The sequence below is a fragment of the Hemicordylus capensis genome, chromosome 14 (assembly GCF_027244095.1).
Source record: "Hemicordylus capensis ecotype Gifberg chromosome 14, rHemCap1.1.pri, whole genome shotgun sequence".
Lineage (NCBI taxonomy): Eukaryota > Metazoa > Chordata > Lepidosauria > Squamata > Cordylidae > Hemicordylus > Hemicordylus capensis.
The window spans coordinates 4,762,583-4,904,157 of NC_069670.1; the positions used below are offsets into that span (position 1 = coordinate 4,762,583).

Consider the following 141,575-nt stretch of genomic DNA (forward strand, 5'->3'; position numbering starts at 1 on the left):
AGGCATTTCTAAACCCACCTCCTTCACCCAAGCTTTTTCCATTCTTCAACATTTTAAGGTTTTAATTGGTAGGTGGTTTTTAAATCGTTATATTGTTTTAAGTGTTTGTATATATTTTAATGTGTTTTATGCTATTGTTAACTGCCCAGAGACAAAGATTTCGGGCAGTGTACAAATTTGATAGATAGATAGATAGATAGATAGATAGATAGATAGATAGAGGTTATCAATTCATACCTGTAAGAGGAGCTGCGGGGCTGGCGGGAGCTGCGGGGATCAGGGGTCATGCGGTCCCCGGAAGTTCCAGCATGCCCCACGCAAGCTGGAGAGACCCCCAAGCCTGGGAGACCTCTTGCTGTCTCCCGGACGGGGGTCTCTTCATGTGTTGCCGTGGTTATCGGAGAACTTGCTCTGCTAACCTGGGCAAAGGGGGGGGGGATAGGGAAGCGGGAGAACCGCTTTGGGGGAAGCGGGGAAGCTCTCTCTCGCCTGCGAGCCCGGTGGTTCCCACGATCCGTGGGGAAAGCTCCCTTAGCCCGCTTTCCACTGATCGTGAGAATCAACCTCCATCACTTCCACCCAGGTTTTCCTCTTACCTTGCTTCCACACAATGAGGCAATTCTCACAATGGCCCAAAAGCGGGCTCGGGGAGCCTAGCCCGCTTTTTGGCCATCGTGCGCGGCAACGGGAGCAACGCGGCTCCCGGCACCGAACCGCCCAAAGGACCACTCCCCTTCACCGAGGTTAACAGCTCCGTTAACCTCGGCGTTTTGATCGTGTATTGCCAGGGGCAGCTCTGCACCACAGCAACACATGAGTGGACCCGGGCTCGGGGGGTTTCTCCAGGATGCCCAATGAGGCGCTTCACACAATTTGTGTGAAGCTCCACTAGGTTTAGTGCAGGGAGAGTGGTCTTAGCCCGTCCTCACCACACACGGGCAGGGAGCTGTCCCTGGGCGGCCAGATCGGCCACCCACAAGATTGCCAGCTCCGTCACGGAGCCGACGGGCAGTGGCGATCGGGGGCCATTTGGCCCCTGGAATTTCCAGGATGCCTCACATGAGCGTGCGGGGCATTCTGGAGAGACCCGTGGGGCCGGGAGGTTTGTTTTAGCCTCTCGGCGGGGGTCTGCAAGGTGCTGAAAGGCATCATCTCCTCCTGTGCTGGAGGAGGCCATGGTCAACCCCTCCTGTCTTCTACCAAAGACAACCACAGGGCTCTGTGGCCGCCCAGAGTTGACACCGACTCGACACCGACTCGACACCGACTCGACGGCACAAATTTATTTAACATGTCTATAGAGCAGCTCCGTGGTGGCTTCAAGGGCATCGAATCAGACAAGGGTCTCCATGCTGCCGGGCTGTTGTGGGGGTCATGTGTTGCCGCGGTACGGAGCCATGGCATGGCAGCACACGATCAACCAGACGGGGTTAGCGGAGCGCTAAGGGGAGGGGTACTTTTGGCGGTTTGTTGCCGAGTTCCACGTGGCTCCCGTGGCAGCAGACGACCAGGAGAAATCGAGTTAGGCTCCCTTAGCCCAATCTCTCCTGGTCATGAGAATAGCTTCAATCACTTCTACCCAGGTTTTCCTCCGACCCTGCTTTGCTCCTACCTTGCTGACCTAGGGAAGGCTTAGCAGCCGAAGGGCAACACACTGGGGGGTCTAGACATACGAACCGGGTCAGACCTTCGGGCCATCTCGCTCAGCATTGACTACCCAGATTGGCAGTGGCTTCTCCAAGGTTGCAGGCAGGAGTCTCTCCCCGCCCTATCTGGAGATGCTGCCAGGGAGGGAGCTTGGACCCGTCTTCATGCAAGGATTCAGATGCTCTTCCCAGAGAGGCCCCATCCCCTAAGGGAAATATCTCACAGTGCTCCAACATGTTGAGGCGATTCACACAAGTGTGCAAAAGCGAGCGGAGAGAGCCCAGCCCGGTTTTGCACGCTTGTGTGAACCGCCAGGATTGGGCCCGATCTTGGCGGCTACACGCGCCAAACCCGCCTAAGTAGCCACCCTCTTAAAGGAGCTTAAAGGAGCAGGCACTCCTTTAACCTCATATTTGCAATCATGTTTCAGCTGTGGCTGTAGGGGGATCCCTACGGTTCACTATCGGATCTCTGGCGGTGGGGGTGATGTGTGGCAGCACGTCCTGGCACTCCGGAAGAGAGCTCAGTTGTCTGAGGGGAGAGTGAGTCGAACCTGCCCTCCCCGCAAACCTCCATGGAGCTCTTCTCACTGATCATGAGAAGAGCTCCGTTGTCTCCCATTCAAATGCAAACCAGGGTGGACTCTGCTTAGCAAAAGGGGAAATGCATGCCTGCTACCGCAAGACCTCTCCTCCCCACATGAAAGGGCAGCCCTGGCTCACAATGGCACTGTTCTAACTGCACAGGCATCCCATAATTATGATCTATGTGAATTCGGACCGAACCACGGATCCCCGAACTAGTTGAACCCACTAGCTGGGCAGATTGGGCCAATGAACTGGCCTGAAGCGGTTCAAAGCAGTTCGCATTTGAACCGCTCGAACCGGCCCGGTTCACAGAGGACCGGTTCACAGTCGGACCGCTCCATGGATACCCCTACTGGGAAGGATCATCCCAGCCATGCGATGCTGCCAGTTCTGCCTTGTTACGAAACTCATGACACCCTGACATGCAGATCCATCCCATAAGAGTCCTAGAACTCACCATGTTAACAGCAGGACAAAACAGCCCGGCAGCATGGAGACCCTTGTCTGATTCGATGCCCTTGAAGCCACCACGGAGCTGCTCTATAGACATGTAAAATAAATTTGTGCCGTCGAGTTGGTGCTGAGTCGGGGTCCACTCCTGGCGCCCACAGAGCCCTGTGGTTGTCTTTGGTAGAAGACAGGAGGGGGTTCCCATTGCCTCCTCCTGCGCAATATGAGATGATGCCTTTCAGCACCTTTCTATATTGCTGCTGCCCGATATAGGTGTTTCCCATAGTCTGGGAAACATACCAGCGGGGATTCGAACCAGCAACCTCTTGCTACTAAGTTACTTCCCCGCTGCGCCATTAGGTGGCTGTCTATAGACATGTAGTAGCTCCCATTTGACATCCCTGAGGACCAGGGAAGGAATTCCAAGAGGTCGTCAACTCTGGGGCAAACGTTTCTGGCAAACCAATCGGTCAATAGAATTTGCAGGAAAAGTGGCCAGAAATGGCGGCCCAAAACTGCTTAGCAGTTGAGAAGTGTGCAGAAGCAGATTGTGGATCGGGCCGGGCCAGGAGGAGGAATTTGAATGATTCTGTGTTCTTGGCTGGGGGCAGGATCACATTTGCCTCGCTCCAGCACGGATCTCTCGTGCCACTAATATGTTCTGATCCAGCCGTCTTTCCCCATGATAGTGGGATCTGGTCTGCAACCTGCGGAAACTCCGGGAAGTGGCCCAGTCGATCTATATGGCCGGTGTGCTGTTTGGAGCCCTGGTTCTTGGAGGGCTGTCTGACAGGTAAGCTCAAGCATCCAACATTTTTGGGTCGGTGGTGGTGGGAAATCTGGAGGAGGGCTGGAGTTAGACTATGGCGGCGATCTTTACTATTTTGCAAGGGTGGGGGGGGGTTCACTTTGACAAAACAAACGTTCAGGCCGAGAGTCATTTCCCACCATGCTGAGTTCTCTAAGGGCTGCACTTTCCCCAGTCCTGGGTTGGGGGAGGAAAGAGAACCAGAGCCCTGTCAAGCCCCAGCATTGGGGACTGCTAGTAGGGGTGTGCAAGAACCGGTTGCAGCAATTCGGTCCGAATTCGGTTCGAATTTGGACCGAACCACGGATCCCTGAACTGGTTGAACCCACTAGCTGGGCAGACTGGGCCAATGGTCTGGCCTGAAGCGGTTCAAAGCAGTTCGCATTCGAACCGCTCGAACCGGCCCGGTTCACAGAGGACCGGTTCACAGTCGGACCGCTCCATGGATACCTCTACTGGGAAGGATCATCCCAGCCCTGCGACGCTGCCAGTTCTGCCTTGTTACGAAACTCATGACACCCTGACACTGCATTGATGAGCTTGCCCAGGGTGGCTTATTAACGTGGCAATGTGAGGTGATGGCCTTGGACAGCGCCTCTGCAATTGGGTGGCAAGTGCAGGCATCCTGCCTTGCCCTCCACTGCCTGGGATATACCAGGAGCATTCCCAGATAGGGCTCTTAGCTTGCATCTCGACCGGAATGGAAGGTGTGCATTCACATATCAGCCAGGTATACCCCAAAGTCCGTGAGACATTTTAGAGGGCATTCTACACATGATTTGAGTTTTCCCCTGTGTATTGGAGCCTAGCCTGATTTGTGTCCTGGGTAAAAAAAATCTACACAATCCTTTTTGTGTTGGAGTATCCTCAGTGTATTGGACACTGCCCTCAGTGTATCGGACACAGTGTATCGGATAGTGTATCAGACACTGCCCTAAGTGTCAGGAGGCATGTCTAGCACATGGGCCTTGCTTTGGGTGGTGCCAATGCTGGATCGCACCTCTGGGCTTTCCTGGAGCATTTCCAGACAGCAGGCTTTACTGTGGGTTTACTGTGAATTCGAATATGCCCCCTCCCCAAATGATGCAAAAAGTCTATTTTTAGCACACTCCACTCCGATACACCATGAAAAACCCGAATTGTGTGTGATGTGATTCCCAATAGCTCACAGGGACTTGAGGGTAAATGTGGCCGATATGTGAACGCACATCCTCCATTCTGGAGGAGAAGTGAGCTAAAAGCCCCATCTGGAAATGCTCCTGGCTTCCTTTGGCTAGTCTGACTCTCTCCTGTGTTGTGCTGGTCTGTGATTGTAATAAAGGAATTGACTTGGATTGAATTGACACCCTCCCCTGTCCCTGCAGGTTTGGTCGCAAAGCTCTCGTCCTTTGGTCTTTCCTGCAAATGTCCGTGACGGGGACCTGTGCAGCCTTTTCCCCCAACTACATCTCCTACTGCGTCTTCCGGTTTCTGAGTGGTATGGCCCTCTCCGGATTCGGCCTCAGCATCGCCTGCCTGAGTAAGAACCTCATTCAGCAGTGCAATGTGGGAATTCAACCCAACGTTGCCATTTAGAATGCAAGCACAACTTCATTTTGAAAATGGCCTTTAATAGTCATGCATTTTTTGGATTTCACACAAGAGCTCTCTTGCACAACTTCATGCTTTTCCAGTAGGCTTATGAGATCACCAAGCATTCTGTGTGTGTGTGTGTCCGCCCATGTGTCCATCCGTGTGTGCGTGGGTCCCCCTTATCAACTTTTCAATGCCTGGACCAATATGAACCAAATCGGGTACAGTTGTAGGGACACCTAGGGAGAGCTCATCAGCACAGTTTGCAATGATGTCATCCACTCCAATTCAAGATGGCAGACATGTAAACATTTGAGGCACAAGTTGGCTAACTTATGGGCAGTCTAACCCATTTGAACCAAATTGGGTGCAGTTGTAGGGACCCATAGGCTCAAGGGCATAGTTTGTAATGATGTCAACCACTCTGATTCAAGATGGCGGACAAGTGAACATCTGAGGTACAAGTGGAAACCAGTTTGGACCAAAGTTGGTACAGTCGTAGGGAAACATAGGGACATCTCAAATTCATAGTTTGTGGGTGAGAGGAGAGCTGGTCTTGCGGTAGCAAGCATGACTTGTCCCCATAGCTAAGCAGGGTCTGCACTGGTTGCATATGAATGGGAGACTTGATGTGTGAGCACTGCAAGATATTCCCCTCAGGGAATGAAGCTGCTCTTGGAAGAGCAGAAGGTTTCAAGTTCCCTCCCTGGCTTCTCCAAGAGAGGGCTGAGAGAGATTCCTGCCTGCAACCTTGGAGAAGCCGCTGCCGGTCTGTGAAGACAATACTGAGCTAGATAGACCAATGGTCTGACTCAGTATATGGCAGTTTCCTATGCTCCTATGATGTCTTCCACCCCAATTCAAGATCGCTGATGCATGAACGTTTGCAGCGCAAATGGGCTAACTTGTGAACTGCCTAACCGATTCAGACCAGTTGTAGAGATAGTGAAAGAAAAGTAGGCAGGTTAGTTCTTACTAGAACAATGTGTGTTGAAATTTGCCTGGAGCATTGCACAGTATGTTTGCCAATAACTATTAAAAAAAGATTTAGATGAATTAATGAGACTATTCTCACGACTACTGGAAAGTGGGCTAAGCTTTCCCCCTGTCGTGAGAATAGCCTCTCAGTCGTGTATCCCCCTTACCGGCCTTCTTTCTAAACGAAAACGGCCCAAATGTTGTAATTTCTCCTTACGGGAGAACCACTCCGGCTTCCTGCTCAGTCCCAGAATCACAGGTTTAAAAGGTCATAAAAGCAGAGCTGGGGACTTCCCACGGCTGAGAAAGTAGAGGATTGTTAGCAGGCAATACCGAGAGAGCTCTGACCCAATATTAGACAATTTAATATGCTCAATAAAGGGGATAACGGAAGACAAACTCTGAGAGGAAGCAGACCCAGCTGAAAGCTCTGCAATGCCAGTGTGACATCTGAAAGGAATTTTCTTTCCCTTGCAGTTGTGGAATGGATTCCCACACGGTACCGCACCATCACGATTGCCATGACGGGCTTTTCGTACACGCTGGGCCAGATTCTCCTGGCTGGTTTGGCCTACAGCATCCGGGACTGGCGTTGGCTGCAGTTGGCGGTATCGGCGCCATTCTTCCTCTTCCTCTTTTACTCCTGGTATGTGCTGCTAGAAGCGGGACCCCTCCAGAGTCCTGCAGCGTCAGATGTGGGGCGGCAGCTGTGTATAGTGGTTAGGGAATGTGCGAATTGACTTGAATTTGAATTGATTTGACTCGAATCCAGCCGATTCGAATACGAATCAAACCACCCTTTAAAAGCGTAATTTGGATTAGAATCAAATTGACCAGATTAGAATTTGAAATCAATTTGAATCAATTTGAGGACTGTTTAGGGACATTTGCGTCCCTTTAAAAAAACTATCCAGGCACTCTGATTGGGCCCAAAAGGTGCCAAAATAGGTCGTCAATTCAAATTTGAATCAAATTGGCCTGTTCCGGGGCAATTTGATTTTAATTCTAATTGAATTGGCCGGTCTTGATTTGAATTTGAATCAAAACTGAAAATTTGATTTGTGCACATCCCTAGCAGTGGTTGGTGGACGGGGAGGAGGAGAAGAGGTGCATAACTGGGACACTCACCGCCCAGGGCATGGTCGGGAGTGGAAGGAGAGCCTGTCTTGCGGTAGCAAGCATGGATTGTCCCTGTTGCTAAGCAGGGTCCACCTTGGTTCGCATTTGGGTGGATGACTACATGCGATACTCCCCTGAGGGGTGGGGTCTTAGCCCAGGGTAGAGCATCTATCTGCTTGCATGCAGAAGGTCTCAGGTTCCTGGAATTTCCACCCAAATTTCCACCCAAAATGAGGTTCCACTTCACTTGGGTGTGCAGGCGATGGGTTGAATTATCGGCTGAAGTGATCCGGCATCTTTTTGCACAGGTGGTTTGCGGAGTCGGCTCGCTGGCTCATCCTGGCCGGAAAGGCCGGGAGGGCCGTCAAGGTCCTCCAGAGGGTTGCACGGGTCAATGGAAAGGAGGAAGCTGGAAGTGGGATCACCACTGAGGTGAGCAAGAGAAGTGGGGTGGGGGGAGAGAGAGAGAGATTGAGAGAGAGAGAGAGAGAGAGAGAGAGGTTTTAGCAGTCCATCTAAATCCGTAGCCTTTGTAGAAGCCGGTGGTTCCTTTTTATTTAGTGATTCCTATGGGCAATGTTGCTGGATAGTCAGTTGACGCACAGCCCATCCCAGCTTCCACCCCACACACCCCGATTAGTCATCCAATCCAACAAGAAAGTTGTACTTTCCCAACACTACTTTAGTACTAAGGTAAATGCACAGGGCAAAATATAGTATTGCGGGGGGGGGGAGCATGTACACAGATTGCATGCAAGCTGCGGAGGTGCGGTTGTTTGTGTGGGTGGTGAGGCAGGGGAGGGTTGGCTCCAAGGTGCCCTGCCCCACACGCCCCCTCACTTCCATCACTGTGCCTACTTCTGCACATGTCTTGCCATGTCCGAACTGATCCAAAGCTATGCACAATGGTAGCCTGCTGCATGGCAACAGGCTGTTTACTCTCTAGGTGCCAGATAAGTCTCACCCTGTGGGATCATTTCTCTGCAGCAGGAAGCATAAAAGCCTTCCTCATGACCCTTGGCTCTTACTTGACCATCCTGACCTCTGGCTGACCCCTGGCTCCCCCCTGTCCCTGGCTCCCCCTTGTTCCTGGCTCCCTCCTGTCCCTGGCTCTCGCCTGTTCCTGGCTGTTTATCATATAGAATATGATAAACATGATAAATAAATATTTCTACACTGTTCTTACACACACACACACACACACACACACACACACACACACACACGATTAAAGGGACAGATTCCATAAGAGAACCCGATTTCAGGAAGTCATTAATTAAGAAGCTCTAACGTTGCTGCTTAACAGCTACAATGAAGTGGGCGTACTTACTCTTTGAGCTCTACTAAGCTCTGCAACTAAATCAATCCCTTGGTTTTTTTGTTTGTTTTTTGTTTTAAATCACCTTCACCCCCTCTCTTTCCTGAGCCAATGATTCGGGGTCCTCAAGGACTCTGGCACAGTAGAAGAACGAATGGAAATACAGGTCGGAATGATCTCACGGGGCAGAGCCACCATTGAGCGACGGGGTTCAAAGAACCTGGGCCGCTAATGAAAAGGACCGCAATATATTTGCTTTTCTGTTTTCTGTTTTTGTGTGTCTGTTCTTTTTTGTGTTTTTGTACTCTGGTCTATGACCGGATTGGATTGGATTGAAAAGGGCCTCCCGAGCTCCATTGGGTGTGATGTCACACACAAAGGGGGTGTGGCCCGATCATCAGAGGTCCCTCCCCATTCCCCCTGGTTGTGCTGGCTGGAAATGAGCTCGGGAGGGCTTACACTGGCTCTATGCTACCCAGGCCATGCCCGTTGTGCATGTGATGTCATGTGCACATGGGCATGGCCAGGAAGTCATGTGCACGGGGTGTCACTGGTGGGGCCACTGGCAGGGCTGGATATGTGCTGCCATTCGGCTGGCTCTGCCACTGAGAGATCAGGAAATTCTGTGTACTGCCCGGAAAAGGTGGGGAATTTAAAGTGGTGGCGGGGGAAATGGGAAAGGGGCGGACCAAAACCCACAGAGCTCCTGTGTGGAAAGAAAACGGCACCAAGAAATAGAGAATGAGTGGACCCCTTGCACTGACTCCCCATAGAATTAACCAAACTCAGGGCTTGCCCCGAAGGGCATTGCTAGAACGGTTTCTCTGTCCCACTCTCCCCTCTGTTCCTTCATTCCCATCTTTTCTTGCAGATCCTGCTTTCCAACATGGAGAATGAGCTGTCCACTATCAAGTCCTCTTACACCATTTCTGACTTAGTTCGCACACCAGCGATCCGCCATATATTCTTTTGCCTCTCCATGGTGTGGTAAGTCAGCCCAGTCTTAGCTGCTCCAGGGAGGAATAGGTTCCAGAGGTTCCTGAAATCCCCAGAGCAGGAAGTTTAGGTACTGAGCCGACCAGTTATCAAATTAGAAAAATGGGCCTTGAGTGACAGGCACAAGGCACAAGGCTCCATCGGCCTAGGACCGTTTCCTAGGAATATTTTGCAGGGCTGTGTGATTGCGCAAATGCAGTTGGGCAGCAAAGGGCCATTTCTCCCAAATGGAAATTTCCAGTTGTGCAATGTATTAGGGATGTGGGAATCAATTTGAATTTGAATCAATTCGACTCAAATCTGGCTGATTCGGACGATTCAAGTTCACATCAAATCACCCCTAAAAAGGGTAATTCGATTTGAATTGGAATAGAATCAGCCAGATTTGAATTCTAATCGATTCAAATCTATTCAAAGATTGTATAGGGACATTGTGGCACCTTTAAAAAAACATTCAGGTGCTCTGATAGATCAAAAAAACACCAAAATAGGTTGAATTGATTCAAATTCAAATTGAATCTATTCAAATTGGCCTGTTTCACGTAACTTGTGAACCATCTAACCGATGTGGACCAAATTTAGTCCCATTGTAGGGAGAGTGAAAGGAAAGTAGGCAGATCAGTTCTCACTAGAACAACTTTTTTCGTTCACGCCTTCACCTTTCTGACAGGTTCTCCGTCAGCTTCTCCTACTATGGGCTGGCTATGGACCTCCAGAACTTTGGGGTCAGCATCTACCTCATCCAGGTGATCTTTGGAGCGGTCGACTTCCCTGCCAAGGTGGTTGTGACCATAACCATGAGCTATATCGGGCGGAGGTTCAGCCTGGCCTCGTTCCTCATTGTCGCCGGCCTTGTCATCATTGCCAACATCTTTGTGCCTACAGGTGAGTGTCTGCTCACTCTTGACATCATTCATGTCTCATCTTCTGTCTATACTGCAGGCTTCCAGTGGAGACATTTCCCACTAAGAGTCTGTCAAACTCTATGCTGCCCTATCAGAAAAGAACACGTGAGCCATCCATATTACTCCTGTGACCCTTTCCTGATGGTTCTGTGATGCAAGTTCTTTTCTTGGAGGTTCTGAGATGTGGTCCGTTCATGCAGGTTCATCTTTCAGACACACTGGCTGACATACAGATCTGATGGTACAGACAGAAAGAGGCCTAAAAGAACTTCCCAACAAACTGCTCTGATGTGGTGGTAGGGAGGAGGCAATATTTTACACCCTCCTCTTCCCCACGAAGCCTCTCAAAAATGTCTCCCTGAGGGCTGTGCAACCCTCGGGGACATATTTGGATTGGGGGAAAGGAGGCCTTCAGAAATTGCACCTTCCCTCCTGTGCTGGTGCTGTTAGTTGAGAAGTTCTGTCCAGTTACCTGGTCTTGTGGTAGCAAGCACGACTTGTCCCCCTTAGCTAAGCAGGCTCCACCCTGGTTGCATATGAAAGGGAGACTAGAAGTGTGAGCACTGGAAGAGATTCCTCTCAGGTGATGGAGCTGCTCTGGGAAGAGCAGAAGGTTCCAGGTTCCCTCCCTGGCAGCATCTCCAAGAAAGGGCTGAGAGAGACTCCTGCCTGCAACCTTGGAGAAGCTGCTGCCAGTCTGTGAAGACAATACTGAGCTAGATGGACCAATGGTCTGACTCAGTATATGGCAGCTTTCTATGTTTCTGTTACTGGTGCGTCTTTGCTCTGAATGTCAGAGAATGACACCCTTCTGTGTTCTTTCCAAATGGAAAAGCATCTCTTCTGGGTGGCTAGGTACGAATACGACAGATATTTATATATCGCTTTTCAACCAAAGTTTCCAGAAATATACTTTATTTATACATAGAAATAAATAAATTAAATGGCTCCCTGTCCCCAAAGGGCTCACCACCTAAAAAAGAAACATAAGATAGATGCCAGCAACAGACACTGGAGGGATGCTGTGCTGGGGATGGATAGGGCCAGTTGCTCCACCCCTTCCTAAAGAGAAGACTGCTTTTTAAAGGTATCTCTTTGCTCAATTAACAGAGATAACAGGTTCATTGTCTCAGAAGGCCCCACAGTCAAAAAAGGAACATAAAAGACACCAGGCAAAAGCCACTGGAGGGATGCTGTGCTGGGGATAGATAGGGCCAGTTGCTCCCCTCCTGCTAAATACAAGAGAATCACCACTTTAAAAAGGTACTTCTTTGCTCAGTTAACTCTTGTCCCATCAAACTTTGGGGCCTCTCTCTTTGTCAATCAGAGTTGCATTTCCTCCTGACCGCCCCTGCTGCCCCCACAATGAACATCATCACATCCCTCCAAATTCTCTAGCAAACATTTGTGTGAATTCGAATCGTTCGAATCGGTCAGATTCAAGTTGAATTATGCCCCAAGCCCCAAGTTTCGTGCTGCCTCACAGGGGCGTAAGAGGGACATCTCAAGCTGGACTTCCTAGGAAATGCTCCCTAAAATAAATATTTTCATATCACGATCATCATCACCTCCCCCCCCCACCAAAAAAAGTAATAACCCAGGGCTTTGTGCAAGTTTTGTGCTGCCTCTGTTATGGATGTGCCACACAGTATTCAAACTGAGGTCATAGTTAACGGCTCCAAAAATCAAGAGGCCTTCCTTCCTGTCCCTTTTAAAAATCATTTCTGATTGTTCATCAGCTGCCTCTGAAGTGGAGCAGACCCTGGGAGGTTTGAGTCGGGCTGTGCTGTGCTGTGCATAGCAATCACAACACCCCACCCCTCCCCACCACCTCCTCTCCCACTGGCTGAGAGGGCAAATTGCCCAGGAAACCGAACCGTTCTTCTGCCAGGAAAGACGAAGTCTGCTGTGCAAAGGGAGAACGTAGGTGAGCGAGAGGAGGAGGAGAGGATCGCTCGTCTGGGGGAAGCAAGCATGAATGGCCCCCTTTGCTAAGCAGGGTCTGCCCTGGTTTGCATTTGAATGGGAGACGATGAGGTCATTCACACAATCAAAGTCTGTGTCCTACCCAGATTTGGGAGCTGTGTGTGCTCCCAGTTTTTGGTTGTGTAGAAGCATGGTAGGAGGGGAACCTGGGCAGAAGTGATTGTGTGGAAGTGAGGTAGGAGCAAAACCTGGGTAACTTTTCCTCCCACCTTGCTTCCACACAATCATTTCTACCCACGTTTTCCTCCCACCTTGCTTCCACACAACTGAAAATGGGGAGCACACACAACTCCCCAACCCAGGTAGAACACAGTCTTTGATTGTGTGAATGACCTCTATGTGTGCGCCCTGGAAGAGATTCCTCTTGGGAGATGGGGCCGCTCTGGGAAGAGCCCCTGCCGGCTTGCATATAGAAGGTTCCCAGTTCCCTCCCTGGCAGCATCTCCAAGATAGGGCCGAGAGAGACTCTTGCCTGCAACCTTGGAGAAGCTGCTGCCAGTCCGTGCAGACAATCCTGAGTTAGATGGACCAAGGGTCTGACTCAGTATGTGGCAGCTTCCTATGAGAAGGCAGCGGTTCCTGCTTCTGCCCACCCACCTTCTCTTTATGGGCAGCACTGGGGCTCTCCAGAGAGAGGGTGCTCCATGAAGGAGCAGGCTTGCTTCCTTTTGCTTGCTCACCCTCCTCCCTGGAGGTTTATCTGGGAAAATTGGGGCCAGTCCCCGTCACTGCCAGCATGGTGTAGTGGTTTGCGTGCTGGACTAGGACCAGGGAGACCCGAGTTCAAATCCCCATTCAGCCATAAAACTAGCTGGGTGACTCTGGGCCAGTCACTTCTCTCTCAGCCTCACCTAGTTCACAGGGTTGTTGTGAAAGAGAAACTCAAGTATGTAGTACACCGCTTTGAGCTCCTTGGAGGTAGAGTGGGAAATAAATGTAATAATAATAAATAATAATAATAATAATAATCTGCGACACCCAGAGAGGCAGAAATGGCTGTTCGTGCGAGCATCGGCTTCCTTCATGCTTTCTCCACTGTTCTCTTCCTCTGGGTGAAAAACCCAGGAAAAACCTATCCCTTTAAAACCATATTATAAAGTACTACTTAAAAGGGACAGGTTTCCAGTCCCTCCTAGCAATTGGTGTAGATGTTGCAATAAACTGCCATCGGACTGGGCTCTACACGTTGCTCATTCAATATTTGTTTGTTATTTCTTTGTGTAATTTCTGATTAAAATGAGCCATTTCTGGAAGGGCGGTATAGAAATCGAATGAATGAATGAATGAATGAATATTGCGTGCTCTAAATTCTTCTCTTACTGCCCCCTATAACCTCATAGCTTGACCCTTAACTAGTTTTATTACTTATGCTTTTATGCCTTTTTTGCCTTTTTATGTCTTCTAGCCTTTTTACATTCCTTTTTAATGCAGCCCATCTTTTTGTGTGCTGCTATGTCTTTTTGTGTTTTTATAGGACATCTGTGTCTTTGTTTCCCCTTCCAAAATGGCGCAGGGTGCTTGGCCCTATATGACGGGCCCAGAGTCACCCAGCGTGTTTCTTGACTGAACGGGGATCGAACTTGGGTCTTCCTGGTCCTAGTCCCCCACACTCTAACCACTATGCTATGCTGGCTCTTTTGTGTCTCCCCTGCTTTCCCCAGAACTGCAGACAGTTCGGACGGCATTGGCTGTTATCGGGAAGGGTTGCCTTTCAGCGGCCTTCAACTGCACCTTTCTCTTCACGACAGAGCTCTACCCAACACCCATCAGGTGAGGAGTCCATTTCAAATGCCTCTTCCTCCTCTGCCTGCTTCTCTGGAAGCAGGGGTATTTTTGCATGTGGGTGTGTAAAAATGGAAGACCAGCCTGCTGGATCAGAACAAAAGGTCCCTTTCCAGATGCCTCTGGGAGACCAAAAGGGAAGCCACAGCTCTTGCTGTCTGTCTCCAGAATCTGGCAGCAGACTGCTTCTGGAATGGAAGTTCCAGATAGCCCATGCAATAAGGATGGGCACGAATTTCAGTTGGATTGATTCGAATTTGAATCCGATTCGAATCGATTTGACTTCAAAACCACTGAGTAGAGTGGAGATGTGCTAGAATCTTTTCAAATTTGCCCAAAGTCTAATTGAGTTTGGTTGAATTTGACTGAATTCAACTCTGGGCAAATTCAAATAGATTCCAGCAGATCTCACTCGATTCGAGGGTTTGGAACTCAATTCAAATTGGATTTGAATTTGCATCGATTCAAGTGAAATTTGTGCACACCTCTATAATGTAACTAATAGCATTTAAGAGGTTTACTTCCCAGCCAGAGTTGCCAGAACCTAAGGGGTATACTCATGGGTCAAATGGGCCGTAAGCCAGAATTTGGCTTTTTAAAAGCCAAATCTGGCCACCTAGCTTCCCACTACAGCAACGTTTACCATTGTAGCAATGGCCTGATGTGACATCAGTCCAAAAAATATTATGGACCCCTTTGGTGCAGTTGCTAGGTAACCGCCAAGTACTCCCTCCCACCAAGAAGCAGTAAAATAGTCACTCCAGTCCATTGGAGAGTGAGGTGGAGTGGGGTGGAAGTCTCTCTCACTCAAACAGGGTTGAATTGATTTGAATTCAATTCAAATTTGATTTAAATTTTTGGACCAGTTTTGAATTTGATTCAAATCTGAAATGGGGTTTTGGAATTTGAATTGAATGAAGAATGAATTAAAAAATTCACTTCATGCACATCTCTAGTCCCCTCCCCTGCAGATTTCAGCGGGCCTCTATCACCTCTGCCCACCTGCTTGTTCATTCACTGTTTGCCAGCTTTCAACTTTCTGAGCTCACAAACATTTCGTCCCATTGACTATCCTGGAAACAGTTTGGTGAGGGGTTTTTTTTGCCCCCTTGGTCCCCCCCTTTAGAGTTTTTGAACACTGCCACTGACCCCAAATCTGTTGGTACCACCCACTTGCCACAGACATTCTGGTTCTCCATCCGTAAGGATCCCACACTGTTGGAAACAGCATATAGAGCAGTGTTTCTCAAACTTTTTGGAGTCAAGGACCGCTAAATTCTTCGTGCAGAGTTTCAAGGACCGCTACATTCTTCATGTGCAGTTTCCCGGACCAGCAGTTAGTAAAGGGGTTTCAAGTCTGTCTATCTATCTATCTATCTATCTATCTATCTATCTATCTATCTATCTATCTATCTACCAGACTTCTATACTGCCCAAAACTTGCATCTCTGGGCAGTTTAGAATGAAAATAATATAAGCATTAAAATAATTAAATTTGGAATCTTTTGCAAACATGGGATATTAGGGGTTCTTAACCTTGGGTCCCTCAGTTAAACTCCCATAACCCCCAACAACAATGGCATTTGGCCATTATGGCTGGGGATTATGGGAGTAGAAGTCCACCAACGTCTGGGTACCCAAGGTTGAGAACCCCTGAATTTAAAAGCCTGGGTGAACAAATTTGTCTCCAGTATGTCTGGAGTGGAGGTGCTTGTGATTACTCAATGGAGAGGGGATGTTGGGCCATTAGAAAAATTCAAAAGCTACATGGGGCCAATGAAAACAACATACAAGCAAGCCCCACTGATGCAAGAGGGAAACAGCATTCCCTATCAAGGCGCCTCGACCATAACAGGCAGCTGGGTTTCAATCAACCAACCTTTGGCTGCAAACAATGAGCATGCAAGAACCAGCAGCCCTTCAAGTGGCGCCCACTGCCATACTTTTTCCTCCATGCCCCCGCACCGCATACAGTTTGAAGCTGTAAAGATAGGGAATAAGATAGCTGTAGGAAGATCTCAGCAGCACATGGAGGCAAGGCACAAGAAGGGTCCCATGCCTCCATGATACTCTTCCTCTTCCGTGCCATGTGCAAAATTGAGGAAGTGAGTGCCTTGATTTCAGTTGGGGGGGGGGGGGGTTGACTCCCAGTCAGGGACCGGCACTCAACCCTTCGGGGACCGGCAGCGGTCCAGGGACCGGTGGTTGAGAAACACTGGTATAGAGGTTAAACTAAAGTAAAGTTGTGCCGTCGAGTCGGTGTCGACTCCTGGTGACCACAGAGCCCTGTGGTGTCTTTGGTAGAATACAGGAGGGGTTGACCATTGCCTCCTCCTGCGCAGTATGAGATGATGCATTTCAGCATCTTCCTAGATTGCTGCTGCCCGATATAGGTGTTTCCCATACCAGCGGAGATTCAAACCAGCAACCTCTTATTTATTTATTTATTTATTTATTTATTTATTTATTTATTTATTTATTTATTTATTTGAAGCATTTAATATACCACCCACTTCAAAGACTCTGGGCAGTGTACAATGTGCCAGTGTAGTTTAGTGGTTAGAGTGCTGGACTAGGACCGGGGAGACCTGAGTTCAAATCCCCATTCAGCCCTGAGACTTGCTGGGTGACTCTGGGCCAGTCACGTATCTCTCAGCCTCACCTACCTCACAGGATTGTGGTGAGGAGAAAGGTAAGGATGTCGTACACCGCTCTGGGCTCCTTGGAGGAAGAGCGGGATAGAAAATGTAAAATAAATAAATAAATAAATAAAATAAGATATTTAAAAATTACAATCAAAAATTCCATTAAAAATTGCAAACTAAAATAGATAATGAAACGGAAATAAAGTAAACTACAGGGCAAATGCCCGGAGGAAAAGAAAGGTCTTCAGTAAGGATTTAAAGACCGGTAAAGAGGGGGCTAGACGGAACTGAAGGGGAAGAGAAGTTACTTCCCCGCTGCGCCATTAGGTGGCTTGATGTGAGGGAGTCCAAAAGGAAAAGGCCACCATCTGATGCTCGGGGGGGCAGGGAAGAGATGCAGTGCCTTGGAGGTTCCTTGACAGTGAAGAACCCAAGGCCCCCCCAGAATTGTCCCAAGCATGCAGCTGTCTTATCGACCCCCTCCTCCTCCCCTCTCCCAGGCAAACCGGGCTCGGCTTTGGCAGCACAATGGCCCGCGTGGGAGGCATCGTCGCCCCTCTGGCCAAGATGCTGGAAGACTACTACAGTGTCTTGCCTCCAGTGGTGTATGGGGTGGTTCCGATCCTTTCGGGCATCACCGCCTGTTTTCTGCCGGAGACTCTGAACGTCGCACTGCCGGATACCATTGAAGAAGTAGAGAGCAGGTGAGCGAGTTTGGAAATGTGTTTGCAACGGGCAGAGGGTTTGGGACATCGCCTGAAGCTACAGAAGCCGGCTGAGTTGGAGTCAGTTACCCGCCAAGGGCTTCCTACCCATGGAACCGGGCAAAATGAGAGAGCCTCCCAGCAGATTCACAGATATTTAATTCAGGGGATTCAATGGACCGTTCACATAGAGTCGGCTCCTCTCCGCAATCCCGGCAGGTCTTTTTCCGGTGTGCTGACTCCGGGTTTTTTCTCCCGCCAATCACGTCCCAGAGGAGGAGACAAGGGACCTTTTTTTGTTTTTGTTAGCTTGGCAGCTAGTTACAGAAGACAAGTTGCCAAGCAGCCGGATCAAACAACCGAACGCTTAACCCAAACCTGCCAAATCTGTCCCAAAATCTTTGATGGTTTTTATAACGAACTTGCCTTTGTGACTGCCTTCATCACCTCATGTTCCCCCCACCCCGCCCCAGACCATTTAAGAGGTCATGGAAGTTTGGTTTGCACTTGAATGGGAGACTACATGTGTGAGCACTGCAAAATATTCCCCTCAGGGCAGGGATAGGGCTGCTCAGGAGGCTTGTTTTAGTCTCCTGGTGGGGGTCTCCTTGTGAGTTGCCATAGCACAGAGCCACACAGTGGTGACTCGTGATCATGAAAATGGGGTTCGCGGAGCGAGCACTCTGCTAACCCCATTTAAGGGGAAGGCTACTTTGGTGGGCTAGCCACCAGAGAACCACCAGGCTCCCACCCCACCATTTTGAGAATCACCTCATTGTGTGGAAGCAAGGTAGGAGGAAAAGCTACCCAGGTTTCCCGCCTACCTTGCTTCCACTCAACCAAAAACCGAGAGCACACACAGCTGCCAAACTTGGGTAGAACACAGTTTTTGATTGTGTGAATGACCTAGTGTTTTGCCTGCGCCGATCCTGACTCATCCAAACTGACGCCAGTTCCTCCCTCAGTAAAGCTGGCCATCTGGGAAACCCACAGCTGAAATTTTTGTACTCTTTCCTTCAAGGTCCAGGAAAAAGAAGGAGGAAGCAACAGCCGCTGCCCATGAAAAGATCCTGCTTCAGAGCCAAGAGATTGAGAAAGCCTTATTCAAAGAGGCCTGTTGAGTGTCACAGTCCTTTCGCCTGGATGCATCCCTGCTAGCTGATTCTGGGAAGGATCCTGACCTTCCAAATACCTCCCTGGTCGCTTGTTTCGTTTCATCCCAGGAAACAAAGGGGAGCGACTGAATTTTCTGGACATGGAAGCAATTTAGTCTCTTTTTTAAAAAGCATCCTTTGGTTTCTTATTTGCTTAGCAGGAAATGTCTGATCGCTCCAGGATCAAGAAGGGAACCAGCAGGGCATCCTTTTTGGAGAAGAGCTGATATGAAAAGAGATACAGAGTGCCATCATGTATTTTCTCACCGCCACGATGGAGAAATGGCCTTCTCCTTCTCAAAAGCAGGCACTGCCAATACTGATTCCATACTCAGAAACACAGCAAGAAGCTGCCAGCAGTTAATCAAAGACTGCCTGCTCTGACCGGCAGCAGCTCAGATGGGGGTCTCTCCCTGTTTCTGATGCCTTTTAAACGAACAGAGATGCTAGAAACCGAACCTGGGACTTTATGCCAGATGCCACGTTTGTTATAGGGGTGCACACATAATAGGCAGATATCTCTATCGATGCTCTGTGGGACAAAAATGTCCGTGGCATCCAAAGTTTGCAACTTCGCAGGGTCAAAGACTATTCTCACAGCAAAGGCCATTCTTGGTTTCTTGTGAAGGGTCTCTCTTATTATTTTGCATTGCCAGCTTCAATCTGTAATAAAGGCTACGCACAGCTCACCATATGCCCAGGGTATTTTTTATTTATTTATTTTTGGTGCTCTGAGATTTTGACGACGGGGCAGGGGACTTTGAGGGGAGAGAAAGTCGTCAGACTAGGAGATCCTTTGCACAGTCAAAAACCTTGTTCTACCTGGGTGTGGGAGATGTGTGTGCTCCCAATTTCTGATTGTGTGGAAGCAAGGTGGGAGGGGAATCTGGGTAGAAGTGGTTGTGTGGAAGCAAGGTAGGAGGGAAAGCTGGTTAGAAGCTGTTGTGTGGAAGCAAGGTAGGAGAGAAACCTGGGTAGAAGTGGTTGTATGGAAGCAAGGTAGGAGGGAAAGCTGGTTAGAAGTTGTTGTGTGGAAGCAAGGTAGGAGGGAAAGCTGGTTAGAAGTTGTTGTGTGGAAGCAAGGTAGGAGAGAAACTACGGTAGAAGTGATTGTGTGGAAACAAGGTAGGAGGGAAAGCTACCCAACTTTTCCTCCTACGTTGCTTCCACACCACCAAAAATTGGCAACACACACAGCTCCCAAACCTGGGTAGAACACAGTTTTTGATTGTGTGAATGACCTCTAGATGTGATGGTAGCAGGCGATTGAGTGACATACTGTGCAACTGTATGTCAATCTAGTAATGTTGTGCTCACCCAATTTGTACAAATTACATTACACAAGAGTAAGCCCATGTTTTCCAAGGGCTTACTCTTGTGTAACCCACTTGGCCCAGATGCAATATTACCAGACTGAGGTACTGTTGTGCAGTAGGTCACCTGGTGTCTTAAAAGCAGGTTTGCTCCAATCACTTATACAGAGACAGGATGGTGAGCCCCAAACCACCAGCACACATACAGACGGAAGAAAACACAGGCCCTGCTGGATATTTCTTTTATTTATTTATTTAATGTATGTTTACATTTGATATCCCGCTCTTCCTCCAAGGAGCCCAGGGCGGTGTACTACATTCTTCAGTTTCTCCTCACAACAACCCTGTGAGGTAGGTTAGGCTGCTATAAGAACATAAGCCCTTCAGGTCCAAGGGCCATCTAGTCCAGCATCCCGCTACACGCAGTGGCCCACCAGATGCCTCTGGGGAGCCCACAGGCAAGAGCACATGCTCTCTCTCCAACAGTCAACAGCTGACTTTCATTGAGTAATAAGATCAGCAGTCTCACATAGAGAAACAGGTGGCCATCTGGGTTGACTCTCCATTTCCTTCAGCAACTGTGTTGGTGATAAACAGCCCAGTTAAGCGGGATAAATATCATGAAAAAAACGCTTCCCAGACAACAGCCGGAATACAAACCAGCCTCTCTGTTATATTATTCAACCCCCTAGCCGCCACCTACCAGAATATTGTAGAGTCATTTACGTAGCCACGTCCTCGACAGGAAATGGGGCCACTCTGGGAAGAGCACCTGCTTGCTTACGTGCAGTATGTTCCAAGTTCCCTCCCTGGTAGCATCTCCAAGATAGGGCTGAGAGAGACTCCTGCCTGCAACCTCGGAGAAGCCGCTGCCAGTCTGTGTAGACCAGGGTTTCTCAACGTGTGGGTCCCCAGATGTTATTGGACTTCAACACCCATAATCCCCAGTCCCAGTGGCCTTTGGTTGGGAATTATGGGAGTTGAAGTCCAATTACATCTGAGGACCCACACATTGAGAATCCTTGGTGTAGACCAGGGATTCTCAACGTTGGGTCCCCAGATGTTATTGGACTTCAACTCCCATAATCCCCAACCAAAGGCCACTGGGGCTGGGGATTATGGGAGATTAAGTCCAAAAACACCTGGAGACCCAATGTTGAGAATCCCTGGTGTAGACGATACTGAGCTAGATGGACCAAGGGTCTGACTCAGTATGTGGCAGCTTCCTATGTTCCTTTGTCACTGATAGTTCTCTCCCTGGTCCTGCCTCCCCCCCCCAACATAATTTATAGCATCTTTTCTGTACGAACAATTCTTTGATGAAGCCAAATGGTGATCCCTCTAGAACCAATTTTCCAATTAATGTGGTCTTCACCTTAATACATTCTTGGTCATACCAAGGCTCAGATTTGAAAGAAGAAATCAGAATGTCTTCCCAGATACTTAAATACTAATGAAGTTCGTAGGGACTAGATCAGTTCCTGGAACAGATCCAAAACTATTTCAGAGGAATCTGCAGGGATCGAAGTGGAATGTTGTCAAATATATTGCTCCAACTGAAGCGGATCCTCTAAAGATTGATCCAGTTTGACAGACCATTTCATGCACAACAATCTTACTCCTACCCTTGAATATGATCGGGTAGATCATCATGAGACCATTATGGCTGATGATCCCCATAAATATTCTGCACATTTAGCTTTAAATACCGAACCAGTGGCAGGCGGTCAATGTCTGTAGGACAGTCAAGCTGAAACTGAGACACAAGATTCAATAAGTTGTACAAAACTGCAACATAATCTACCACATAGTGACCCACCAGATGCCTCTGGGAAGCCCACAGGCAAGAGCTGAGGGCATGTCCTACTGTTTCTCCCCTGCAACTGGTATTAGACGCATCCTGTCTCTGGAGGTGGCCTATAGCCCTCAGACTAGTAGCCACTGATAGACCTGTCTTCCATGAACGTCTCTAAACCCCTCTTAAAGGCATCCAAACTAGTAGCCAGCACCGCATCTTGTGGCAGAGAATTCCACACATTGATTATGCGTTGTATGAAAAAGTGCTTCCTTTTGTCGGTCCTAAATTTCCTGGCAGTCAATTTCATCGGATGACCCCTGGTTCTAGTGTCATGAGAGGCAGAGAAAAACCTCCTGCCTGCCAACCTTTGGCCTTGAGCTGGATCCTAAGCCTCGAACCTGATCCAACGGGGCTCTCATTATGTTCTTATGTTCTTGCTCCAAAATTTGCTTAAAGGTGAATTCTCCGATTGTATCACTTTCTACGACCCCATTAACTGTACAAATACAACGAATATTTACGATGAATATTTACATACCACTTTTCAACAAAGGTCCCCAAAGCAGTTTACACAGCTATAAATAAATAAAATGGCTCCCTGCCCCAAAGGGCTCACAATCTAAAAAAAAAGAAACATAAGGCAGATACCAGCAACAGCCACTGGAGGGATGCTGTGCTGGGGTTGGAGAGGGCCAGTTGCTCTCCCCCTGCTAAATATAAAAGAGAAGCACCATTTTGAAAGAGGCTTCTTTGCTTAGTTAGCAGGGGGTAAATAAATAAATTGAATGAATTGAATTGAATTGAATCCCATTTAACTGAATCCCATTGAAACCCATTTAACTGAATCCCATTGAATCCCATTTTAACTGAATCCCATTTAACTGAATCCCATTATTATTATTATTATTATTATTATTATTATTATTAATAATTTGATTTCTATTGAATCCCATTGAATCCCATTTAACTGAATTGAATCCCATTTTAATTGAATCCTATTTAACAATTGTCTGCCAGCCCGGGTGATCCAGCCGCCCAGCAACAAGAAGAGGATCGTCTGCAGGGGAGGTAAGCTTTCCGAGGTTCCCCTCCCTCACCCCCGTTAGCCCTTCTCACGGATCGGGAGAAAGGGCCTAACATTTCGCTCCTATTCGCCAGAAGGAGAGCCACTTTTGCTGCGGAGTCTTAACCCTGGCGAGGGCAGACGGGGTGCTCAGGACCGCCTGGATCGGCCCCCGAGGAAGTTAATTGCTAACGCTCCTATGTGAATAATACACTTGGCCACATTAATTTGGCACCGGGTGCCACGCCCATCTCTGGCCCCAGCTGCCCTTTGATTAAAAGACATTTCCCTTCGCCCCTTTCCTTCACCCCTTTTGCCAGAATTATTGTAATACTTTAACCAAGAGTTCTGTAAGACTGTAATACTTCACTGCAATACTTTAACATCCCCAGGGTATGTTTCCAGCCAGCCAGTTTTCTAGAGGATGGGTAAAGAGGAAACAGATTGAAAGAAATTCCTCCTTGGCTTGTGCACCTTTAAGCTCTCTCTCTTTTTTTTTTAGCAACTGGTATCCCGAGAAAGCTTTTTCCACTGGAAAACCACCAGTGAATTCTTCCATTATCACCCCACCTGGAAAAGGGAGGAGAGATTTATCCCGTGATCCAAGGAGATAACGGCGACCCAATGCTCCTTCTTTGGAAGTCTCCAGAGATCCTTGCCGCTTACCACTGATAAGGCCAGCTTCTGTGGTCTCCAAGAACCACCTTGGAAGCCCGTTGATAACTTGTCCCATTGCTGTGTTGATCGCTGGGGCTGTGGGTGCGGCAGGCGATCGGTAGATCTTGGCCAGAAGGTGATCCAAGAGCTAAATCCACCCACCCTCTTGTCCTTCCGGAGCTGACCTGAGCGTGAAAACGTGGGCACCATGAGCTTTGCTGAGCTCTTAGAACACGTCGGCAGCATGGGCCGCTTTCAGATCACCTACGTCGTGCTGCTGGCCATGCCTGTGTTCCTGATGGCCTGCCAAATGGTCCTACAGAACTTCACAGCGGCCACCCCTGGCCACCACTGCTTGACCCACTATGACGGCGCTTCTGGCAACCAGAGCCATGGAAGGGAGCATCTCCTCAGGGTCTCCATCCCCATGGATGAGAAGCAGCGGCCAGAGCAATGTCGCCGCTTCGTCAACTTCCAGTGGCGGCTCCTAAACCCCAACACCACTGATGGGAACGGGACCGAGGTGGAAACGGAGCCATGCCACGATGGCTGGGTGTACAACCGGAGTGTCTTCCCCAACACCATTGTCACGGAGGTGAGAGCAAAATTGTGTGGGTCTAGGCTGCTGATGGGGGAGGGGGGCAGATGTGATTCTAGGCACATGAAGGTTAGGGCTGTGTGCTTTCTGCAGTCACACAACACACATGCACAGGCTTGGGGCCTGGCTGCAGCATCCTCAAAATAAGCTGGTTTCCACCCTTTCTTTAAAAAAAGAATGAGTTTCTAATCCTTCTAGGTTACAAGGACAGGGTTGAGACATCTAGCTGGTCTTGTGGTTGCAAGCAGGAATTGTCCTCTTTGCTAAGCAGAGTCCATCCTGGTTTGCATTTGAATGAGAGACTGCGAGGTCATTCACACAATCAAAAACTGTGTTCTACTTCTACCTAGGTTTGGGAGCTGCGTGTGCTACCAATTTTCAGTTGTGTGGAAGCAAGGTAGGATGGGAACCTGGGTAGAAGTGGTTGTGCAGAAGCAAGGTAGGAGGGGAACATGGGTAGAAGTGATTGTGCAGAAGCAAGGTAGGAGGGGAACCTGGGTAGAAGTGATTGTGCGGAAGCAAGGTAGGAGGGGACATTGGTAGAAGTGATTGTGTAGAAGCAAGGTAGGAGGGAAAGCTGGGTAGAAGGGATTGTGCAGAAGCAAGGTAGGAGGGGAACCTGGGAAGAAGTGATTGTGCGGAAGCAAGGTAGGAGGGGGACCTGGGTAGAAGTGATTGAGCCTCTTCTCACATGCAGTGAGAAGGGCTAGAAGGAGGGCTGTGGGGAAGGCTGGTTAAAGGTTGGTAAAGATCTTCCTTGGGCAGGTGGATGGCATGCCCAAATGGGCACCGGGGTGCGTTGCCTCTCATCGTTCTACCCCCCAGAGCTCCAATAATGCACAATGCAAGTGTGTGGTGCATTATGGGGGCCCCCTCCCCTCCCCGAGTCTGTCTGCAAGCAGCCACAACTGACACACAATCACATAAATGGGGTTCACTCCACAAGTGGGTTTTCTGCCATGGTGCCGCCAGAATTGGACCTTATCCTGGCAGTTCACACATGAGTGTAGAACTGGACTGGTTTCACACGTGCATGTGAATCGCCTCATTGTGTGGGAGCAAGATGGGAGGGAAACCTGGGGGGGGGCTTTTCCTCCTACCTTGCTTCCACACCACCGAAAACTGGGAGTGCACAGTTTTTGATTGTGTGAATGACCTCAGTGCCTTCGTTCCACACTAGAGGGAGACGAAGAAGTCAGAGATGTCTACAGATGTCTCTACACATCTAGGAATAGATGTATAGGAATATGTATAGGAATATGCCTATAGGGTTAGGGATATGAAGAACCAATAAACAAATAAAATAAGTAACCTCAAAAGGGAGAGATCATCTCTCTCCTCCCGAAGCAGTTACAATGTGCCTTATTTCATTCATTCATTCATTCATCCAACTTATATACCACCCTAACCTTCGTCTCTGGGAGGTTACCATCAGGCAAGATTCAGTGGAAGAGATGTTTCTAGCCTAATTCAGCTTCATTTTTGGGGCAAGGGGGTAGACCTGGAGGAGACCAGCTCAGCGATTGATTTGGATCAGGGCCAGTGTTCCCTCTAAGGCATGCCTGCGTGTGCACTCACAAATTTTCTGATGTCTGCTCAGTTCATTTTAGATGCCGCTCAGGTGGAATCCAGAAGGCCCCACTCCGAATGGGCGTGCGCACACACACTGCCTTGATCCTGCCACCAGGAACAAAACTCATTCCGCACAGAGATGAAAAAAATTAGAGGGACCACTGCTCAGGGTCACAGAATTATTTAGAGCCTTGTGGTTGGTCTCTCAACATGGGGAGCCTTTCCTGAAGGATTTTGTTTCCTGCTTTCAGTGGGACCTAGTTTGTGACTCCCGGACCTTGAAGCATATGGCCCAGTCCCTCTACATGGCCGGCGTCCTGCTGGGTGGGATTGTATTCGGAGGCCTCTCGGACAGGTGAGAGGATGTGGTCATTGGGTGGACGAACTGTTCTAGGGCTCACCAGCCTGGGCAAACCTGGGTAGAAGTGGTTGTGTGGAAGCTAGGTAGGAGGGGAACCTGGGTAGAAGTGGTTGTGTGGGTAGAAGTGATTGCATTACACCAACATAATCAAGAGGGCAAATTGCCTTTAGATCTTGCATAAACTGTCCTTTAAACTTCTCACCAGGCAGGAGAGCTGGTCTTGTGGTAGCAAGCACAACTTGTCCCCTTTGCTAAGGAGGGTCCACCCTGGTTTGCATTTGAATGGGAGACTTGATGTGTGAGCACTGAAAGATATTCCCCTCCGGGGATGGGTCCGCTCTGGGAAGAGCACCTCCATGTTTGCAGAAGGCTCCAAGTTCCCTCCCTGGCAGCATCTCCAAGATAGGGCTGAGAGAGACTCCTGCTTGCAACCTTGGAGAAGCCGCTGCCAGTCTGGGTAGACAATACTAAGCTAGATAGACCAATGATCTGACTCAGTATATGGCAGCTTCCTATGTTCCTAAGAGTGTTAGTTTAATCTCCCTTCCCCATTACTACGTCTCTAAAGCCTCTTTGGCATTGCTTTGCCTCCTTCCAGGTTTGGTCGCCGGCGGATTCTCATCTGGTGTTACCTGCAGATGGCCGTCACAGGCACCGTCACGGCCTTTTCACCCAGTTTCAGTTTCTACTGCACCCTCCGCTTCCTGACGGGGATGTCTTACTCAGGCATTATTCTCAATTGTGTCTCCATGTGTGAGTGTTGATGAGCGTCTCATCCCAACATAGACTGTGGCAGGGATGTGCATAAAACCGGTTTGCCCAGTTCGGTTCAAATCCGAACCGGTTTCGGACCGGATTGGACATGCTCGGTTTCAGCACCCCTCGAACAGGGCCCAGTTTGGTTCAGATTAGAACCGGTTTGGGCCTGGTTCAAGGGCGAGGTGTGAGTCCAATTTTTAGTTTTTAAAAAATGACTTACCGCCTGGCGAGGCAGGAGTGTATCCGGAGTCTCCCCCTCCGGTCTCCCCCTGGTCCATTGGCCAGGCCAGTCTGTTTGAGGGCCATTTCAGCCCTCTGTGAGCACGTGGCAGCATTGAAAATGGCCACTGTGCACCCTCAGAGGTATAAAACAAGACAAGGGAATCAAAACGAACTCAGCAAGGGAATCAAAATGAACTCAGACAAAGAGCTAGAGCAGGGATTCTCAACGTTGGGTCCCCAGATGTTATTGTACTTCAACTCCCATAATTCCCAACTGAAGGCCACTGGGGCTAGGGATTATGGGAATTGAAGTCCAATAACCTCTGGGGACCCAACTTTGAGAATCCCTAGGCTAGAGTAAGGTTAGTTGGCTGAGGGAAGAAGACCTTCCCGAATGGTTCTTGATGCATCAATCACCAAGCAGGGTCAACTAGTGATGTGCACAATTTGCAAGAATCGATTCACATTTGAATCAAATTCGATTCGATTCGACTGGAACCACTGAATGGAATGGAGATTCATTCAAATCTATTCATATCTGCCCAACCTTGAATTGAATTCAGATGAATATGCCCATATTTGATTTGAGGTTGGGTGAATCCGAATTGATTCGAATGAACCTCCACTCCGTTCCATGGTTCCAAAGCAAATTGACTTGAATTTGATTAGCATGTGAATTTCATGCTCATCCCTAGGGTCAACTCGTACATTTCTGTTTACACAATCAGATCCTCTTGGCTAATGATAGAACACAAAACTAAACAATTCACCCATGGGCTATTTAGACGATCTGCAAACCAGTGCATTAGCAACATGGTTATCTGATCGAAGCACATTCTAAACTTACAGTGCTCTCGGCACAGCATCGCACAAACGATTGCTTACATTCACTCTTCATGGGCTTCCTGGTCAGCTTCGGCTGAAAACAGGATGCTGGACTAAAGGGACTTTACTTCTGTGTTACTTCTGAACTCATCTTTGCTAAAGATCAGACCAATCCAGTGCTTTGTTACTAAAAGTAGCCCTCCAAATTGGTCCCAAGCTCCTGGAATTCAGACATAGACTTTTTAGACCTCTTTAGACCTTTTTGTCTCCTTTAGACAAAAAGGTGCCTCTTTGCTAACTGGGCAAAGAGGCACCTTTTTAACATGGTGATTCTCTCTATAGAGCAGGAGGAGAGCAACTGGCCACGTCCACCCCCAGCACAGCATCCCTCCAGTGGCTGTTGCTGGTGTCTTCTCTTATGTTTATTTTTTTATTGTGAACCCTTTGGGGACAGAGATCCATCTTATTTGCTTATTTATTTTTTCTCTCTGTAAGCCACTTTGGAAATGTTTGTTGAAAAGCGGTATATAAATATCCTTGTTGTTGCAGTTTTCATTGTAACAGGACTTTTCGCCGGATGTCCAACCACTTTAGAGGAACATCAAAGCAAATCCCAACAACTTCCCTGCCTCTAGCTACATACGCAAATCCCTTTACTGTACCTGTGTAGCCCGTTAAAGCCTCAGAAAGTGAGGCGCTTCACACGATTGGTGTGAATCACCGGAGCGCTAACCTCGCGCTCCGTTAACCTTATTTTTTTTGCTCATGTGTTGCCGCAGCACGTGGCGACACACGAGTAGACCCCCGATTGGGGGTCTCTCCAGGATGCCCCATGCCCACATGACTGCCGGCTCCATCATGGAGCCGGCGGGGGCTGTGGGGATTGGGGCCCACGCAGCCCCTGGAAGTTCCATGATGCCCTGCATGAGCACATGGGGCATCCTGGAGAGACCCCCGATCGGGGGTCTACTCGTGTGTCGCCATGTGCTGCGGCAACACATGAGCAAAAAATGAGGTTAACGGAGCGCGAGGTTAGCTCCGTTAACATCATCTAAGGGGAGGGGTAATTAGGCGGGCTAGCCGCCTTGGAAGCACCAGGCTTGCTTGTGAGCTGGGAGGTTCCCACGATCCCAGGAAAGTCGTCTAAACTCCCTTAGCCCACTTTCAAGGGATCGTGAGAATAGCTTCAGTAGCTTCCCATTAGAAAAGATCAATGGGGCGATTCACACAATTGCCCCGGGCAGGTGGGGATGGCGGGGTGGGTGGGGGTGGGAGCCTGTTTTCACCTTGCATTCCCCCCAGATGACCAAGCAATTCCTCTTTGGCGCGCCGTCTGCATGCCCACATGGGCAGCCCTACCCTGTGCAGCTCTGTGAAGCACGGATCAGGTAGGAGAGATTCGGGGCCAGAACTTGTGGTTCTGGCTTCCGGGCATCCCTCAATGCTATGCGCAGCACCCCCTAAGAGATATGCTCTACGCGCCCGTCTCTGTGACTCTTCACACGCTACCCGGTAGCCGGGTCAAGGGTGTGAGAGTACCCCTGACCTTGGCTAAAAGCCGGGTTCGTTAAGGGGGTTCTATTATTTCCCTCTGTGTCCCCACTGTCCATGATGTATCATTCCACCCCACCATAAATATACATGCGTTTCTGCTCCCCCTTCCCCAACAGCTGTGGAATGGACGCCCACTAGGACACGAGCAATGTTGGGGACCTTGAATGGCCTTTCGTACACCACTGGACAGATCATCCTGGCCGGTGTGGCCTACCTGGTCCCAGATTGGCGCTGGCTACAGCTCACCGTGTCTCTGCCTTATTTCCTCTTCTTCTTCTACTCCTGGTAAAGTATAGCAATTGCACCGTTTTTAGCCCACTTTCCAGTAGGCTTATGGGATCGCCCAGCATTCCTTGAGTGTGTGTCTCTGTGTATTTGTGTGTGCATCCCTATCAACTTCACAATGCCTGGACCAATATGAACCAAATGGGGTACAGTTGTAAGGACACATAGGGACACCTCAACACTGTAGTTTGTGAAGATGTCATCCACCCTAATTCAAGATGGCGGACGTGCAAACCTGGGGACCAACTGATTTGAACCAAATTTGCTACAGCTGTAGGGACACATAGGGATACCTCAATGGGGTCGTTTGTGATGATGTCATCCCCCGATTCAAGATGGCAGACACGTGAACGTTTTGAGGTGCATGTGAAGACCGATTTGGACCAATTTGGTACAGTTGTAGGGACACATAGGGACACCTCAAATGCACAGTTTGTGATGATGTCATCCACCTTAATTCAAGATGGCAGTCACATGAAGATCTGAGGCGCAAGTGGGCTAACTTGTGAACCGCCTAACCAATTTGGACCAAATTCAGTCCAAATTCAGTGTAGGGCTAGTGAAAGGAAAGTAGGCAGATTAGTTCTTACTTGTTAGTTTCTCTTTGCCCGTCTTCTCCACCCTCCTTGCATCAATCCCTAAATGAACATCATGCCAGTCCCCAGTTTATTTAGGAATCATGGTTTTGCTTGACTTTGTGGTGGGAAGGGCTAAGATTGCCTTTTAACCTGACTTTACACAGGGCTGTAAATTTCATGGCAGCACAGAAAAAAGCTGCAGAATGCTCAGCTAATGGTTAAATAATAATAATAATAATAATAATAATAATAATATAGCAACAACAACACATTACCACGGGTAACGGAACTATGGATGATGAGGCATTGAGTCTGTGTAGTAGCAATAAGTTGATTGTTGTAACCACTGATTGTAACACAACTATGAGGTCACGGGGGTCAGGTCCTCGGACTCACCCCACAAAGCACCCCCCAAAACATGAGAACAGGCCAAATAAAGTGCCCGACTGTGCTCCAGGGGGCTTCGGGACTCCAATGATGCCCCCCAAGTCCGAGGAATTCCATGAAAAATCTTGGGGGGGTGTTGATTTACAAATGAGCCATAGAGGCATTTCACACAATTAGTGTGAAGCACTGGGAGGGTTAGTGAGGGAGTGCGGGCTTAGCACACAAGCAGAGCACTCACTCTGGGCGGCCGAATCGGCCACCCACACGACTACCGGCTCCGTCATGGAGCGGCTATGGGTGGTGGGGATCGGGGGCCGCCCTGCTCCTGGAACTCCCAGCATGCCCTGTGCGAGTGTGTGGGGCATGCTGGGGAGACTCCGACGGCCGGGAGGCTTGATGGAGCCTCCTGGTTGGGGGTCTCCATGCAAGTCGCCACACCGCAGCTTCTCACGACCCGAAAACCCGGATTAGTGGGACACTCGTTCCACTAACCTAGGTAAAGGGGAGGGGATTTTAGGTGGGCAAGCTACAGGAGAACCACCGGGCTCACCCACGAGCCTGGTGGGTCTCACTACCATCTGAAAGCGGGCTGGGCTGCATTTGCCCGCTTTCCTACGGTCGTGTGAAAAGCATCATAAAATGGCTCACTTCTGGGGTCATATCGGTTGGAAAGTTAATGGACTTTGCGCTGTCTCTTGCCTCAGACAGTGGAGGACAGACTAGTAAGTCAGAGGGCTAGAGGGTCAAGACATTTGTCATCCCTTCTCCACTGCTCTGATGCTATCCCTTTGAAATGTAGATTGCTAATCTTAGGGGATTCAACTTCCTTTCTCCTTCTCTCTCTTCCTATCTGCCCGCCTACCTTGCAACATGGCAAGTTTCTCTCCCTGCACCATATGTGCAGAGAGGATGCAGAATCCATCTGCATCCAGCTAGATAGATAGATTAGAGATCCTAACTCCTCACTTTCCTATCTAGAATGGAGTTCCTTAATAAATGCCTTTTATATTGACTTGAAACTATGAATTGGCTCCAAGTGACTTTACTCTCAGCACACACGCATGCTAAACTACTGCTGTGTTGTGCCTCTGTGCACTCTGCTATAATGAGAAAAGGATTCTCTCACCACAGAGAATTTCCAACAATATCTAGCCATCCATGGCTCATGGATATGCAGAATTAACCGCTTTTCTGCCACCCTCCGGCATACGCTGAGGTTGGGTATTAATTAGCCAACCGCAGATGCTGGAACCGCCACGTATAGCGAGGTCCACCTGTACGTCCACCCTGAGTGAATGGGGGTCATTCCTCCCTTTCGTTACTGAACGAGGACGGTCCTTGCTTTTTGTCACTGAAGGGGACAGGGCCATCAAGCTCTAGTCTTCAACCCTTCCCTGCCGGTGCGGGGAAAATCCACTTGTGCAGTGCATTATGGGATGTGCATGGTGCATGATGGGTGTTCCGAGGGCCTCCCAGCCCCCCCCCAACCTCCCTGTTGCTAGCAGCAGTGGAGGGTCATCTGGGTGCACGATCCACACACCCAGCAAAGAGGATCGGATCATCTGCGGGGCGGGGAGAAGCTATGAAAGGCCTTCTCCCCTTGTCCCCTCGAGCCCTTTCTCATGCTCATGAGAAAGGGCTCCTGGAACTCTTGTGATTTGTGACTTGTGAACCCCGGAGTGCACGCCCTTCACGGGGTTGGGCTTTCCATCCCGCAGGTGGTTTGCCGAATCGGCCCGCTGGCTGGTGATGGCTGGGAAACCAGAGCAGGCTGTGAAGGAGCTGAAGAGAGCGGCCAGGCTCAACGGAAAGGCCGAAGCTGCCCACAAGATCAACACTGAGGTGAAGTCTAGAAGAGGGGAGGAGCCTGAGCGTCTGCTGAAAGAGCCTTCCAGGTTCCAGGGCCAACAAGCCCCCCTCCAGCCCCTGCCCCTGAATTAGTCTCCTCCCCAGTCGTAAGCCAACAATGACACAGCTTGCTGTCCCTGGAACATAGGCAGCTGCCACATCCTGAGTCAGACCTTGGTCCATCTAGCTCAGGATTGTCTACCCAGACTGGCAGCGGCTTCTGCCTTCCCCAGAATCTGACAAGGAACACAGATTCTATAGCAGATACATGAAGCAAGGATGCACCAGCACAGTGAGAGGTTCCAACCCTCGGGGACATATTTTTGAGTGGCACAGAGGGCTTCCAGGAGAAGGGGCGTGTCTGGAAATGTGTTGTCATATGACCAGCCAGTAGGTGGCGCTTCCTTCTTCCTGCCTGTACGTCTTGTTGAACTTTTCTCTTCTTGTTACACAGTCAAGTAACCTATACTGGCCACCTTAGCCTATAATAAACTTTATAATGACTGCTTTAGCCTATAACAAACTTAGCCTATAATGGCAGCCTTCCTCTGAGCTCTCATGACAAGGCGGGTGTAAAAAATTGCCGCTTCCCTGCTGTACCGGGGCGGTTTGTTGCTTGCTCCGTATATCAGCCCCCGCAACCTATATTTTTAATTCTAGTGAAAAAGATGGAACTCAAGGCCCTTGCGATTCATTTTTGTTTTCCTATCCTCTGCTTCTAAGCCTTCCATGTTTGGAACGTCACCCCCCCCCCAAAAAACCCACTCCCCTCCGCTCCAAAATGTCTCCTGCTTCTGCTCACTAGCCACAACATTCATTCTCCTCCCCCAGTTCTTGAGGTCCACCATGAAGGAAGAGATGGAAGAAATGAAACCTAGCTATTCCGTGGCGGACTTGGTGAGGACACCCACAATGCGCCGAATCTCCTGTTGCCTGTGCTTCGTGTGGTGAGTCACAGCTGCCAGGTCCAGGGATGTGGATTAATTCTACTTAATTGTTCCAGCGATCAATTTCCTGCTTTTTGTTCTCCCCATTCAACTGGGGCATGAGCTGAGTTGGGCTGAGGTGAGATGCTTGCCTCAAGAGGCCGATTAATGGGGGCTCTGGAGTCAGGGCGATGAGGTTCCCTCTGCTGCTGCCATCAGAGCAGGACTGAGCTGAACCTTATGGACTTTGCCAGGTAAGCCTCTCCATATTGCTAGAAGCAGACAGAGAACATGGGAGTCTACCTTCCTACCTACCTACCTACCTACCTTCAGCAGCTTCACCACTCAAAACCTTCTGTTTTGAAAGCGGGGTTGCCTGTGCTTTGTGGTGCTGTGCCCAGAGCTGTGGGGAGGGATGTACAAAGTGGTTCAACCTCAAGACGGTTTGACATCGAATCAGTACGGCTTGAAGTCGAGCCGAATCCCCCGGGCCAGCTTTAGGCCGATTCAGGGATTCTACAGGTTTTGTTTTGTTTTTTAAAGTTTAATGTACTGCTGGGTTCAGCAGCCTTGGAAGGTGTTGCTGCGGCTGCAGGGGGAGTCTCCGGAAGTTTCCCCTCCCCCACTGGCCTCCACCTGGTCTTCTAAAGGTTGTTTCAGCCCCCTTTCAGGCCATTTGGCCCTTTCTGTGGTGGAGGTGGCCATTTTGGAGGCCGACGCTCATGCGGTCTGGCTATTTGCATGGCCAGGTTATGACTCGGCCATGCAAATGGCCCTCCAAAATGGCCGCCACAAGCCCAGAGAGGGCCTGAACTCTCCAAAAATGGGCCAAGACAGCCCAGGGGAGGCTGGCGGGGGGAGTGTGAACTGCTGCAGACTTCCCCCCATGGCTTCCGTAGCCGAGGTGTCAGAGGTGGTAAGTCTGCCATTTTGGTGAGGGAATGTCTCTGGCACCCCCTAACTGGGCCCGAACTGGCTCGAATTCGAGCTGAACCATGCCTCTCATTCAGGGTATCAAGACCGAACATTCCTGGTTTGGTCTGAGCCCAGTTCAGACTTGAACCGAACCAGGAACCCTGAGAACCCAGTTTGAAACCCACTTTGGGGACGTTTGTTTTAAAAGCGGTATATAAATATCTGTTGCGTTTGTGTTGCAGTTCCTGGGGTGATGCCCCATGGCACCATTTGGGGCCTCACCTCAAGCACTTCAATACAAATACGACAGATATTTACATATAGCACTTTTCAACGGAAGTCCCCAAAGTGGGTTCCATAGAGGGTTCTCAGGTTTCCGTAGGGACAGGCAGCTAGCCAAGGAACCCGTTTACAGCGGCTGTAGAAATGTGCCTTATGATGTCAATGCTGAACCAATATCAAAGCCAAGGCCTGCCTGTGATTCCATTCCGAGGTTCTCCACCAGCTTTGCTTATTATGGGCTGGTCATGGATCTGCAGAACTTTGGGGTCAACATCTACGTGATCCAGCTGGTTTTCGGAGCGGTCGATTTCCCCGCCAAGTTCATTTCGCTGCTCACCATCAGCTTCGTCGGGCGCCGGTTCACGCAAGCTGCCTCGCTCATTCTCGCCGGGTTGACCATTCTGGCCAACATCTTGATTCCTCAAGGTGAGGCAATCATTTTGTTCGGGCCAGAGGCCGGGATGGTCAGGGATTCTGTGATGCGGTTGAGTTGAGAGATGTTGGGCAAAAGGGTGTAGGGAAAGGGGAAATGTGTGATATTTACTACTACTACAACCACGACAATGGCGGCGGCGGGGGATATTTATATACTGCTGTTCAACCAAAGTGCTCAAAGTGGTTTACATAGAAAAATAAATAATACACAAATGAGATGGTTCCCTGTCGCCAAAGGGCTCACAGTCTAAAAAGAAACATAAGGCATGTACCAGCAACAGCCTCTGGAGGGATACTGTGCTGGGGTTGGATAGGGCCGGTTGCTCTCTCCCTGCTAAATATAAGAGAATCACGACTTTAAAAGGTGCCTCTTTGCTCAGTCAGCAGGGCTCTCAATCAGGGGCCAGCATTTAAGGTCATCATCTAGAACAGGGATTCTCAACATTAGGTCCCCAGATGTTATTGGACTTCAGCTCCCATAACCCTGAGCCCTAGTGGCCTTTGGTTGGGGATTATGGGAGTCCGATAACATCTGGGGACCCAATGTTGAAAATCACTGATCTAGATGATGTTCTAGATGAATGTTGAATGAGTGTTGAGTGATGAATATGTTGAATGTTCTAGATGAGTGTTGGTCTGTACTCTCTAACCCTCAACTTTGGCCCTATTGCAGATGTTGGCCTACAGCTCCCATAATCCCTGACTATTGGCCACTGTGGCTGGGGATTATGGGAGTTGTAGTTCAAAAACAGCTGGGGAGCCAAAGTTGTAGAGTAGCTCTGGTCTCTAACTCCATTTCAGATTCCCTCTAAAGAACCCACGGCTTCTCCCTGACCCACGGGTTTAGGACTTGCTTTCCTTCCAGATCAGGGGCTCTATTACCTGTAGGGGTAATAACCTCCTCATTTCCCAGCATGCTTCTGCCTATCACAGAGAGGAAGATTACATTGATGTCTGACAAATGGGACAACTGTCCCCTCATGATGCTGCGGAACCTTCCTTGGGGTGGGGAGGGAGGGCGGAGGATGTGGGCGCCCCTCATGTGCGTACCTTTTCTTCCTCCAGATATGCAAACCATACGCACTGTCTTTGCTGTCTTTGGGAAAGGCTGTCTGGCTGCCTCTTTCAATTGTGTCTATTTATTCACGGGAGAACTCTATCCAACCGTGCTCAGGTAAGGGTGTGATGGATCTGTGAGGTACAGGTTGGGAAGAAACGAGACGGGCCAGGGCCGAGAAGGTGGAGCCTGTATGAAAGAGGCCCTCACCTTGGCCTCATCTCCCATCCACTTGGACCAATCATTCTTCCTTTCCTTTCCTCCTCCCAGCCCTTGTGGCTGAGGACAATGGTTGTTGTTGTCTTATGGTAGTTAGAAACATAGGAACACAAGAAGCTGCAATATACTGAATCAGACCTTTGGTCCATCTAGTTCAGTATTGAAGCTATTCTCACGATCCCTGGAAAGTGGGCTAAGGGAGCTTAGCCACTTTCCAGGGATTGTGGAAACCACCCAGCTCGCAGGTGAGCCCTGTGCTCCCACGGCGGCTGGCCCGCCTAATTCCCTTTCCCCGTAGACAAGGTTAACAGAGCGAGCACTCCGTTAACCTCATCGTTTTGCTCATGTGTTGCTGCGGCACACAGCTACACTCAAGTAGACCCCCGACTGCGCTCACACGGGGCATCCTGGAACTTCCAGAGGCCATGCGGCCCCTGATCCCCGCAGCCCCCACCGGCTCCACGGCTACTGCCTGCTCTCCCCGCAGAACCCCCTCCAGTGCTTCACGCAGATCGTGTGAAGCGCCTCATTGTCTACCCAGACTGGCAGCGGCTTCTCCAAGGTTGCAGGCAGAGATCTCTCTCAGCCCCATCTTGGAGATGCCAGGTAAGGAACTTGGAACAGCTCCCTCCCTTAAGGGGAAGATCTTACAGTGCTCATGCAGGTCGTCTCCCATTCATATGCAACCAGGGCAGACCCTGCTTAGCTAAGGGGACAAGTCATGCGTGCGACCCCAAGGCCAGCTCTTCTCTCCTTGTGATGATGGGAGGAGAGCAGTTCTTGTGGTAGGAAGCATGAATTGTCCCCTTTGCTAAGCAGGGTCCACCCTCGTTTGCATTTGAATGGGAGACTATGAGCCCTTTCTCACAACCACTGAGACTCCAAGCTACTTAGGTGGGTCCTCTGCCATGGTGCCACTGGGATCACCACATTGGAATAAACCACCATCTGGATTGACCCCCCTGGTTTATGGCAGTGCACTGGATTAGGCCCCAGCCTCGGCACCAGAGTTTCCTAGTTCAAACCCCAGATCCTGGGAAATGGATTTTCCGTTTTGGCCCCTCTCTCTTCTAGGCTGCTATTTTCTCCCGGGGGGGATCTGAAATGGTGTGACGATGTTAATATGTAAAGGACTTGCTACACATCTTGCAGGATGAGCCTCTTCTAGATCTTACACTCTGTCCGAACAGGAGGAGTTTTCCCCCAATTGTGGTCCCCTCAGGAACCCTCCTCAAGTCCTCGCAGTTCAGATGATCTTTTTGTTTGGCCTGCAGGCAAACGGGCATGGGCCTGAGCAATACTATGTCCCGCCTGGGAGGTATGGTTGCCCCGTTGGTGAAGATGGCTGGTGAGTACATCCCCTTCTTGCCCCATGTGATCTACGGCACCGCCCCTATTGTGTCCGGGATCGCTGCGGCCTTCCTTCCGGAAACCCTCAACGTTCCACTTCCAGAAACAATCGAACAAGTGGAGAGCAAGTGAGTATAAAGACACATGGTTTTCACCATGCATCCAGGTGGGTGAAGGGCCTCTTTGTCTTGGCACTCCAGTGGGGATGTGCAAACAAATTCTGAACCGAACCTGTCCGACATCAGTTCGGTTCAATAGCTCGATATTGGACAAAACCCCACCCCCCACCCCGGTTCGGTCCGATATTGAACGGAACGCCCCTGCCTGTTTGGGGGTTTCTAAGTTGGCAGATGATCAGGAAGGAGAGCGTTCGCTCTCCTAACCCTGTTTAAGAGGCTGGCTCCGGAGGCTGGTTTGCTGCCAAGGTGCCACTGGGATCGGTACACACGCACAGGCAAAACCAGGCGGGGCTTCTTTTGGATGGTTTTTAACTGGGTTTGCAGAGCAGAGAGCACAGCAAACCTGGTTTTGGCTAACGTGAGAAACCACGGCACGGCTCCACACCAGGGTTCCTCATGAGGAGACCCCCGGAGGGGAGTCGAAAAGCCATCTCCCGGCTCGGGGGTCTCTTCCAGCATGCCCTGTGCACTCGCACAGGGTATGCTGGAGCTTCCGGGGGCTGCATGGCCCCCGATCCTCCCAGCCCCCGCCGGCTCCGTAATGGAGCTGGCAGTCATGTGGGTGGCCACTTCGGCCACCCAGAGCAGACTGCCTGCTCGTGTGCGGGGAAAGCGGGCTAAGCCCGCTCTCCCTGCTAACCATCCCTAGGCGGCTCCCACTGAACTGCCTCTTAGTTTCCTCAGGCCTGGGAGCAGGTGTACCCCTTTCCCCTCCCTGCGCCGACTTCCTTTGTAGGTTGGGATGTGCCAAGATTGTCTGCAACGTTCAAACCCGACATGCTTTTTGCCTGGTTGACCACTTTGAGACTTGTTGTTGTTGTTGAAAAACAATGAGTCACTCCGCGCGACACGTGTGAAGTGCCTGATGGGGTTCTGTGAGAGCCCGCTCTCCCTGCAGATGTGCAGCCGCTCATAGCTGTATGGCCGGATCGGCCCCCCACACAGCCGCTGGCTCCGTCATGGAGCCGGCAGGGGCTGCAGCGATTGGGGGCCGCATGACCCCCAGAAATTCAAGGATGTCCTGTGCAAGAGAGCGGGGCATCCTGGAGAGATCCCTGCTTGCAGCCGCCCGGCTGGGGGGGTCTCCCTGTGTGTTGCCGCGCACTGTGGTGACACAGGAGCACAAAAATGATCTCTCTGTTAACCTTATTTAATAGGAGGGGCAGGGGCGTATCTAGTGTAGGGCAGGCAGGGCATATGCCCCGGGCGCCACTTGAAGGGGGGCGCCATTTTTTAAAATGAAATAAATAATAAATAATGGCCACCAAAAACAAAATGGCCACCATGCATGCTCAAATGGCCTCTGTGAGGTCCTAGACCATTCCAGGCCTCGCAGAAGCCAATTGAGCATGAGTGGTCTATCAGCAACTATTGAAATATAATGCTGTGAGCCACAATACTAGAGATAATATTAAAGGAAATCAAACTATTAATGCTGAGTTTGTCTTTGAATCAGTGTGAAATCCTTAATATTAAGGCCCACTGGGAGTTTCTTGCTCTCTTTCTCTCATTTTAACTGTCTTTCTGAAATACTAGCATATATTCCAAGCACAGTTTGGCACAGTTTACTGACACAGTTTACTCTGCATATCCTTTAATTATTTTCAGAATATCTGGGAAAAGTCAAATTCTCCATTTATTTTTAAAACTTATGTAATAGTGATGCTACAATGCATAGTAGAGAATTAGACAGGCACTTCTGTTTTGTTTTCCAAGTACACCTCCACATAGTATTTGGGTATTTCATGAGCCCCAGCATGCTGAAATTTGTAGTTTTCCAGCATTTTTTGGTCTGGCTATGTCCACTGCTAAATAGTTTTCAAAATATTAAAAGATTAATGGGCTTGACTTGTATTTTTCAGCTGATATTGTAGTAAAGTAATGTGAAAGATGGGTGTCAGATGTTTGGACAGGGGGCGCATTTTCAGTACTTGCCCTAGGCGCTATTTTCCCTAGATTTTCCCTCTGGGGAGGGGGATTTATGGTGGCTAGCTGCTGGGAGCCACATGGTCCCCATTGCAGCACACGATCACCCCAAAGCGGGCTGGGCTCCCTTAACCCGCTTTGGGGTGATCGTGGGAATAGCATCAATATATGCATATTTTTAAATAACAAGATTGCATGGATGTGCTTCCTTAAGGTCACGGTGCCGGCAGAACGGGAAGCCGCAACAGATGCAGGCCCTTCTCAGCAACCCCGGAGTTGAAGCCAAAAACATTTAAGCAGAGAAAAGCTCTCAGTGGACAGACTTTTTTGGAGCAATTTTTATGCTGCGGGGAACTTATACCTGATTTTACATCACATCTGCCATCATGCAACATTTGAGACAGATGGACTGAATGGCAAATAATGACTCCCTAACTGCATTAAGAATCGGTGGGTCACCTCAATTTTAGCTCCGGCAAGCTATCCTTCTAATCTGACATGTCCAACCCATCGGAGAGTTATAATGTTTCCCCATCAGCTTCGTTGGAGGGGAGATTTTTAAAGATACCCTATCACCTGGGGAAGTGTTCTTGTGGATCAGACGAAGATGATAGTTTGGCTCATATTTTACTTCATTGTAAATCATGGCACAGCCAGGTTGCCAGTTCAAATCCCCGCTGGTATGATTCCCAGACTGGGGGACACCTATAGTGGGTAGCAGTGATATAGGAAGATGCTGAAAGGCATCATGGGACATGATGGCAATAGAAAACCCCTCCTGTATTCTACCAAAGACAACCACAGGACTCTGTGGTCACCAGGAGTTGACACCAACTCAATGGCACACATAGAGGCAGTTCTTGGGGAGCGAGGGCTTAGCAGCAACATCCCAGAGCTGGTCTTGTGGTAGCAAGCACAACTTGTCCCCTTAGCTAAGCAGGGTCCACCCTGGTTGCATATGCATGGGAGACTAGAAGTGTGAGCTCTGTGAGATATTCCCCCCTTAGGGGATGGAGCCGCTCTGGGAAGAGCATCTGAAATTCCAAGTCCCCTCCCTGGCAGCATCTCCAAGATAGGACTGAGAGAGACTCCTGCCTGCAACCTTGGAGAAGCCGCTGCCAGTCTGTGTAGACCAGAGCTGCTCAACTTCAGGCAACCTCCTCCAGATGTTGGCCTACAACTCCCATAATCCCTGGCTATTGGTCACTGTGGCTGGGGATTATGGGAGTTGTAATTCACAAACAGCTATGTTGAGCAGGCCTGGTGTAGACAATACTGAGTGAGAAAGGCCAAGGGTCTGACTCAGTATATGGCAGCTTCCTATGTCCCTATATTCCTCCTGCCTCTGGATCCACACACGGTGCTTCCAGAGAGAGTGAGAAAAGGTGGAGGGGGCCAAGGGGGGGGGGGCAGGGGGAAGGTACTGCTGTGAGAGAGAAAGGAAATTTAAGAATGGAATTGGTGGTGGGGTTATTCCAAGCCAGAAAGTAAAGAGCTAATCTCTCACTTCTAGAGCAGATGTTCCCAGACAGGGATTCCCAGATGTTGCTGACCACAACTCCCATAACCCCCAAGCCAAAACCATTGTATCTGGGGATTCTGGGAGTTGTAGTCAACACCATCTGGGAATCCCTGTTAGAGGGAACAATGTTCTAGAGGTGAAGGAATGGTGAGGGGGAGGGGTTTCATATGTAAATGCCAACGTGGTGTAGTGGTTAGAGTGCTGGACTAGGACTGGGGAGACCTGAGTTCAAATCTCCATTCAGCCATGAGACTTGCTGGGTGACTCTGGGCCAGTCACTTCTCTCTCAGCCTAGCCTACTTCACAGGGTTGTTGTGAAAGAGAAACTTAAGTATGTAGTACAGCACTCTGGGCTCCTTGGAGGAAGAGCAGGATATAAATGTAATGAGAAGAAGAAGAAGAAGGAGGAGGAGGAGGAGGAGGAGGAGGAGGAGGAGGTCCTTGGGAAGGACTTGATGTCTGGATTGACAAACCAGTCAATAACACCTGTCTGACTGTGTAAACAAGAAATAATAATAAAATAAATGGATTCTCTGCATACCTGCTTTTGTGTCAGGCAGGCACAGAGGCAAACTGTTCTCAGACCTCAAAAAACCAACTAATTTTTAATGATTTTCATACAACGTGGTAAGCCTGTAAGGTCAAGATCCGATCTGATGCTGTGCGGACAGCACCTTATGGAAAACGGTGTCCAAACCCTGATCATAGGAATGCACACAAAGCCTATACGTTGTGAAGCAATTTTAAGAAGCCATCTGGAAACCACCCAGGAGAAATAATTGTGCTCTCCAACACAGGCCAGATCTCTGTACTTTCCCTGAAACAGCTTCTTCTTCGCCTTATGGTTGGGTTGCCTCTAACATCGATCAGCACCGGCTTCCCGATCACTGCTGTTTCAATCCCGTCTCGTCCCAAGCTCCAGATTCGTTTCATAACTTCTCAAGCCCCACTAGCCCCCCCACCTAGATCTGAGAAAGACCCCCCCAAGGCGCACAGAAAAACACCTATTGATTGTCCCCATTGGAATCCTGTATTGAATCCTTTTGTGCACTCAAGGCTGGTATTCTTGGCAGGAGATTTGGAGACTGCAGAGAAAGAATGCAATGAAAGCAAAAACGTCCAAATGTTTTCCATCTCCAAATACTTCATGCAGATATCAACATCCTTCCCGGACACCCACTTGTTTTCTTGTACTGCAACAGCAGGCTACGTTGAAGAGCCCCAAACCTTCAACAGTGAGCTGGTTGCTTACCCAGCAACTTTTGGAAATCCCAAAGTGCGAGACGGAGGAATCGCTCCTTACTTTGACACTCCAACCCCACCCCCAAAACACAATGAAAGAAAACCAAAGAGGCCCCGGAAGATCTGCAGAATGCACATTTTCAAAATGTGCATTCAATCTGGCGACGTTCTGACAATTAAAAAATGTCATATTGCTTCAAGACTGGATAATGGATTTGTTTTGTTTTGTTGTTTTTTTAAATCCTACTCATAGGTTTGAGTTAATATAACATTTTCTAGTTGTATTAAAAGTCAGATTAAAGTAAAGTAAAGTGTGCTGTCGGGTCGGTGTCGGCTCCTGGCGCACACAGAGCCCTGTGGTTGTCTTTGGTAGAATACATAAGAGGGGTTGACCATTGCCGTCTCCCACGCAGTATGAGATGATGCCTTTCAGCACCTTCCTATATTGCTGCTGTCCGATAGAGTAGCAGCAGGGATTCGAACCGGCAACCTCTGGCTTGCTAGTCAAGTCATTTCCCCGCTGCACCATTAGGTGGCAAAAGTCAGATTAGATCAACGCAATCTAACAGCACAGGCATTGGAAAACTGGTAACTTTACCCCTGCTAACTGGGCAAAGAGGCATCTCTTAATATGATGATTCTCTTTATTGAGCAGGGGGAGAGTAACTGGCCCTCTCCACCCCCAGCACAATAACTCCAGTGACTGTTGCTGGTGTCTATCTTATGTTTCTTTTTAGATTGTGAGCCCTTTGGGGACAGGGATCCTTCTTATTTATTTGTTATTTCTCTGTGTAAACCGACCTGAGCCATTTTTGGAAGGGCGGTATAGAAATTGAATGAATGAATGAATGAACTTAACAGGAGTTGCAGAGAAGAGACCTGCAGGGGGGTAGTGACAACTGAGCAAGGGGGACAATTGTCCTCCGGCCCCAAGGCTCCCCCTCACCCAGGGTGCCCTTTTGCTACATCCAGCTGGCAAGCAAAACGTTCGCCGTCTGGGAGCGCAGGGCATGCCCTCTCCTCTCCAGCCAGCATTTCTTTGAACCTGGTCGCCCAATGGTAGCTACCCCCCTGTCATTGCTGCAGAAGACCCCAGAACGTAGTTCCATGCAACGTTATAGTTCTTGTAAAGTTGCATGTGGAAACGCAAGAGGCTACATTCGGCAGCAACCAGTAACTGCAAGGTTTGTAAAGCAAAACAGTACAAATCAGATCTGGAAAGTAATCGGTATACAATGTTGTTGTAAGCAAAGGTTAGCAGGGGTCAGCATGACACTGACACACGATCACTGAGCCTGGTTTCTGGGCACCCTCATATCTGAAACCTGGGCTAAATGGCAGCCTCTTGAAGTAGGATTGCCTCTGCACTGCGGCCAGGAGCCACACGGCTCCTGGAGGTTCACACGAGCTGGCAAAACCGAGCTGGGCTTCCTTAGCCCGGTTTTTCCTGCCCGTGTGAAAAGCCCCATTATCTACACCAGGGATTCTCAACGTTGGGTCCCCAGATGGTTTTGGACTTCGACTCCCATAATCCCCAACCAAAGGCCACTTGGACTGGGGATTATGAGAGCTGAAGTCCAAAAACATCTGGGGACCCAACGTTGAGAATCCCTGGTCTACACAGAGGTAAGTGCAGACAGCTTTTCCAGTGCTGTTGCTGCTGGCTGTTTGTTAGCTCCATCTCCACTGGAATAACAGTGGAATAAAAGACTGGAATAAAAGTAAACCTCCCAGAGACATAAGTCTGGGGTGGTATGTCGAATGAATGAATGAATGAATGAATGAAGTCCCATTCAAAAGCTAGCCTTTTTGTCCCCCTCCCCACTTAAAGAGTCCAAGTTCTTATCTATCTATATATTTAATTCTTTAAGGCACACCCGTGGCTAATCCCATGTGTGGCAGCTCTCGTGAGGGTTCGGAGAGCTGCTGGATAGCCACGGGTATGGGAGGGAGGGAAGAAAATGGTGTCCACGGTAGCAGGCAGCAAAAAAACCTGGCAGCCGGCCAGCCAGAAAGCAGCGGGGGGGGGGGGAGAAGCAACAGGCCAGCCAGCTGGAAAGGGGGGGGGCGGTTGGGCGGGGTGTGTGAAGAAGAAATGGGATGGCTGACCAGCCTAAAAGTGGTTGGGGGAGTTGGAGAAGTGGGTGGTGGGGAGAAAAAGTGGGCCTGCCGGCCTGCCAGCCAAAAAGCAGTGGGGCGGGGGGGCGGGGTGGGGTGGAGAAGTGGGTGGGGGAGAAGTGGGCGGGGGGGAGAAGAAGCAGGCCGGCCAGCCAAAAAGCAGCAGGGGCAGGTGGGGGGAGGAAGAAAAAGGTGGTGGTGGGTGAGTGGGCCACCAGAGGCGCAGATGTTGTCCATCCGGTCTAGCCAGTTTTCATTAATTATACAATAGTCCCCACTTCCTTTCCAGGGACAAACTCCTTGGCTAGGGTTTAGACTGGAACATCACCCCAGAATCCCATCTTCAGTATCGGGCTTCAGCCCTGGAATGTGAACTCGTATGCATGTGAGCAGAATCCGCCTCTGAAAAGGGGCAAGTCATGTGAGACCCAAGCAGCGTCCGTCCCAGGACCTCTTGCCGAAACGAAGCATGGCCGTTCATATCCCCCTCCTCCCCACCCCAGTCCATGGTGGACTTCAACACTCTACTCAGATTTGGATGGAAAAAATGGCTGATTCCTGATTTTCCACTCCATGTCCTAAGCACTGGTCCATAAGAACATAATTCCAGCTCGTTGCACATGACTGAGTCACACAGAGTCACTGGTTACATATAAAAAGGCGGCTTCTTGGCCCTCTGTCATACATTCCTGTTCACATTCCTTTCCGACTGGCAGTTTCAAAGGTCACCATCTTATCCAAGTCTGTGATTGGGCAACCGGACTTTGCCCATCCCCAGGAGGGAAATACGCCACGGACTTCAATTTGGATGTTGCCAGAATTTGTCACTGCTTTGCTTAGGGGCTGGCCAGCCAGATTATTATTTATTATTAGAGCCAGCATGGTGTAGTGGTTAGAGTGTTAGACTAGGACCGGGGAGACCCGAGTTCAAATCCCCATTCAGCCCTGATACTTGCTGGGTGACTCTGGGCCAGTCACTTCTCTCTCAGCCTAACCTACTTCACAAGGTTGTTGTGAGGAGAAACTTAAGTATGTAGTACACCGCTCTGGGCTCCTTGGAGGAAGAGCAGGATATAAATGTAATAATAATAATAATAATAATAATAATAATATAATATAAAATAATTAATATTTATTTTATTTCTATACCACCCTTCCAAATACGGCTCAGGGCAGTTTACACAGATAAATAATACATAAATAAGATGGATGGTTTTAATTGGTTTTTATTCTGTTGTAAACCACCCTGAGCCGTTTTGGAAGGGTGGTATATAAATCAAATAAATAAATAAATAAATAAATAAATAAATAAATAAATAAAATAAAGGCCCTGCCACTGAAAAAGATCCGGTTGGCGGGGGCTAGAGACGGCCTTTTTGGTTATGGCCCCGCAGCTCTGGAATGCCCTCCCTGTAGAGCTTCGCCATGCTCCCTTCCTCAGTGTTTAAAAAAACAAAAACTAAAAACTAAAAACAAGTCTTTTTAAGAAGCTTTTAAATGTTTCATCTGTTGCTTATATCTGGTGGGTTCTTTAGTTTTTACAATTCTTAGTTGTTAGGGTTTTTTTAAAAAAAATAACTTTTAATTTGACATTTTAGAATTCTGTAATTCTGATTGTGGTTTTAGTTTGAATTTTTAACTTGTTTAGCTTAATTTGGTTAATTGTATGAGTCTGATTTCACATTGTAACAATGTTATTAATGTCGTGAGCCACTCCCAGCAGTGTACTGGAGGGGCAGCATATACGTATTTTAAATAAATAAATAAATAAATAAATAAATAAATAAATAAATAAATAAATAAATAAATGTGCAGTAGCGAAATTGTTGGCTTTATAATGTAATTTCTTCTGCCAGGAGCTAGTATAGGTATCTGTCAGAATCAATGCTAAATAATTGGACATACGTGTAAACGATCCAAAAATTCAGGGCATATATCTAAGCCAAGGTATCAATTGCAGGATGCCAAACTTCTAATCTTATTGCAGCATTCTTGTTAACACATCTAGGTAAACTCAAAATACTTCTCAAGAACTTTTACTGACTTCTTTCCATCTCACGATTAATCCCCATGAACCAAGAGTTGGACGCCATATAGTAATTTTGTTGTTTTGGTGTTGTACACTGACAGAGCTGTGGGGATGTTTTTTCGGGTGAAAGGACTGAACCACAGCTGCTGATAAAATGGCTGCTCCTTGTATTGACCAATTGCTATGTCTTACCCACTTAAAGGATGGTTGGAAAGTAATTCCTAAATTACTAGAATCATTGACTTGTTCTATGGAACAGGAACATAGGATCGTCTATGTTCCACTTGTATCTCGTGGTTCCCCCAGAGAATATTAAGTCCTTAATCCTTATTGTAATTTATTTTCAGAGCCTCACACACGCAGTACTTTGAAAATGGCACTATCAACTAGGGATGTGCACAAATTGATTTTTGCAATTTGATTCCCATTTGAATTGAGTCAGCCTGATTTGATTCAAGCTCGAATCTGCTGCTTTTCAATCTAGGTTGATTTGATTCGAATTTGATTTGATTCGAATTTGAATTTGATTCAGCCATTTGTTTAAGGGCTAGGGGCACCAAAGTGGGTCCAGTGGCAGGGCCCCATGGGTGCCAACTGCCACCCAATCCCCCAAAGAATTGGGCAAAGGGGTGATTTTTTTTAAAAAAAATGAATTTTATATGTTGTGGATTCTCGGTTGTGAAATGACTTCTTCATAGAAAATCCCTATTTATTTATTATTATTTATTTTTTACATTTATATCCCGCTCTTTCTCCTAGGAGGTCAGAGTGGTGTACATGCTTATTTTTATCCTCACAACAACCCTGTGCGGTAGATTAGGCTGAGAGAGACATGACTGACCCAGAGTCACCTAGTGAGTTTCATGGTTGAATGGGGATTCAAACTCGGGTTTTCCTGGTCCTAGTCCAACACTCTAACCACAATGCTATGCTGGATTCTCAGTTGTGAAATAACGTCTTCATGGGGATCCCCTATGAAGAAGTCATTTCACAACCGAGAATCTGCACATAAAAATACCTAAAAATGCAGGAGTCTAGATGGACCAAATCTGCACATAAAAATTCCTAAAAATTCAGCCCTGACAGTGATGGCAGAAGCTTGAGGGGACAAAATGGAGATCTCTCGGGACAAAATGGAGGCTTGAATTGCCAAACTGATTTGAGCTTGAATTGAGGGTGATTCAATTCTACCTCGAATCTGGTAAGCATCCTCAAGGGTGTTTCAGTTTGATGTCAAATCACTCAAATCGTCCAGATTCGAGTTGAATTGATTCCGCCACAAATCAATTCGCACATCCCTACTATCAATTTGCATAACTCAGTTTTGGATTGTGACAGCAATACTGCGTCATCAGCATACAATAATACTGGGTTTTCCTCTCAATCCAGTTTTGGAAGGTGGGTATTTGGGGAATAAAGATTAGAGGCCAAATCATTTCCAGTATATACATGTTAAACCAAAAGGATGCTAACACATATCCCTACCATACCCCTCTTGTCATTGGGACTGCATTGGTTAGATCCCTTTTTGGGCAACAACACATTTGCACAGAGTTGACAATGAGTCTGCAATGTTACACAAGGAAGCAAAATAGTTTTCCAGCTCATTAACTTGACCAGAGAGAGCCTCCGGATCATTCTGTGAGGAAGCAATTGAGATATTAAATTCTAAATCTCTGTCACTTTTAGCAACAGGTGCCTTCTTATCTGCACAAGACAGAGGAATTTGCAGTTGACGGTTGTTCAGGACAATAGGCCTCGGTGGAAAGAGTTTTTTAGAAGACTCACTTAAGGGCCTCGAGCGCTGAGACAATGCTGTTTTAGGCTGAAGAGATAACAAAAGTTGAATACATTTTGAAACATCTCACATATGAAGCAAAGTTGCAGGAATCAAAGGCTGTGGAGAGGAGAGCAAAAGCCTCATCTCACAATGTTTACTTGGCACTTTGTCAAAATGAGCAGTTCTGAAATGTAAAAGCTGATTCAAGGGGAGGGGGGACCAATACTACATCTGCTATTCTGACGACCAGAGGGCATACAGTTCAACCAGGGGCGTAACTAGCAGAGGAGGCCCATGTTTACCCCTCTCCCCGGTGGCCCCTCAGAGTGAGGGAGATAATGAAGAAAATAGGGAGCTACACTATAAGGCTCTCCACATGAGCAGTGTGGAGAACCTAAAAGGGTTATGCGGGGAGAGCGGGCTTGACCTCTTGCTTCCACACAACCACTTCTACCCAGGGTTCCCTCCTACCTTGCTTCCACACAACCAGAAATTGGGTGCACACACTGCTCCCGAGCTCAGTTAGAACACACTTTGTGATTGTGTGAATGACTGCCTTGTCTTTGCTCAAATAGACTCACAGGTCAGTTTGGCAAGTTCCTTGTGCAAGGAGGGCAGGTGATTTGATTTTTTTTAAAGCATGGGACACACACACACACACACACACACACACACACACACACACACACACACTTTAGCATTATTCCAAGACAAAAATGGGAGCACACTTTTACATCTCTCCTGATATTCCACTTGCTCTGTGTAACTTAATATACACAAGGTTCATCGTTCCGGTTCACTTGTCCTCTCCTAATATCCCAACCATCTTTCTATTTCACTTAATTTCATCACCACTTCACCCAGGAAATGGCTTCTAGGTAAAAATTTAACTAGCATAAAGTTTTATATAAAGTACTGGGCCAACTAGCTACCGTTCAAATCCTGTAGCTGGACAAAGATCGGCCTTTGCTCCAAGAGCATCCTCCCATCTGCTTGGGACCGAAGGAGTCTGAAGGTCTTCTTGTCAACTCTTGAGAACGGTGATACCACAAGGGCAAGGAATCCACCAGCTTTCAACGGATGGAATTCAGGATACTAGGCTTCTGCCTTCCAAAATACTGAGCAGCCATTGATGGCTGTTCCTGCAACAGATGTGCAGAGATCCAGACTGAGTTGAGATCTCCTCGGAGCCTCCCACTTCCATTGATACCTCTGCTTGGTTTACAAACACCATGAGTTTTGCCGATATTTTGGACGGCTTAGGGGGCATGGGACACTTTCAGAAACTCTCTGTCGCTTTCTTGGGCATTCCCCTGATGATGCTGGCTAGTCACAACCTTTTGCAGAATTTCACAGCTGGGGACTCCAGACATCACTGCCAGATCCACATAACGGCCAACGATACCCATCATGCCAATATCACCAGACAGCTGGGAGCTGACGAGCACTTCCTTCGGATCTTCATCCCCATGGGTGGGAATAAACAGGCCGAAAAGTGTCGCCGGTTCGTCACTGCCCAGTGGCAGTTCCTCGACCCAAATGCCACCATTGGCAATGACACCATCGTGGAAACGGAACCATGTGCTGATGGATGGATCTACGACAGGACTGTGTTCACCAGCACCATCGTCAGTGAGGTGAGCCAGGGCAACCTTTTCTGTGGAACATCCTGGGCTGGGGGGCAGCTGGATCGAACCTGCACCCAACCAGATGAGCCATAGTTAGGAACATAGGGACTTAGGAAACTGCCTTCCACTGAGTCAGACCACTGGTCCATCTATCTCAGGATTGCCTGCACAAACTGGCAGCGGCTTCTCCAAGAATCTCATCAGAGACTCTTATTTTTAGCAGGTTTCAATTTTTTTTAGTATTAATATATGTAATTTTTATCTGTTTTAGCTTGACTCCTTTAAATTGCAATTAATTTCAATTTCAGCTGATTCATGATATTTTGTATTGTACTTGCAATCACCTTAACATGTAACTTATAATGTGTACCTTTTATTAGCCCCCTTAGTATCACTTTCTTTTAACTTGTAATTTTATGCCAGTCTACAACCGTAATAAAGGTGGACTGATTGACTCCTGCCTGTAACCTTGGAGAAGCCACTGCCAATCTGTGTAGACAATATTGAGCTAGATGGACCCAGGGTCTGACTCAGTATATGGAAGCTTCCTGTGTTCCTGTGTTCACACATTCAGCTGTGTGTCACTATGCATTAAGCAATTCACTGATGACAAACTGGTGTGCATGCATGCACCCATGAAGGAAGATTACCTTTACTCCCTATATAAAGATTTTTGGCAGCTTCCTGTGTTCCCATGAAAAAGGAGTTTAAAGATTAATGCCTCCCAACAGAACAAAAAAAAAAAAAAAAGTGGGGGGAGTATTTTAGGAACGTAGGAAGATGCCCACTGGTCCATCTAGCTCAGTATTGTCCACATTGCCTGGCTGTGCTGGCCCAAAGTTTCAGGTGAGCCATGAAAAACCCTGGAGATGCTTCCAGGGCTTGAACCATGAGATCTTTTGCATGCAAGCATGAAGATGCTCTTCCAAAGAGCTATACCTCCATCCCCTAAGGAAGGGCAACTCAACTTTGGCTCCCTGCAGATGTTGGCCAACGACTCCCATAATCCCTGGCTATTGGGCACTGTGGCTGGGGATTATGGGAGTTGTAGTCCGAAAACAGCTGGGGAGGGTAGAGTTGAGCAGGCCTGCCCTAAAGGGATCTCATATGTAGGTAGCGAGGTGCTTCCCATGAGCACTGCGAAGCACCGAAAAGAAGTCTGTGGGGAGAGTGGGTTTGCCCGACCCTGCGGGTTTGCCACAGACAATTGCTAACCTTTCCCTGGGCGGGCAGATTGCCCACCCAGATGAGCAGCGGTTCTCCTGCAGTCTGCCCGCGGCTTGCCTGGCAGCTCCAGGGATCGGGTGCAGGGAAGCGCCATTGCACAGCACTCCCCACCCGAGCCCCAACAATGCACCGCGTGAGTGCATGGTGCATTACTGCCCCCCCCAATGTGCCTGCTGCAGACACATGTTTGGCGGAAAATGAGGGTAACTTCAGTTTAGCTGGAGGCTACATAGGCGAGTTTGCCGCTGTGTCACCACGCGGACCAGACGTGACCCGGGTGGTTCACAAGAGTGGGCAAAATCAGATTGGGCTCCCTTAGCCCCGTTTTGCTTGCTCATGGGAATAGCATCAGTACCTATCCAAATGCAAACCAAGGGGTACTCTGCTTAGAAAAGAGGGCAACTCATGCTTGCTACCACAAAACCAGGTATCTTCCCCTTTACGTACATTTTTTTTTGCAACTCCACTCTCATCTTTGTTTGTACTTCACATTAGTGAGCAAAAGACTCTCCTCCTCCTCCTCCACCTCCTCCTCCCTCTCATATCCTCCTTCTCCTCCTCCCTCTCCCTCTCCCTCTCCCTCTCCCTATCCCTATCCTTATCCTTATCCTTCTCCTTCTCCTTCTCCTTCTCCTTCTCCTTCTCCTTTTCCTCCTCCTCCTTCCTCTTCTTATCCTTATCCTTATCCTTATCCTTATCCTTATCCTTATCCTTATCCTTATCCTCCCTCTCCGCCTCCTTCTCCTTTCCCTTCTCCTCCTCCTCCCTCTTCTTATCCTTATCCTCCTCCTCCCTATCCTTATCCTTATCCTCCCCCTCCTTCTCCTCCCCCTCCTCCTCCTCCTCCTCCTTATCCTTATCCTTATCCTCCTTCCTCTCCTTCTCCTTCTCCTTCTCCTTCTCCTTCTCCTTCTCCTTCTCCTTCTCCTTCTCCTTCTCCTCCTCCTTCTCCTTTCCCTCCTCCTCCTTCCTCTTCTTATCCTTATCCTCCTCCTCCCTATCCGTATCCTTATCCTTATCCTTATCCTTATCCTTATCCTTATCCTCCTTCCCCTTATCCTTATCCTTATCCTTATCCTTATCCTTATCCTTATCCTTATCCTTATCCTCCCTCTCCGCCTCCTTCTCCTTTCCCTTCTCCTCCTCCTCCCTCTTCTTATCCTTATCCTCCTCCTCCCTATCCTTATCCTTATCCTCCCCCTCCTTCTCCTCCCCCTCCTCCTCCTCCTTATCCTTATCCTTATCCTTATCCTTATCCTCCTTCCTCTCCTTCTCCTTCTCCTTCTCCTTATCCTTCTCCTTCTCCTTATCCTTATCCTTATCCTTAACCTTATCCTCCCTCTCCTCCTCCTTCTCCTTTCCCCCCCTCCCCCCTCTTCTTATCCTTATCCTTATCCTTATCCTTATCCTTATCCTTATCCTTATCCTCCCCCTCCTTCTCCTTCCCCTCCTCCTCCTCCCTCTTCTTATCCTTAACTTCCTCCTCCCTCTCCTCCTCCTCCTCCTCCTCCTCCTCCTCCTCCTCATCCTCATCCTTATCCTTATCCTCCCTCTCCTCCTCCTCTTCCTTCCCCTCCTCCTCCTCCTCTTTTGCTACGGGAACTTTGAAAACAGGAATATTGGAGAATTGGTTTCTGGGTTTTATGCCCTGGTTTCGGGTCCACATATAGAGGCTGTTCTCATGCGCAGGCAAAACTGGGGTAAGGAAGCCAAGCCTGGTCTTGCCTGCATGTAAGAATTGCTGGGAAAGTGCCCGATACCGATGGTGCCTCAGCGGCAAACCCGTCTAGGCAGCCACCCTCTTAAACGAGGTTCAAGGAGCGAGCGTTCCCTTCGCCCTGGATTTTAAAATTGCCACCCGTGTTAGTGGTGTATACGGTTAGCTGGGGGGATCCCCGAATGCACCAGGCTCTTGCTCAGTGCATTCTGGGAGTTCCAGGAGGCCAAGGCAAGGATTTTCTGCAGGGAGGTACGCTTTGCAAGCCTTCCTGCCCGTGGGCCCTCAAGCCCTTCCTCAGTGATTGTGAGGAAGGGCTCATGGTCTCATATCTCTTCTCCTTCCACAGTGGGATTTGGTGTGCGAGGCCCGGGCCCTGAAGCAGATGGCTCAGTCGATTTACATGGCCGGGGTGCTGATCGGATCCGTGTTGTTTGGGGGCCTTTCGGACAGGTGAGCTTTGAAAGCCTGGAAGGGGCAGGGCCAGCTGTCATGGTTCCATTAATGGTTGGGTTTCCTCCTGCCCCGTTCAGTCTGTTGCATTGGCTTGGAAAGAAATGAACTACTAAAACTGAACGTGGACAGGGCCAGAGGGGTAGCAGGACCTAGAACAGAGGTCCTAGAATTTTGGCCTACAAACAGAGCTGCACCTAGGTAATTTTGGAGCCTGGACCAAAAGGGTTTTTGGGCACCCCTCCATCAGCTGCAACTTAAGCATCACCCCCCATAAAAACACACGGTGAACACGCAGGGTTCTTGTTTAACACGTGTGAACAATGAGGCTCTACACACAATCAACGGGTGGAGCTGAGGAGGATTCGGTGGGGAGAGAGAGAGAGAGAGAGAGTGTGTGTGTGTGTGTGTGTGTGTCCGAAATGGTTTTCATGTGCCTCGGGGAAGAGGGGTGTTCTGTGGGTCTTGAGGAAGTCCAAGGACCAGGTGCAGAGAACAACCTCAGGTTTTCCTGGCCACTGCTCTGAAAGCAAAAACTTCAGGCATTCCAGCTGTCTGAGCAGCTGGGTAATCTAGGGAGGGAGCTTTTCTATGTTGCATGTATGTGTTGCTCACTTGTGGTCCGGCTTACCCAGATAGATCTAAGTCAGCCAGATCTTCAAACTGCTGAATTAGAGCACTGCAGACCCCAAACCCATTGGTCTGGTTGATACTTAGATGGAAGCCCATCTAAGCTCCTGGGCCTTTCTCAGACAGCAGGATCGAAGAGGGGTGAAATGCTGCGAGTTTCAGAAATTTTGAATTTGCCCCCCCAAATCGACAAAAAGGTGGGGGGTTATTTATTTATTTTTACATTTTACATCCCGCTCTTCCTCCAAGCAGCCCAGAGCGGTGCACTCCATACTTCAGTTTCTCCTCACAACAACCCTGTGAAGTCGGTGAGGCTGAGCGAGAAGTGATTGGCCCAGAGTCACCCAGCAAGTCTCATGGCCGGATGGGGATTGGAACTCGGGTCTCCCCGGGCCTAGTCCAGCACTCTTAACCACGACACCACGCTGGCTCTTTTACCTTGGACATAAATCGGGCTGAGCTCTAATGTGCAAAGAAAAACCCGAATCGTGTATGGAGTTCTCCCTGATAGTTCGCAGGGACTTCGATGTAAATCTGGACGATATGTAAGTTAAGTAAGTTAAGTAAAACCGCCATCTGGGAACAGCCCTAGAAGCCCTCAGAGGCCCCTCAAGCTCTACAGGTGACAGGTGTGCATTCACGTATCGTCCAGATTTATGTCGAAGTTCCTGCGAGCTATCGGGGAGAACTCCATACACGATTCGAGTTTTTCATAAATGCTAAAAATGCCTTGGCATCTGCAAAGGCGTTCCGTCCCTCTGCACTTTGAATAAAACTGCAGTGGAATCGTAAGTCAGTGGGAGCTGTTTGAACCAAGTGGATTACATAGTGAGCCTGAAAATCACGGCTCACGTTGAGATGTGCATATTTATTTCCTCGAGGTTCGGCCGGAAGGCCCTCATTGTCTGGTGCTACCTGCAGATGGCGGTCGCAGGGGCCTGCACAGCTTTTGTGCCAAATTTCACTGGATACTGTGTCCTTCGCTTTCTGTGTGGAATGGCCATGTCGGGGATTTCTATCAACTCCGTCTCGCTGTGTGAGTAACTTGATCTTTCACTAATGTTCTTCCTTTCATCCCATTCCCTAAAGAGTGGGAAATGTTATGATCTGGTCCGGATCACCAGTCGGGAGCATCTCTGGGCAAGAGGGAGGATCTGGCAGATTTAGGGTAATCCACACATATCAAATCAAATCTTTATTTCAGTCGACGACCAGCACAAAGTTAAAACAAACATAAAAGAGAAACTAGTCAAGCTTCCAATAAAAACCAAATAAACTAAGAAAATCCTTCTAAATATAGATCAACTAAAAAATCCACAAATAGGTCACCTTAAGTGGTGCAGAGGGGAAATGCTTGACTATGAAGCAGAAGGTTTGCCAGTTCGAATCCCCACTGGTACTATATCGGGCAGCAGTGATATAGGAAGATGCTGAAAGGCATCATCTTAGACTGAGCGGGAGGAGGCAATGGTCAACCCGTCCTGTATTCTACCAAAGACAACCACAGGGCTCTGTGGGCACCGGGAGTTGACACCGACTCGATGGCACCCTTTACCTTACAAATGTGTTGGTTTGTAACGCCAAGGGCTTTGTGTCCATCTAAGGGACTAAAGCCACTTTTAAAAAGCAAGATATCAAAAAAGAAACCAAGTAGTAGTAGTACTAGTATTTTAGTATCATGGTAATCAAACTGAATGGTTAGAAATTATCCAGTCTAGCTTGTATACTCTGAGGTCATTCACACAATCAAAAACTGTGTTCTACCCGGGTTTGGGAGCTGTGTGTGCTCCCAGTTTTCGGTTGTGTGAAAGCAAGGTAGGAGGGAAACCCGGGTAGCTTTTCCTCCTACCTTTTTCAGGTTTATAATCATTCATATATATATATATATATATATATATATATATATATATATATATATATACATACATACAGATCGAAACACATATCATTATTAAATATGATACAGATCGAAACACATGTCATTATTAAATATGAAGACTCAGGGCATTTCCATATTATATTGAGTGTGTTAGCTAGAACATAAGACCCTAAGAACAGGTGGATCAGGCCCAAGAAGGCCCATCTAGTCCAGCATCCTGTTTTGCACAGTGGCCCACCAGATGCCTCTTGGAAGCCTACAGGCAGGAGTTGAGGGCATGCCCTCTCTCCTGCTGTTACGCCCCTGCAACTATTCATCATGTCTAGGCACTAACACTTAACTTTTATTGCAAACTATTATAACTAGAGTGGATTCTTTAATATGTTATAATGGATGGTTTAATATGTAAGCTATTATAACTGGAGTGGGTTCTTGGATATGTTGTGGGCTAATGGATTCTATAATATGTATGTGATTGGCTAGGTAATTAATAACTAAGCCGTGGAGTGGTGTGTGGAGTGAGGTTGTCCTCTGTAGAGTCTTCCGAACTGCTCAAGGCTTTCCTCCCCAGAATGTCTCTGAATGGTTATACCTGAATGTCGAAAAAGGAAGTTAAGTGTTGCTTCCCATGTTAATGGGTGCTCTTTCCAATAGGAAGGGATCTATCAAAACAGACTTCCAATAGGGAGGCAATGGTGGTGCTTAAGGGAATGAAAAGCATACTCAAGAATGCTATGGGAACCCTACAGGAGATGAGGATTCATAGAAAAACCATGACACTGCTGTAGAGAATTCCCCAGGGCTTGGGGACACCTTTGGGTTTCACATGAATCCAAGAGGAACTAAGCCATTATGTACCAACGTGCAGGAATTTATAGGATGCGGAGACCATGATCTGAATAAACTAGGCGGTGGAAATTTGTCAGATCAATTTGAATTCAAGTCAAATCAAATTTGAATCAAACTGACCCTAGATTCAAGGCAGCAGATTCGAGCTTGAATTGTATCAGGCTGATTCAATTTGAACTCAAATCAAATTGCAAATATCCATTTGTGCACATCCCTAGAACATATGTAGTGAATAAAATGAGATAGTGAATGGACAACTAAATTGAATCCATTCTTTGCATACCCCATATCTACTAATCTGATTGTTTCTTGCCCAGGGACCATGTGTAAAAGTAATGTTATAGGCAGCTACCAAGCAAGAATCAGAGCTTGGAGGTCAAGCCAGAAATTGTTATAAAAATAATAATATCATTTAAATTTTTGATAATCTTTTCAATTGGCAGGGTGGGGGAGCTCTCAGAGCAAAAAGAATAAGAAAATGCTTCTTTGGAGATAAGCTAGAGATAAATCATGGTTTGCCCAGCATATAATTTTACCCATCGTGCACCTGCTGTGTCAGTTGCCAATCTGAAAAAAAATGAATGTTTTCTCTGTATTTTTGTTTTTCTTTCTTTCTTTTTTCTTGCCTAGGCATGGAATGGATTCCGACCAAATTCCGGGCCATTGTCGGCACTTTCAATGGGTATTGCTATACCAGTGGGCAGTTCATCCTGGCTGGAGTAGCTTATGCCATCCCCGACTGGAGGTGGCTGCAGCTCACGGTGTCACTCCCTTTCTTTGTGTTCTTTCTCTACTCCTGGTACGTCAGCGAGAGGTCTGTGGATCATCCCCTGTGTGTGTGTGCAGTGGTGCACCTAGGCATTTTGGTAGCTCGGATTTACAGGGCAATGGAGGAGCCCCCTCAGTAAGCCCCACCACCACTGACCAGCACTCCACGGCGGCTGCTAAACCACTAGTCCCAGGTTGGGCCTGGCTGAGCCTGCTGAACCGCTCGTGTCACTTGTGACATCATCTGCTTGCTACACTCGTGCCTGCCCAGTATGACCCACACGCATCGCAAATGTGCGATGTCATGTATCGGCGACGATACATGAGATTGGCTGGCAGGCACAGTGGGCAGGCTGCACATGATATGGAGCCCCCCCGAGAGCCATTTGGAGGCCTCCTCTCACTGCTCTGAGGACTGGACATCGACTGTCCCGGAAGACAGGTCCAAAGAACGCCCATGTGTTCCTTGCCTATTGCTTCCTTCCCTGGGTGCTTTCCAGCTTAGCTGCTCAACAACTTCCGTTCAGGCAAATCTCATTCAAAACGTAAATAGCAAAGCGCCCAGCAGGGGGAGCAATCTCGCGAGAACTAACAATAATAAAAACCCAGCAACATTTTCACGCCGGATATTCAACGTTATAGCACTATATCGCAGTGATTAAATTCGGAACAAGGCATTGGAAATATGAACTTCACTCTGCTGTCCGCGTAGGGACTGTGGTGTCACAGCTTAGGAAGTGTGGAAGCACACGTCAGAGATACATCGTGACCCCGTTCCAGGGTCTAATCTGGAAGGTGCCCAGGTCTTATTGGATGGAACAGCCTGCTAATCAAGCTGCTCTAACCAGTGTGATCCCTAGGGGGCACCAGCCTGGCATCGACCAAGAACTAAAAAAAATGGGTAGAAAATGCACTTCTTGGTGGCTTCAGGGGCCATATTTTCTACCGATATTTTAATTCCTGGAGTGGAATTCACACAGAATTCATGTTTTGCATTGCCTATTAGAGCCTAGTCCGATTTATGTCTGATTTTTTTTTTTTTTTAAAAACCACTTTCTGCATCAGTTTTTTGGGGTAAATCCGAACTCGGAGTATAGCCTGCTGAGCATTTCCAGACAGCCGACTTTGCCATGGGTTTACTGCGAGGCTTTACTGCGAGTTTGAATTTACCCCAAAAAACCGAAACAAAAAGTGGATTTTTATACCCCGGACATAAATCAGGCTAGGCTCTAACACACAATGAAAAACCCGAATCATGTCTAGCTTGCAGGGACTTTGGGGTAAATCTGGCCAATAGATGAACACATACCCTCCATTCTGGAGGAGGAACGAGCTTAAAACCCTGTGTGAAAATGCACCTGGGTGCTTTCCAGATTAGACCCTGCAACGGGGTCAAGTCATATCTTGGAAGTGTGCTTCCACACTTCCTGCATGGTGATGCCGCAGTCCCTATGCAGACAGCAGGGTGCCATCCACATTTCCAATGCCTTGTTTCAAATTTAATCGCTGCGATGCAGAGCTAACATGTCGTATCTCTGGGGTAAGAAAGTTGCTGGTTTTTCGGGTTGTTAGTTTCCGCGAGATTGCTCCCCCTGCTGCTTACGCTTCGGATGCAACTTGCCTGAATGGAGGCATTTCGCTGCTATTGAGCAGCTAGTCTGGAAAGCGCCCTGGAGGGCCAGATTTGTGCATCCCACCTCTTAAGAGTTTTGTTTAATTTGTTTAGTTCGTTGCGTGTGTAGTCCAGCACCAAAGCAAAACACAGGACAACCCAGCTGATAGTCAGGAACCTATTGAAATTATTTCCTTTCTGCAGGCTGTTGGTTGAGTCAGCCCGCTGGCTGGCCATATCCGGGAAGCCGGAGCAGGCTGTGAAAGGTCTGAAGAAAGCTGCTCGCATAAATGGAAGAAAGAAGGAAGGCGATAAGCTCAGTTTGGAGGTAAGCGTGCTGTGGGAGCGGGGGAGGGGAGAGATTGCAATGCTTCCTTATTCGCGTACTCGTGTGGTGCATTATTGAAGATCCGGGGATGAGGCAACACACGGCAAAGTATCCTGACACCCTGACCCCTAGAGCTGCTGGGAAAACTGTCGGTCATCTGGGCGGGCAGTCCACCTGCCCAGGGAAGGCATGGAAATCGTCTGCAGGGAAGATAAGCCAAACCCACCTTCCCTAGTCCAGCACTCTAACCCAGGGATTCTCAACGTTGGGTCCCCAAATGTTATTGGATTTCAACTCCTATAACCCCCAACCAAAGGCCACTGGGGCTGAGGATTATGGGAGTTGAAGTCCAATAACATCTGGGGACCCAACGTTGAGAATACCTGCTCTAACCACTACACCACCCCTTTTGCTCCCTTCCCTCTCAGGTTTTGAAATCCAGCATGCAAAAGGAGCTCTCCACCACCAAATCCAGTCACAGCATGGTCGACCTCGTGCGGACACCTGCTGTCCGCAAAATCTCCTGCGGGGTTTCCTTCGTCTGGCAAGTGATCTTTTGTTCTCTGTTTTGGGGAGGGTTTGTACATGTATTTCAGCAATATAGAGCTCAAATGAATGTCGGTTGAAGGGGAAAATACATGTCCGGGTATTGATTTCACATTCCAGGGCTGAGGCCAGGTTCACGTTAAATCCTGGTTGCCCTGCAATGAATTTCTAATTCTGCTTTTGCTTGCAAGCAGATTGCTGTGATTGTATTCAAATCCAGCGCCTTCAGTGAACTATCGAAGATAACTAGTGGGTGGGGGCAAGCAAAGGTTGTCATTAGGGGAGCGAGGATTTTGCTACACAATGAATACTTGCAGAAGGAAGGTAAATAATGAGATCATTCACACAATCAAAAACGGCGTTCTACCAGGGTTTGGGAGCTGTGTGCGTTCCCAATTTTTGATTGTGTAGAAGCAAGGTAGGAGGAGAGGCTGGGTAGAAGTGATTGTGTGGAAGCAAGGTGGGAGGAAAACCTGGGTCGCTTTTCCTCCCTCCTTGCTTCCACACAATCACTTCTACCCAGGTTCTCCTCCTACCATGCTTCCACACAATCACTTCTACCCAGGTTCTCCTCCTACCTTGCTTCCACACAATCACTTCTACCCAGGTTCTCCTCCTACCTTGCTTCCACACAATCACTTCTACCCAGGTTCTCCTCCTACCTTGCTTCCACACAATGAGGCTGTTCTCCCGACCTCCAGAAACTGGGCTACGGGAGCCCATCCTAGTTTTCAGAGGTCGTGTGCAGGACCGTGAGCCACGCAGGTCCTGGCTGCTAGCCCTCTAAATTGCCCCCCCCCTTAAACGAGGTTAGAAGAGAGATCACGCCGCTAACCTCGTTTGCTTGATCGTGAGTCGCCACAGTGTGCCTCCGCGCCACGGCAACTCACGAGGAGACCCCCGACTGGGAGGCTACAACAAGCCTCATGGACTCGGGGGTCCCTCCAGCACACCTCGTGCACTTATTATTTATTTGTTTGTTTGTTTATTATTTATTTATTCGATGTCTATACGGCCCTTCCAAAAATGGCTCAGGGCAGTTTACACAGAGAAATAATACACAAACAAGATGGATCCCTGTCCCCAAAGGGCTCACAATCTAAAGATGGATCCCTGTCCCCAAAGGGCTTCACAATCCACTTGCGTGGGGTATCCTGGGACATGCGGGGGCCACGTGGCCCCCCGATCCCCGCCGCCCCTACCGGCTCTGTGACAGAGCCAGTAATTATGTGGGTGGCCGATCCAGCCACCCAGGGCTTGCTGAATGATCCTTTTTGGGGAGAGTGGGTCAACAACAACAATAACAACAACAAAAATATTTATATACCACTTTTTGAACAAGTTTCCAAAGTGGTTTTGATAGAGGAATAATAAATAAATATGAGGGATCCCTGTCGCCAAAGGGCTCGAAAGCGAAAAAGAAACATAAGACAGACACCAGCAACAGTCACTGGAGGTAATGTGCTGGGGACGGATAGGGTCAGTTGCTCTCCACCTGCTAAAGACAGAGAATCACCACGTTAAAGGAGGTGTCGCTTTGCCCAGTGAGCAGGGGCGTCGCACAAGTACGCATTGCATTACTGGGACCCCCCATCTCCCCACCCACCCCCAAGTGTGCCCTGTCACTTCTCCAGATTGCTTAGCCCAGATTTGGGGTGTGCTCATGCCCCAAACTTGGGTTAAGTGGTGGGGCTACTTAAGAGATTTTGCTGCTGCGGCAGCCTGGTTTCCACTGTGCTTGAGAATAGCTTCCATTTTTGATCCTGTGGATGACCTCAATGTTTGTGTATTTACCCCATTCGTTATGAATAAACTGGCGTCTCCGAGGTCACGGAACGGCTTGGGAAAAGCTGTGACCAGAGAAAGCTGGACGCGTCTCAAGGAGAAAGAGAGACTGGAGAAGAACCTCACTCTTTCCAACAGCACTGAGGCTCTCGTGTATCCTTCCCCAGTCTTTCTTTCACCCCGGTCTCTGCTTCTCATTCCACTCCCTTTCTTCAGCCTTTGCGCCCTCGCAGATGCCGGTGGCAAGTGGACCGAGGAGCAGAGAAAACGAGCCATTGCTGATCGTGAAAGTAGGGCTTGGGCCCGGGACTGCAAATTAGGCCAGGGAGCATTCGTGACTAACATAAGAACGTAAGAACGGCCCTGCTGGATCAGGCCCAAGGAGGCCCAATCTAGTCCAACATCCTGTTTCACACAGTGGCCCACCAGATGCCTCCGAGAAGCCCAATGGCAAGAGCTGAGGGCAGGCCCTCTTTCCTGCTGTTACGGTTGCTTTGTACCAGTGGAAAGCGTTGACGTCTGGAGCCCGCTGGCTAGCCTAACTAATTGCAGTTAATTGGCGAAACTCTCGGTTCCTGGCCTCTGAAAGATGCACAGACAGAAAGAAATCCCGGCTTCTCTTCCCCTCCAGGTTTGCCACCAGCTTTGCCTATTACGGGCTCGCGATGGATCTGCAAAATTTTGGCTTCAACATCTACCTGACTCAACTGGTCTTTGGGGCTGTGGACATCCCCGCCAAGTTCATCTCGGTGATGACCATCACCTTTGTAGGACGGCGCTTCTCCCAGGCTGCGTCCCTCATCCTGGCCGGATTGTGCATCCTGGCCAATATTTTTGTGCCTCAAGGTGAGCGTCCCATGGTGGGAGGGAGGCCAACGTATTTGCCCATCTACTCAAGGCAAGGCCCTATTAGAACCACCATTTATCTATAGATTTGAAAACACACACACAAAATGTTTGCGCTGCATTATAAGGCAAAGGGTTTGGGCGTTAGCTCGTCAGCCGACGCAGCACATAGAACAGAGCTGGTCTTGTGGTTGTAAGCATGAATTGTCCCCTTTGCTAAGCAGGGTCCACCCTGGTTTGCATTTGAATGGGAGACAGCATGTGAGCGCTGGTAAACTATTCCCAGTAGAGGCTGGGGCCACTCTGGGGAGAGCACCCGCCTGCTTGCATGCAGAAGATACCATTGTCTCTGGAGAAGCTGTTCCCCTTGAGAGGCTGCCCTTTCATGAGGCCAGGTGAGGCAGACGCCTCAGGCGGCAGATCATTGGGGCTCCAACAGGGTGGCAAAATGTCTTCGCTGTCAACGCCGCTCTTTGGAATGGATTGGAGCTGCTCAAGGATGGATTGTCCCCTTTGCTAAGCAGGGTCCACCTTGGTTTGCGTTTGAATGGGAGACCACGAGCCTCTTCTCACGATCCATGAGAAGGGGTGGAGCTGAGGGGCCCATAGGAGCTGGGAGCCCCCGACTTCTTTGAACCCATCTGCTCAATTATAGCAACAACCTTGCACATGAGCAACAAAAATGAGGTTTAGGGAGTGCTCGTTCCCTTAACTTCATTTCAAAGTCTGGCTAAATAGGTGAGTTTGCCGCCACGTAGCTGCCAGGATCGGCCTGATCCCAGCGGTTCATATGTGTGTGCAAAACCCGGCTGAGCTCCCTTTGCCCAATTTTGCACACGCATGTGAATAGCCTGCACATGTGAGCACTGGAAGGAATTCTCCTTAGGGGATGGGGCCACTTCCCAGGGGTGGAACCACCATTGGGCGACTGGGTTCAAGGAACCCGGGCCACCATCAGTCAGGGGCTGCGCCTCGCATCTGACATCAAACTGGGGGGGGCGTTATTTCTCTCCCAAACAGGGCCACGTGACCCCATTTGGGAGGGAGATCGGAGGGAGATCGGGAGGGAGAGTCGCTTTAAAGGCAGGGAGAGTCGCTTTGGCCCACACTCCGCTATGCAGCATGGGCCATTCTGCCTTCCAAATGGGACTGCATGGCCCCATTTGGGATGGACACCATGCCCCTGCGTCTGACATCAGACATAGGGGCGTGGCTAGTTGGGCACATCTGAAGTCAGATGCGGGAGTGGGGCCAGGGGCCGCGGCTGAACACGTGCCGCTGCCAGCCTCGCTCCGTGGCTGGCCACTCCAGGAAGAGCACCCACCTGCTTGCATGCAGAAGGTTACGAGTTCCCTCCCTGGCATCTCCAGGTATGCCTAAGAGAAACTCCTGCCTGTAATCTTGGAGAGAAGCTGCTGCCAGTCAGTGTAGACAGTACGGAGCTAGTTGGACCAATGGTCAGACTCGGTATATGGTAGCTGCCTACGGCGTAGCAGGGAAATGCTTGACTAACAAGCAGAAGGTTGCCGGTTTGAATCCCCACTGGTATGTTTCTCAGACTATGCAAAACTCCTATATCGGGCAGCAGCAATCTAGGAAGATGCTGAAAGCCATCATCTCATTCTGTGTGGGAGGAGGGAATATACCCCTCCTGTATTCTACCAAAGGAAGAAAACCACTGGACTCCGTGGTCGCCAGGAGTCGAAATCAACTTGACGGCACACTTTCCCTTTATGTTCCTAAATGAGAAAGGGCCACAAGTCATATTGTTAAAGAGGTGTTTACTCAGAAGACATATCAGAATAAGCCTTTTTTCTTCCCAAGGGACACTTACATTAGAACAAATATTTATACTGTCTCTCCAACATACGGAGGTTGTTACAACATTCAGTGGCATCACCGAAAGAAGGGTGGCTAGTGTATCCCTCCCGCTAGTGGCCCCACGTGTGACGTCCATGTGCATGGTGTCATGCACAAAGGAGGCATGGCCTGGGTCCCTGCAATCTCTCGCGAGCTCTCCAGAGCTCATTTCCAGCCAGCAAGGGAGAGAAAGGGGAAGAAATGCATCCAGCCAGAAAATGCTGGTTGGAAATGTAATGGGGAGAACTGGGAGAGCCAAGCCCCCTTTGTATGTAACACCACACACAAGGCGGCCCTTTTCATTGGTGGGCCGGGTTCTTTGAACCCTACCACACGATGGTGGCTCTGCCCCTGCACCTGTTTTATGCATTCTGTCCGAAAGCCCCACAATAAGGGGTACCCCTTTCCTCTGCTCCACTGATCCCCAGCCGGAAATATTTCTTCTCCTGTCGTCTCTTTTCCTCCATAGATCTGAGTAACCTGCGACTGCTTTTTGCTGTTGTCGGCAAGGGTTCGCTAGCAGCTTCGTTCAACTGTGCCTACATCTTTTCCGGAGAGCTTTTCCCAACCGTGATCAGGTGGGTCGAAAGAAAGTGAATTCACTTCCGCTGGATTCCAGCAACAACACAACAACAGCAGCAACTATTTATCTACTGCTTTTCAACAAACGTTTCCAAAGTGGTTTACATAGAGAAATAATAAATAAATAGCATGGATCTCTTTCCCCAAAGGGCTCACAATCTAAAAAGAAACATAAGACAGACACCAGCAACGGTCGCTGAAAGTACTGTGCTGGGGGTGGAGAGGGCAAGAGAGACAACATCTGCTCCTAGGTAGACTCCAGGGTGAGAGACTGAGGTGTGACATTATTAAATCTATAATAGAGGAGAGCTGGTCTGGTGGTAGCAAGCATGACTTGTCCCCATAGCTAAGCAGGGTCTGCCCTGGTTGCATATGAATGGGAGACTAGAAGTGTGAGCACTGTAAGATCTTCCCCTTAGGGGATGGAGCCACTCTGGGAAGAGCAGAAAGTTTCAAGTTCCCTCCTGGCTTCTCCAAGATAGGGCTGAGAGAGATTCCTGCCTGTAACCTTGGAGAAGCTGCTGCCAGTCTGTGAAGACAATACTGAGCTAGATAGACCAATGGTCTGACTCAGTATATGGCAGTTTCCTATGTTCCTATCACCGCCTATGAGGAGGTGGGCTGCTGTATTCTGGACTAGTTGAAGCTTCTGAATCGTTTTCAAAGGCAACTCTAGGTAGAGCGCATTACAGTGATCCAAACGGGAGGTAACAAAGGCGTGAGCTACTACCCTTGCTTTCAGAAAACCGAGCTCACGAGATGAAAATCGGGTCTGTGCCAAGGGTAAGAAGCGGTGAGGCACCATCCGAACTGGAAACCCCTGAGAAGTCACAAGACTTCTGGACACCGTTTTCTTTCCCCCACTGCAGGCAGTCAGGAATGGGTCTTGGAGGCACCATGGCCCGGGTTGGAAGCATGATAGCTCCTCTGGTGAAGATGACTGGGGAAGTTTTCCCACCCTTACCGCTGATAATCTATGGAGTGGCACCTATCATCTCTGGCCTGGCAGCCTGTTTCCTCCCCGAGACACGGAACATCCCCCTACCGGAGACCATCGAGCAAGTAGAAAGACAGTGAGTGTGAAATTCAGAGGGTTGTCTGCAATTAAATTGGCCTTGCAAAAAAAAAAGAGAGAGAGAAGAAACCAGGGGCTTTCCCAGACAGTAAGCTTTATTACGGGTTTACTGCGAGGCTTTACTGCGAGTTCGAAGTTGCCCCCAAAAACCGACGCAAAAAGTCGATTTTTTTTTTACCCCAGATATAAATCGGGCTACACTCTAACATGGGATGAAAAACTCAGATTGTGTGTGAAGGACATGGGGGTGAATGTGGCCGATATGTGAACGCACACCCTCCATTCCGGAGGAGATGTGAGCTAAAAAGCCATGTTTTGGAAAGAGGGGGCCATGTGGGGCCAGAATGTGGAGAACTGTCGAAAGACGTGGGGAGAGATGCAGACAAAGGGAAAGCCAGAGGAGGACCTGCGGGGGGGGGGGGCATGAGTTTTTCAACGTTTGGTGGAAGGGGTTAAAATATACTTTGCGGGGAAGGTGAGATAAAGCTTTGGTGGGTGGGAAAATACTTTGGGGGTTCTCAGGTTTGGCATGGGGGTTCAGTCGAATGAGAGTCACGACTTAAACGCAGACCTGCATCCCTAGAACAAGGGAAAAATTAGAATTAACTAAAGGCTGTTCCTTTGATGAAGTTAAAGGAGGGTAGAAGTTTAGACTTGCCGTTAATTTAGATTAAGTCTAAACTAAATAGCACAGCAGGGAAATGATTGACCAGAGAGCCAGAGGTTGCTGGTTCAAATCTCTGCTGGTCTGTTTCTCAGATGATGGGCAACACCTATATTGGGCAGCAGTGAACTAGGAAGATGCTGAAAGGCATCATCTCATACTGTGTGGGAGGAGGCAATGGTCAACCCCTCCTGTATTCTACCAAAGACAACCACAGGGCTCTGTGGTCGCCCCGAGTCGACACCGATTCGACGGCACAACTTTACCTAAACGAAGTGTAAAATTAATTCTTGTTTTTACAAAGGCTTTCTCATTCCTGAATGGCTGAGAAGCCCACTTACCCCCAACTTGTGAGGCACTTTTGTGAAGGGGGCGCCATGCCTGTTCTGTGTGATAGCGTCACCGCACGTGTTAAGTCAGCTTTCGTGATGTTTTTGCTCCATGATGATTCGTTTCTTGTTGTTTTTCAGGTCACAGCCCAGCCAGGAGGATGAGCAGCAAATGAAGATGCTCCTTCCTGCTACCACGATGAATCCTAGCAAAACCAGCGGCTAAAGGACAGAACGCAAAGAACTCGCCGTCCTGCCCTCCTATGCAGAGTCACTTTTCAGTCAGTGTTGTGGGTACACCTTGAAACATATTCACAGTATGGCACAAACACTCCATAACCCAGGCATGCGTTTGATATTTTTTTAACATTTTATATCCCGCTCTTCCTCCAAGGAGCCCAGAGCAGTGTATTACATACTTAAGTTCCTCCTCACAACCACCCTGTGAAGTAGGTTAAGCTGAGAGAGAAGTGACTGGCCCAGAGTCACCCAGCTAGTATCATGGCTGAATGGGGATTTGAACTCGGGTCTCCTCTGTCCTAGTCCACGCTGGCTCTCATGAGATATGCATCTGTTTTACCAAGAGTACTGCTGGTTCTAGCATGGGAGAGGACTGCCATAGTCTTGTCATCCACACCACTGATCAGCAAAGGAAACTTCTCCAGCAAACTATCAATGAAGACCGATACATTTTGCTGAACTGAATTTTTAATTCTATTCATTCAGGACCAAGATTTTCTTTCCTGTTTCTGTGCAATTTGGCCAGGAGCTTTCCCAGACAGCAGGCTTTACTATGGGTTTACTGTGAAGGTTTACTGCGAGTCGGCAGTTGCACAAAAAAGCCAGTGGGGAATAGTGGATTTTTTTAACCCTGGATATAAACTGGGCTACACTCTAACGCACAATGAAAAACCCGAATCGTGTGATGAAAAACCCGAATCGTGTGTGAAGTGCTCCCGAATCGTGTGTGAAGTGCTCCCTGATCACTCGCAGGGACTTCGGGGTAAATCTGGCCGATATGTGAATGCACACCCTCCATTCCAGAAGAGATGTGTGTGTCAAAGCTGGGTGTGACAAACTTCCCAACAATATAGATTGTACTATGGCCAATTAACATGTGGTGACATTTCTGTTCAAAAGTGGTAAATAAAAATCGATTCTATGTTTTGAAGAACTGGTTGGTGTGTGTGATATAGTCATGACTTCCCAATGAGTCACTGTACACAACACATGTGAAGCACCTGACGGGGTTCTTTGGCGAGAGCGGGCTCATGACTCACGAAGCTGGTGGTGAGCTTCCACACCATCACTTCTACCCAGGTTTCCCTCCTACCTCGCTTCCACCCAATCACTTCTACCCAGGTTTCCCTCCTCCCTTGCTTCCACACAACTGAAAACTGAGAGCTCACACAGCTCCCAAATCCAGGCAGAACACAGTTTTTGATTGTGTGAATGACCTCATTATCTACAATATTTTAAAATGGTTTATCTTTAATATAATTGTTGTTCAACGAAAGGGTTGGGGAAAGAATCCAAATATCCAGAAAGTGGATCCAGCAAAGAATTACAGCCTTTGTAAGGACCTCCTGGAGATTTATGTTTGTGTATTCTTGGTGGAATATTTTAAAATGGGTATACTTCCTTTATTTATTTATTTATTTATTCATTCATTCATTCATTCATTCATTCATTTTACACCATGATCTGTATAGTCCAAAATAAATAGTTCATGTACAGAGATTTTATTGAGATATTTGATCTTACTACAATTAAGGATCCATGGAATAAGATCGACCATCTCATTAAAATCACGGTACAGGAAGCATTTCTTTTGGACTATATAATTAACCTCTTATAGGCATATGCCCATTGCTCAAGACAATCCTCATTCTGAAAGGATCATACTGGCCAAATTTGGACATACTAGGAAACTGGAGGTCCCTTCACCTCTGGTTTCCTTAGCCCCTTTCTCTCAAGAGCTGGTCTTGTGGTAGCAAGTATGACCTGTCCCCTTTGCTAAGCAGGGTTCACCCTGGTTGCATATGAATGGGACACGATGTGTGAGCACTGTAAGATATTCCCCTGAACTGCTTGCATGCAGAGCAGAAGATTCCAAGTTCCCTCCCTGGCAGCATCTCCAAGACAGGGCTGCGAGAGACTCCTGCCTGCAACCTTGGAGAAGCTGCTGCCAGTTTGTGTAGACAATACTTAACTAGATAGACCAAGGGTCTGACTCAGTATAAGACAGCTTCCTATCTTCCTTTCAGTGCTGTACAACTGCACGCATGCAAATCACCTCATTTCGGGGGAGGAGAGCTGATCTTGTGGTAGCAAGTGGGAATTTTCCCCTTTGCTAAGCAGGGTCTGCCCCAGTTTACATTTGCATGGGAGACTACATGTCTTCCATGCAAATGCAAGCTATTCCCCGTGAGGGGATAGGGAAAAACATCTGCCTGCTTGCATGCAGAAGGTTTAAAGTTCCCTCCCTGGCCTCTCCAAGATGAGGCTGAGAGAGACCGAGCCGCTGCCAGTCTGTGTGGACAATACTGAGCTAGCTGGACCAAAGGTCTGACTCTGTATGTGGCAGCTTCCTCTGTCTTCACATAAAGGTTGGGCAGATTGGCTGGAGATGGCTTAGAAACACATTCACTTTGTCACAGCGGTGGATACAGAATTCGCTTCAAAACCAGAGATCCCTTTCCCCAACGTGTCCGTTGGCAATGAGGAGCCCTCTATTATCAGACACTGATCAGAGCAGGATCAGAACTTCAAAGAGCCTGGCCAGGGAAGGGTTTTCCCTCTGCTATCCCACTCTAAAATGACAAATATATGACAAATATTTATATACAGCTTTTCAACCCAAGCTCCCAAAGCTGTTTACATCAATATAAACAAATAAGTTAAAAAGGGCCTCCTGTCCCCTAAAGAGCTCACCATCTCAAAAAGAAACATAAAATAGACACCAGCAACAGCCACTGGAGGGATGCTGTGCTGGGGACGGATAGGGCCAGCTGCTCTCCCCCTGCTCAAGAAAGAGAATTGCCACTTTTAAAAGGTGCCTCTTTGCTCAGTTAGCAGGGGAGATAACGAAATAACTTTAGGGGAGATGCTGTTAGGACCAAGCACACGAGTTGCCTCTTAGCCATCCATGCTTTCTCATATGAATCTGAATGCAACTTTTCCACCTAGGGAAGATGTGTATGTTGCAGATCTGTTTTGACCAACTGCAGATTGGTGGCAGATGCCAAGGCTGGGGAGAAAATGCCTTCACACTTCATGGACCAACACTGCCTTGAGCAAAATGACGAGAAAAATTTCATAGTTCAGGTCTGGTCAACTCCTTCCCTCTTGCCAAAATCATTTTGGCAAGGTCCCTTTAAAAATGTTTCCCTTCTTTTTTCTTGAGACCTCAAAGTCTCGGAGGAACTGGGTCTAATTAAACCCGCTAAGCCGAAAACTCAGGAGGCGATTAATCAATAGGGAAAAGGATCATTAGCTCAAAGTCCGTTTCGTTAAATTCCTCTTATTCCTGCTGCAGCATTTGCCCTGGAGGGGGAGAGGCATCCTACAGATTTCTTTGCAGGAATTCAGTTGAGATGTGAAATGCTTTTCTGTGACTTTTGACCAGGCTCAAAGGCAATGTACACAGTGGGGCAGTGGCCGTGTCTGTTTGGCCATCAGCAGGAACTCTCCTTCTTAACTTAGATGATTTCAGTTGTGGAATCTGAGTCGTTGAAATTGTGCCAGTTTCTACAAGCCTGGCCATTTCAGATTTTATTCCCAAGCGCCATATGTTCTCTTGGCATCATCAAGCACCTGCTGTATTTGTCAGTCTTCCGCGGCTTGCAGTTTTGCTCTTTTCAGTGTCTTTATAGCGGCAAACACAATTCAGACGACAATGACTTTTGCGAAACTCTTGGATCTCGTTGGCGGTTGGGGTCGTTTCCAGGTCATCAATGTGGGCTTACTGGTCTTCCCAATCCTATTCATGGCAAGCCATAACCTCTTACAGAATTTCACCGCTGCTGTTCCTGGCCACTGGTGCCATGTGGCCGTCAGTGCGTGTCAGGGGAACACCACACAAGGACGGGACTGCAAGGATTTCCTCCGAGCTTCCATCCCAACAGACAGCAACCAGATGCCACAAAAGTGTCGTCGCTTCGTCACCACTCAGTGGCACCTCCTGAATCGTAGCGATACGTTGCGAGACGAAATTGAGGCACAGACAGAACCTTGTCTTGATGGATGGACCTATGACGGGCACGTCTTTACTTCCACCATCGTAACCGAGGTAGGAAAACCACAGAGGTGAGCACAGATTAGGGATATATTGGGGCAGGAGTGGGCATCATCTGTATTGTTGATTTCAGCAATGACTCCCTGAAATTAAATGTGTGAATTCCAAAAATGGCCATTATTCATTATTATCACAAGTGGGAGATGTTAAATCACTTTTACAAATTTTCATATATATATATATATATATATATATATATATATATATATATATATATAACATTTATATACCGCCCAAACTTTTGTTTTATTTAACTCAAACTTTTTCAACAAATATATATATTTTTTACATCTTTAGCAATGCATTTCATAAGTAGTTTATACATTTTTCTCTTCTTTTAAAATTTTATTTACATGATGCATTGTTTGTATTTCTTGTATATTGGTCTACGACCGTAATAATGTTCTGTTCTGTTCTACATATTTTTAAAAATCTACTCCTGTCATTTCCTCCACCCTACAGCTGGGTCCCACCTGAATCTAGACAGCTGTTTATAGTCGATCAACCTTTGGGTGGGGCCCAGTCCTCATGTCTCGTGCTGAAATGTTAAAAAAAACTTTAGTGGGGAATGCCTACTGGCGGTTTAAATTTAACCAAATCTGGCAATCAGTACAAATACGACGGATATTTATATATTGCTTTGCAACCAAAGTTCCCCAGGTGGTTTACATAGATATTATTTGTTTGTTTGTTTGTTTGTTTGTTTGTTCAGTTTCTATACCACCCTTCCAAAAATGGCTCAGGGCGGTTTACAGATTTTATAAATAAAATAAAATAAAATAAAATAAAATAAAATAAAATAAAATAAAATAAAATAAAGGTTTTCTGTCCCCAAAGGGCTCACAATCTTAAAAAAGAAACATAAGAGCAACACAAGCAGTAGCCACTGGAGGGATGCTGTTCTGAGGTCAGAGAGGGCCGGTTGCTCTCCTCCTGCTCAATAAAGAGAATCGCCACTTTAGAAAGGTGACATTTTGCTCTGTTAGCATTATTATTATTATTATTATTATTACATTTATATCCAGCTCTTCCTCCAAGGAGCCCAGAGCGGTGGACTACATACTTGAGTTTCTCTTTCACAACAACCTGTGAAGTAGGTTAGGCTGAGAGATACATGACTGGCCCAGAGTCACCCAGCTAGTTTCATGGCTGAATGGGCATTTGAACTCGGGTCTCCCCGGTCCTAGTCCAGCACTCTAACCACTACACCACGCTGGCTCTCAGTAGTCACACAGGCACAAAAATATGGTGATAGATATGCAAGAACTGGCTTAATCTAATCAGGAACTGTTAACTGCCCACTCTTGCACCTAGGTATCCTTTAACATACACTACAGAAAAATTATGTGGAACAGGCTGTCAGATAGAATTAAACAGAGCCCTGAATCTAGACAGCTGTTTATAGTCAATCAACCTTCTGCTCAAAAAGGCCCACCAGCATACCTTTGGAAAACTCAACTGAGGAGTCTTACACTGGTTGTCATTGGAAATGTTCTTTATTCCTCCGTTTCATTAGAGAGCATATCCTTCTTACCATTAGTAGAAGCTTTTATTCATTAAACTGCAAAGTCTCATTTAAGAGATAATGTTCCCTTCCTCCAATATACTAAAAAGCCACCTTCTGAGGCATTGTAATATGTAAAGGTGTTTAAATTTGTTTGGAAGTTAGTATATTATTATATTAACTGGCTACAGCCTCAAATAACCCTCACAGATTTTTTTTATCACCTGGAGGTTTTCCACAACTGGCTTTCAGCCGGCGTTAGGGCTGTGCACGGAACTGGCTAGTCTGGTTCAGTTCAAGTCCAAACTGGCTCCGAACTGGCTCAAGCCAGTTTGGTCCGGCACCGCCTCAAACCCCCTCCTGGTTCAGTTTTGTTCGGGGGTGGTGGTTCGCGAACCTTAAAAAAAAAAACTTTTCCAAACTTTTTTCAAACAAACTGGAGAAGTTGTCAGGCAGTGGGTGGAGGTTCCCTCTCCCCCCCCCAGAGGTCCCCCCTCCCCCTGCTGGCCTCTCTTAGTCAAAAAGATTAGGCCACTCTTCAGCCAGTTTTTGGCCTCCCCCCCCCACTGGCACAGCGTCCATTTTGGAGGCCACCTCTCCTGCCCAATGGGCTTCTGCGTAGCCTGGGCCATGTCTAAAAGATGGGTCAGTTTTTTACTAAGGGAGATCGGCAGGGGGAGGGGGAACCTCCACAGACCCCCCCACACACACACCACCTCGGACAACTCCCCTGCAGGGGATAAGTTTGGGGGAAAAACCCATAAAAATTTTAAAAAAACAACTCACAACCCCCCTGAACTGTCCTGGCAAGGGTCTTGGGTCAGACCGAACAGGGGTGGTTTGGTTCAACCCGGAACAGTCGAACCAGTTTACACATCCCTAGCCCACATCTCCTCCGGAATGGAGCGGGAACACACACATATTGGGCAGATACACTCCCAAAGTCCCTGCGAGCTCTTGGGGAGCATGTCACACACAATTCAGGTTTTCTGCTGCTCGTTAGAGTGCGACCCGATTCATATTCGAGATTTTAAAAATCCACTTTTTGCATTCGTTTTTTTTTGGGGGGGGGAGTTCGCAGTAAAGCCTCGCAGAAACCCCCGCGGTCAAATCTGCTGTCTGGAGAACTCCCTGGCAAAGCTTCTGATTGAAAAGTCTGATGTTCGAGAGTTTGTGAACAGAACTCTCTTCCCCAGTAATTGCAAGGACTTTGCTCACCTGCAACTGCTGTGTGATGGCATTTCACCCCCTGCCCCTGCCCCATTGCCTAGAGCCTAACAAGCAGCAGAGAGAAATAGTGCTGTTTACTAATTTATCTAAGCAACATTTAGATTACAATCTTTTAAAAATTAAAAATAGACAAGGATCTCCACACCTTTCACATGGATTTTAGCTTGGGTAGCGTCTGTTTTAGTCAGTCCGTTGGTGCGTCGGGAAACCCTCAATCTTCATTCTGGAATCCAAGGCTGACGCTTCCCAAACTCCAAATTCCCATTAAGATTTCCGGGGGGGGGGGGGGGAATGGATGCTGCCATGTTCATGCTCTCTGTCCTTCCATCTTACAGTGGGACCTGGTGTGCAGTTTCCGTACGCTGAAGGAGATGGCTCAGTCGGTTTTCATGGCTGGGGTATTGGTAGGAGCAATCGTGTTCGGTGGTCTCTCGGACAAGTAAGAAATGTAGAGTCCTCAAATTTTGGTTTATTTTCATGGGAGAGTTTTTCTTTTCTCCTTTTATTGTTTTTAGGGATGTGCATGGAACTGCGGAGCTGCGGTCCAGCACTGGGGTGGGGGGTCCCTTTAAGGGCGGGGGGAGGGTGTACCTACCCCTCCCTCTGCTTGTCCCCCGCTGGCGCCCGTCTGTTTAGCAGGCATTTGGGGCAGGATACCTCCCTGCTGCCCCTTCCCCCTCTGGCAGCAAAAGGCTTCGGGAAGCCTTTTGCGCATGCGCACGTCACGCGCGCATCACGTCTCCGTGGCGTGCGCATGCGCAAAAGGCTTCCTGAAGCCTTTTGCTTCCAGAGGGGGAAGGGGCGGCAGGGAGGTATCCTGCCACCCCAATTGCTTGCTAAATGGAAGTGCACTGGTGGGAGACAAGTGGAGGGAGGGGTAGGTACACCCTCCCCCTCCCCTTAAAGGGACTCCCACCCCAGAGCCCGAACTGCCGAACCGCCCCAAGGCCGGACTGGTCTGGAGGCCTGCAGAATGGCCTCCGGACCGGTCCAAGCACATCACTAATTATTTTGTGTGTCTGTGTGTGTGTGTGTGTGTGTGTGTGTGTGTGTGTGATCAATTTGCTTGACCGTTGTATACGTGTGGCAAAATCACACCGGGAAAACGTGCAGGTGTCATGGAGAAATTTGGGGGGTGGCAGTTACGGCTGATTACATCTTGTGCCTATGGGTCCGAGAAAGACCTAATTTTAAAACAAGAAGGATTCACAGTATGAATGACACAATATTCTGGTTCTCCATTTGATGAACGGTTTCAGTCTGATTTGACAGGCTCTGGAAGGTTACTTGCGAAACTCTTCCCCACGTGCCTTGTAAGGACATTCGCTACTGTTGAGTTGTTTTCTGGATAATATTTTGAAGCGATTCCCACGACCATCGGAAATCGGGATAAGGGAGCTAGCCCACCCAATTCCCCCTCCCCTTAAATGAGGTTAACGGAGTGAGTGGCAACACATGAGGAGACCCCCATCTGGGAGGCTGCTTGCAGCCTCCGGGCTTGGGGGTCTCTCCGGGATGCCCTGTGCACTTGTGGGTCATCCTGGAACTTCTGGGGGCCACGCAGCCCCTGATCCCCACAGCCCCCACCAGCTCCGTGATGGAGCCGGCTGGCCGATCCGGCTGCCCAGGCCTGCCTTCAAATCATCTGCAGAGAGAACAGGCTAAGCCTGCTCTCCCCGCAGACCCGGGAAGAAGCTCTTCTCACCAATCGTGAGAAGAGCGTCATTGTTGTCTAAAGCTGGGTTGTGTGGAAAGTTCCCGTAAATCCCCAGACCGACAGTTCTAGGTTGTTGAAGCCATGTCTAAGCCTGGTCAGTGGCTTTCGATCCGTCTTGAACTGGTGGCAGCCTACCTCGAAGGAGTGGCGTGCTCCTAGATTGGGATCAGACCGATCGCTCTACTGAGGGTAGATCCCAGGAAAGCATCGAGTCACCCACGTTTCATCACCACCTGCAACTTCAAAGCTTCAAAAGGCACAGCGTGTTGTTGCCGCCACCCCCCGGAGATGGCTGGTCTTCTGACAATATAAAAAAGGTGCAAGAAAGGGCCACACCATAGCGTACACTAAACACAATGAGCAAAAGCCTCCCCCCTCTCCGCCACCTTGGATTCTTAACCAAGCCAGAATTCCAAAAGGCTGAACATTTCAAAACACAATTACAACTTGTTCTAAAGCATGCAGGATAGCATGCAAAAATAAAAATAAAAAATTGGGAAAAAAGTTAAGCCCCCTGGAGAGAGGCCGTTTCAATAAGCAATTTGGGAGATGGCAGGAGTTAGGGATAATTATGTGGTCGAGCAAATGGGCCGCACGCATGCACGGCGGCCTTGAAAATGGCTGCCGTGCTCTTGTAGAGGGCGAAAATGGTCCCCAGATGGGCCAAAATAACTAGTGGGGAAACCGGGAGGGGCAGTGGGGGAGGGGGAGACACCCTGTGGCCGCCGCAGCACCCCCCAAAGGCCACCTCTGCCCTTGTTGGGTGGTAAGTCCTTTTTAAAAAACTGAAAATTGATCCCCCTAACCCACCCTCCAACTGGGCCCAAACTGGTTCTAATTTGAACCAAACTGGGCCCCTGTATGAGGGGTGCCAAAACTGAGCATGGCCAGTCCGATTCAAATCAGGTTCGGATTTGAACTGAACCGGGCCAACTGGTTTTGTGCACATCCCTAGGAGGGGTGTTGCAAGGCAACAAGCCATATGAGATGGCCAGAGACGGTGGGGTTGGAGGCCGCCAATTGCTGAGCTCTCGAATCGGTCTCCTGAGGCGAAGGCAAGGCTTAGTAGAAATGGCCATTTGTAAATATTATATGGAGCCCACTTTTTTTTTGGCCCAGAAAACAAGTTGTCTCTCTCCAAGTTCAATCCCTCGCACTTCTTTCTGCTTCCAGAGTATTGCTTCCTACTCATCCAGATATTACCCACCCACTCCTGACAAAGAGATGTGGGTTTGCTTTACCACTCGCTCCGATTAACATGCCTTGCTTCTTCCTGGCTTAGGTTTGGCAGAAAGGCCTTGCTGATCTGGTCTTGCCTTCAAGTGGCCGTCTCGGGTTCCTGCGCTGCTTTTGCGCCCAGCTTCACAGCTTACTGCATCTTTCGCTTCCTGACAGGGATGGCGCTCTCAGGCGTTAGTCTGAACTGCGTGTCGTTGTGTAAGTTGCTGTCTCCTGGGCGGGGTGCCTAGTGCAGGGTTAACTGCATGCCAGAGAGAATGATGTCTCTGCTCAGCAATGAAACTCAGAGGTCTTTAGAACAGAAGAACAGCCTTGCTGGGTCAGGCCCTCAGACTAGTAGCCATTGATAGCCCTGTCCTCCATGAATGTATCCAAGCCCCTTTTAAAGTCATTCAGGCTGAATGATGTCTTTGCATCTGTCTTCATGGCATAGGATACTGACCATATACCCACTCCAAAACTGAGTTTAAGAGCATAAGAACAGCCCTGCTGGATGAGGCCTGAGGCCCATCTAGTCCAACATCCTGTTTCCCACGGTGGCCCACCAGATGTCTCTGGGAAGACCACATGCAAGAGGTGAGGCCATGCCATCTCTCCTGCTGTTGCTCCCCTGCAACTTGTATTGAGAGGCATCTTGCCTCTGACACCAGAAGTGGCCTGTAGCCACCAGATTAGTAGCCCTTGATAGCCCTCTCCTCCATGAATTTGTCCAAGTCCCCTTTAAAGCCGTCCAAGCTGGTGGCCATCACTACATCCAGTGGCAGAGAATTCCATAGGTTCCTCTGTGCTGCTTTTACATAAGAACAGCCCTGCTGGATCACGCCCAAGAAGACCCATCTAGTCCAGGATCCTGTTTCCCACAGTAGGCCACCAGATGCCTCTGGGGAGCCCACAGGCAAGGGGTGGGGGGCATGCCCTTTCTCCTGCTGTTGCTCCCCTGCAACTGGTATTCGGAGGCATCTTGCCTCTGAGGCTGGAGGTAGTCTATATCAGGGTTTCTCAATGTTGGGTCTCCAGATGTTATTGGACTTCAGCTCCCATAATCCCCAGCCCCAGTGGCCTTTGGTTGGGGATTATGGGAGCTGAAGTCCAATAACATCTGGGGACCCAACATTGAGAATCCCTGGTCCATAGCCTTCAGACTAGTAGCCCTTGATAGACCTGTCCTCCATGAATCTGTCAAAGCCCCCTTTAAAGCCACCCAAGCTAGTGGCCATTACCAAATCCCGTGGCAGAGAATTCCATAGATTAATTCTGTGCTGTGCAAAAAGTATTTCCTCTGGTCAGCTCTCAATTTTCCGATCTTCAGATGGACCTCTGGAAGAGGACCACCACAGGTTGCAATATATTGGAGTGCCCTTTGGGCAGCAAGACACACGGACACCCAGCCAATCAAAAGAAAGAGTAGCTTTGGGCAGCCTTCCACATTACCCATCACTATCTCTCTATCACAATCTATCCTACTCTACCACAGAAGTCACATGAGAGCACTTAATCCAACATTGTTTACATATATTGATTGCTTAGTCTGCATGCCAAAAGACTGGGGAATTGGCAGGTATTATCATGCATGACATCCATGGAGCCAGCGTGGTGTAGTGGTTAGAGTGCTGGACTAGGACCAGGAAGACCCGGGTTCCAATCCCCATTCAGCCATGATTCTAGCTGGGTGACTCTGGCCCAGTCACTCCGCTCTCTGCCTAACCTACTTCACAGGGTTGTTGTGAAGAGAGACTTAACGATGTGCTCCTTGGAGGAAGAGCGGGATACAAATGTATAAATAAATAAATAAATAAATAAATTATCCCAATTTATAAGAATAAATTATAAGAATTGACCATCCAACGAAAGGTAAACCAGTGTTGTTAAGAACGGAGCAGAAGGGATGTTTGGCATGAGGTTTTGCAACGAAGGAGCAGGTGTGACCCACCTCCCTCCATTTAAAGCACCTGCTCCTCCCCCCCCACACACACAATGGTTTCGGACAGAGGAACTTGAATCATTTTGGTGCCTCAAATTAGAGGCACCGAAACGATTCATGTACATCTCTATCTGCCATAAATAGTGTGCCTCCTCATCTGGAGGACCCGCTTACAATTTGCACTAAGTAAAACCAAGCCCTATTGGTCTTACATAGATAGTTTTTACTGCTCTTAGAACAGACCCTTCAGCTGTTTCACCTTGAAGTGTCTCATGTATTCCCGGTTTTCTCCTGAATATTGTGACTAAGATACCCCAATCTCTAATTCTTATTCTATTTGAAGGGTAGGGTGTTAGGGTTGTCTTGCTTGATTTTCTGTATAAATTTCCACAAGGCTGAAAAGCCGAGTGGGGAGACTCTTTGGCTGTATTCGCACATAACATGGAACCGCAGTTGAATGGGCCAGCGGTTCAGTCGGCTTTACGTCCGAATGTGGGGAAATATGGTTTGCCGCAGCAACGAAACTGTGGAGCTCCAATCTGAACTCTCCAGTTGCAGTGAGTTTTGTTACCTCAGCCCATGTTTGGACGCAGCCTGCGTGACGTCTGAATTTGGAACCACAGGCTGCATCCCATGGACCCAGAGTTGAGGAAGGAAGCTGACTGCCGAGAAGATGCTCTCCCTGTCGTCCGAATGCAGACAGAGGGGTGGGGGAGAGGGGATTCTGCGTTACATATGAATGCGGCCAATGACTATTGTAGCAGCTGATTTTTTATGTTGCACTTTTGTCTTCCAGCCGTGGAATGGACCCCCATGCAATATCGAGCAACGGTCAGCATGGTCACTGGTTACAGCTACAGTGCTGGACAGTTCATCTTAGCTGGTGCAGCCTACACCATCCGTGACTGGCGTTGGCTCCAGTTGGCAGTATCCTTCCCTTATTTAGCCTTCTTCCTTTATGGCTGGTATGTGGAGCTCTGGGCTTCTCCCAACGATTATTTTGCAGATATTAATGCCAGTGGTCAGAGACAGTCTGCATGCAGAAAGGTCTCCAAGATAGTCTTCACAGACTGGCAGCAGTAGCGGCTTCTCCAAAGTTGCAGGCAAGAATCTCTCTCAACCCTATCTTGGAGAAGCTAGGGAGGGAACTTGGAACTTAGATGCTCTTCCCAGAGCAGCTCCATCCCCTAAGGGGAATATCTTCCAGTGCTCACACATCAAGTCTCCCTTTCATATGCAACCAGGGTGGACCCTGCTTAGCTAAGGGGACAAGTCATGCTTGCTACCACAAGACCAGCTCTCCTCTCCTCCGAAACGAGGTTTGCTGGGCAGGTAGTCATTTTTGCTTTCTAGCCAAAAAGTAAACACCTCGATATTCACATTTTCAAACTGGATAGAAAGCACATGCAGCCATTTATTTAGTTATTTGTAATAATTTCAGTCTTTGAACTGCTGGGGTGACTATAACCTAGTATTTTGCCTGCCTTCCAATCTTCCTCCGATTTCTCTTCCACAGGTGGTTTACAGAGTCTGCCCGGTGGTATGCCACAGCTGGAAAACTGGATAAGGCACTCAAAGAGCTGCAGAAAGTGGCACGCATAAATGGACTGAGGGATAAAGGGGCGGAGCTTAGCCTAGAGGTGAGAAGAAAGGCCGTTCATTAACGACCTATGAGAAGAAGGCTGACTGGGAATTGGGAAATGTATGAGGTTCTTGTGCACCAGCTTTCCAGTAGCAAGAAGCCTGAAATTTTCCAGTGATGTCTGGGTGGCATTGCGTGAACCCGTCATTCAGCGGGAGGCTTTTCAGACAGCAGGCTTTACCGTGAGGCTTTACTGTTAATTCATTTACCGTGAGGGTTTACTGTGAGTTTGGGGCATAACAGATACTCTGACACAAAAAGATGGCTTTTTTTTACCCCGATACGGAGGGAAAAACCCGATACGGAGGGAAAACCCCGATACGGAGGGAAAAACCCGAATCATGTGTGAAGTGCTCTCTGAAATATTGGATGGACTTCAGGGTAAATCTGGCCAATATGTGAATGCACACCCAGCCTCCCAAAGTAAAGTCGTGGTAAAGTCGCTGTCTGAAAAAGCTCCCAGCATCAGTAATCAAGGCTGCTGATCATGGGGAAATGCCATGTAGGTGCTAAGGCTAGCTCACGTCGCCAAGCCTGCCATCAACTGTCTTTTGGGCTTCATGTGACCCAGTCTTTGAATTGCATGTCACCCCACCACCACCTGTCTTTTCAGCCCTTTGCTACATCCTGAGAACATCCTGTAAAACTGACTCCAAACGGACTCTTCCCATTTATTCTGGGCCCTTTGGTTCAGCACTTTTGAAATTCAAGAGGAAACCATTAGGCAAACGTTGGTTTCCCTTGCAGGACTTGAAAGCCAACCTACAAAAAGAAGTGACCTCTGCCCATTCCACTTTCACTGCAGCTGACCTCGTGAGGACCTCAGTTGTGCGGAGGGTGACTTTCTGCCTTTGCTTTGTATGGTGAGTGTATGCATGGTGGAAGTCAGTGAGGCGGGTCTCACGATCAGTGAGACACGCTTGGTCTGGGTTAGCGGGGAGAGCGGGCTAAGCTGATGATCAGGAAGCCCTGCCGAGGTGGCCACCCACACGACTGCCAGCTCTGTGACGGAGCCAGTGGGGGCTGGGGAGTTTGGGGGCCGTGCAGCCCCCAAAAGCTCCACCATGCCCTCCGCAAGGACACAGGGCATGCTGGAGAGACCCCCGAGCCGGGAGGCTGCTCTTGAGCCTCCCGGCCAAGGGTCTACTCGTGAGTAGCTGCGGTGCAGAGCCGCAGCGCAGCAACTCACGAGCAAAAAAAACACACAACGGGGTTTGCGGCCCATCTATGTTTGGGGAAAGTAAGGAGGAAGAGATAATCTGTTGGGCGAGTTCTCATCCCACCACTGAGCAGCTGGAATGACCTAGATGTTCTCGACAGGTCTTTCTGAAACTCAATATCCCAGATCCTTGGTTTAATAAGTTCTTTGGCCCTGTCCAATCCCACAGAGAGGACTGTCTCAGGTGGAAGACCATAGATACAGAGTTTCCTGACACAGTTCTCCCACCGGCTTAACCAGAGCCTATCCAATAGTAACAAGGAGAAGGAGACCAGAGGGCAATAAATTGATTCTTGCCCAGTTTATTAGTATTAGTTACCAAGCTCTGGTTTCCATCAGGATAACACCCGATTCCAATCTCAGAGTGGCATTAGAGATCCATTTGGGGATCCAATACAATGAATCTGATGAATGAATGTAAGAATTCCCTGCTTCATGTGTCTAGATCAGGACTGCTCAACCGGCCCTCCTGAAGGTGTTGGCCAACAACTCTCATAACCCCTGGCTATTGGCCACTGTGACTGGGGATTATGGGAGTTGCAGTCCAAAAACAGTCGGAGGGCCACAGTTGAGCAGGCCTGGCCTAGATACTTCTTGGGACGTTTTTGGTATCTGTCCCACCTCCAGGTTTTCCACTAGCTTCGCTTACTATGGATTGGCCATGGACCTGCAGAACTTTGGGGTCAGCGTTTTCCTCATCCAGGTTATCTTTGGCGCTGTGGATATCCCGGCAAAGCTCGTCGCCTTCTTTTCGATTAGCTATTTTGGCCGCCGCGTCACCCAAGCGCTGAGTCTGATCCTAGCTGGGCTCTCTATTGCTGCGAACATCTTTGTGCCAGAAGGTGAGATGCCGGAGTTGTATGCTAATTTGGCAAGAATTCTCTGAGCCCTTTCTCACGATTGGTGAGATTGGTGAGATCGGTAAGCCCTTTCTCACGATCCCTCTTCTCTTCCTGGACAGACGGATCGCTTGCCCATACAGTTGATTCATGCCATCTTACCGGGGGCAACAGAGCCCCTGGTGGAGCAGTGGTAAAACTGCCGCCCTGTAACCAAAAGGTTACAAGTTCGATCCTGACCAGGGGCTCAAGGTTGACTCAGCCTTCCATCCTTCCGAGGTCGGTAAAATGAGTACCCAGAATGTTGGGGGCAATATGCTAAATCATTGTAAACCGCTTAGAGAGCTTCCAGCTATAGAGCGGTATATAAATGTAAGTGCTATTGCTATTGCTATTGCTATTGCTATTGCTATTGCTATTGCTATTGCTATTGCTATTGCTATTGCTACTCTGTCACTGCCTGAGCTGCTGTGAAGTCACAGAATCTTCAGAAATAGGCAAACTGTTCTGAAGGGGAGGTTGCCAACCACAGACTCTTCAGAAACTGAGAAAAGGCTGTTGTTAATCTATACACAGGAGAATTCCATTTTTTTCTGGGAGTTCAGTTCCGGTGGGTTTGGATAGGGAATCTGCGAATAACGGGGCATTAAAGTGAATGCAAATTGGGGGATTAGGTTTCGGCACTGCCCCAAATTGCCCCCAGAATTGACAAAATGGGCCAGATACAGTGGTCCTCTGTATTCCTCTCTCAAGGAATCTGAAAATTGACCCAAAATTGGCCCCAAATCACCTTTTTTGGCCCAATTTTTAAAAAAGAAATGATCCATAAAATTGTTCCCAAAGTCAAAATGGCGGCCAGAAATGACCTCCAAGGTCATTTCTGACCTCCTTGAATCCACGGATATGTGGGTTTAACCCCCCTTCTGCTGTTTTTTCCTACATATACTGAAGTTGGTTTTTCACTACCCGACTGTGGATATGTGAAACCGTGGGTGCTGGACCCTCTATTAATGAGGTTCTCCTGTATAGTAGAATAGTAGAAATATAGTACAATAATAGAAACACAGGAAGCTGCTATATACTGAGTCAGACCATAGACCCATCTAGCTCAGTACTGTCTACACAGACTGGCAGCGGCTTCTCCAAGGTTGCAGGCAGGAATCTCTCTCAGCCCTATCTTGGAGAGGCCAGGGAGGGAACTGGGAACCTAGATGCTCTTCCCAGAGCGGCTCCATCCCCTGAGGGGAATGTCTTCCAGTGCTCACACATCAAGTCTCCCATTCATATGCAACCAGAGCGGACCCTGCTTAGCAAAGGGGACAAGTCATGCTTGCTACCACAAGACCAGCTCTCCTCCCTGGAAAGTCTGTCGAGGTCATAGGAAAACCAAAAGCTAAAACTGTAATAGAAATGAACTACGTTTCTGTCTCCCTTCTGAACACAGGGGAAGTTCAGAGGGCGTGCTTACTTGCAAACCTTTTGGGTCTCCATTCCTTCTCAGATATGCAAATTGTTCGGACTGGCTTTGCTGTTTTTGGGAAAGGTTGCCTTGGGGCCTCCTTCAACTGTGTCTTCTTATACACTGGAGAACTGTATCCCACAGTAATCAGGTATTGCTGGGACGCATTTACCAGATGTGCTTAATTGTGGACCATTTAGCATATTTAGTGACACGTAAAGGTCATGCACATGACCGATCGTTGGGTGGGATGGGTGGCGATGGGGAGGAGGCAGGGTTGAACCGACTGTCTTCCCGGACAACCCATGTCCGTCGGTGGGACGCGCTGATCACGCACCCATAAGATCGGCACTGCTCCCAGCAATGCATCCTGGTCTCTGGATATCCCACAATACATTGCTCCCAAACCCAGGTAGAATAAGCATTCTGATTGTGTGAATGACCTCCTAGAGTTCATGAAAGACAATATTGCGATGATGGCTGAGAAAAGGCACACATGGCTTCAAAATGGACGGAGCATCTGGACACACTCTCTTTCCAATACTTTTTTTTAACTTAGTGGTTATATACAAAGATGACACTGAATAAGAAAAACACTGGAAACATTCCATTCCAGAAAGAGTTTCCTTCGATTATAGACCATTCCAGAACTGGAAATGTTCCATCCCAGAAAGAGTAAATGATCCATTCCAGAACATTTCAAATGTTAGGCCTACATGAGATGCAAAGCTACAGAACTACAGAGAGAGGTGTAGCTCCAATTGAGTGAACGGATTCAAAGAACCCGGGGGCCCCAACTCCTGAGGGGGCCCCCAGCTCCACCCCTCCCTATTTTCTTCATTATCTCCCTCACTCCGACGGGCGTCTGGAGGGAAGGGCAAACACGGGCCCCCTCTCCCCTAGCTATACCCTTGGCTACAAACATCTAACAAAGTCCTGGCTGTGGTTTGAAGAAGCAAGTGTAGAAGGAACGTTTCTGGAGTCATGGTTCTTAATGCTGTGCATCATGTCAGCCATTGTTTATAAATGTAACATGATCCTGGGACACTGGAGGAAAGTTTCCAAACTGCAGTACCTCTGCAAGTTTGAAAGTTTCCAAATTGTACCTCTGGCCTGAGCTCTTGCATCGTACTTTATGGGCGGGGGGATGCAAACATTTTGAGGAGGAAGAATACTGGGAATTCTTTCTGGTAAGAGAAACCCCCTTTTCATTATAGCAGGGTGCACAGAGGCACAACACAGTGGAATTTGGTTAGGCATGCGTGTATGCTGAGAGTAAAATAACTTGGAGCCAGTTCATCGTTTCAAATCAATATAAGGGGTAATTATTAGAGAACTCCATTCTAGATAGGAAAGTGAGGAGATAGGATCTCTAATCTATCTATCTAGCTGGATGCAGATGGATTCTGCACCTCTGCACACATGGTGCAGGAAGAGAGGAGCTTGCATGTTGCAAGGGAGAAGGGAGGGAAGAGAAGGGAAAAGGAAGTGGCAGGAAGGAAGGAAGGAAGGAAGTCCCTGAGATTAGCAATCTGCATATCAAAGGGATAGTGTCAGAGCAGTAGAGAAGGGATGACCAATGTCTTGACCCTCTAGCCCTCTGACTCACTAGTCTGTCCTCCTATGTCATTGACACAAGAGACAGCGTATAGTCCTTCACTTCCAACAAAGAAAGGTGGGGGAGAAAGGGTTTCTCTGATTGTACCTTTGTTTGTTCCACGGCAGGCAGACAGGGATGGGCTTTGGCAGCACCATGGCACGGGTTGGCGGCATTGCGGCCCCCCTGGTGAGGATGGCCGGCGAATATTTCCCCTCCCTTCCCCTGGTCATCTATGGGACCGCCCCCATCATCTCTGGCATCGCTGCCTGCTTCCTTCCAGAAACCCTAAACAGGCCTCTACCTGATACCATCGGCGACGTGGAGGGAGAGTGAGTAGAAAGTGGGCAGAACTCCATTTCCCTTATTTAGATGCTGGCCTTGAAACAATTCCCACGGAAGTGGGGAAGTATATAATTAGGCATTTCCCCCCCAATGTAGAGACCTTTCTCACCATCCATGAGGTCACTTCCTACCACCATTTTGTAGTCATTTCTAAGCCGCATGTAAGCAGGAGCCATTTTGTGGGATCATTTAAAAGGCTTTCCCCCCTGTGATTTTATGTGGTTTGGGGGTGCATTTAGCTGCTTGGGGGGGGTTGCTGGGCACAAGGAGACACCACAGAGCACAGTACAGGTGGTTTTTTTTGCTCATTTCCCACCTTTGGGGGGACATTTTTTGCCCTTTTTATTCAGTTGAGGAACCTAACTCCCCTTCCCCATAGGCATAATGCCTCGTTACTCACGGTTTTGTTACTTGTGGTAGTAGGCAAGGAACGGAATCCCCGTGAATAACGAGGTTTGCCTGTAAATACCACACATTTAAACTGCTTGGTGATTGTCCTCCTCTGTGTAATCAGTAGCCTTAATTGCTCATCCCACGACACATTGGTAGATCCCATTGACCATAAGTGCAGCTCCCTGACTAACAGGGATATTACTACTAAAATACTAGGGATAAAACACGTAATGCAGAATTGCAGTGGAATGGGCCAGTGGTTCCACAGACGTTACGTCAGAAATCAGGCAAATAGTTTGGCACGGCAACAAAACCGAGGTTTCAGATTTGGAAATCCAATCGGAACCCTCGGGTTGTAGGGAGTTTCATCGCCACAATCCAAGGTTGGACACAGCCTGTGGTACGTCAAAATTCAGAACCACGGTGGTACGTCCAAATTCAGAACCACAGCTGCATTCGGAACAACTGAACCGAATAACAACCGAACAACAACCCCAACTCAACAACCTGATTCAACGACCCAATTCAACAACCCGATTCAACAAGCTGATTCAACAACCCCAATTCACCCCCTGATTCAACAACAACCGAACCACAACAACCGAACCAAACAACAACCGAACCGAATGCAACCGCAGTTCCATTTGGAACTGCAGCTGCATTTGGAACCACAGCCGTGGTACATCCAAATTTGGAAGCACAGCTGCATCCCTTGTGATTGGAGATGAGGGAGGAAGCTCCTCCCTCAACTCCAGCTTGATTGGTTGTGTGGGCTGCCCTTCATGGAGCCTGCAGTCTCGCTGACTGCAGAGAGGACACTTTCTGTTACGTCCCAATTCGGACAGGACAGGGGTGGAGGGGATCCACAGTTTTGCGTTGTGTGCGATTGTGGCTGAAAAGGGTTGTAAAAAGACATTTTCAGGTCCTGTTTAAAAAACTAGCATGGAGGTAGCATGGCAGAACTGTTCCAGGAACCTATTCCTAAACTGAATCACAGTCAGCGTGCCCCCTCCCAATTCTGATTCTGAAAAAGTCTCATACTTACACACTTCCTTTGTCCTTTCCTAGGCACTGGGAAGAGCAGAAGGGAAGTGAAAGCTGCCGAGATAAAGGATCCCATCAAGACCGAATTCTCCTGGAGTGAGAATATCCAAGGAGATTCCACTCAGAAACCCAGAAAGAAAGAGAGACATCCCTTGATGCAGTTGTCGAAGCTCAAAGCTCGCCTTTCCCCCGAGGAAGCCTGGAATGACCCATCGGACCGAAACGAGAAATAAATAAAGCAGCGGCTTCTTAAAACATATGGGAACGGTGGCATTGTCTGTCTATAAAACTTAAGACACACTGACCGACGTTGCTACAGGTTCAAAACAACTATCAACGTATGCTTTAGAATTAATGGCCTTGGCAGACACAGATGCTTAAATAATGCCCCACAAGTTCCCAAGAACATGAGCCAGCTGCATTCGGAACCGAACCGATACAGGGTAATCTGTATCATTCCGAAGGACATAGGAATATAGGAAGCTGCCACATACTGAGTCAGACCACCAGTCTATCTAGCTCAGTATTGTCTACACAGACTGGCAGCGGCTTCTCTAAGGTTGCAGGCAAGAGTCTCTCTCAACCCTATCTTGGAGATGCTGCCAGGGAAGGAACTGGGAACCTAGATGCTCATCCCAGAGTGGCTCCATCCCTTAAGGGGAATATCTTACAGTGCTCACACATTTAGTCTCCCATTCAAATGCAACCAGGGAGGACCCTGCTTAGCTAAGGGGACAAGCCAGGCTTGCTACCACCAGACCAGCTCTCCTCTCTCATTCTCATGCTGATTTTTGACAGTGAGGCTCTCCACACGAGCAGTGTGGATAGCCTGCAGGGTGAGCGGGCTTGACCTGTTCTCCCTGCATACGAGCATTCCACCCTTCCTGGGTGGCCGGAACGGCTGCCCACACGATTACCAGCTCTGCCCCGGACGTTCCCCTCGCACACTTGCGTGGGGCATTCCGGAGAGACCCCTGGGGGCTGGGAGGCATGTTTTAGCCTCCCGGAGGGGGTCTCATTGTGTGTTGCCACAGCACAGAGCTGCACCGTGTCAGCACACGATCAACCAAATGGGGTTAGCAGAGCACACGGTCCGCTAACCTTGTTTAAAGGGGGGGGGTACTTTTGGCAGTTTGCTACCAGAAGCCGCGCAGTTCCCACGGCAGCAGGCGACCCGGAGAAATCGGGCTAGGCTCCCTTCGCCCGATTTCTCCTGATCGTGGGAATAGCTTCGATGAGTGGTATTTGCAATGTGCGCCACTGAGGAAGGCATATATCACCTTCCACTTTCAAGCCATGCCTTTAGCCTATCTTGAAGGTAGATTTTGCAAACTCCTGCTGGTGGAGCAGTGTCTTTGCCTTTGTGGTTCAAGGCAAGTGGAGGACATGATCCGTTATGTCCGACACTGCCCCCTTTTTTTGATGAGACCGAGGAAAAAACATTGAGGCAGATTAGTGATACATTTACGGGCTCAAATGTGGCACGTTTAAACTTCCTACTTGCGGATGCGATTCCATGGGGCTATTCTCACGATCAGCCAAAATCGAGCTAGGAGAGCCTAGCCTGATTTTGGCTGATCATGTAAACCACTGGGCTCGCAGGCGAGCCCCATGGCTTACAAGCGGCTAGCCCACTTTTTTAGCCCTCCTCTTAGCCCGGGTTTTCCTCAAAGCTACTGCCCGCCTCCTGCCAAAATGTTTCGGCTGCAGCAACTCGAATCGTTCCGGCGCCTAGAATTAGAGGCGCCCGAAACAATTTGTGCACATGCCTACTTCATTGTCTTTAAACTTAGAAAGAGATCTATATCTATTAAGCCTTTCTCTAAATTGTAGAGGTCTCGTCTTATTATATATGCTTTATTTATTAATGTCACTGCAGTTAGGGTTTCCCCCCCGGCTATTACTTTTAATTACATTTTATTAAGATGTCTTTTTTCTCTCCCTGTTATGTTACACTTATGTTATACAGGTTGAGTATCCCTAATCCAGACATCCGAAATCCGGAATGTTCCAAAATCCGGAAACCACCACGGCGTGCCAAATGCAACATTATTGCCTGGAAAATTTTCTCGCAATTAGTTTTCATTACATTTACAGCTACCAGTAGTGATCGTAAATTCAATGCTTATTTGTTTTCATACTTTAAATAAAAGCTAAAAATAAATAAATACAGTGTACAGTATCCTTTTGTGTTTAGAAATCTCATGCCCAAGATACCTCATTACGGTATGCAAATATTCCAAAATCCGGAAAAGTCTGAAATCCGAAACCCTTCTGGTCCCAAGCAGTTCAGATAAGGGATACTCAACCGGTATTTCATGTTTTTTGCTCTGTTATAATGTTATGTTGGGGGGAGGGGGTTGGCTATTATTTTTAATTGTATTTTATTAAGATGTCTTTTTCTCTCCCTGTTATGTTGTATTTCATATTTTTTGCTCTGTTTTAATGTTATGTTTTATGTTACGTTACGTTATGTTATGTTATGTTATGTTATGTTATGTTATGTTATGTTATGTTATGTTATGTTATGTTACGACAATAAATTTACTTACATACTGCACTCAAAGTGGGCTGCATACCTGGCAAAAATAGTTTGGAGCGAAGCAACTGCCTGCCAACTGAACACAGCCCAGTCCCACTGAGTGGAGATGGGGAAAAGAGGGAGAAAATCCTTTGGACAACACCTCCACCTGCTGTGGAATGCTGCAAGGAACTATGCCTGCAAAGGACGGTGTACATGTTTCAAAAGTGATCTGCAGTCGACTGTATAAAACCCAAAGAAAGGGGTTGTGATATGCAAGGCCAAGGCAGTGGGGTAGAATCAGGTATATTGATAGTTTGATGAAATAGATACGGAGCCCTTTCTCACTCCTTAGGGAGTGCGGAGATCAGGGTGCTGGGAGGCATCACCTCACCCCGCTGGATCCCCCATGATGCACTGCTCAATGCACATGGTGCATGATGGACATCCCCCTCCTCTTCCCAAAGCCGGCCAGGAGCCCCGCAATCTAGCAGACCATCACAAAAATTGGGTTAAAAGAACACTGGCTTTCTTAATCAAGTTTAGGAGGGTGGCTGGAGTTTGCCAGTGAGGCACCGTCAGGATCGGGCCTGATCCCGGCATTTCTCACATGTGGGCAGAACCAGGCTTGGCTTTGTCAGCCTGGTTTTGACTGCGCATGAGAACAACCTCATGATGTACAGAGAGGCAAGTGTAGACTGCTTTTCGGTGCTCTTGCTGCTGGCTGGTTTTTTTTTAGCCCCGCCTCCACCCCAGGACTGGAAAACAAGTAACTAAAGCCCCATGCAAAAGCTGGTCTGGATCACGGAATGGATTAACCAAAAACATTACACGCTGTGCAGCTGTTCATGCTTGAATTAGCAAGCTGCTATATGTCTTCCCAACTCTCCATTCATCCATTGAGTTAGTTTTGCTAAAGATTTCCAACATTATTATTAATGTTGTCACATTATTAAATGTGACACCATATTTATTTTGTTTTTCGCTACCATGAGGTCATTCACACAATCAGAAACGGTGCTCTACCCGGGTTTGAGAGCTGTGTGTGCTCCCAATGTTTGGTTGTGTGGAAGCAAGGTAAGAGGAAAACTTGGGTAGAAATGATTGTGTGAAAGCAAGGTAGGAGGAGAACCTGGGTAGTTTTCCCTCCTACCTTGCTTCCACACAATCATTTCTACCCAGGTTTTCCTCCTACCTTGCTTCCACACCACCGAAAATTTGGAGCTCCCAAACCCAGGTAGAACACAGTTTTTGATTGTGTGAATGACCTCATTGTTTAGCTGCCATATTGGATTTGTAGCTACCATATTGGATTTGGGCGGTTCCTGAAGTTACTTTCTAAAACCATAAGCATCTGACAACATTTCGGCTATATCACTGCACGTGAAAACAGCCTCATTCACGTCTACCCAGGTTTCCCTTCAACCTTGCTTCCACACAACTGGGAATTGGACGCACACACAGCTCCCAAACCCGGGTAGAACATCACTTCTGACTGTGTGATTTTTGATTGTGTGAATGACCTCCTAGTGTGTTGTTGATAAAGAGGACACTTGTCCTGGACAAAGGTGGTCGATTGTTCTTTACATTATTCTGTTATTCCTCTAGTCCGTCAACAATTAAAAATGTTAAGCAAGATTGCTCATTTACGATAAGCCTTAGTGATTAACATTTGGCCTATGCATTCACACTTAATATGGTTGCATATTAAGAGCCCTGCACGTGACTTAACAACATTTACAGAATTAGGATAGTAAATTCAAACTTCGAGCTGCTCTTTTTGAATCATCCCCGCCCACCACGGCATGACATTTTATTATTTTTTTATTTTTACACATTTTTTATATCCCACTCTTCCTCCAAGGAACCCAGAGTGGTGGACTACATACTTAAGTTCCTCCTCACAACAACCCTGTGAAGTAGGTTAGGCTGAGAGAGAAGTGACTGGCCCAGAGTCACCCAGCTAGTCTCAGGGCTGAATGAGGATTGGAACTCAGGTCTCCCCGGTCCTAGTCCAGCGCTCTAACCACTACACCACGCTGGCTCTCTTATCACAATAAAACTGGGTATCCACTGTGTGTGGTCCAATGTAGGAGTTGCAAAACATCATCTTGAATGCTGCTGCTGCTACTACTACTACTAATATTTATTTATCACTCCTTCAACCAAAGTTTACATAGCAGTTTACATAGAAAAATAAACAAAACACAAATGAAAGGGTCCCCTGTCCTCAAAAGGCTCACTAAAAAGAAACATAAGGCAGATACCAGCAACAGCCACTGGAGGGATGTTTTGCTGGGGCCGGATAGAGCCAGTTGCTCTCCCCCTGCTAAAGAGAAGAGAATCACCACTTTAAAAGGTGTCTCTTTGTTCAGTTAGATGATGTTCTCATATGTACGGTAGAGCAGGGATTCTCAGCGTTGGGTTCCCAGATGTTATTGGACTTTAACTCCCATAATCCCTAACCAAAGGCCACTGGGGCTGGGGATTATGGGAGTTGAAGTCCAATAACATCTGGGGCCCCAATGTTGAGAACCTCTGCTGTAGATGATGTTCTCTCAGACATTGGGCGTGTGCTGCAAAATTTTCCCTAGGAGCCTTTACTGCTTAAAGGTGAGGCTTCTCAGTAGACAATTTGGAGATTCTTCCAGAAGGATGAAAGACCTTTTTAAAAAATAATAATAATAATGTTTTTTTTAAAATAATTTTATCAAATCAACACAAGAATCTATCTAAAAAGCTGTCTGGGGGTTACAATTCCCAGCAGTTTCCTTTCCTTTTAAGAAGAGTGTGAGAACGGAGCAAGCAAGAAAAAGCCGTGTTTCCTTTAGCCAAGAAAACGCAGCCAACCCGCCCGCCTTCCTTCTTTCCTCAGACGGATACTTGTTCCCTGCCGCACTCTGCCCCACATTTACTGAATGCCCACATTTTGTCCCCCTCCCCTCCCTTTTGAGTTAATCCTTCAAAGCCTCATTAGAGCATTAACCCAAGGAAAATGATTAGGGCTTGTGTAATCCCACCGAGTTCACCTCCCCCCCCCCCCCGCAACCAGCCCATTCATGTTTTCATGCAGCAGGCCAAACGCCCCGCGAAGTTTCCAGCTCCTTGAGGATATATCGTAAAGTTGACATAAGTTCATGCAATCGGTTTCTCCGTCCCCCCACCCCACCCCAAGCAGTGTTTTCAGCTGGAGTTAGAATGGAGTTCGCCACGGAGCCGGCTCCAAAGATCTTGACCCTGTATTCATGAGAGGAAACTTCACAGGGGACATAGGGAGGGCCTCTATGCGGTTGGCCTGTGTTCAGGAATACTCTTGAAAGTTCCTGAAACGCACCGCTCCTTTGACACCCTTCCTGCTCCGAGCCGAGCAGCCCCGTTGACCATGACATTTGCCGAACTCCTTGACCGGATCGGGGGGATGGGACGCTTCCAGATCCTCCAGGTGGTCCTGCTGGTGATCCCCGTTCTCCTGACGGCCATCCACAACTTACTGCAGAACTTCTCCGCTGCCATTCCTGACCACCATTGCCGGATCAGGGTGGTCGGCAACGGCACAGATCAGAACAGGACTGAGACGTTGACAGCTGAAGAGGACCTCCTGGAGCTGTCCATCCCGAAAGACGGGTCGGGGAAGCTGGAGAAATGTCGCCGGTTCGTCACTCCTCATTTGCATCTCCTCGGCTCCAACGCCACCAACAATTCCCAGGCGGAGACTGAGGATTGTCATGATGGATGGGTCTACGACAGAAGCGTCTTTGCCAACACCATCATCATGGAGGTGAGCAGATGTTGGGGCAAGGGGTCCCAAGCTAAATATCCCAGCCATCTCTAGGTAGACCTGGGAGAAAGACCAGGGGGGCAGGCTTCTGCCACTGTGGGGTAGAAAATACAGAGCTGGACCAACTGTAACATATACGTCAGGAGGATGCTTTATATGCAGATGGACCAAAGGTAAACCTTACTCTCCAGGTAGGGCTGGGAAAGAATGCTGTCTGAAATCCAGGACAGCCTCTGCTTTTCACTGTGGACAGTAATGAGCTGGATGGGTCTGACTCAATAGATAGGGAGGTCATTCATACAACTGTGTTCTACCCAGGTTTGGGAGCTGTGTGTGCTCCCAATTTTCGGTTGTGTGGAAGTAAGGTAGGAGGGAAACTTGGGCAGGAGGAAAACCCGGGTGGCCCCCAATCTCTGCAGCCGCTACCGGCTGCGTGACAGAACCAGTAGTTGTGTGGGCGGCTGATCCAGCCGCCCAGCAACAAGCGTCTGCTTGTCTGCGGGGAGAGTGGGCTAAGCCCTCGATCCCCGCAGAACCCTCCCAGGCTCTACACATGGGTCGTGTGTAGAGCCTCATTGTGTGGAAGCAAGGCAGGAGGGAAACCGGGGTAGAAGTGATTGTGTGGAAGCAAGGGGGGGGGAATCTGGGTAGCTTTTCCTCCTACCTTGCTCCCACACAATCACTTCTACCCAGGATTTCCTCTTACTTTGCTTCCACATAATCAAAAATTGGGAGCACACACAGCTCCCACACCCAAGTAGAACATAATTTTTGATTGTGTGAAGGACCACAAAGCTTCATAAGGTCAAAATCTGGAAAGCAACTTCGGACTCGCTCTCCAACCTTTTAGGACTTCCATCTGATTGCTAGAGACAGCTTTTCCTACTTTTGCGGAATGGGTTTCACTTCCCCCTCATTCAATTCGAGACCTATTAGGTATGTAGGGTGTGTCTCAGGTTTCAGAGGTTTGGAAGAGTGCAATGCGACCTTCTGGGGCCAGACTTTAAAAAACAAACAAATGATGAGGGGTTGTTTGGCACAACATTATTTATATCTTTTATTTGGCTTTTAATGACTACACTGTCGCAGCCAAAATCTGACCAGTTATTGGAAAGATGCATGGCTTTAGAATCCTAGAATATGCACATCTCTTGGTAAATATTTGTTTAAAAGTGAGCAACTTAAAGACAGTTTCCAAATACACACAGAACTCTTGGAGAATGGGGCCATGTACCATGCTTAAATCTCTCATCATAGGAACATAGGAAGCTGCCATATATTGAGTCAGACCCTTGGTCTATCTAGCTCAGGTGGGACCTGGTGTGTCGTCTTCACAGACTGGCAGCGGCTTCTCCAAGGTTGCAGGCAGGAATCTCTCTCAGCCCTATCTTGGAGATGCTGCCAGGGAGGGAACTTGGAACCTTCTGCTCTTCCCAGAGCAGCTTCATCCCCTGAGGGGAATATCTTGCAGTGCTCACACATCAAGTCTCCCATTCATATGCAACCAGGGCAGACCCTGCTTAGCTATGGGGACAAGTCATGCTTGCTACCACCAGACCAGCTCTCCTCTCCATCCCAGAACAACCGACACGGCATCGCTTTTTTTTTTTTTTGTATCGGGCTATCAATTGAACTGGAGCTCCTCCATGTGGAACCTTATAGCAAGCAATTTTAACAAGCAACATGGCTGTATTAATTCTCATTTCTCCATCTTTCCCTTTTCCGACACGTGCAGTGGGACCTGGTGTGTCGTCTGCGGACCCGGAGACAGATCGCCCAGTCCATTTACATGGGGGGAGTGTTGGTGGGCGCTCTGGTGTTTGGAAGCTTAGCTGACAGGTAGGTGGTGAACTGGATTCACTGTATTATACGTTCTTGGTCTAGATGGATGCAAGATTTGGGACAGTTTTACAGGTATGCGTCTGGCCAATTGGCTATGGAGCTATCTGTAGGCCTGGGGCATACCTGCCACCAACATAATGTGGCAGGTTTCTCGCTTTCATTGGCTGCATTCACACGTGATGCACGAGTCCAATGGACGTATGGTTCTGCTTCCCCTCGCCTCGCTCTCCTGTCCGAATCGGATGTGTCGGGTTACCTGGTCGCCTGTGTGGCCCTGTGGAGTCCAGAGGAGAGCATGGCATCTTTCCTGTGGGGCTTCCGTTCCCTGCAGGGGGTGGCAGGGGTGAGAAGGGTCCAGGGTGGTCAGGTCCTGGTGGGGTTGGGAGGGCAAGGCAGGGAACTGAGAGTCGCCACCGGCTCGATTGGTGTTGACTCAAGACCAGGCCGTTTCTAGAGTTGCCCCGAGACTTTGGAACGCGCTTCCTAACTAAATTAGAGTTTCCCCTTCTCTGAATGTTTTTAAGAAGGACCTAAAAAACATTCCTGTTTAGTTAGGCTTTTAGTTTATAGTTTTAAAGCTTCGGTTTTAGAGGTTTTTTAATTGTATTTTAAATTGTTTTATTTGTGTTAATGTTTGGTTTTTTTAATAAGAATTTTTATTAAGAAGTAAACCAAAGGAAAAGAGACAAATCACCATAAATACAATAGAAAACAAATCATTTTTCATAATGAAAAACATCATTTTTCTAATTAATTGCATCAGTAAAGAAAAGATATCTAGAACAAGACAAAGCAAAAGAAATTCAGACTCTTAGAGAGTTGTAAAATCTAATCAGCTTCTTGTAAATTACATATCGAAAACACTATCAATCAAATCCAGAAAATGGGAACGTTTGACCGTAATGGATATTATAATCTATAAAGCATTCCCAGACAGACATGAATGTTTCAGTAGATATACCATGTACATAAGCCGAGACTTTTGAAATTTAAGCATAGTCCCACACTTTCAAAAACCAATTTGTGTTAATGTTTTGATTGGTTTTATGTTTTGAACCACCCAAGGACTTTTTGTATGGGGCGGTATATAAATGTACTCAATAAATAAATAAATAAATCTAAACTCACAATGTCACTCTTAAACTCAGCATGGCACAGGCACAAGGACACCTGGTTAGCTTAGTGGTTGTAATGGAGATCTGGACGTACCTGGGGTCTTTCCCCACTGCTCTGAAGACCGTGGTGTGGCCTACACTCAGATTCATACAAAAAAACCTGGTACCCTACCTCCCAGTTCTAAATACTTCAACTCCCATGATACCTGACTATTGTCCTCTATGGCTTGGGATGATGGGAGTTGTGGTCCAACACTTCCAGTAGGACCAAAGTTGAGCAGCCTTTCTCTAGCTCAGAGGTGGCTGACCTCAGACTGTGCAGCTATGGCAGGACTCCAACTCCCAACAATCTTGATGGGATGTATATCACAATAGACTGGCTCACTGGTCTGATTCCGTAGAAGGCAGCTTCCTATGGGCTATCAAGTTCCATTCCAGAGGATTTGTTCCATATCCTGGAGAAGGCAGGAGAGTACAACTCTTTGCTGGGCCCAGTGTTCTAGGGGTGTGCATGAATGGTTCGTTGCAGAACCGTTTTGAATGTTCGATTTTGGACCGGACCGAAACAGGCCCGGTTCGGGTGAACTGGTTCCGCCATAGTAAGGGGTGGCCAGGTGGGGGTGGCGAGAGAGGCCACCCTCACCAGATTCCCCTTTACAAATATATTGGCTGCCCAAACTGCTGAACTGGTTCGATGAAACAGACCAGACCGGCTGGTTGGTTCGACTGAACCAGTTCAGAGTGACGCGGTTCGGTTTGAATTGATTCAAATTTGAACCAAACGATGTTTTGTGCTTCATGCACAGCCCTACACACACACACACACGTAATTTAGTCCAAACCTCAAACTTGTGACAGTTTGTGACTTATGGCAGTTTGTGACCTGGAAGACACAAAATTTTGCCCAGGGGTTTGTGTGTGTGACAATGTTTATGTGTGTACATACATGGAGTAATATTTGGGAATAAGAAATTGAACCAGAACTCATACCCTCATAGTTTGCCAAAGGCTGGACACAGACACAGCTGTGCAGCCTGAGGTGGGCCAAGGATGATGGGAATTGTAGTTTGCTTTGGCTTTGTATCAACCGTAATGCTCAAGCACAATTCTGTGTCTTAGGTTTGGACGGAAAGCAGTTTTAAGCTGGTCCTATCTGCAGATGGCTGTGATGGGCTTATGTACAGCTTTTTCCCCAAGCTTCATGGCCTATTGTGTGTTCCGTTTCCTGGTTGGCATGGCGCTGTCTGGGATTATCCTGAACTGCATGTCTCTAGGTAAGAGCTGAAGAGCCAATTTAATGAGGCCACAATTAGGACAGGAAAAGAAAATGCACAAATTAGAACGTGGACATTTCAGCATTTGAAAGGTGAGTTCCAGCATGCCAACCCCACAGATATGAGACCCGTTTTGCAAATCGACAATCTAGAGTGGCAATGAGGTTGACCAGGAGTTTGCCAAGTCCAATGTTGTGACATCTTGCTTCTTTGATCAATATATTGTCATATGTTCCTGAGCACTCTCCTGGAGAGGAGAGCTGGTCTTGTGGTAGCAAGCACGACTCGTCCCCTTAGCTAAGCAGGGTCTGCCCTGGTTGCATCTGAATGGGAGACTTGATGTGTGAGCATTGCAAGAGATTCCCCTTAAGGGATGGAGCCACTCTGGGAAGAGCTGAAGGTTCCCAGTTCCCTCCCTGGCAGCATCTCCAAGATAGGGCTGTGAGAGATTTCTGTCTGCAGCCTTGGAGAAGCCACTGCCAGTCTCTGTTGACAATACTGAGCTAGATGGACCTATGGTCTGACTCAGTATATGGCAGCTTCCTATGTTCCAATGTTCCTCTCAAATGCACTTTGATCACTATATACTGTTGTATCTTCCTGAACACCTATAATGTTGGACAACATTGAGCTGTTGAGCTGGTCTTGTGCTACCAAGCATGAATTGTCCCCTTTGCTAAGCAGGGTCTGCCCTGGTTTTCATTTGAATGGGAGACTATGAGGCACTTCACGCAATTGGTGTGAAGCACCATTTGGGTTAGTGCAGCGATTGGGGGCTTAGCTGATTATGCAGCAGCACATGATCGACCAAGTAAGGTTAGCCGAGCGCTCGCTCCGCTGACCTCGTTTAAGGGGAGGGGTACTTTGGGCAGTTTGCTGCCCGTAGCTGCGTGGATCCCGTGGCAGCAGAAAACCCGGAGGAATCGAGCTAGGCTTCCTTCGCCCGATTTCTCCAGGTCGTGAAAATAGCTTCTGTATGTGGGAGCACTGTCAGATATTCCCCTTCCCACTCTGGGAAGAGCATCTGCCTGCTTGCATGCAGAAGGTTCCAAGTTCCCTCCCTGGCAGCATCTCCAAGAAAGGGCTGAGAGAGTTTCCTGCCTGCAACCTTGGAGAAGCCGCTGCCAGTCTGGGTAGACAATGCTGAGCTAGATGGAGCAAGGGTCTGACTCAGTATAAAGTAGCTTCTTCCGATGTCTGTCCCCTCCCTATTTTCTTCATTATCTCCCTCACTCCCAGGGGCCACTGGGGAGAGGGGGAAATACCGGCCCTCTCTCCCCTAGCCCCGTAGACATTGATCGACCTGTCCTCCATGACTTTATCTAGAAGAAAGCCATCCTGGCCCCTCTTAAAGCCACCCAGCCACCCAGGCTGTGGTCTGCCACCACATCTTGTGGCAGAGAGTTCCATAGGCTGATTATGCATTGTGGGGAAACAGTCCTTCCTTTTGCCAGTCCTAAATTGCTTGGCTCTTCTACGAGGGGAATTGGCTGTGCAGCCGGCGAGCGCTTCTAAGTCGCCTCTTCTCGTTTCCCTCAGTCCTCGAGTGGGTGCCGACCAATGTCCGTACTGTCGCTGGAACTGCGGTGGGATACAGTGCAACGTTTGGGCAAATCCTCCTTCCGGGGCTAGCCTATGTCCTCCCAGACTGGCGGTGGCTGCAATTTGCTGCTTCGATGCCCTTCTTTGCCTTCTTCCTCTACTCTTGGTGAGCTATCTTTTCAACCAAAATCCCCCGAGTGGTTTACATCAATATAAATAAATAAATAAAATGGCTCAGTGTCCCCAAAGGGCTCACAATCTAAGAAAGACAGGCAGCCCCCAGCAACAGCCACTGGAGGGATGCTGTGCTGGGGATGGAGAGGGCCAGTTGCTCTCCCACCCTGCTCAAGAAAGAGAACCACCACAGGGCACCAGTGCTGAGCTTTACACTCGGTGCAGAATTAGGAGAATCCCAGCTCCTTCCTTTTTTTGTATTTAAAGCACGTTTCCAACCCTGTGGCTGTGGGGAGAAGCTAGAAGACATATGGCCACTGACTGAAAAAAGGACCGGGGCAGAGGAGAGGCTATGGGGGATAGGGGTGTGCATGGACCCGGTTCCGTGCACTCCCAGGAGGGTGGGAACACGGCACACACATCGGCCATGAGCGTGACGACACTGAATGGGGCTGCAAGCCGAGAACTGCAGTCCCGTCCCGTGGTTTAAGCAAGCTTTAAAGTCCACGTCCACGTCCTGTGCCACGTGGTTTAAAGAGGGGGGAAAGCAGCGGGGCAGGGAGGGACAGGTAGGAAGAACCTTCGCTGTTCCTTAAAAGCAACCCCCACCCTTCGAACCGGCTCAAACGGCAGGTGATCGGACCGGTTCGGCACTCCAGAAAAGGAGCGCCGTACCGTTTCCGTGCACATCTCTAATGGGGGTGAAGGAGCAATGATATTTCCTAAAGTGGTGTTGAGCAATCTGGGGAACTGTAGGTTTCCTTGTTCCAAGAAAAATGGAATGAATTGCTCAAGGCTAAGTGGACATGCATACCCAGGGCTGCAGAAACCCACCAGTCTGCTAGTCTGTGACGAGTGGAAAATGAAGCCCGGCGAGTGAAAAAAGTCCTGATGAGCAAAGGACCAACATAGCTTGACGAGTAATGTATTTTGTCTGGCTGATAAGCTGAGCCAAGATTTCTCCACCCCTGGACATACACGTGCTCGGTCGGAATAATTCATTCCTGCCAAGAAACCCTGCTTCCCTCCTGAGGGTTCTGCACTAAGGGCTTCCTCGCTGCAGAACCTCTAGTCTGCATTCACAGGCCCCTGCTCCAAAAAGAGAATCACCTCTTTAACAAGGTGCTCTGTTAGCAGGAGAGCATTGTATGAGTCTTTGCCTGAGCTTGGGTTCTTTCGCATAGGTGGTTTGCCGAATCTGCCCGTTGGCTGGTCCTTGCCGGCAAAACTGACCAGGCTGTGGAGGTCCTCAGGAAAGTCGCGGAGATCAATGGGAAGAAGGAAGAAGGACAGAAACTCAGCGCCGAGGTGAGAGGCAAGGGGTGGCCGTACTCCGTGACTTGTGTGTGTCAGCTCAGAAACGGACGTTGAGATCACTCACACGATCAAGAACTGTGTGTGCTCCCAGTTTGGGTTGTGCAGAAGCAAGGTAGGGGTAGTGAACCGGAGGGGGAAGTGGAGGCGATTCTCACAAGCAGCAGAAACCAAGCTAAGGAAGCCCAGCCTGGTTTCTGCCGCTCGTATGCAGCAATGGAAACGGTGTGGCTCCCGGCAGCAGCTCGGCCCGCTTACGAAGCCAGCCGCTTAAACCAGGTTTTGGGCACGAGTGTGCCCAAAGAATGGGTTTACGGATCGCGTGTCTGCTCGCAGCCGCAGACATACCCCCCACACATGAATGCCCCACAGCGGCAAGCCCACCTATTTATTTATTTATTTATTTAACATATTTTTATACCGCCCACAACTTACGTCTCTGTGCAGTTTACTCACCCCCTTAAACGAGGTCGACCGATCGAGAGCTCCGTTAACCTCGTTTTTCTGGTCGTGTGTCAGCCACGGCTGCTTGCAACCTCAGCGGATGCACTTCAAGGCGGGGGGTGGATCCTCGAAATGCACCGCACACTCACGTGATGCATTACTGCCCCCCCCCCAGAACTGGCGAGTAAGCCACGGCTGTGCTCAGGAGCACCAGAGTCCAGCTGCGGTTTGTCTGGGAAGGTGATCCGCCCGGCGACGGGTGAGCGATCATCTGCGGGGAGAGCGGGTCCAACCCGCTACCGCCACAAACCTCCTCTCGGCGCTTCAGACCGCGTGTGAAATGCCGCAAGGGCTTCATTGTGCAGAAGCAAAGTAGGAGGAAAATTTGGGGAGAAGTGATGGTGTGGAACAGAGGCGTATCTAGGGAAAACAGCGCCTAGGGCAAGTACTGAAATTGAGCCCCCTGTCCAAACATCTGACACCCATCTTTCAGATTACTTTACTATAATATCAGCTGAAAAATACAAGTCAAGCCCGTTAATCTTTTAATATTTCAAAAACTATTTAGCAGTGGACATAGCCAGACTAAAAAATGCTGGAAAATTACAAATTTCAGTATGCTGGGGCTCATGAAATACCCAAATACTATGTGGAGGTGTACTTGGAAAACTAAACAGAAGTGCCTGTCTAATTTTATACTATGCACTGTAGCATCACTATTACATAAGTTTTAAAAATAAATGGAGAATTTGACTTTTCCCAGATATTCTGAAAATAATTAAAGGATATGCAGAGTAAACTGTGTCAGTAAACTGTGCCAAACTGTGCTTGGAATATATTCTAGTATTTCAGAAAGACAGTTAAAATGAGAGAAAGAGAGCAAGAAACTCCCAGTGGGCCTTAATATTAAGGATTTCACACTGATTCAAAGACAAACTCAGCATTAATAGTTTGGTTTCCTTTAATACTATCTCTAGTATTGTGGCTCACAGCATTATATTTCAATAGTTGCTGATATACCACTCATGCTCAATTGGCTTCTGCGAGGCCTGGCATGGCCTAGGGCCTCACAGAGGCCATTTGAGCATGCATGGTGGCCATTTTGTTTTCGGGGGCCATTATTTATTTTTTATTTCATTTTTAAAAATGGCGCCCCCCTTCAAGTGGCGCCCAGGGCATATGCCCTGCCTGCCCTACCCTAGATACGCCCCTGGTGTGGAAGCAAGGTAGAAGGAAAAGCTACCCAGGTGATTCTCCAACCTCGCCGCCACACAATCACTTCTACCCTGATGTTCCTCCTACCTTGCTTCCACACAATCAAGACCCGGGAGCACACAGAGCTCCCGAACCCGGGCCGAACTCAGTTTTTGATTGCACGAATTACCTCAGGGAAGCTCTTCTCACGATCAGTGAGAAGAGCTCCTCCCAGCTCTGCCTGATCTTCCCCACAGATGATCACTCACCCTTCACTTGGCGAGCGGATCGCCCACCACTCACCCAGGAGCTCTGGGGGACTGGTGCCCACCGGAGCCCCAATGATCAACCTCCCCCCCTCCCCCCAAGTGTGCTACAGAACCAACTATGAGGCGCTTCACACGCATCGGTGTGAAGCACCTGAGAGGATTCTGTAGGGACAGTGGGCTTAGCCCGCTCTCCCCGCAGACGAGCAGACGATCGCAGTGAGTGGCCAGATTGGCTCCCCACACGACTGCCGGATCCGTCACGGAGCCAGCAGGGGTGGCAGGGATCGGGGGCCGCACGACCCCCAGAAATTCCAGGATGCCCCACGCGAGCGCGCAGGGCATCATGGAGAGACACACACACACCCGCAAGCCTGGGAGGCTGCTTGAAGCCTACCAGAGGAGGGTCTCCTCATGTGTTGTCGTGGAGCGGAGCCGTGCCACGGCAGCACACGATCCAAAAACCCGGGTTAGCAGAGCACTCGCTCTGCTAACCTGGGCTAAGAGGAGGGCTACTTTGGCGGGCTAGCCACCAGAGAACCACCGGGCTCACCCACTGGTTCTCACGATGGGGAAAGACCGGGCGGGGCTTCTTTAGCCCGGTTTGCCCCCATCATGAGAATAGCCTCTATGTGTGGTTGTTGGGTGTGTGGAGGGCAAGGTAAATTTTCGGCACACTATTACATTAAAATTAACCTCACTAATAAGCGAGACACATCATTAGGGACATAGAAACACAGGACGCTGCCATATACCGAGTCAGACCGTTGTTCCACCTAGTTCAGTATTGTCGACACAGACTGGCAGCAGCTTCTTCAAGGTTGCAGGCCGGAGTCTTTTTTCCACAGAAAAGGGTTTGTAAAAAATGATACGAGGCACAAAATGACTCCCGCGGTCAAAATGGTGGCCGGAAATGACCTCTGAGGTCATTTCCAGCCATCCCCAACCCACAGATACAGAAATAACCCTCCCACCATGTCTGACGAGGTTGGGTGTCAGTTCCCCAACTGTGGATATGTGAAACCATGGATGCTGGATCCGTAGGTAACAAGGTTTGCCTGTAGGAGTAAAAATGGAGTAAAATGGCTGATTAGTTCAGTTCAGAATTGGCAATAGTGATCTTGTCCATGGATCTTGTCCATGGACCTTTCCCGCTTGTCTTTCTGCAGGTATTGAAATCTAACATGCAGAAGGAGATGGAGCTTTCACAGACATCCCACACGCCCGTCAGCTTGGTCCGCACACCCACTGTGCGCCGGATCTCCTGTTGTATTTCCAGTGTTTGGTATACTTTGTTACTTCTCGTTCCTCCTAAAATTCAAATACCCGAATGCAGCCATGAGGGCTGGAACCTTGGTTTTCGGATAACTGTGCAATTGGCCAAGTGTGCAACTGTTGAACGAGTGGAGTTGCCGGACAGGACAGCATGGCATTATTGGCCAATTGTTATTGGCCATTGTTATTACTTTATTGGCCATGATTGAAAATACACAGTATTGCTCAATTTTTGTGCTTGTGCAAGAGGGCACTTGTGCAAACGCAAACACCGCCACTTCTATCAAAAGTCTGTGGAGCTTAGAATTATTTAATTTAATTTAATTTAATTTAATTTAATTTAATTTAATTTAATTTTTGTTTATTTGTTTATTTGTTGTTTGATTGATTGATTATATTTGTACTCCAAACATCCGCCTCTGGGCAGTTTACAGCAACATAAACAAATTAAAATAGAAATGAAAACCTTAACACAATTAATGTTGTTGGAGTACCCAGATGACACCCAAATGTATTACTCCATGTCAGCTTCATCAGGCAATGGCATAACTTCCCTAAATGCCTGCCTCGAGGCGGTAATGAGCTGGATGAGGGATAACAAACTGAGATGGAATCCAAACAAGATGGAGGCGCTCATTGTAGGAAGCCACAGTTCGGGAAATTTATTTATCTATTTGATTTCTATACCACCCTTCCAGAATGGCTCAGGGCGGTTGCGATAGATCTGCCTGTTCTGGATGAGTTTACATTCCCCCAGGAGGAACAGGTTCGCAGTTCAGGAGCACTTCTGGACCCAAGCCTCTCTCTGATATCTCAGGTAGAGGAGGTGGCCAGCAGTGCTTTCTATCAGCTTCGGGGTTTGCCAACTGCTCCCTTTCCTGGAAGTGAGTGACCTTAAGACACTGGTGCACATGCTGGTAACCTCCAGGCTTGACTACTGCAATGCACTCTACATGGGGCTGCCTTTGTACATAGTCCAGACTCTGCAATTGGTGCAGAATGCTGCTGCCAGATTGGTCTCCAGGATGTCCTGAAGAGACCATATTACTCCAGTTTACACTGCCTACCAGTAGGTTTCTAGGCAAAATACAAAGTGCTGGTTATTACCTATAAAGCCTTTAATAGCTCAGGCTCCGGGTATTTAAGAAAATGCCTTCTTCATAATGAACCCCTCCGCCTATTGCGATCTTCAGGGGAGGTTCATCTGAGGGTGCCACCATACCCATTGCCTTTCTTTCTTCCTCCCTCCCTCCTCCTGAAACCCCCCTTTCAGGTTTGCGACTAGTTTCGCTTACTATGGCCTCGCCATGGACCTCCAGAACTTCGGCTTCAGCATCTACCTCATCCAAGTGGCGTTTGGGACGATTGACATCCCAGCCAAGTTGGGGGCCGCCATTAGCATGAGCTACATTGGACGGCGGACCACTCAGGCTTCTTCTGTCATCTTGGCTGGCTTGGCCATTCTAGCCAATATATTTGTGCCCTCGGGTGAGTCTACAGTGGTGAACTCTATGGACGCTTAGCACAGAAAGAGAAATCGCACACAGTGGGGCACCTAGGCATCTTTTGAGATCCAGGCCTAGAGGGCTTGGGAGGCCCCCTCCCACCCATGAGCCCTCCACCCCAATTCTCAAACCTCTTCCCCACTTCATGCAAATCTACGGGGGGGGGCATTTTAAAAAAAAGATTCAGAAGGTACCTCCCACTGACTTTCAGCTTCCAGTATCATAGTAGAAGCTGACATTTACTGCGTCGGTCCATTGGTCCATTTAGCTCAGTATTGTCTACACCAGGGATTCTCAACGTTGGGTCCCCAGATGTTCTTGGACTTCAACTCCCATGATCCCCAGCCCCAGGGGCCTTTGGTTGGGGATGATGGGAGTTGAAGGCCAATAACATCTGGGGGCCCAACACTGAGAATCCATGGTCTACACAGACTGGCAGTGGCTTCTCCAAGGTTGCAGGCAGGAATCTCTCTCAGCCCTATCTTGGAGATGTTGCCAGGGAGGGAACTTGGAACCTTCTGCTCTTCCCAGAGCGGCTCCATCCCTTAAAGGGAATCTCTTCCAGTGCTCACACTTCTAGTCTCTCATTCATATCCTGGGGCTGGCGGGGGCCTCCCTGTAGCCCAATGCCTCACCCACCCCTGCCGTGCTCACAGAACCGAGCAGGCCTCCAAGCGGGGGTCTGTGGCAGTGGCAGCTAAGCCACCGATCCTGGCCAGGCTGGGCCTGACCGGGCTTGGCAGCGATGCTTGTGATCTTGTGCATGAGAGTGTCACAAGCTGGTGAACTCATGGGTTTCTGATGCTCGCGCCTGCACAGAACAACTTGCAAGCATCACAAGCCCGGGTGTAATGTATTTGCGACGCTCGCCAGTCATACTGCACAGGAACAAGCGGTGCAAATATGTGCCATCACAAGCTTGCGATGCTCGCGGGCCATACTGCGCAGGCGCGAGCGTCGCCAGCAGCCAGGAGAGGCTGGCCAGACCTACTGCCTGACTGCGCAACTGGAGATAGGCCATGACAGGGCTGCATGTGGAGGCTCCCTCCTCCCTCCTCATTTGGAGGAGGTCCCTCCCTCTCCCTCCTCCCTCCTCATTTAGAGGAGGTCCCTCCCTCTCCCTCCTCCTTCCTTCTTCCTCCTCCCTCCTCATTTGGAAGAGGTCCCCCTGGAGCTCTGAGGAACGGACTTCGGGGCGGAGGTCCGGTCCAAAGAGTGCTGCTGATCACAAGTTCTTTATAGAATGATGGTCTCCAGCATCCTGCTATGTGTTGTGTGCTCAAATGAACTCTTTTATCACTACTTGAAATCACCGATAGTGCAAAGAGCAGCATACAATCTCTGAGTTGCACCTTAAGCATCCTCTAGATGCCAAAACAGTCTGAGTCCAGACTACCACATCTTCAAGATCTTCCTCAGAAGCCCTGACTAGGGTTCCTTTGTGTTGATCCAATGTTGGGTTGACCCAATGTTGGGTCGGCAAACCCAACATTTAACCGAGATTGGCAACCCTTGATCAATTTCTAGATTACCCATCCCACGTAAATGGCAGGCTAGCATGGTGAAATGCCAACATGGCTGAAACATCTCATGACCATAAATTGGGAGCATTGAATACGAATACGACAAATGTTTATAGACCACTTTTGCCAAAGCGGCTTACAGAGAAGAGGAAATTGAAGAGTAAACCTTACAATGAACCCTTTGTGTCTCTTGCCTTTCTTTGGCAACTCCCCCGCCCTCAAGATCTACAGACCCTGAGGACATGCCTAGCAGTGCTTGGAAAGGGATGTCTGGCCTCATCCTTCAATTGCCTCTATCTCTACACGGGTGAGCTCTACCCAACGGTGATCAGGTATGTCACGCCACCCAAAAGCCAAAACGAAAAAGGGAGGGATTCCCAAAGAATTTGGGAGTAACAAAATTAATGTTTTTAATAAATTAATTAAACTTACATAGGAACCTCGGAAGCTGCCATATACTGGAGTATGACCCTTGGTCCATCTAGCTTAGTATTGTCAACACAGGCTGGCAGCAGCTTCTCCGAGGTTGCAGACAGGAGTTGCTCTCCGCCCTGTCTTGGAGATGCTGCCAGGGAGGGAACCTTCTGCATGGAGGAGGGGTTCTGTGTTATGTCTGAAAGGGGCCTGATGTCAGCCTACCTGAGGTCTTGCTGAGTTGCTGACAGGGCTGTTTTGTGACTAACAGAGCAGCAGCATAAGGGGTCACTGTGGGGTCACTACGAAGGTGCTCCTAACCCTCCCTCTGGTCTCCAAATGACCTCGTGCCACCTCAAAGCCATTAACGGCCATGGTGCTTGGGCACGCATTCAGCGGTGAGTTATTGCGCTATTGTGTATAATAAGGCATGTGTGACGCACTCCCAAGCAATCTCCCTGAGGAATTCAGCCGCCGGAGAAGAGCGGGTGGAGAAAGGTTCCTGCCTCCCCCAAATTGATTTGTTGCTCTTTAAAAGGCCAGGAGATACCAACACTTGCAACCCTGCAAACTGAGCCAAGAGGCGCCTTTTTGAAAGGGGTGGTTCTCTTTACTGAGCAGGGGGAGAGCAACTGGCCCTATCCGTCCCCAACACTGCATCCCTCCAGTGACAGTCGCTGGTGTCTCTCTGCTGTTTCTTTTTAGATTGTGAGCCCTTTGGGGACAGGGAGCCATCTTTATATATAATTCTCTAAGGCTGGGATTCTCAAGGTTGGGTCCCCAGATGTAATTGGACTTCAACTCCCACAATTCCCAGCCAAAGGCCACTGGGGCAGGGGATTATGGGAGTTGAAGTCCAATAACATCCGGAGACCCAATGCTGAGAACCCCTGCTCTAAGACACACCCGTGGCTAATCCCATGTGTGTGGCAGCACTCGCGAGAGTTCGGAGAGGTGCCCAATAGCCACATGTGTGTGTGAGGGGGAGAAAATGGTGGCAGCAGCGGCAGCCAGCCTGAAAGCAGTGGCGGCAGCGGGCAGGAAAAGAAGCCGGTGGGCGGGGAAAAGAAGAAGCCGGCACCCAGCTAGTTTATTTTTATTTCTCTATGTCAACAGCGTTAGGAACCTCCATCGAAAAGCAGTGTATAAATATCCGTCGCCTTCGCCTCCGCACTTGATTTTTACAGTTCTGGTCTGAAAGTTGTTTTCTACATTTGCAGGCAGACTGGGATGGGGATGGGCAGCACCTTGGCCCGTGTGGGAGGGATCGTGGCCCCCATGGTGAGAATGATGGGGGAATATCGGCCGTACCTCCCACCGCTCGTATATGGGATAGCCCCGATCCTGTCTGGGACTGCGGCCTTCCTGCTGCCAGAGACACTCAACACGCCCCTTCCGGACACCATCGAAGACGTGGAGAATGGGTGAGTTGCCATGTCTTGTCCAGAAGGCAAACTGATTGTCCAGAAGAACACAATTGATTGTCCAGTTGATTGTCCAGATTGATTGATTGATTGATTGATTGGCCAGATTGATTGTCCAGATTGTCCAATTGATTGTGCAGAAGAAGACAAGCTGATTGAGCTGCTACTCCTGAAGGTCATTCACACAGCCAAAAACGGAGGCTATTCTCACAACCTCCCCAAAGCGGGCAAAGGGAGCCCAGCCCGCTTTGGGGAGGTCATGTGCCTCAACGGGAGCTGTGCGGCTCCCAGCAGCAAACCTCCTTCAATGCCCCCACCGTTAAAAGAGGTTAGTGGAGCGAGTGCTCTGCTAACTCCGTTGGTTCGATCGTGATGCGGCACAGTGTGGCTCTGCCTCCAACAAGCCTCCCGGTGTTGGGGGTCCCCCCCCCACAGCATTCCCCGTGCACTTGCGCAGGGCATGCTGGGACTTCAGGGGGACAGGTGGCCCCGATCCCCGCTGCCTCTACTGGCTCCATGACGGAGCCAGTAATCATGTGGGCAGCCGATCTGGCCGCCCAGGGTGGGCTTGCTTGACCGGCGCTCCCTGCCTAACCCCATCCGGACTTCCACACTGTTCATGTGGAGAGCCTCATGGTGTTCTACCTGGGTTTAGGGGCTGCGTGTGCTCCCAGTTTTCAGTTGTGTGGAGGCAAGGTAGGAGGGGAAACCTTTTTGTGAAAGTTGGGGGGGGCTACTTCGAACTCGCAGTGAAGCCTCGCAGTCAACTTGCCTGCTGTGGGGAAAACACCCTGGCACAGCCCCTTTCTTTTAACTACATGAGAAGAGCCCTGCTGGATCAGGCCCAAGAAGGCCTATCTAGTCCACCCTGTTTCCCACAGTGGCCCACCAGATGCTTTTGGCATGTCCACCGGAGCCCTTTGGACTGGAATTCTGGTTCACAATTCCCCCACAGGCCTGGGCAGCAGCGGCAACAGGGTGGGGTGCAAAGGGCCTTTCGGTCCAGGATCCATCATTACCAAGGCGCACCTCTGGGCATGAGCACATGAAGGCACGCCCCCTTGCCTGCCGTTTGAAGCCCCCCTGCCTGGCGTTATTGAAGCCATACTTCTTGGAATTCTCTGCATTAGGGTGTTGGAAAGTGCTGACATTTGTTTGCCCTTTTTTTCTCCAACAGGAGGGTGCCGAAAGAACAGTTGCCCAAAGACCATGAACAGGTTTTGCTGCAGAGAGTGGGACTGGGTCCAGAGAAACAGTCACAAGATGGTGGAATGTGAAGCCAGGAATCTCTGTGGCATAATCAGATTCCTTCCTTTCCTTCCTTCCTTCCTTCCTTCCTTCCTTCTCAGTTTCAGTTTCAGTTTCAGTTTCATTCTTCTCTTCTCTCTTTCTTTCTTTTTTTCTTTCTTTCTTTCTTTCTTTCTTTCTTTCTTTTTCTCTTCCTCCCTCCCTCTTCCTTCCTTCCTTCCTCAATCCCCCCCTTCCTTCCTTCTCAGTTTCAGTTTCAGTTTCAATTTCATTCTTCTCTTTCTTTCTTTCTTTCTTTCTTTCTTTCTTTCTTTCTTTTTCTCTTCCTCCCTCCCTCTTCCTTCCTTCCTTCCTCAATCCCCCCTTCCTTCCTTCCTTCCTTCTCAGTTTCAGTTTCAGTTTCATTCTTCTCTTTCTTTCTTTCTTTCTTTCTTTCTTTCTTTCTTTCTTTCTTTCTTTCTTTCTTTCTTTCTTTTTCTCTTCCTCCCTCCCTCTTCCTTCCTTCCTTCCTTCCTCAATCCCCCCCTTCCTTCCTTCCTTCCTTCTCAGTTGCAGTTTCAGTTTCTTTCCTTTCTTCTCTCTCTTTCTTTCTTTTTCTTTCCCTCCCTCCCTCTCCCCCTCTCTTTCTTTCTCTTTTCCTTCCTTCTTTCCTCTCTCTCTTTGCTTCCTTTTTCTCTTCCTCCCTCCCTCTTTCTTTCTCCCTCAATCCCCCCACCTTCTTCCTCCCTTCCTTCTTTTTCATTTTCATTCCTCTCTTCTCTCTCTTTGTTTCTTTTTCTTTTCCTCCCTCCCCCTCTCTCTTTCTTTCTCTTTTCCTTCCTTCCTTCCTTCCTTCCTTCCTTCCTTCCTTCCTTCCTTCCTCTCTTTCTTTCTTTCTTTCTTTCTTTCTGAGTTGGGATATCAATGGACCAAATAAACAAACACACAAATAAAACCACAGCTGCAGATCTCTCTGTGGGCACAGACAGAAACTGTCCACTCAGTATAGACAATCGGTTTCAGGCAGAGCTGTTTCTTTCGCATCCCCAACATGCAATTGTGGACATTAGCACTAGGGTGCAGCATCCCCCAAAGTCTGAAACAGCCAGTTGCTAGACAAAGAGCCCTTTCCCACGATCCGTGTGAGAAGAAGGGGTGAGTGGAGGAAGCCTTGAAAAGCTTACCTCCCCCACAGATGATCCTCTTGTTGCTGGGTGGCTGGATCGGCCGCCCAGATGATTGCCGGCTTCTGCCAGTAGCTCGGAGGGTCGGGCTGCCAGGACGTATTGCCCTGCCCCACAGATAACGCACTGTGTGGATGCATGGTACATTATGGGGGTCCCCCCTCCCCTCACCAGCAAGGAGCCCCACAGTCTGGCAGCTCCAGCCGAAGCTTTAAAACTATAAACTCAAAGTTATGTTTTCAGGTCCTTCCTAAAAACATTTAGAGAAGGGGAAACTCTAATTTCATTAGGAAGCACTTTCCAGAGTCCCGGGGCAACTCTAGAAAAGGCCTGGCTTCAAGTTGGCACCAACCGAGCCTGTGGCTACCACAACCGGACCTCCTCAGATGATCTCAGATGAACCCCACTCCCTCAGATGAAGAGGGAGTGGGGTTGATGAAGAAGAAGGCATTCTCTTAAATTTGGAATTGGGGGTGCGTGACATCACCACAAACCACGGTGTTCAGGTGTCCCTGTGTGTCCCTACAACTGTATCGGATTTGGTACATATCGGTTCAGGTATTCCAAAGTTGATGGGGTGGGACACACACACACACACACAAACACACACACAAACACACACACACACACATGGATGGACACACACACAGAATACCGGGTGATCTCATAAGCCTATTGGAAAGTAGGCTAAAAAGCCTCCAAGTAGAAGCACATCAATTTATTCGCAGAGCACCGAGACGAGATTGTTTTTGAGAGAATTGTAGCGCACAGCTTTATGTCCACCTTGTAACGTTGTGCTTGCACAGTTGCACAAGTGCAATCGCCAAAAAAAAAAAAAGTGCAACTGGAGTTGAATTTTTGGGATTGCCCAAATTCAACTCTCGCCCACACCCACAACTACGAGGCGAAGTTGTGTGGTGTGTTGGTTCCAGTGGCCAGTAAATGAATCCGTGAGTTTAATGGGTTAAACACCTTTTGTTCTAAGGTGCCAATAGATGCACCAATACACTTCCTGCCCCTTCTGACCCCTACAAGTTGACTGGGGGCAGCTGGTCCCATCCTGTGCCATCTCACTCTGCTCGCCTGCATACCTCCCCAACTCCAGGGCATTTTTCACACCTGGCTTTCAGCTCACATCTCCTGGAGTGCATTCATGTATCAGCCAGATTTACCACGAAGTCCCTGTGAGCTATTGGGAAGCACACCAGACACGATTCGGGTTTTTCATCGCATGTTAAAACAATTCGGGTTTTTCATCGCATGTTAAAACAATTCGGGGTTTTCATCGCACGTTAAAACAATTCGGGTTTTTCCTCGTACATTCGAGAGTAGCCCGATTTATATCCAGGGTGAAAAAATCCACTTTTTTCATTGGGTTTTTTGGGGGGGGGGGCAGCTTCAAACTCTCAGTAAAGCTACGCAATAAACTCACGGTACAGCCTGCTGTCTGAAAAATGCGCAGTGCCAGGAGCTTTCTCAGGCAGCAAGCTTCAAGAGGAGCAAAGTACTGAAAGTTATGGATATTTTGAATTTGCCTAAAAAATGACACAAAAAGCAGATTTTTTTTTACCTTGGGTGTAAATCAGGCTAAGCTCCAATGAACTATGAAAACCCATGAATCATGTATGGGGTGCTCCCCGATAGCTTGCAGGAACTTTGACTTAAAGCTGGATAATATGTGAACTCATACTTGCCCTTCCATTGGTTAATCAAAGTAAAATCGCCATCTAGGGATGCCCCAATTCACTCTCTTGCCTCCCATTCTGCTAGCCACTCTGCAGCGGAATCGGCTCCTTCCCAGTAGGGTTGCCAACATTCCACTGCTTGAATACGGGACATGGGGGGGGGCGTGTCTTGGGGGCAGTGTCATCTGTGGGTGGGGTCATCCTAGAAGCCTGAGTAGCCATGCATTTGTTAAAACAACAAAACAAACATCATCTCATACTGAGCAGGAGGAGGCAATGGTCCACCCCTCCTGTATTCTACCAAAGACAACCATATGGCTCTGTGGTCACCACGAGTCGACACCGATTCGACAGCACACTTTACCTTTATGGACTTCACCCAGACTTCAAAGGGTTAAATGCAAATGCATTGAGGGATGAAAGACAGCCCCAGGCTCTGCCAATAATACGGGAAAAACAGCATCCCATTTGGGACACGAGATTTTTTTGCCTCCAATATGGGACTTCCCATATAATACGAGACTGTTGGGAACACTATGCCCCAGGCACTTTTGCACACAGCAGACTTTACCGAGAATTTACTGGGAGGCTTTAATGAGAACTCGGTATCCCAAAAATCTGACGCCAATGGTAGTTTGTTTTATATCCTGGATATAAATCAGGTTATACTCGAAGGCGCAGTGAAAAACCCAAATTGTGTGTGAACCTGATAACTCGCAGGGACTTCGGGGTAAATCTTGCCGATATGTGGATGAACCCCCTCCATTCCGGAGGAGATGCGAGTTAAAGGGCTTTAAAAGCCCTGTGTGGAAAATTCTAGGAGGCTAGGGAGGAAGGTTCTAGCAGGACAGGAATGCCATATTTCTGTGTATATACCTGTGGGCAATGCATAGTTGCAGCTGTGGATTATATTTGGGTGTGGGTTGCAAACGTACAGGCAAGCACACAGAGAAAATGGCTTTACTGGGTGCTTTCCAGATTAGAACCTGCAATGGGGTCACGTCGGATCTCAGAAGTGTGCTTCCACACTTCCTGTGCTGTGACACCGCAGCCCCTACGCAGACAGCAGGGTGCCATTCACATTTCCAATGCCTCGTTTCGAATTTAATCGATTCAGAATTTAATCGATACAGCTCTGCGATACAGAGCTAGGACGTCGTATCTCCGGCGTAAGAAAGTTGCTGTGTTTTTTTTCCGGGTGGTTCGTTTCCACAAGACTGCTCCCCCTGCTGTTTACGTTTCAAATGTGACTTGCCTGAACGGAGGCATTTTGCTGCTGTTGAGCAGCTAGGCTGGAAAGCAATAGGAAGCCGAGAGAGCTTCGGAATGTCGGCTCATGGATTCCAGGCTGGCTTCTGCATCTGAATGGAACACATCACTTTTCCAAGGGGAAATGAATGAGAGAATCCGACAGAGATCTGTGAGTCTCCATGGTCTTCTGCAGTGTTCTCAGGGGCCAAGCTGTTTTCGACTTGGCGGCCCCAGTCCTAAACACAGCTGTGCTCAGTGACAAGAAAACCCCATTAATCTAGGCACAAGCACAGTCGCAGTTGCATTCCCCAAATCAGGCGTTAATTTTGGACAAAGGAGAGATGTACACACCACAGCTGTTTCCATCAACATTTAAGTAAACTACACTTAAATGCAAACTATAAAACCCACTTCATACCAGAGTATCACATTCTGGTTTGCGGCCAATTTGTAGCAATGGTTTAGACATCCATCTTCACCAGAGAGGTTCCTTGTTAGAGGGTGAGGTACCAACACACCACTTGGTTTGTTTTGAAGGTGTTTCTCCTCTGACATCTCAAAATTGCATCTCCTGATTTCGCTGCTCTTCATTTGTCACTGCAACTTATGTTTTTTTTTAAGCTTCCTTGCATAATTTAAGTATGTAGTATACTGCTCTGTGCTCCTTGGAAGAAGAGCAGGATATGAAATGTAAAAAATTAATTAATTAATTAATTAATTAACTAATTAATTAATTAATGCTCTCTGCAAACTACTTCTTGAAGTTGCTTGAATCACGTGAGGTGTCGTTTTTTTGCTCCCTTTCTCCAAAGAGAAGGTAGGCAGCCGATTTATTTATTTATTTATTACATTTATCTCCCGCTTTTCCTCCGAGGCGCATGGTTCTGTTTATTCTCACAACAACCCGGTGGTGTAGGTTAGGCCAAGAGATACATGACTGGCCCAGAGTAACCCAGTGAGTTTCATGGCTGAATGGGGATTTGAACTCGGGTCTCCCGGGGTCCTAGTCCGACACTCTAACCACTACATCACACATGCTATTAAGGCAGCAGAGTTGGAAATGAGCATGCTCAGTCAGGGCACAATTCACAAATAAATACTACGACTATGAGGAATATTTATATACCACTTTTTAACCCAAGTTCTCAAAAGACGTTTTTCACACCCGGCTTTTTTGTTTGCATATCCTCCGGAATGGAGGTCCTGTACGTGTTCACATATCGGCCAGATTTACTCCATGTGAGCTGTCAGGGAGCTCTTGTTAGTCAAGCTTTTCCCTGCTGCGCCACTTAAGGTGGTCCTTAAAGCGGTACCTAGCACAAAAAGAGGACACCGACACAGATTGGGCGAGTTTGTTTCCAACGAACAAGGAGAGGAGAGCTAGTGAGGAGAGGAGAGCTAGTGAGGAAAGGAGAGCCTGTCTGAGGAGAGGAGAGCTGGTCTGCTGGTAGCAAGCATGACTTGTCCTCTGAGGTAAGCAGGGTCCACCCTGGTTGCATTTGAATGGGAGACTAGAAGTGTGAGCACTGTAAGATCTTCCCCTTAAGGGATGGAGCCGCTCTGGGAAGAGCATCTAGGTCCCAAGTTCCCTCCCTGGCAGCATCTCCAAGATCAGGCTGAGAGAGACTCCTGCCTGCATCCTTGGAGAAGCCGCTGCCAGTCTGGGTAGACAATACTGAGCTAAATGGACCAAGGGTCTGACTCTGTATAAAGCAGCTTCCTCTGTTCCTATGAGTGCTAGCCTCCTTGCTGCTTTGTTAATAATCACAAAACCCCAACAGACCGGACCGGTTTGGCCCCGCGGGGAGGCGAGAGGAGACGCCTGCCAAGGGGGGGTTGGCGCGGATTCCAAGGAATCGTCTTCCAGGAGCATGCTGTCTCTCGGGGCTGGCATGTGCTATTGCTTGCCGTATTAGGTCTCTGGTCTCTGGTCGGCATTGCACTCTCCCTGCCAGCCCTGAGCAGCTCTGCTGTTGATGCTTGACGGGAGAGACAGTGGGAGAGAATGAGATTCGGGAGGGGTTGACCAAGCAGACAAGTGTGTCGCTGGAAGGGAGAGTGAGAGAGAGAGGTGTACAGCAAGCAGTAGTGTGGGACACAGGAAGCTGCTATATTTTGAGTCCCACCCTGGGTCCATCTAGCTCAGGATTGTCTACTCAGACTGGCAGCAGCTTCTCCAAGGTTGCAGGCAGGAGTCTCTCTCAACCCGATCTTGGAGAGGCTGCCAGGGAGGGAACTTGAAACCTAAATGCTCTTCCCAGAGCCGCTCCATCCCCTAAGGGGAAGATCTTACCGTGCTCACAGATGTAGTATCCCATCCAAATGCAAGCCAGGGTGGACCCTGCTTAGCTAAGGGGACAAGTCATGCTTGCTACTACAAGACCAGCTGCTCAGAACAAAGCTCATTCTTCCTACAGAAGGGGAAATAAAACGAAAGGGGGCGCTGCGGAGGACGCAACTCCTTGTATTTTCACAGCTGCTTCAAAAAGAGAGGTTCAACAGATGCTGAATTCCTTCCTCTGAGGAACTATAAAACTGGACCACAGAACTATAGCTGTGTTGCAGCAAACCTAATATTCTAGGTGAGATAAACATGCAATGCCTTAGATCCAGGCTATCTAACAGGTCAGGTTTAGGAGTTTTCTTATTAGCTAATTTGTCAGCGGTTTAACAGGGAGATACCCAGATACTGGAATGTCATGGACCAAATTGTCACCAAGAGTCTACTCAAGCACAACCTGCTTCAGTGGATCAGTGGAGACTTTTCACACATCCATCTGGGAGTGTTGAAGATGAGTGATTTAAGGGACATCCATGCATGTATCAATGCATGTATTGACCATGAAGGAACAGTTAACGAGAATATAATTAAGGTGGATTTGGGCCATGAAGAATCTGTTGGTCTTCAAAGTGGCACAGGACTCTGCTATTTTTGCTGCAGGGCTTTATAGTTCCTCAGAAGAGGGAATTTTGGTGGGTGCCAGGGATGTGCACGGAATTCGCACTAATCTTTTCAAATTCGAATCAAATTTGAATCATTTGAATTAGCATCACATTCAAATTGATTTGAATCAGTTTGGTTTGCAACCACTGAATAACATGGAGATTCGCTTGAATCCATTTGAATCCGCCCAAACTTGAATCGATTCGTGCACATCCTGAGTGGGTGCTTCTCCCGTTGAAGTGCTTTGACGCAGCTGTTAGGCACGAAGAGTTGTGCCCTCTGCCATATCTAGCCTGCCTAGGTATGGCAGACCATACCTAGTAATTCTGTGCAAGCAATGGTAGCTTGCACAGAATTGAGGCTCTAAGGACAGGAGACACAAAAGAAGATTGAAGTGAGATGGAGAGGAATCTCTGAGCCATCTCCAGCCACCCAAGATACAATACGACACGATACGATACGACACGACAAATGTGTTTAACGAAAGAAGACTCATGTCTGCAGCTGCTCTTGCACAAAGCCAGGAATCTCTCAGCATTGTATCCAGCAGAGGGAGTGGAGAAGAGAATGCTTTACAGGAGAGTTAGGGTGTTTTCACTACCAGCATTCTCGGAAACAGCGAAAGCCCTCAGCTAGAACAGACACATATCGTGCTCGCAAAGGAACCAGGGGCCGGTCCCACTGCAGAGCGAGGGAACCTGAGTGAAGACTGAGGCACGTAAGTAGGGATTTCTTGTTCTTTACATCACTGCTCTAAAGGGGAGCAAAACCAGGCAGATCTAACCCGGGAAGGTGTAATTGGTGTCTGGAAAGTGTCTGTTATCCTATAGGTATTTCCTCGCTGTAAACTGGTCCAAGTTGAGTACAATTATGAACTTCTGTGGCATAGGTTTTGGTGGACTTCTCTTAAGTGTGGTGGATCTTTTGTGGACTTCCGTACATGTTGACGCGGCAATAAATCTGCGAGGCTTGGAAATGTCACAAGACTCTTGTTTGCATTTGCTGTAACAGACTAACAAGCAATGCCTCCATAATGTACTTAAATCCAGTAGAAGCCAAGCTCAAGATAGACACATTTTAGGCATTTAATTCTAGAAGAAAATGGTTCTGGTTTGAAAACAATGGAGAGAGATGCACAAAGCTCCCATGGGGGTAAATATGGGCTAAAGATGGGCTTTCTTTCTGGTTTCTTCCTACCTGGTTGGATGAAACTAAAATAGGGTTCTAAAACTCTCTAAACTGAAATTTTATTCTAAGATTAGGACCGAAGGGTAAGCAACAGCCCGATTCTAACCATACTTACTCAGAAGCAAGTAATGGTTCCTGTGGCACTTAGAACTCGGATTGCTGCTGCAAAGGGTGATAATAGAAAAATAGAACTTTAGGAGTTGGATCTTGGAGGTCTTCCTGTACATACACACACACACACACACACACACACACACACACACACACACACACAATTTGTTCAGTGCAGGAATTCACTACCGCATCCCTGGCAGTTGGCTGTCCAGTCTCTGTCCACCCCCAGCAAAAGAGAGCCCATTACTTCATGAGGCGGACAGTTCCACTGTCCAACAGCTCCTGCAGTCAGGAAAGCCCTTCTAGTGTCTCGCCTGGAGGCTTTACACACAGGGCTTCTAGCCCGAATCTACTTCAGAAGAGAGTGTGTGCATTCATACGCCAGCCAAACTTACCCTGAAGTCCCTTCGAGATCCTTGGACCCACCCCACTCCCAAATCGGGCTTTGTGATGCGAATTCTAGCTTATCTCGAGGTATTTCCAGGTTTTTTAAAATGCTGGTTTAAAGAGACTTTTTCTGAAAACGCCGGAGCAATCATTAGAATTAGAATCAAGTAGAATCATTAGCATGATAAGAGGGATGTTCTCTTGAGAAATGCAGATATTGCTCTTTAGGAAGCCTTCCCACCCCCAGCCCCCATTGGCTAGAAGGAAAACACGGAGCATGCCATGTGGACTTGCATCAAAAACAAACCCCAGAGCAGAGGGGAGGGGCTGGTTCGCTCAATACCGCGAGTGTAGTTCGAAGCGGCTTTGCTCAACATTTACCCCGAAGCATGAAGTCATATGCGAATAACTCCCCAAATCGGCATCCTTTGTAATTTCAACCCATCAGCTCCAGTCCTGCTCTCGGGAGCAACAGAGATCAAGCCCGTGGCTTTCATTCCATAAGCAATAGGATGTTCTGGGCTTATAATAGTTGGAAACACTCTCCAGCTTAACTATATTGGTGCTATTAAGTGGTGCAGCGGGGAAATGCTTGACTAACAAGCAGAAGGTTTGCCGGTTCGAATCCCCGCTGGGACTATATCGGGCAGCAGCGATATATGAAGATGTTGAAAGGCATCCGCTCATACTGCGCGGGAGGAGGCCATGGTCAACCCCTCCTGTATTCTACCAAAGACAACCACAGGGCTCTGTGGGCGCCGGGAGTTGGAATTGACTTGGCGGCACGCTTTATCTTTATTGTGCCTGTATAATTATTGCTTTAAACGATTTGGGTACCATTCCACTGATCGTGCTCGCTTTTTTAGCAAATGCATCACACTGTTGACTCACGTTCTGTCAACTTGAGCATGGCTGTTCAGCCAGCTTTGAACTCATGGGGTGATGGGACTGAGCATTTACCGGTAGGGATGTGCAAACCATTAAGACACCGAGATTTTTTTCAGACGGATGGCTGTCTCCTTCCTTTTGTCTCTGCTTAACAACATTTCTACATTCAGGCCTATCAAGCTAGCTTTGAACCTTGATTCTGTCTTCTAATGGATTCCCTCAGATTTGTGCCGTCTGCAAATCTGATCGGCATCCAAGTCTAGGAAAATAGGAAGCTGCCATATGCTGAGTCAGACCATTGGTCCATCTAGCTCAGGACTGCCTACCTAGACTGGCAGCGGCTTCTCCGAGGTTGCAGGCAGGAGCCTCCCTCAGCCCCATCTGGAGATGCCAGGGAGGGAACTTGGACCCTTCTGCATGTAGCAGGCAGGTACTCTTCCAATGAGTTACAGCCCCATCCCCTAAGGAGAATATCTTACAGTGCTCACAGATTTAGTCTCCCATTCAAATGCAAACCAGGGCAGACCCTGCTTAGCATAGGGGACAATTCATGCTTGCTACCACAAGACCAGCTCCCATACCTCTGGCTCCCATGGAGACGCTGTTCCCAGAGTGGCTCCATCCCCTAAGGGGAATATCTTGCTGTGCTCACACATCTAGTCTCCCATTCAAATGCAAACCAGGGTGGACCCTGCTTAGCAAAGGGGACCAGGCTTGCTACCACAAGGCCAGTTCCAAGATTAAAATGTTGAACAGCATGGGGCCCAGGGCCTGTGCTGCTTCCCTACATCCCATAATCCACCTGAAACATGGAGCTGTTAATAAGCACTTGAGCATGGCTGTTCAGCCAGCTTGGAACTCATAGGGTGATGAGACTGAGCATTCACCAGTAGGGATGTGCAAATTAGTTCGGGACCAAACTGGTTCGATGGCTCGATGTCGAGCCAACCCCATCCGGTTCGGTTCGACTTGTTTGGGTGGTTCGAATTAAAACAAAAAAACGAACCAATGGGGGGGTGGGGTTTGAGGGGATGCAGAACCGAACTGACACGGTCCGGTTCGAGTCCAGTTTGGACTTGAACTGAATCGGGCCAACCAACCTGTTGTGCACACCCCTATTTACCAGGACCCCTAAAAGGCAGCTGCAGTGCTATTCCAGTAGCGGGGCATATGCACTGGCTGTGTGTGTGTGTGTGTGTGTGTGTGTGTGTGTGTGTGTGTGTGCAGAGAGTCTGCTGACGTTCCTTGAAAACAGGCTGTGTCTCCATGGCTCTTAAGAATTGCATCCATGCTGTAGGATGCTTCTCCCATTACTCCCACCTAACCTTGTGGTCGCCACGAGTCGACACCGACTCGACGGCACACCTCACCTTTACAGTGATTCTGTTATGGTGATTCTTTTGATTCATTTGCCGGGTGTGCTGACAGGCTCTCCACACTCACAGAGTCAGCTGATAGAAGAGTAGAAGGCTGTGCAGTTTTTAAGGCCCTGGCACTACATTTTAAGTGTTTTTTTACATTTTTAAATTTTAAATTTGTTGCACACTCTGATCGACGATTGTAATAAAGTTTGTTTATTTATCTATTTATTTATCTACATTTTAAACAAACAAAATAACGAAAGAATAACCCTAACCCTAACCCATGCTAACTTGGCAAAGAGGCACTTTTTAACATAGTGATTCTCTTTATTTAGCAGGGGGAGAGCAACCTGCCCTCTCCACCCCCAGCACAGTATTTCCAGTGACTGTTGCTGGTGTGTGTCTTATGTTTCTTTTTAGACTGTGAGCCCTTTGGAGACAGAGATCCATCTTATTTATTTATTTTTTCTCTGTGTAAACTGCCCTGAGCCATTTTTGGAACGGCGGTCTAGAATTCGAATCAATAAATAATAATAAACAATAAACTTTATTTGTTGGCTGCCCCATAACCAATTGCTTTCTGGGTGGCTCACGACATAGGAACATAGGAAGCTACCCTAAAGACAACCCATCTCCCCACAGGACCTTTCCTTCGGGATTCTCAAAGATTTCGCTTAAGATTTATGATAATTCACTTAAACCTTCGGCTCATTTGTGATCATAACCTCCCAAAGGAGTTGCCCGTAATCTGCGTCATGTCCTACTCCGCGCATTCTGTTTCATTTAAAGGCGTTGACCATTGTGTGGCATACGTTTCCTTTTTCACGAAAGGGGCACGAGGGAGATGGGGAAATTAAAACCTTAATTTTAATTGATGGGAAATGGGAAAATTAAAACTCTGCATATTTAAAGATCTGATTAAAGACAGGATGCCTGCATCAATTTAAGTAGTGCTGCAGGTGTGTATGATAGCTCTTGTGTCCCAGGGGATTTTTCACACAGGATTTTTAGCTCACATCTCCTCCGGAATGGAGGGGATGCGTTCACATATCGGCCAGATTTACCCCGAAGTCCCTGCGAACCATTGAAGAGCAATTCACACAGAATTTCGGTTTTTCACTGTGCGTTAGAGCATAGCCCAATTTATTTCAGGGGTTGAAAAAAAATTCACTTTTTGCCTCGGTTTTTGGGGGGCAACTTGAAACGTCATAAAGCCTCTCAGTAAACCTGCAGTCTGTGAAAACTCCTGGTGTCTGTCTTTTGTTCCTTTTTTTGGATTGTGAGCCCTTTGGGGAGAGGGAGCCATCTTATTTATTCATATCTATATAAACTGCTTTGGGAACTTTTCGTTGAAAAGCGGTATATAAATATTCGTCGTATTCGAATTAGTATCTCCAACTCAAGGGTTTTCCCTTTAGGTACATGGGAGCATCAGAAAACATGGTGAACACCTGTGGCAATGCTCCCTACACACTCCCTCCCTCCCACCCACCCACTCACTTCCCCTTGGTCACCACTGTCATCAGCCACCTCCTGATGCCCGGAAGCTGCTATATACTGAGTCAGACCCTTGGTCCATCTAGCTCAGGATTGTCTACCCAGATTGGTAGCGGCTTCTCCAAAGTTGCAGGCAGGAATCTCTCTCGGCCCTGTCTTGGAGATGCTGCCAGGGAGGGGACTTGGAGAGCTGGTCTTGTGGTCGCGAGCCTGACTTGTCCCCTTAGCTAAGCAGGGTCTGCCCTGGTTGCATATGAATGGGAGACTTGATGTGTGAGCCCTGTCCGAGATTCCCCTGAGGGGATAATGGAGCTGCTCTGGGAAGAGCATCTAGGTCCCAAGTTCCCTCCCTGGCGGCATCTCCAAGATAGGGCTGCAAGAGATTCCTGCTTGCAACCTTGGAGAAGCCGCTGCCAGTCTGGGTAGACAATACTGAGCAAGATGGACCAAGGGTCTGACTCAGTATATGGCAGCTTCCTATGTCCCTATGTTCTGATGCCACTGCCCACTGCCACCGTGTTGCCTCCCCCCTTCCCCATTTCTTCTCCTCCAGGTTCTTTGAACGCCAACCTCAGCCATCTTTTTCCAAACTAAAAAGCCCCAAATGCTTCAAGCCTTTCCTGCAGCTAAGGAGCTGCAACTACTCATTTGGGTGACCCTTTGTTGGACGTTTCTAACTCTGCAAGTTCTTCTTCTTCTTCTTCTTCTTCAGATGGGAAACCAATCCATAGTGCCAGGGGCGTAACTATCCTAGGGCAAGGGGAGACAACTGTCTGGGGGCCCACTGCCTTGGCCTCCCCCCGGCAAGTCACATGACTGACTCCCCCAGCCACGCACCCGGCCGGGCTTCCTTCAGTTGTATTCATCCTCCAAAACTGATGTGGGTGTTAAGACCTGGAGCTACCAGAACAGCATCTCTTTCTCGAGTACCATTGAATGACTTGCATCATCCACAATGGACAAAAATTTTAAAAATAATTTAGGATGATGTTCAGTCAGTCAGTCATGTTTATTTACGGTCATAGACCAAAATTTAAAGCACAGATAATAAAACACATATGAGATAATAGTAATATATACAGAGATCCAATATTATCTCATCCTAATCAGTAGGATGATGTTCTATTGTGGCACATCGGAGATAGATAGATAGATAGATAGATAGATAGATAGATAGATAGATAGGTAGGTAGATAGATAGATTTTACTCTGCTTTTTGTTACCACTATTCAGCCTCATTTAACTTTTCTTTACTTCATGAGCTGAGCTTTGGGGGGGGGGCATTTTAAAATCTTGTCTCTGGGCCCACTCCAACCTTGCTACGCCCCCTGCATAGTGCTCTGTGTGCTGCTGGGTGAAATCCAGGAAAGAGATCTGGGCTTCTGCTTCTCGGATGATGTTCCCAAACTGCAGTGGAACTTGGTGATGTTGCGAAAGGATTCGGTGGAATTGCAAGCCCCAGGAGCTATCTAAGATAGCAGGCTTTACTGCAAGTTTGAAGATGCCCCCCAAAAAACTGATGCAAAAAGTGGATTTTTTAAACAACTCCAGATATAATTTGGGTTATGCTGTAACTAGGGTTGCCAACTGTCCCTCATTACCCAGGATGTCCCTCATTTCAGGGATGAAATGTGGGTCCCTCGAGGGACAGCATTCGTCTCTCATTTATTCAACAACATATAATTGAGAGGAGAGCTGGTCTTGTGGTAGCAAACATGACTTGTCCCCATAGCTAAGCAGGGTCTGCCTTGGTTACATATGAATGGGAGACTTGATGTGTGAGCACTGCAAGATCTTCCCCTCAGGAGATGGAGCCACTCTGGGATGAGCATCTAGGTTCCAAGTTCCCTCCCTAGCAGCATCTCCAAGATAGGGCTGAGAGAGTCTCCTGCCTGCAACCTTGGAGAAGCCGCTGCCAAGACAATACTGAGCTAGATAGGCCAATGGTCTGACTCAGTATATGGCAGTTTCCTATGTTCCTAATTCAATTCCATATACGTCAATTGATACTCAGGCTCTTGACTACCACTCCACACCCCTCCCAGCCAGCCACCTCCCAAACATGAGTCCCTCATTCTGGAACTTGTGTCTCTCATTCTGGCAATGAAATGTTGGCAACCCTGGCTCGAACACACAGTTTTTTTAAAAGCCCAATTTGTGTGTGCAGTGTGCCCCAACAGCTCGCAGGGGCTGTGGGGTAAATTTGGCCAATATGGGAACGCACCCCCTCCATTCCGGAGGAGATGTGAACTAAAAGCTGGGGGTGAAAAACTCCCAGCAGGGAGAGAGAGCCCAGCCTAAAACAAGAGGAAACCATCTCAGCACACCCTTTCGGCTTCCTTCAAGGAGGTGGGCGCTGTTTCCCCGGCCTCCTTCAGACAGTAACATTAACCACCTGTCCAAGAAGGCAGCAACAAAATATTTCTTCACTCTTCCCTGCCGGGTTCTCAGACCGCATGTGCGGAGATAATTTATCCTCTACGCACCATATTCGGAATCGTCCTTTTCTCCCTCCCCTGAGAACCTTGGCAGGAGCCGAGGGCTCCCAAACATACTTGTTTGAGAGGCAGTCTTGAGGTCTATGAGCTGCTGGCCTTGTGGTAGTGAGCATGAATTGTCCCCTTTGCTAAGCAGGGCCTGCCCTGGTTTGCACTTGGATGGGAGACTAAATCTGTGAGCACTGTAAGATAGTCTCCTCAGGGGATGGGGCTGTAACTCATGGAAGAGCCCCTGCTTGCTTGCATCCAGATGGTTTCAAGTTCCCTCCCTGGCAGCATCTCCAAGATAGGGCTGAGAGAGATTCCTGCCTGCAACCTTGGAGAAGCCGCTGCCAGTCTGTGCAGGCTATACTGAGCTAGATGGACCAATGGTCTGACTCAGTATATGGCAGCTTCCTATGTTCCTATGATGCAAATTCTAGCTTATCTCGACGTATTTTGAGATTTTTAAAATGCTGGTTTTCAGCTCCTTTTTCTGAAAATGCTGGAGCAAATTGGGGAAGGCACTGATGTAGAATCATGAGCATGATAAGAGGGATGCTCAATTTAGAAATGCAGATGTAGCTCTTTAGGAAGCTTGCTCTCCCCACCCCCATTGGCTAGAAGGAAAACACCGATGCATGCCATGTGAACTTGTTCCAAAACAAAACCCGAGCGCAGAGGGGAGGGGCTGCGTCCCTCAATGCCGCGAGTGCAGTTCAAAGTGGCTTCGCTCAACATTGACCCCACAGCATGAAGCCATGTGTGAATAACTCCCAGGTGAAGCATGATATGTAAACCTACACCAGTTGAATGCTTTCTGTTATCAAAGGCATGGGGGCCCAGGCAGAAGTTTATAGGGACATGGTTTATAGGGGAGGGGGAACAGGGAAATACCCTTCCCCGCCTCGGCAAATCTCCTGAGCCTCAACCTTTCCCTACCATGGTTAATCTCTGTGCACAACTTTAGAGACACTTTCCTAGTTTGGCTTTCAAGGGCTCAGTTGGGTCCCCTCTTCAGACTGTAAACAACCTGCCTTCTGTTTTAAATTAAGGCTTTTAGATTGAGGCAAATTAAATAACCTTAAAGAGGCAGACGGCGGCCGACGCTGGACACAAATTGAGAATGGATGTGTCTGCAGAGATGAACGCATCACTCAGTCCTGATGAAGGTCCCTCGAATTTCCTTACGTTTTTCAAATCCCGAATGGAATCCCGATAGAAGCTAGAAGGAAGGGGCTGAGAAGAAGCAGTTGTGTGTCGTTTGCCTTCTTTCCTCCACAGTAGTGGAGAATCCCTCTAACAGAGATTGCCGGTTGTTGTGGACTACTACTCCCATCATCCCCCAGCAAAAGGCATTGCAGCTGGGGATTCTGGGAGTTGTAGTCCACCTCATCTGGGAATCTCTGTTAGAAGGGGCACTGTTCCACAGCCCAGTCACGGAGAGCCCACCATCTGCTAACCCTGAGCACCAATGGTTTTAAAAGAGGCTTTGACTGATTCATGGAGGACACAGCAGCTATCAGCCTTGATATCTGTATATTGCATCAGGGAGGGGGGCATGCCCCTGAACACCAACAGGAGGGGGCTAGAATTGCCAAAATTATGCTCCTGAATATGGGACACAAGTGAGGGGGGGTTAGGTGGGGCCATGTTGGGGGCGAGGCAAGGGCCAGCATGATACGTGAGTGAGTGCGGTTCTCGTGCAGATGGGAGACAATGCAGGACAGGGCAGCTGGTCTGTCCGGCGTGAGCGCCCATCCCCGATGACTGACAATACCCTGGGGCTGTAAAATAAAATAAAATACAACAATATAAGTTACAGTTCTGAAGCTGATTCCAAGGCTAAGACATGATGTAAATTCTTCTCTGGAATTCTTTTTTTTTCTTCTTTTTTTTTTTATAATGAAAAGCAGCTATGGGAAGTGTCGAAGAACATGGCAAGGCAGAGAAGTTGGCCCTTCTTCTGACAGCAGTATGTCAATTCCATCTCTCTCCTTTAATCGAGGAAGAGATAAAGAGATTCGAAACTTTTCTCCTGCAAGGAGAAAATCCACTTTGCTAGGAGGTGGTGCAGTGAATTTGAGCCTGGGGCTCAACAACCCCACCAGTCTTGCTTTCCAGATGGCACCTTAAAATTGCTTCGCAAGGTATCCACTTGGTGTGCGTACGTACGATCCTGATTTCAACACCGTCTCGCATAGGGGAATGTTCGCACAGCCACAGCCTGAATCAGACCTGATCTTGACATTTCAGGCTTGAGTCATTGTATGCACATGAGAAAATAATAGCTGGTTTTTTAAAAAGTCCCGCTCCATTTTTCCTTCATCTCTGCTTGGTGGTGTCTGCAAATCTGCAAATCCACTGCAGAGCACTTTCCAGATTAGACCCTACAACGGGGTCACACTGTGACACCGCAGTCCCAACGCTGTCAGCAGGGTGCTGTCCACATTTCAGATGCCCAGTTTCGGATTTAATCGCTGTGATATAGTGCTATAAAGTTGCATGTGTGGCATTAAAAAAAAAAAAAGGTGTATTTTCTGGTTGTGGAGTTTTCGCAAGACTGCTCCCCCTGCTGGTAGCTTTGTGCAACAGCGTTTCTTTACGTTTTGAATGCAATCTGACTGAACCAAAGCATTTTACTGCTGTTGAGCAGGTAACCTGGAAAGCACCCAGGTGGGGAAGGAGGTGAGGGAAAGCTGTCAGTCACCGATCCTCTTCTCTTGTCCTCTCCCAGGAGGAAGTGGTGTTAAATCCCACAGCGCTTTCAAAACATCGGGGTAAAAGCCATGGGATTTTATACCACTACCCGCAATCTGGAAAGCACCCAGTTAAAAGCAAAAAAGTCAGGGTGCAGTCGCACTGCAATTGCACTCACTTGTAGTTTGCCACCACCACCACAAATTAAAGCCCTCTTTTGGTTCCATGGACTGTGAGGAGGCCAAGACACATCATCGTGGTTACTCTCTGATGAGAAGGAAGCCTTCTGTACATGCTCAGAGGCACTATCATTTACAAATACTTTGTATGGTCTTGAAGTGACGCACAGACCTTTATGGCCTGGATTGTTTTAATAGGAAGGTTGTCTTTAAAACCCCAATATCCACAAAGTGACGCGTCCCTACGGAATGCCCCCACCTCCGAGGGCAGCCAATCGACGGCCCGTTCCCTCCTTCCACGAACATCCTTGTAAGTGGTGTGCTCCAACCTTCTGTGTGCGAATCCCCAAAATAGAACAGCCCTCCGGTCTACTTGCAGCAACAGCAGCAGCACACAGAGAGATGAAAGTGGGCAGCAGGATGCATGTGTCACTTGGCAATTTCATTCCATAAACACAGCGCGAGGAAGAACATACTTAGGCAGATTCCTGAGGGTTTGAACCAGAGAGCTCTTGTCCGATGGGGCTCCTAGCCGCCCACCATCCCAAACCGCCTCTAGGGAGGAGAGCTGGTCTTGTAGTGGCAAACCTGACTTGTCCCCTTTGCTAACCAGGGTCAACCCTGGTTTGCATTTGAATGGGAGACTACATGTGAGCACTGTAAGGTATTCCCTTTAGGGGATGGAGCCGCTCTGGGAAGAGCAGAAGGTTCCAAGTTCCCTCCCTGGCAGCATCTCCAAGATAGGGCTGAGAGAGATTCCTGCCTGCAAACCTTGGAGAAGCTGCTGCCAGTCTGGGTTGACGATACTGAGCGAGATGGACCAAGGGTCTGACTCAGTATATGGCAGCTTCCTATGTTCCTGTGAGTCGGTGTCAACTAAATGAGTGAGACTCTGTATAAAGCAGTTTCCTATGTTCCTGTATTCTCTTGTTCTTCATCTGTTCCTTATTTCTTCAGCACAGCAGCCTCACTGGCTCATGTTGCCAGCCTGGTCTCAGAGTTGGACCTAAAAATATAAGAACAGCCCTGCTGGATCAGGCCCAAGGAAGCCCATCTAGTCCAGCATCCTGTTTCACACAGTGGCCCACCAGATGCCCCTGGAAGCCTACAGGCAGGAGTTGAGGGCCTGCCCTCTCTTCTGCTGTTGCTCCCCTGCAACTGGGACTCAGAGGCATCCTGCCTTTGAGGCTGGAGGTGGCCTATAGCCCTCCGACTAGCAGCCGTTGATAGACCTCTCCTCCATGAAGTTATCCAAACCCCTCTTTAAGCCATCCAGGTTGTTGGCTGTCACCACATCTTGTGGCAGAGGATTCCACAAGTTGATGATGCATTGTGTGAAAAAGTACTTCTGTTTGCTGGTCCTAGATTTCCCGGCAATCCATTTCATGAGATGACCCCTGGTTCTAGTGTTATGGGAGAGGGAGAAGAGTTTCTCTCTCTCCACTTTCTCCACACCTCTTGGGGTTTCCAGAAGGAGTAAAATCTCAGGGAGAGGGGGATAATCCGTAGTGGAGGGATGGGGAGAGAAACCTGTCCTACTTGGTATGAGAGCTTTTGTGGCATAGCCAGGCCTGAATTTCACGGTTGGAATCTCCAGATATAATTCCTTCTGCTCTGTGCAAATTTTCTCCTAGGGTGGAGAAACTTCAGATGGAGGTTTCTTGCAACATGATAACTGATTCTTACGGGCAACTTTGCAGGTGACCTAAATGAGACCGTGCATATGCCATAACTTCTTTGTGAGTGCTGCCTGCAAATCTACAAAGCACCATCTTTTCATTTCTACGTTCCCCCCGCCCGCCCCAGCTTGATCAGGGAACTCGGAAATTTTGCACGAGGAGCAAATAGGGTAGAGACAACTTGCCGTGAAGCATTTATCTCCATAGGCAGTGATGTGTGGGAGGATTCATTCCCAGGGATATTTATTTATTCATTCATTCAATTTTTATACCGCCCTTCCAAAACAGTTTACAATTAAAAGAGAAACCATTTAAACCAATAACAATTAAAACAGAAATATCAATATAAACACCAATTAACAATAAAAACATCTTTAAAAACAATTAGACAATCAGAACAATTAAAACCCTGAAAACCAGGTTAAAGCATTAAGACAATGAAAACTAATTAAAAGCCCAGAAGTGATATGCCCCTCACTTCTGCATCTGAGTGCCGTCCTGGTTCTCACCTTATATGTTCTGGGTTTTTTTAAAAAAAAATCAAGGCCAGTTGGTTGCTATTGTGATTTCACCCTCCCTTTTACTAATTAATATTTTTATTGACCCCCCACAACATTCTTCTTTAGCCTTTTGGGAAAGAAGCCTTTCCCAAAAAGTTCTTTCTTTCCCAAAAAGTTTCCTAATCCTCACTCTTTCTCTGTTTCCTCCCCTGAAACATTGTTGTTTGATTCCATGAGCAACAAGGCTGAACTTAAACCACATCAAAGGGGCATTGGAAACATTGTTTCCCTCCCACTTCTCCAGCTGCCGGGAGGAACAAAGTGAAACGGCACACTCAAAACTTCAACATCTACATGCCTGAAATTCGGATGGTTCTAATACCTTCACTTTTCCTTCCATTTGGACAAGGAACAAACCAGCTATACGCATTTAGTGATTTCCCCTTATGGTCTATAATATAGAAGTAGGTGTTTTTGCCGTATTACTAATTCTCTCGTCAACGGCAATCAAAACAGCACAAGAGCAGCAATACAACATCCAAAAATGAAAAAGAAGACGGAACAGCAGAATAGATACACACTTACTCACACGTAAGCTCACTACAGCCACCTAATGGCGCAGCGGGAAAGTAGCTTGCCTAGCAAGCATGAGGCTGCTGGTTCAAATCCCCACCGGTATGTTTCCCAGACTATGGGAAACACCTATATCGGGCCGCAGCGATCTAGGAAGATGCTGAAAGGCATAATCTCATATTGTGCGGGAGGAGGCAATGGTAAATGCCTCCTGTATTCTACTAAAGACAACCACAGGGCTCTGCGGTCGCCACGAGTCGACACCGACTCGAGGGCATAACTTTATTTTTACTTTGAGCTCACTCCATTCAGTGGGAATTCAGTTCCCACAGTGCATAGAAAAGTGTGCATTGGACTGTTGCCAAGTCTCTTTGGATGAGTGGGGAGCTTTTTACACCCAGCTTTTAGTTTCCATCTCCTCCAGAATGGAGGGGAATCAGTGTTCCCTCTAAAGCATGCATGTGTGTGTGATTGCACACATTTTAAAATGTGCGCTCAGTTCACTTTAGATCCCGCTCAGGTTGAATCAGGAAGGCCCCACTCTGAATGCACATCCGTGCTCACTGCCTTGATACTGCCTCCCAGAACGAAACTCATTCCACACACAGATGAGAAAAATTAGAGAGAACACTGGAGAAGACGCATTCACATATCGGCCAACTATACTCTGAAGTCCCAGCGGTTATCGAGGAGTTTTTCACACACAATTGGGGTTTTCCGTTGTGCATTAGATTGTAGCCCGATTTATATCCAGGGTAAAAAAAAATCCACTTTATTTTATTTTATTTTTACATTTTATATCCCGCTCTTCCTCCAAGGAGAATTTGTTGTGTTTTAAAAACTTGTTGTAATTATCATTTCATTCCATGTATCATTTATTGTCATGTATTTTGATTTGCAACTTCTAAATAATTTAAGTTTTGTACACTGCCTAGAGGTTTACATATCAGGTGGTATAAAAACATGAGAGAGAGGGGGGGTGATGAAGGCCGGTGATGAAGGCCAGCATAACAGGGAGGACCTCAGTAGCAGTGGAGACCTGTGAACCTCAACAACCTGAGCCCTGGTCACCAGCACGCCGGGCCCTGTAAAATAACAGGCTTTGCAGCATTTAGAATGTTTGTGGACATTCCGAGGCATCATCCACACTCAGCCAATGAGGGGGCAGGGCTCACCGTGACAAAGTGACATTGAGCACAGCGTGGACATTGCTGTACCTTTATCTTGCACATAGGCTGAACTGGCAGGGAGGAGTTGCAGGATTGCGCGGCGACTGGAAAGAATGGCCGTGCGATCACACAACTCCCTTGCACCATCTTTATATATATTTATCGCTGACATCCCCATCGTTAATCTCATGTGTGGCAACTCTCGCGAGAGTTCGCAGGCCGCTGCCGATAGCGATGGGGACGGGCTAGAGAAAGAATATGGAGCCGGCGGCGGCGGCGGCAGTGGCGGCAGGCGGGCGGCTGCAGCCAGCAGACAGGCAGGTGGGCAGTGAGAAAACGGCAGCAGGGGTGGGAGGTGGGGAAGGCTGGGGAGCGGGCGGGTGGTGCAAAAGAAGAAGATGGGGCAGGCGGGCGGCAGGCGGGGAAGATGACGATGACAGAGGGCAGGGGGCGGGCGGGGAAGAAGATGGGCGAGGGGGGAGAATGTGGCCAGAAAGTGTGGGGGGTGGGGCGGAGAAGCAGGTGGGGTGGAGAGGAGGCAGGCAGGAGGGAATAGTGGCTGGTCGGCCAGAAAGCCGGGGTGCTGGCGGGGGGCGAAGCAGCAGCGGTGGGTGGGCCTGCCGGAGGCGTAGATCCCCCGCGCCCGGCCCAGCTAGTTAACTCTTGAGGCTTTAAGGCTGGGTGAAAGGATGTGGGGCTAAGCATCAGTGGCCCCCCCCTCAGGAAAATCCTCCAGAAAAGAGAGAGAAATAACATTTGCACATGACAGAAGACCCGAGGACAGATCTCTCTGTCCTCCACTTTGCCACCAGAGATAGGATCTCGCATATTGCGGGGCAACATCGAACTTGCAGTGTAGTCTTTCGCTTTTTAGAATTTTCCGTTTTCATTTGAACCTCGTAATTGTTTTTAAAATGACTTTTTAAATAATAATAATAATAATAATAATAATAATTTTATGACTCGTATCTGTGTCTGTCTTATTGTTGTAAGCTGCCCCAAGCAGTATTGCACTGGAGGAGCAGGGTATAAATATTTTAAATAAGAAAGAAAGAAAGAAAGAAAGAAAGAAAGAAAGAAAGAAAGAAAGAAAGAAAGAAAGAAAAGAAAAGAAAGCCCGCTGTCTGGAAATGCTCCCGGTGGAGAGGTGTTCATGTGGAGTTGCCATGCCCCTCAGAATTCCAGGTTCCACCCAGATTTTAAGCATCTCACCCAGATTGCTTAGCCCACCTGGGTTCACCCGGATTTCAGCTTTCATTAAAAAAAAAAAAAAGCCAAAAAAAAAAAAAAAAAAGCTAAGCTTATAGAAGCAGAGTTCTGGAGCAAAACGTGCAGTCACTCAGAAATGATTTTGAAGCCCATCTACATAATATGCACATCCGGCACCCGGATTTGGAAAGCCAGAAGATGGCAACCCGGTGGGGGGATTTAATAGGGGCCCTCCCAGTGATGGAGAACGGGGCCCTCCACGCTCCACCGATACAGCAACACGATACGGCAACAAGGAACCCTGTGTCGCTACCAAGGCGCTCTCACCTCCTAGTCTTACCCACACAGAGCCCTCTGGAGGGAAGGAACTGGGGCTTCTGCTCCCCATCAGAGGCTCCATGAAGACATCCAGAGCTCCATTCATCACAGCCAAGGTAAATATTTTCCACCGATGGACAGATTCCTTCGAAGGGAACGTTATTGGCTGCCCTCCACGCCCGATGTGATCCATCACGGTGCACACCTCGCCTCCTCGCTTGGTAGCACACTCTCCTCCCTGAGTTAGGAGAAGTTTATACGCTCTACACTGTTTGGAGAGAGGGTGAATGGTGAGAAATAATTATCTGGTTTGAAAGTCTAGGATGAGGTTGGGAGATGGGGGGGAGCGATCTTACCACGAGAGCTTCGGCTGAAGAAAGACTCATAAATGACATCAATAATTGAGGCTGCACTTGTCCCCATAGCTAAGCAGGGTCCGCCCTGGTTGCATCTGAATGGGAGACTTGATATGTGAGCACTGCAAGATCTTCCCATCAGGGGATGAAGCCGCTCTGGGAAGAGCAGAAGGTTTCAAGTTCCCTCCCTGGCAGCATCTCCAAAATCGGGCAGAGAGAGATTCCTGCCTGCAACCTCGGAGAAGCCGCTGCCAGCCTGTGAAGACAATCCTGAGCTAGATAGACCAAGGGTCTGACTCAGTATATGGCAGCTTCCTATATTCCTATGTTTCCTAAGCCCCGTCTTGGAGGATCATAAGACCCAGCAGCCAAGCAGCAAACCTGCGAAAGAAGCCTGCTGCTTCAGGGCTACACAAATCTATCGAATCGAATCTATCTAATCAATGAGATTTGTACAGCGCCCCAAACATTCGTCTCCCAGTGGGGAACAATTACATTATTATTATTATTATTATTATTATTATTATTCAAGTTAAAAGCATACGCAAAACATAAAACCATTTCTAAACAGTTTAAAAGTCAAAACTTTTGGGGGTTTGGGGCTTTGTTTTGTTTTGTTAAAGAATATCATTACTTAGTAGTTAAGAGAAGAATCAGAATTTATTGCAGCCGAAGGCCAGCCAAAGAGGTTAGCACATTTGACAGTAGCTATTAAAACAAGTGGGATTCCAATCATGATTTGAATTCCGTTTGATTTAATAGCGACTGTCAAATGTGTACTGCAGTCTCCAGAGGCTAAGAAACAGAACTCAGCTACATCATAAGCAACCTGAAACGCAGATGAAGTGATACATTAAAAAAGGAAAAGAAAAAAGAATGTGATACGAGAAAGAAAGTGATACGAGAAAGTAATACGAGAAAGAAAGTGATACATAAAAAGCTTTGGCGTAGCCTGGAACTGCTAATAAAAAAGGAGAGATCAAACAATGACGTAAATCAGAATAAAACCTGCAATATAATATCAGCTTGTTTAGAGAGGATTTTTAATGTTTCTTTTAACTGCAGCGTGTAGCTGGTGGGTTTTTACTTTCTAAAAATCTAGTTTTAATTGGGTTTGTGTTAGCTGACCTCTTCATGTTGCATTGTTGGTTGTTTTATCTGTTTTGTTTTTAAACATTATATTGTTTTTATTTTATTTTATTAATTTTTAAATCGGGGTGGGGGTTTTTTTGGTGTGAGCTGGCCCAGGTCTCCCAATTGCAGTGACAGTATACCTGGTCTCTGGAGTGATGGGTAGTCAGGTGCTTTTCCCCCACAGCAGGTTTACTGCGAGGCGTTACTGCACGTTCAAAGTTACCCCCGCAAAAAAACTGACATAAAAAGTAGATTGTTTTTACACATGATATAAATCGGGCTACTCTCTAATGCACGGTAAAAAGCATGCATGTCCCCTTTGCTAAGCAGGGTCCAGCCTGGTTTGCATTTGAAAGGGAGACTACATGTGTGAATACTCTACGATATTATCCATAGGCGATGGATGTGCGAACCGGTTCGACCCCGAAACAGTTCGAGGTCGAATCGGTTTGGTTAGATGGTTCGGGGTCGAACCGAACCCCTCCCCCCCCCAGTTCGGCCTTTTCTTTTTTTCTTTTAATTAACATTTTTATTGACAGAAAGCATGCAACCCCTGATTACTTGGCAAAGAGGCACAGTTTTAACGTGGTGATTCTCTTTTATTTAGCAGGGGGAGAGTAACTGGCCCTCTCCACCCCCAGCACAGGACCTCCAGTGACTGTTGCTGGTGTCTGTCTGATGTTTCTTTTTAGATTTTATGAGCCCTTTGGGGACAGGGATCCATCTTCTTATATTTATTTATTATTTCTCTGTGTAAACTGCCCTGAGCCATTTATGGAAGGGCGGTATAGAAATCAGATAGATAGATAGATAGATAGATAGTTCTCTTTGCTAAACAGGGTCTGACCTGATTTGCATTAGGATGGGAAACTACATATGTATGCATTTTTTATAGATTCCCCTTTGGAGATGGGGCCGCTCTGGGAAGAGCACCTGCCCGCTTGCATGCAGAGGGTTCCAAGTTCCCTCCCTGGCAGCATCTCCAAGAAATGGCTGGGAGAGATTCCTGCCTGCAACCTTGGAGAAGACGCTGCCTGTCTGCGCAGACAATACTGAGCTAGACGGACCAAGGGTCTGACTCGGTATATGGCAGCTTCCTGTGTTTCTAAACATATTCAGGACCGCTTCTCATAGATAGGATTTAGGCTTTCGGAAAGGACATTGGAGAAGTTCCCATCAAAGAGGTTTGCATGTCTAGCTCACAGATTGTGTAAGGCAAAAAGCTGGGCTATTATCCCCTTTGCTGAGCAGATCCCACCCTGGTTTGCATTTGAATGGGGGGCTACGTGTATGAGCCTTGGTTTACAAACATTTTCCCCAGTAGCCCCCTCCCTGAGCAAGCCCTCCTGATCTACGAATGCATATTTGCATAAATAGAGCAGTTTCCTCTTCTTACATTCTTGTGGGCAGTTTCGGTTTGCATCCCTCAAGAACCCACATGTTAAAGATACTGCGTGTGTGTGTGTGTGTGTGTGTGTGTGTGTGTGTGTGTGTGTGTGTGTAGGGGGATGATGCTTAACTTGTAGTGCGGGTGTGGGATTCCAAAGGCCTTTAGATCCAGGCTCCAAAATTACGTAGGCGCACCTCTGAACCTGGGAAAAAAGGAAGCACACTGTAACGTCCGGAGAAAAGAGGCCGCTTTCTGCTCACCTGGTCTCTCGTTGCGGGAAGCCGGCCTCAGCTTCACTCCCTTGCAAGGTGGCTTCAAGGTGCCGGGGCAGGTTGTGTTTGAACACATGAGAATTAATATTGACACAAGGGTGCCCAGAGATGGCAAGGGAAGCGTGCCAAAGGAACGGCTGACCGTTCCCTCCCCTCCCCTGTACAAATCCCATTCGCCAATGTCACCCTGAGGTTCCCATGTAAAGCGTGCCGTCGAATCGGTGTCGACTCGTGGCACCCACAGAGCCCTGTGGTTGTCTTTGGGAGAATACAGGAGGGGTTTTCCGTTGCCATCTCCCGCACAGTCTGAGATGATGCCTTTCAGCACCTTCCTAGATCGCTGCTGCCCGATATAGGAGTTTCCCCATCGTCTGGGAAACAGACCAGCGGGGATTCGAACCAGCAACCTCTGGCTTGCAAGCCGGCAGAAAAGAAGACGAGGCCCCCATGTCAGCCAGAGGAAGGGAGGCAGAGACGCTGAAGGCATGAGGTTGAGCTGTCTGCCCCTACGGAGGGCCTCCAGGTAGGGTGGCCTTCATGGCTTGAGCCGTCTTCCTTATAGGACTCCTTTCTCTTACAGACCCCCTCGGTGGTCACGAGGAATGCTCTTTGCCCTTTACTGCCATGGGTGGAAAGGCGGGATTGAACCACTCTGTGGGGGACTGCTGTGGGCTCTTGGAGGTCTTCTAGTTGACCCATCCTGCTTCCAGAAGAAAAGTGTAAGGTCAAGCGGTATACAGGTGAAACTCGGAAAATTAGAATATCGTGCAAAAGTCCATTAATTTCAGTAATGCAAATGAAAAGGTGAAACTGATATATGAGACAGACGCATTACATGCAAAGCGAGATAAGTCAAGCCTTAATTTGTTATAATTGTGATGATCATGGCGTACAGCTCATGAAAACCCCAAATCCACAATCCCAGAAAATTAGAATATTACATGGAACCAAGAAGACAAGGATTGAAGAATAGAACAATATCGGACCTCTGAAAAGTATACAGTGTACTGTGCTTGATTGGCCAGCAAACTCGCCTGACCCTGACCCCATAGAGAATCTATGGGGCATTGCCAAGAGAAGGATGAGAGACATGAGACCAAACAATGCAGAATTGCTGAAGGCCGCTAATGAAGCATCCTGGTCTTCCATAATACCTCATCCGTGCCACAGGCTGATAGCATCCATGCCACGCCGCATTGAGGCAGTAATTGCTGCAAAAGGTGCCCAAACCAAGTACTGAATACATATGCATGCTTATACTTTTCAGAGGTCCGATATTGTTCTATTCTTCAATCCTTGTCTTCTTGGTTCCATGTAATATTCTAATTTTCTGGGATTGTGGATTTGGGGTTTTCATGAGCTGTACGCCATAATCATCACAATTATAACAAATTAAGGCTTGACTTATCTCGCTTTGCATGTAATGCGTCTGTCTCATATATCAGTTTCACCTTTTAATTTGCATTACTGAAATTAATGGACTTTTGCACGATATTCTAATTTTCCGAGTTTCACCTGTACTTGATGCCATTTAGGGACTGATCTTTTTTTCCGGGCAGGGTTGTGGTGGTTCCAAACAGAGCCTGCCTGTCCCAGCGGTCAGGGATGTTATCAAGGATTCCTGCAGTGAGCAAAGCGTTGGACTGGAAGAACTCTCTAAGGTCCCTTTCCACTCTAAAATTCCTTGACACTATGGTAAAAAATTAGAAGTTTTCCATGCATGAAATGGAGTTTCCACATGCAGCAGTTCTCATTGGTTTATCCCACCACCACCCCACTCATGTTTTTCCTTAATGCCAGGGGAGAAAGAATAGGCAGAGAAAAGATCGGAGGAAGGGGAAATACAGATACGGCAAGTGCTTATATACTGCCTTTTTCCAGATTCCCAAAGTGGTTCACATAGATCTGAATGATCTGATCACAAACTGATTTCAAATAACGAATATAAATACGATAAATATTTATATACCGCTTTTCAACAGAAGTTCCCAAAGCAGGGTGGGTGGGTGGGTAGGTAGGTAGATCTGATCACAAACTGATTTCAAATAACGAATACATTATTTATATACTGCTAAATAAATATTTATATACTGCTTTTCAACAAAAGTTCCCAAAGCAGGCTAACATAGATTTGGATGGATAGGTAGATAGAATTGGTTCCCTGCCGCAAAAGAACTCGCAGTCTAAAAAAAGAAACAAAAGATAAACACTAACGGCCACTGGAGGGGTGTTGTGCTAGGGATGGACAGGGCCAGTTGCTCTCCCCCTGCTAAATAAAGAGGATCACTACTTTAAAAGGGGGCCTCTTTGTTCCGTTAGCAGGGGTTACTGCTAACCCCTATAAGAAGGTAAATCTTGAGTGACCAGCAGCTGCTCTTTGATTTCCAGATGATTAACTGTGCTAATCATCTTCAATTTTTTAGGGACAGATCCATAATTGAACTGACATGTACGGAGCACACAGGCTGCCAAGTAAGGTGGGGTGAACCGGTGCACAGACCTCAATTCGTGCACATCCTTACCAGGGTTGTAAAATGGGCTTGAAACGGGTTTCAAGATTTGCAGGACAGCTATAGGGAGCATGTAATGTTTCGTTCCTCTGAAGTTTTCAGAAATGACGAGACCCATCATGACCAGCTCCACCCCACTCACTTTGGTCTTTGCTCTTCTCCTTCTAGGTCATGCCCTTGGTGTGAAGGACAATCTGATTTGTGTCTCTCCATCTGTGGGGGCTTTCAGGAAAGGACCTTTCCTCATATGCCCATGTGGTTATCTTAGAACCTTTCATTGGAAGGCGGCAAGCAGAGACCTCATGGTCTCCACCATGAACCTCTCGGATGTCCCACTCAATGGCACCCTAGACCCACCAGGTATCTCCCCAGCAGGTGGCCACTCGCTCTGGGAGGTGGTGTTGATTGTTCTAATGACAGGAATCCTCTCCTTGATCACTGTGGTGGGAAACCTCCTGGTGATGGTCTCTTTCAAGGTCAACCGAGAGCTGAAGACCGTCAACAACTACTTCCTCCTCAGCTTGGCTGGTGCGGACCTCATCATTGGGGCCATCTCGATGAACCTATACACCACCTACATTGTCATGGGGCGATGGGCTATGGGCAGCGTGGCCTGTGACCTGTGGCTAGCTCTGGACTACGTGGCCAGTAACGCCTCCGTCATGAACCTCTTGGTCATCAGCTTTGACCGCTATTTCTCCATCACTCGCCCCCTCACTTACAGGGCTAAGCGGACCCCTAAGAGGGCGGCACTTATGATTGGGTTGGCGTGGGCTGTCTCCTTTGTCCTGTGGGCACCCGCCATCTTGTTCTGGCAGAACTTTGTTGGGATGCGGACAGTCCCCCAAGATGACTGCTACATCCAGTTCCTCTCCGTGCCCGTCATCACCTTTGGAACTGCCATCGCGGCCTTCTACCTCCCTGTCACCATCATGGTGGCACTCTACTGGAGGATCTACCAGGAGACCCAGAAGAGAGCCAAAGAGTTGTTTGGACTGCAGGGCTCGGAGTTCAAAAACAACCTCCGGGTCACTCCCCAAACACCCCAAAATGGCGGCAGTGGAAGCGGCAGCTGCAGCAGCTCCGAGCAATCGCAGCCTCTTGCGTCTCCTTCAGCCACGGCCATCGCTCCCATGCAGACCTGCTGCTTCCTTGGCCGGAGGGCGGAGGTCCTCTACGTCGATCGCAGCAGCAGCTGCAGCTGGAACACCACAGAGGAGGAAGACGTGGAGGAGGCCTCCGCCGACTCCTTGACGTCATCCGAGGGCGAGGAGCAGCCCTTTGAAGTCCAGACGGTTTGCTCGGCGGTCATCCATCTCCCCATGATCGGCAGCGTGATGAAGCCGCCGCAGCAGGCCCCGTGCCAAGACCCCAAGGCGGTGGCTGGAAGGGACTGGGTGGGAGGGAAAGCCTTCGTGGTGGTCCCCAAAGAACCTCCAGGTGCTGACAAGAGGCTCAAGAAACTGGCCCTGCCATTAGCAAACAAAGCACCCATGATCACCCAAAGGGAAGCCTTGAAGAGGAGAAGGAACCACCGGCACGGCAAGCGGAAAGCCCTCTCTCTGGCGAAGGAGAGGAAAGCCGCCCGGACGCTCAGCGCCATCCTTCTGGCCTTCATCATCACCTGGACACCCTACAACATCATGGTGCTGGTGTCGACTTTCTGCCAGGGCTGTATCCCCAAAGGCCTTTGGAAGCTGGGCTACTGGCTCTGCTACGTCAACAGCACCGTCAACCCCATATGCTACGCCCTCTGCAACCGGGCCTTCCAGACCACCTTCCGGATGCTTCTGCAGTGCCATTGGGATCAACGCCGGTGGAGAAAGGTGCCCAAGAAGGTAGCTGTGTGCCAAAGGACGCCAGCCCACTGAGCAGAGCATACATGTGGGGTGCCAAGGACCCAGCCAGCGAGCATTTGGAGTACTGTGGACAGTTCTGGCCACCGTCTCTTAAGGAGGACGCTATAGAGAAGGAGCAGAAGAGGGCAATCCTGATGATCAAGGGCCTGAAGCATCTTTCTTATGAGGCAAGGCTACAGCATCTGGGGCTTTTTAATTTGGGGGGTGGGAGACAACAGAAGAGACAGGATAGAGGTCTATAAAA

At 48.3% G+C, this 141,575-nt stretch overlaps 6 protein-coding genes across 7 annotated transcripts in view; all 6 read left to right on the forward strand.

Moving 5' to 3' along the window:
- LOC128337356 (solute carrier family 22 member 6-A-like) overlaps positions 1-19,340 on the forward strand; it is a 22,177-nt gene extending 2,837 nt beyond the window's left edge. Inside the window, exons 1-10 of one of the 2 annotated variants that reach the window (XM_053278269.1) lie at positions 1-68; positions 3,374-3,477; positions 4,857-5,011; positions 6,520-6,688; positions 7,470-7,593; positions 9,351-9,466; positions 10,146-10,360; positions 14,028-14,136; positions 17,294-17,497; positions 18,519-19,340. The exon at positions 1-68 is cut by the window's left edge and continues 34 nt beyond it. In XM_053278269.1, coding sequence (XP_053134244.1) covers positions 3,428-3,477; positions 4,857-5,011; positions 6,520-6,688; positions 7,470-7,593; positions 9,351-9,466; positions 10,146-10,360; positions 14,028-14,136; positions 17,294-17,497; positions 18,519-18,618 — 1,242 coding nt within the window. In that variant the 5' untranslated portion in view covers positions 1-68; positions 3,374-3,427 and the 3' untranslated portion in view covers positions 18,619-19,340. The remainder of the gene's footprint in view (positions 69-3,373; positions 3,478-4,856; positions 5,012-6,519; positions 6,689-7,469; positions 7,594-9,350; positions 9,467-10,145; positions 10,361-14,027; positions 14,137-17,293; positions 17,498-18,518) is intronic. The other variant, XM_053278268.1, reaches the window with a different exon arrangement.
- A 4,350-nt stretch (positions 19,341-23,690) lies between these two features.
- LOC128337359 (solute carrier family 22 member 6-A-like) lies at positions 23,691-37,787 on the forward strand. Its single transcript, XM_053278276.1, has 9 exons — positions 23,691-24,077; positions 25,904-26,007; positions 26,612-26,766; positions 29,490-29,658; positions 32,342-32,465; positions 33,303-33,418; positions 34,806-35,020; positions 36,095-36,203; positions 37,580-37,787. Exons 1-9 carry the CDS (start codon positions 23,691-23,693, stop codon positions 37,785-37,787), a joined length of 1,587 nt encoding a protein of 528 aa, XP_053134251.1.
- An 11,896-nt stretch (positions 37,788-49,683) lies between these two features.
- Positions 49,684-67,455, forward strand: LOC128337254 (solute carrier family 22 member 6-B-like). The gene is made up of 10 exons (XM_053278039.1): positions 49,684-50,088; positions 53,373-53,476; positions 54,988-55,142; positions 57,465-57,633; positions 59,419-59,542; positions 59,971-60,086; positions 62,505-62,719; positions 65,049-65,157; positions 66,031-66,234; positions 67,371-67,455. Exons 1-10 carry the CDS (start codon positions 49,684-49,686, stop codon positions 67,453-67,455), a joined length of 1,686 nt encoding a protein of 561 aa, XP_053134014.1.
- Positions 67,456-71,127: 3,672 nt separating this feature from the next.
- On the forward strand, positions 71,128-90,235 carry LOC128337330 (solute carrier family 22 member 6-A-like). Its single transcript, XM_053278192.1, has 10 exons — positions 71,128-71,520; positions 74,596-74,699; positions 77,260-77,414; positions 79,934-80,102; positions 80,654-80,777; positions 81,527-81,642; positions 82,626-82,840; positions 84,339-84,447; positions 86,022-86,225; positions 87,700-90,235. Exons 1-10 carry the CDS (start codon positions 71,128-71,130, stop codon positions 87,773-87,775), a joined length of 1,665 nt encoding a protein of 554 aa, XP_053134167.1. The 3' UTR covers positions 87,776-90,235.
- Positions 90,236-93,302: 3,067 nt separating this feature from the next.
- LOC128336910 (solute carrier family 22 member 6-A-like) lies at positions 93,303-111,456 on the forward strand. Its single transcript, XM_053277207.1, has 10 exons — positions 93,303-93,974; positions 95,710-95,813; positions 98,051-98,205; positions 99,745-99,913; positions 101,106-101,229; positions 104,309-104,424; positions 105,688-105,902; positions 107,666-107,774; positions 109,077-109,280; positions 110,458-111,456. Exons 1-10 carry the CDS (start codon positions 93,579-93,581, stop codon positions 110,555-110,557), a joined length of 1,692 nt encoding a protein of 563 aa, XP_053133182.1. The 5' UTR covers positions 93,303-93,578; the 3' UTR covers positions 110,558-111,456.
- Positions 111,457-139,852: 28,396 nt separating this feature from the next.
- CHRM1 (cholinergic receptor muscarinic 1) lies at positions 139,853-141,343 on the forward strand. The gene has a single exon (XM_053278040.1). It carries the CDS (start codon positions 139,886-139,888, stop codon positions 141,341-141,343), a length of 1,458 nt encoding a protein of 485 aa, XP_053134015.1. The 5' UTR covers positions 139,853-139,885.
- Positions 141,344-141,575: the final 232 nt, after the last annotated feature.

What these genes read in the sequence shown, in the direction of transcription:
- LOC128337359 (XM_053278276.1), top strand. Translation starts at nt 23,691, where the DNA reads ATGAGCTTTGCTGAGCTCTTAGAACACGTCGGCAGCATGGGCCGCTTT. An exon ending in TCTCAATTGTGTCTCCATGT is followed by an intron (nt 26,767 to 29,489) that starts GTGAGTGTTGAT and finishes CTTCCCCAACAG; the next exon opens with CTGTGGAATGGACGCCCACT. An exon ending in CTCTTCTTCTTCTACTCCTG is followed by an intron (nt 29,659 to 32,341) that starts GTAAAGTATAGC and finishes TCCATCCCGCAG; the next exon opens with GTGGTTTGCCGAATCGGCCC.
- LOC128337254 (XM_053278039.1), top strand. Translation starts at nt 49,684, where the DNA reads ATGAGTTTTGCCGATATTTTGGACGGCTTAGGGGGCATGGGACACTTT. An exon ending in CCAGCACCATCGTCAGTGAG is followed by an intron (nt 50,089 to 53,372) that starts GTGAGCCAGGGC and finishes CTCCTTCCACAG; the next exon opens with TGGGATTTGGTGTGCGAGGC. An exon ending in TGCGGGGTTTCCTTCGTCTG is followed by an intron (nt 60,087 to 62,504) that starts GCAAGTGATCTT and finishes CTTCCCCTCCAG; the next exon opens with GTTTGCCACCAGCTTTGCCT.
- LOC128337330 (XM_053278192.1), top strand. Translation starts at nt 71,128, where the DNA reads ATGACTTTTGCGAAACTCTTGGATCTCGTTGGCGGTTGGGGTCGTTTC. An exon ending in GGGCGGAGCTTAGCCTAGAG is followed by an intron (nt 80,778 to 81,526) that starts GTGAGAAGAAAG and finishes TTTCCCTTGCAG; the next exon opens with GACTTGAAAGCCAACCTACA. An exon ending in CTGTATCCCACAGTAATCAG is followed by an intron (nt 84,448 to 86,021) that starts GTATTGCTGGGA and finishes GTTCCACGGCAG; the next exon opens with GCAGACAGGGATGGGCTTTG.
- LOC128336910 (XM_053277207.1), top strand. Translation starts at nt 93,579, where the DNA reads ATGACATTTGCCGAACTCCTTGACCGGATCGGGGGGATGGGACGCTTC. An exon ending in CCTGAACTGCATGTCTCTAG is followed by an intron (nt 98,206 to 99,744) that starts GTAAGAGCTGAA and finishes CGTTTCCCTCAG; the next exon opens with TCCTCGAGTGGGTGCCGACC. An exon ending in GCCTTCTTCCTCTACTCTTG is followed by an intron (nt 99,914 to 101,105) that starts GTGAGCTATCTT and finishes TCTTTCGCATAG; the next exon opens with GTGGTTTGCCGAATCTGCCC.
- CHRM1 (XM_053278040.1), top strand. Translation starts at nt 139,886, where the DNA reads ATGACAGGAATCCTCTCCTTGATCACTGTGGTGGGAAACCTCCTGGTG.